This window comes from Phyllobates terribilis, unplaced genomic scaffold, assembly GCF_046119375.1.
Source record: "Phyllobates terribilis strain yellow unplaced genomic scaffold, ASM4611937v1 Scaffold_13__5_contigs__length_258822181, whole genome shotgun sequence".
Classification (NCBI taxonomy): Eukaryota; Metazoa; Chordata; class Amphibia; order Anura; family Dendrobatidae; genus Phyllobates; species Phyllobates terribilis.
In genome coordinates, this window is record NW_027362773.1 from 9,138,599 (window position 1) to 9,282,777 (window position 144,179).

Sequence of the window (144,179 nt, forward strand, 5' to 3'; positions counted from 1 at the left end):
TTCTGCGACCTCCACCGCTCTTCCATGGGGCATTTAAACCGTCTTGTTAAGCTGCTGCGACCTGCACGTCTCTTCCAAGGGGCATTTAAACTGTCTTGTTAAGCTACTGCGACTTGCACGTCTCTTCCAAGTGGCATTTAAACCGTTTTGTTAAGCTACTGTAATCTCCACCACTTTTCCAAGGGGTATTTAAACCGTCTTGTTAAGCTACTGCGAACTGCACGTCTCTTCCAAGGGGCATTGAAACCGTCTTGTTAAGTTACTGCGACCTGCATGTCTCTATCAAGGGGCATTTAAACCGTCTTGTTAAGCTACTGCGACCTGCACGTCTCTTCCAAGGAGCATTTAAACAGTCTTCTTAAGCTGCTGCGACCTGCAAGCCTCTTCCAATGGGCATTTATACCGTCTTGTTAAGCTACTGCGACCTGCACGTGTCTTCCAAGCGGCATTTAAATCGTCTTGGTAATTTACTGCGACCTGCAAGCCTTTTCTAAGGTGCATTTAAACCCTCTTGTTAAGCTACTGCGACCTGCACGTCTCTTGCAAGGGGCATTTAAACCGTCCTCTTAAGCTACTGCGACCTGCACGTCTCTTCCAAGGGGCATTTGAACCGCCTTGTTAAGCTGCTGCGACCTGCATGCCTCTTCCAAGGGGCATTTAAACCGTCCTTTTAAGCTACTGTGACCTCCAACGCTCTTCCAAGGGGCATTTAAACCATGTTGTTAAGCTACTGCGAACTGCACGACTCTTCCAAGGGGCATTTAATCTGTTTTGGTAAGCTACTGCGACCTGCAAGCCTATTCCAAGGGGCATTTAAACCCTCTTGTTAAGCTACTGCGACCTGCACGTCTCTTCCAAGTGGCATTTAAACCGTCTTGTTAAGCTACTGCGACCTGCACGTCTCTTCCAACGGGCATTTAAACCATCTTGGTAAGCTACTGCGACCTGAAAGCCTATTCCAAGGAGCATTTAAACACTCTTGTTAAGCTACTGCGACCTGCACGTCTCTTCCAAGGTGCATTTAAACCGTCTTGTTAAGCTACTGCGACCTGCACGTCTCTTCAAAGGGGCATTTAAACCGTCTTATTAAGCTACTGCGACCTGCACGTCTCTTCCAAGTGGCATTTAAACCATCTTGTTAAGCTACTGCGCCCTGCACGTCTCTTCCAAGGAGCATTTAAACCGTCTTGTTAAGATACTGCGACCTGCACGTCTCTTCCAAGGGACTTTTAAATCGTCTTATTAAGCTACTGTGACCTGCACGTCTCTTCCAAGGGGCATTTAAACTGTCTTTTTAGGCTTCTGCGACCTCCACCGCTCTTCCATTGGGCATTTAAACCGTCTTGTTAAGCTACTGCGACCTGCACGTCTCTTCCAAGGGGCATTTAAACCGTCTTGTTATGATACTGCGACCTGCACGTCTTTTGCAAGGGGCATGTAAACCGTCTTATTAAGCTACTGAGACCTGCACATCTCTTGCAAGGGGCATTTAAACTGTCTTGTTAAGCTACTGCGACCTCCAATGCTCTTCCAAGTGGCATTTAAACCGTCTTGTTAAGCTACTGCGACCTGCACGTCTCTTCCGAGGGACATTTAAATGTCTTAATAAGCTACTGTGACCTGCACGTCTCTTCCAAGGGGCATTTAAACTGTCTTTTTAAGCTTCTGCGACCTCCACCGCTCTTCCATGGGGCATTTAAACCGTCTTGTTAAGCTGCTGCTACCTGCACGTCTCTTCCAAGGGGCATTTAAACTGTCTTGTTAAGCTACTGCGACTTGCACGTCTCTTCCAAGTGGCATTTAAACCGTTTTGTTAAGCTACTGTAATCTCCACCACTTTTCCAAGAGGTATTTAAACCGTCTTGTTAAGCTACTGCGAACTGCACGTCTCTTCCAAGGGGCATTGAAACCGTCTTGTTAAGTTACTGCGACCTGCATGTCTCTATCAAGGGGCATTTAAACCGTCTTGTTAAGCTACTGCGACCTGCACGTCTCTTCCAAGGAGCATTTAAACAGTCTTCTTAAGCTGCTGCGACCTGCAAGCCTCTTCCAATGGGCATTTATACCGTCTTGTTAAGCTACTGCGACCTGCACGTGTCTTCCAAGCGGCATTTAAATCGTCTTGGTAATTTACTGCGACCTGCAAGCCTTTTCTAAGGTGCATTTAAACCCTCTTGTTAAGCTACTGCGACCTGCACGTCTCTTGCAAGGGGCATTTAAACCGTCCTCTTAAGCTACTGTGACCTGCACGTCTCTTCCAAGGGGCATTTAAACCGTCTTGTTAAGCTACTGTGACCTGCACGTCTCTTCCAAGGGGCATTTAAACCGTCTTATTAAGCTACTGCGACCTGCACTTCTCTTCCAATGGGCATTTAAACTGTCTTGTTAAGCTACTGCGACCTCCACTGCTCTTCCAAGGGGCATTTAAACCGCCTTTTTAAGCTACTGCGACCTGCACGTCTCTCCCAAGGAGCATTTAAATCATCTTGTTAAGCTGCTGCGAACTGCATGTCTCTTCCAAGTGTCATTTAAACCGTCTTTTTAAGCTACTGCGACCTCCAACGCTCTTCCAAGGGGGATTTAAACCTTCTTGTTAAGCTACTGCGACCTGCACGTCTCTTCGAAGGGGCATTTAAATGGTCTTGGTAAGCTACTGCGACCTGCATGTCTCTTGCAAGGGGCATTTAAACCATCTTATTAAGCTACTGCGACCTGCACTTCTCTTCCAATGGGCATTTAAACTGTCTTGTTAAGCTACTGCGACCTCCACCGCTCTTCCAAGTGGCATTTAAAGCGTCTTGTTAAGGTACTGCGACCTGCATGTCTCTTCCGAGGGACATTTAAATGTCTTAATAAGCTACTGTGACCTGCACGTCTCTTCCAAGGGGCATTTAAACTGTCTTTTTAAGCTTCTGCGACCTCCACCGCTCTTCCATGGGGCATTTAATCCGTCTTGTTAAGCTGCTGCGACCTGCACGTCTCTTCCAAGGGGCATTTAAACAATCTTGCTAAGCTACTGCGAACTGCACGTTTCCTCCAAGGGGCATTTAAATTGTCTTGTTAAGCTACTGCGACTTGCACGTCTCTTCCAAGGGGCATTTAAACTGTCTTGTTAAGCTACTGCGACTTGCACGTCTCTTCCAAGTGGCATTTAAACCGTCTTGTTAAGATACTGTAATCTCCACCACTTTTCCAAGGGGTATTTAAACCGTCTTGTTAAGCTACTGCGAACTGCACGTCTCTTCCAAGGGGCATTGAAACCGTCTTGTTAAGTTACTGCGACCTGCATGTCTCTATCAAGGGGCATTTAAACCGTCTTGTTAAGCTACTGCGACCTGCACGTCTCTTCCAAGGAGCATTTAAACAGTCTTCTTAAGCTGCTGTGACCTGCAAGCCTCTTCCAAGGGGCATTTAAACCGTCTTGTTAAGCTACTGTGACCTGCACGTCTCTTCCAAGGGGCATTTAAACCGTCTTATTAAGCTACTGCGACCTGCACTTCTCTTCCAATGGGCATTTAAACTGTCTTGTTAAGCTACTGCGACCTCCACTGCTCTTCCAAGGGGCATTTAAACCGCCTTTTTAAGCTACTGCGACCTGCACGTCTCTCCCAAGGGGCATTTAAATCATCTTGTTAAGCTGCTGCGAACTGCATGTCTCTTCCAAGTGTCATTTAAACCGTCTTTTTAAGCTACTGCGACCTCCAACGCTCTTCCAAGGGGGATTTAAACCTTCTTGTTAAGCTACTGCGACCTGCACGTCTCTTCGAAGGGGCATTTAAATGGTCTTGGTAAGCTACTGCGACCTGCATGTCTCTTGCAAGGGGCATTTAAACCATCTTATTAAGCTACTGCGACCTGCACTTCTCTTCCAATGGGCATTTAAACTGTCTTGTTAAGCTACTGCGACCTCCACCGCTCTTCCAAGTGGCATTTAAAGCGTCTTGTTAAGGTACTGCGACCTGCATGTCTCTTCCGAGGGACATTTAAATGTCTTAATAAGCTACTGTGACCTGCACGTCTCTTCCAAGGGGCATTTAAACTGTCTTTTTAAGCTTCTGCGACCTCCACCGCTCTTCCATGGGGCATTTAATCCGTCTTGTTAAGCTGCTGCGACCTGCACGTCTCTTCCAAGGGGCATTTAAACAATCTTGCTAAGCTACTGCGAACTGCACGTTTCCTCCAAGGAGCATTTAAATTTTCTTGTTAAGCTACTGCGACTTGCACGTCTCTTCCAAGGGGCATTTAAACTGTCTTGTTAAGCTACTGCGACTTGCACGTCTCTTCCAAGTGGCATTTAAACCGTCTTGTTAAGATACTGTAATCTCCACCACTTTTCCAAGGGGTATTTAAACCGTCTTGTTAAGCTACTGCGAACTGCACGTCTCTTCCAAGGGGCATTGAAACCGTCTTGTTAAGTTACTGCGACCTGCATGTCTCTATCAAGGGGCATTTAAACCGTCTTGTTAAGCTACTGCGACCTGCAAGTCTCTTCCAAGGAGCATTTAAACAGTCTTCTTAAGCTGCTGCGACCTGCAAGCCTCTTCCAATGGGCATTCATACCGTCTTGTTAAGCTACTGCGACCTGCACGTGTCTTCCAAGCGGCATTTAAATCGTCTTGGTAATTTACTGCGACCTGCAAGCCTTTTCTAAGGTGCATTTAAACCCTCTTGTTAAGCTACTGCGACCTGCACGTCTCTTGCAAGGGGCATTTAAACCGTCCTCTTAAGCTACTGCGACCTGCACGTCTCTTCCAAGGGGCATTTAAACTGTCTTGTTAAGCTACTGTGACCTGCACGTCTCTTCCAAGGGGCATTTAAACTGTCTTATTAAGCTACTGCGACCTGCACTTCTCTTCCAATGGGCATTTAAACTGTCTTGTTAAGCTACTGCGACCTCCACCGCTCTTCCAAGGGGCATTTAAACCGCCTTTTTAAGCTACTGCGACCTGCACGTCTCTCCCAAGGGGCATTTAAATCATCTTGTTAAGCTGCTGCGAACTGCATGTCTCTTCCAAGTGTCATTTAAACCGTCTTTTTAAGCTACTGCGACCTCCAACGCTCTTCCAAGGGGGATTTAAACCTTCTTGTTAAGCTACTGCGACCTGCACGTCTCTTCGAAGGGGCATTTAAATGGTCTTAGTAAGCTACTGCGACCTGCATGTCTCTTGCAAGCGGCATTTAAACCATCTTATTAAGCTACTGCGACCTGCACTTCTCTTCCAATGGGCATTTAAACTGTCTTGTTAAGCTACTGCGACCTCCACCGCTCTTCCAAGTGGCATTTAAAGCGTCTTGTTAAGGTACTGCGACCTGCATGTCTCTTCCAAGGGGCATTTAAAACGTCTTGATAAGCTACTGCGACCTGCACGTCTCTTCCAAGGGACATTTAAACTGTCTTATTAACTACTGCGACCTGCACGTCTCTTCCAAGGGGCATTTAAACAGTCTTGTTAAGCTGCTGTGACCTGCATGTCTCTTCCAAGGGGCATTTACACCGTCTTGTTAAGCCACTGCGACCTGCACGCCTCTTCCAAGGTGCATTTGAACCGTCTTTTTAAGCTGCTGCAACCTGCATGTCTCTTCGAAGGGGCATTTAAACCGTCTTGTTAAGCTATTGCGACCTCCACCGCTCTTCCAAGGGGCATTTAAACCATCTTGTTAAGCTACTGCGACCTGCACGTCTCTTCCACGGGGCATTTAAACTGTCTTGGTAAGCTACTGCGACCTGCAAGCCTATTCCAAGGGGCACTTAATCCCTCTTGTTAAGCTAATGCGACCTGCACGTCTCTTCCAAGGGGGATTTAAACCGTCTTGTTAAGCTACTGCGACCTGCACATCTTTTCCAAGGGGCATTTAAACTGTCTTGTTAAGCTACTGTAACCTCCACCACTTTTCCAAGGGGTATTTAAACCGTCTTGTTAAGCTACTGCGACCTGCACGTCTCTTCCAAGGGGCATTTAAACTGTCTTGTTAAGCTACTGTAACCTCCACCACTTTTCCAAGGGGCATTTAAACCTTCTTGTTAAGCTACTGCGACTTGCACGTCTCTTCCAAGGGGCATTTAAACCATCTTGTTAAGCTACTGTGACTTGCACGTCTCTTCCAAGGGGCATTTAAACCGTCTTGTTAAGCTACTGTAATCTCCAACACTTTTCCAAGGGGCATTTAAACCGTCTTGTTAAGCTACTGCGACCTGCATGCCTCTACCAAGGGGCATTTAAACCGTCTTGTTAAGCTACTGCGACCTGCACGTCTCTTCCAAGGGGCATTTAAACAGTCTTGTTAAGCTGCTGCGACATGCATGTCTCTTCCAAGGGGCATTTAAACCATCTTGTTAAGCTAGTGCGACCTCCACCGCTCTTCCAAGGGGCATTTATACTGTCTTGTTAAGCTACTGCGACCTGCACGTGTCTTCCAAGGGGCACTTAAATCGTCTTGGTAATTTACTGCGACCTGCAAGCCTTTTCTAAGGTGCATTTAAACCCTCTTGTTAAGCTACTGCGACCTGCACGTCTCTTGCAAGGGGCATTTAAACCGTCTTGTTAAGCTACTGCGACCTGCACGTCTCTTCCAAGGGGCATTTAAACTGTTTTGTTAAGCTACTGCGACCTGCACGTTTCTTCCAAGGGGCATTTAAACCATCTTATTAAGCTACTGCGACCTGCACGTCTCTTCCAATGGGCATTTAAACTGTCTTGGTAAGCTACTGCGACCTGCAAGCCTATTCCAAGGGGCATTTAAACCCTCTTGTTAAGCTACTGCGACCTGCACGTCTCTTACAAGTGGCATTTAAACCGTCTTGTTAAGCTACTGCGACCTGTCCGTCTCTTCCAAGCGGCATTTAAACTGTCTTGTTAAGCTCCTGTGACCTGCACCTCTCTTCCAAGGCACATTTAAACCGTTTTTTAAGCTACTGCGACTTGAACGTCTCTTCCAAGGGGCATTTAAACCGTCTTGTTAAGACACTGCGACCTGCATGTCTCTTCCAAGGGGCATTTAAACCGTCTTGTTAAGCCACTGTGAAATGCATGTCTATTTCAAGGGGCATTTAAACCGTCTTTTTAAGCTGCTGCAACCTGCATGTCTCTTCCAAGGGGCATTTAAACCATCTTGTTAAGCTACTGCGACCTCCACCGCTCTTCCAAGGGGCATTTAAACCGTCTTGTTAAGCTACTGCAACCTGCACGTCTCTTCCAAGGGGCATTTAAACCGTCTTGTTAAGCTACTGCGACCTCCACCGCTCTTCCAATGGGCATTTAAACCGTCTTGTTTAGCTACTGCGACCTCCACCGCTCTTCCAAGGGGCATTTAAACCATCTTGTTAAGCTACTGCGACCTGCACATCTCTTCCAAGGGGCATTTAAATCATCTTGTTAAGCTACTGCGACCTGCACGTCTCTTCCAAGGGGCATTTAAGCCATCTTATTAAGCTACTGCGACCTGCATGTCTCTTCCAAGGGGCATTTAAACAGTCTTATTAAGCTACTGCGACCTGCACTTCTCTTCCAAGGGACATTTAAACTGTCTTTCTAAGCTACTGCGACCTCCACCACTCTTCCAAGGGGCATTTAAACCGTCTTGTTAAGCTACTGCGACCTGCACGTCTCTTCCAAGGGGCATTTAAACCGTCTTGTTAAGCCACTGCGACCTGCACGTCTCTTCCAAGGGGCATTTGAACCGTCTTGTTAAGCTGCTGCGACCTGCATGTCTCTTCCAAGGGGCATTTAAACCGTCCTGTTAAGCTACTGTGACCTCCACCGCTCTTCCAAGGGGCATTAAAACCATGTTGTTAAGCTACTGCGACCTGCTCGTCTCTTCCAAGGGGCATTTAAACTGTCTTGGTAAGCTACTGCGACCTGCAAGCCTATTCCAAGGGGCATTTAAACCCTCTTGTTAAGCTACTGCGACCTGCACGTCTCTTCCAAGTGGCATTTAAACCGTCTTGTTAAGCTACTGCGACCTGTCTGTCTCTTCCAAGCGGCATTTAAACTGTCTTGTTAAGCTCCTGTGACCTGCACCTCTCTTCCAAGGCACATTTAAACCGTCTTTTTAAGCTACTGCGACTTGAACGTCTCTTCCAATGGGCATTTAAACTGTCTTGTTAAGACACTGCGACCTGCATGTCTCTTCCAAGGGGCATTTAAACCGTCCTGTTAAGCCACTGTGAAATGCATGTCTCTTTCAAGGGGCATTTAAACCGTCTTTTTAAGCTGCTGCAACCTGCATGTCTCTTCCAAGGGGCATTTAAACCATCTTGTTAAGCTTCTGCGACCTCCAACGCTCTTCCAAGGTTCATTTAAACCGTCTTGTTAAGCTACTGCAACCTGCACGTCTCTTTCAAGGGGCATTTAAACCGTCTTGTTAAGCTACTGCGACCTGCACGTCTCTTCCAAGGGGCATTTAAACCGTCTTGTTAAGCCACTGCGACCTGCACGTCTCTTCCAAGGGGCATTTGAACCGTCTTGTTAAGCTGCTGCGACCTGCATGTCTCTTCCAAGGGGCATTTAAACCGTCCTGTTAAGCTACTGTGACCTCCACCGCTCTTCCAAGGGGCATTAAAACCATGTTGTTAAGCTACTGCGACCTGCTCGTCTCTTCCAAGGGGCATTTAAACTGTCTTGGTAAGCTACTGCGACCTGCAAGCCTATTCCAAGGGGCATTTAAACCCTCTTGTTAAGCTACTGCGACCTGCACGTCTCTTCCAAGTGGCATTTAAACCGTCTTGTTAAGCTACTGCGACCTGTCTGTCTCTTCCAAGCGGCATTTAAACTGTCTTGTTAAGCTCCTGTGACCTGCACCTCTCTTCCAAGGCACATTTAAACCGTCTTTTTAAGCTACTGCGACTTGAACGTCTCTTCCAATGGGCATTTAAACTGTCTTGTTAAGACACTGCGACCTGCATGTCTCTTCCAAGGGGCATTTAAACCGTCTTGTTAAGCCACTGTGAAATGCATGTCTCTTTCAAGGGGCATTTAAACCGTCTTTTTAAGCTGCTGCAACCTGCATGTCTCTTCCAAGGGGCATTTAAACCATCTTGTTAAGCTTCTGCGACCTCCAACGCTCTTCCAAGGTTCATTTAAACCGTCTTGTTAAGCTACTGCAACCTGCACGTCTCTTTCAAGGGGCATTTAAACCGTCTTGTTAAGCTACTGCGACCTCCACCGCTCTTCCAAGGGGCATTTAAACCGTCTTGTTTAGCTACTGCGACCTCCACCGCTCTTCCAAGGGGCATTTAAACCATCTTGTTAAGCTACTGCGACTTGCACGTCTCTTCCAAGGGGCCTTTAAACCATCTTGTTATGCTACTGTAATCTCCACCACTTTTCCAAGGGGCATTTAAACAGTCTTGTTAAGCTACTGCGACCTGCACGTCTCTTCCAAGGGGCATTTAAACCATCTTGTTAAGCTACTGCGACCTGCACGTCTTTTCCAAGGGCATTTAAACTGTCTTGTTAAGCTACTGCGAACTCCACCTCTCTTCCAAGGGGCATTTCAACCGTCTTGTTAAGCTACTGCGACATGCACGTCTCTTCCAAGGGGCTTTTAAACTATCTTGTTAAGCTACTGCGACCTGCATGTCTCTTCCAAGGGGCATTTAAACCGTCTTATTAAGCTACTGCGACCTGCACGTCTCTTCCAAGGGGAATTTAAACTGTCTTGTTAAGCTACTGCGACCTCCACTGCTCTTCCAAGGGGCATTTAAACCATCTTGTTAAGCTACTGCGACCTGCACGTCTCCTCCAAAGGGCATTTAAACCGTCTTGTTAAGCTACTGCGAAGTGCACGTCTCTCCCAAGGGGCATTTAAATCGTCTTGTTAAGGTACTGCAACTTGCACGTCTCTTCCAAGGGGCATTTAAACCATCTTGTTAAGCTACTGTAACCTCCACCACTTTTGCAGGGGGCATTTAAACAGTCTTGTTAAGCTGCTATGACCTGCATGTCTCTTCCAAGGGGAATTTAAACCATCTTGGTAAGCTACTGCGACCTCCAACGCTCTTCCAAGAGGCATTTAAACGATCTTGTTAAGCTACTGCGACCTGCACTTCTCTTCCAAGGGCCATTTAAACAGTCTTGGTAAGCTACTGCGACCTGCAAGCCTCTTCCAAGGGGCATTTAAACCATCTTGTTAAGCTCCTGTAACCTGCACGTATCTTCGAAGAGGCATTTACACCATCTTGTTAAGCTACTGCGACCTGCACGTCTTTTCCTAGGGGTATTTAAACCGTCTTGTTAAGCTACTGCGATCTGCACGTCTCTTCCAAGGGGCATTTAAACCGTCTTATTAAGCTACTGCAACCTGCAATTCTATTCCAAGGGGCATTTAAACTGTCTTGTTAAGGTACTGCGACCTCCACCGCTCTTCCAAGGGGCATTTAAACCGTATTGTTAAGCTACTGCGACCTGCACGTCTCTTCCAAGGGGCATTTAAACTGTCTTGTTAAACTACTGAGATCTCCACCGCTCTTCCAAGGGGCATTTAAACCGTCTTGTTAAGCTACTGCGACCTGCACGTCTCTTCCAAGGGGCATTCAAACTGTCTTGTTAAGCCACTGCGACCTGCACGTCTCTTCCAAGGGACATATAAACCGTCTTATTAAGCTGCTGCGAACTGCATGTCTCTTCCAAGGGGCATTTAAACCATCCTGTTAAGCTACGGTGACCTCCACCGCTCTTCCAAGGTGCATTTAAACCATCTTGTTAAGCTACTGCGACCTGCACGTCTCTTCCAAGGGGCATTTAAACTGTCTTGGTAAGCTACTGCGACCTGCAAGCCTATTCCAAGGGGCATTTAAACCCTCTTGTTAAGCAACTGCGACCTGCACGTCTCTTCCAAGGGGGATTTAAACCGTCTTGTTAAGCTACTGTGACCTGCACGTCTCTTCCAAGTGGCATTTAAACCGTCTTATTAAGCTACTGCGACATGCTCGTCTCTTCAAAGGGGCATGTAAACCGTCTTGTTAAGCTACTGCGACCTGCATGTGTCTTCCAAGGGGCATTTAAACCGTCTTATTAAGCTACTGCGACCTGCACTTCTCTTCCAAGGGGCATTTAAACTGTCTTTTTAAGCTACTGCGACCTCCACTGCTCTTCCAAGGGGCATTTAAACCATCTTGTTAAGCTACTGCGACCTGCACGTCTCTTCCAAGGGGCATTTAAACCGTCTTGTTAAGCCACTGCAACCTGCAGGTCTCTTCCAAGGGGCATTTGAACCGTCTTTTTAAGCTGCTGCGACCTGCATGTCTCTTCCAAGTTGCATTTAAACCATCCTGTTAAGCTACTGTGACCTCCACCGCTCTTCCAAGGTGCATTTAAACCATCTTGTTAAGCTACTGCGACCTGCACGTCTCTTCCAAGGGGCATTTAAACTGTCTTGTTAAGCTACTGCGACCTGCACGTCTCTTCCAAGGGGGATTTAAACCATCTTGTTAAGCTACTGCGACCTGCACGTCTCTTCCACGGGGCATTTAAACTGTCTTGGTAAGCTACTGCGACCTGCAAGCCTATTCCAAGGGGCACTTAATCCCTCTTGTTAAGCTAATGCGACCTGCACGTCTCTTCCAAGGGGGATTTAAACCGTCTTGTTAAGCTACTGCGACCTGCACGTCTTTTCCAAGGGGCATTTAAACTGTCTTGTTAAGCTACTGTAACCTCCACCACTTTTCCAAGGGGTATTTAAACCGTCTTGTTAAGCTACTGCGACCTGCACGTCTCTTCCAAGGGGCATTTAAACTGTCTTGTTAAGCTACTGTAACCTCCACCACTTTTCCAAGGGGCATTTAAACCGTCTTGTTAAGCTACTGCGACTTGCACGTCTCTTCCAAGGGGCATTTAAATCATCTTGTTAAGCTACTGTGACTTGCACGTCTCTTCCAAGGGGCATTTAAACCGTCTTGTTAAGCTACTGTAATCTCCAACACTTTTCCAAGGGGCATTTAAACCGTCTTGTTAAGCTACTGCGACCTGCATGCCTCTACCAAGGGGCATTTAAACCGTCTTGTTAAGCTACTGCGACCTGCACGTCTCTTCCAAGGGGCATTTAAACAGTCTTGTTAAGCTGCTGCGACATGCATGTCTCTTCCAAGGGGCATTTAAACCATCTTGTTAAGCTAGTGCGACCTCCACCGCTCTTCCAAGGGGCATTTATACTGTCTTGTTAAGCTACTGCGACCTGCACGTGTCTTCCAAGGGGCACTTAAATCGTCTTGGTAATTTACTGCGACCTGCAAGCCTTTTCTAAGGTGCATTTAAACCCTCTTGTTAAGCTACTGCGACCTGCACGTCTCTTGCAAGGGGCATTTAAACCGTCTTGTTAAGCTACTGCGACCTGCACGTCTCTTCCAAGGGGCATTTAAACTGTTTTGTTAAGCTACTGCGACCTGCACGTTTCTTCCAAGGGGCATTTAAACCATCTTATTAAGCTACTGCGACCTGCACGTCTCTTCCAATGGGCATTTAAACTGTCTTGGTAAGCTACTGCGACCTGCAAGCCTATTCCAAGGGGCATTTAAACCCTCTTGTTAAGCTACTGCGACCTGCACGTCTCTTACAAGTGGCATTTAAACCGTCTTGTTAAGCTACTGCGACCTGTCCGTCTCTTCCAAGCGGCATTTAAACTGTCTTGTTAAGCTCCTGTGACCTGCACCTCTCTTCCAAGGCACATTTAAACCGTCTTTTTAAGCTACTGCGACTTGAACGTCTCTTCCAAGGGGCATTTAAACCGTCTTGTTAAGACACTGCGACCTGCATGTCTCTTCCAAGGGGCATTTAAACCGTCTTGTTAAGCCACTGTGAAATGCATGTCTATTTCAAGGGGCATTTAAACCGTCTTTTTAAGCTGCTGCAACCTGCATGTCTCTTCCAAGGGGCATTTAAACCATCTTGTTAAGCTACTGCGACCTCCACCGCTCTTCCAAGGGGCATTTAAACCGTCTTGTTAAGCTACTGCAACCTGCACGTCTCTTCCAAGGGGCATTTAAACCGTCTTGTTAAGCTACTGCGACCTCCACCGCTCTTCCAATGGGCATTTAAACCGTCTTGTTTAGCTACTGCGACCTCCACCGCTCTTCCAAGGGGCATTTAAACCATCTTGTTAAGCTACTGCGACCTGCACATCTCTTCCAAGGGGCATTTAAATCATCTTGTTAAGCTACTGCGACCTGCACGTCTCTTCCAAGGGGCATTTAAACCATCTTATTAAGCTACTGCGACCTGCATGTCTCTTCCAAGGGGCATTTAAACAGTCTTATTAAGCTACTGCGACCTGCACTTCTCTTCCAAGGGACATTTAAACTGTCTTTTTAAGCTACTGCGACCTCCACCACTCTTCCAAGGGGCATTTAAACCGTCTTGTTAAGCTACTGCGACCTGCACGTCTCTTCCAAGGGGCATTTAAACCGTCTTGTTAAGCCACTGCGACCTGCACGTCTCTTCCAAGGGGCATTTGAACCGTCTTGTTAAGCTGCTGCGACCTGCATGTCTCTTCCAAGGGGCATTTAAACCGTCCTGTTAAGCTACTGTGACCTCCACCGCTCTTCCAAGGGGCATTAAAACCATGTTGTTAAGCTACTGCGACCTGCTCGTCTCTTCCAAGGGGCATTTAAACTGTCTTGGTAAGCTACTGCGACCTGCAAGCCTATTCCAAGGGGCATTTAAACCCTCTTGTTAAGCTACTGCGACCTGCACGTCTCTTCCAAGTGGCATTTAAACCGTCTTGTTAAGCTACTGCGACCTGTCTGTCTCTTCCAAGCGGCATTTAAACTGTCTTGTTAAGCTCCTGTGACCTGCACCTCTCTTCCAAGGCACATTTAAACCGTCTTTTTAAGCTACTGCGACTTGAACGTCTCTTCCAATGGGCATTTAAACTGTCTTGTTAAGACACTGCGACCTGCATGTCTCTTCCAAGGGGCATTTAAACCGTCTTGTTAAGCCACTGTGAAATGCATGTCTCTTTCAAGGGGCATTTAAACCGTCTTTTTAAGCTGCTGCAACCTGCATGTCTCTTCCAAGGGGCATTTAAACCATCTTGTTAAGCTACTGCGACCTCCAACGCTCTTCCAAGGGGCATTTAAACCGTCTTGTTAAGCTACTGCAACCTGCACGTCTCTTCCAAGGGGCATTTAAACCGTCTTGTTAAGCTACTGCGACCTCCACCGCTCTTCCAAGGGGCATTTAAACCGTCTTGTTTAGCTACTGCGACCTCCACCGCTCTTCCAAGGGGCATTTAAACCATCTTGTTAAGCTACTGCGACTTGCACGTCTCTTCCAAGGGGCCTTTAAACCATCTTGTTATGCTACTGTAATCTCCACCACTTTTCCAAGGGGCATTTAAACAGTCTTGTTAAGCTACTGCGACCTGCACGTCTCTTCCAAGGGGCATTTAAACCATCTTGTTAAGCTACTGCGACCTGCACGTCTTTTCCAAGGGCATTTAAACTGTCTTGTTAAGCTACTGCGAACTCCACCTCTCTTCCAAGGGGCATTTCAACCGTCTTGTTAAGCTACTGCGATATGCACGTCTCTTCCAAGGGGCTTTTAAACTATCTTGTTAAGCTACTGCGACCTGCATGTCTCTTCCAAGGGGCATTTAAACCGTCTTATTAAGCTACTGCGACCTGCACGTCTCTTCCAAGGGGCATTTAAACTGTCTTGTTAAGCTACTGCGACCTCCACTGCTCTTCCAAGGGGCATTTAAACCATCTTGTTAAGCTACTGCGACCTGCACGTCTCCTCCAAAGGGCATTTAAACCGTCTTGTTAAGCTACTGCGAAGTGCACGTCTCTCCCAAGGGGCATTTAAATCGTCTTGTTAAGGTACTGCAAATTGCACGTCTCTTCCAAGGGGCATTTAAACCATCTTGTTAAGCTACTGTAACCTCCACCACTTTTGCAGGAGGCATTTAAACAGTCTTGTTAAGCTGCTATGACCTGCATGTCTCTTCCAAGGGGAATTTAAACCATCTTGTTAAGCTACTGCGACCTCCAACGCTCTTCCAAGAGGCATTTAAACGATCTTGTTAAGCTACTGCGACCTGCACTTCTCTTCCAAGGGCCATTTAAACAGTCTTGGTAAGCTACTGCGACCTGCAAGCCTCTTCCAAGGGGCATTTAAACCATCTTGTTAAGCTCCTGTAACCTGCACGTATCTTCGAAGAGGCATTTACACCATCTTGTTAAGCTACTGCGACCTGCACGTCTTTTCCTAGGGGTATTTAAACCGTCTTGTTAAGCTACTGCGATCTGCACGTCTCTTCCAAGGGGCATTTAAACCGTCTTATTAAGCTACTGCAACCTGCAATTCTATTCCAAGGGGCATTTAAACTGTCTTGTTAAGGTACTGCGACCTCCACCGCTCTTCCAAGGGGCATTTAAACCGTCTTGTTAAGCTACTGCGACCTGCACGTCTCTTCCAAGGGGCATTTAAACTGTCCTGTTAAACTACTGCGATCTCCACCGCTCTTCCAAGGGGCATTTAAACCGTCTTGTTAAGCTACTGCGACCTGCACGTCTCTTCCAAGGAGCATTTAAACTGTCTTGTTAAGCTACTGCGACCTGCACGTCTCTTCCAAGGGACATATAAACCGTCTTATTAAGCTGCTGCGAACTGCATGTCTCTTCCAAGGGGCATTTAAACCATCCTGTTAAGCTACGGTGACCTCCACCGCTCTTCCAAGGTGCATTTAAACCATCTTGTTAAGCTACTGCGACCTGCACGTCTCTTCCAAGGGGCATTTAAACTGTCTTGGTAAGCTACTGCGACCTGCAAGCCTATTCCAAGGGGCATTTAAACCCTCTTGTTAAGCAACTGCGACCTGCACTTCTCTTCCAAGGGGGATTTAAACCGTCTTGTTAAGCTACTGTGACCTGCACGTCTCTTCCAAGTGGCATTTAAACCGTCTTATTAAGCTACTGCGACATGCTCGTCTCTTCAAAGGGGCATTTAAACCGTCTTGTTAAGCTACTGCGACCTGCATGTGTCTTCCAAGGGGCATTTAAACCGTCTTATTAAGCTACTGCGACCTGCACTTCTCTTCCAAGGGGCATTTAAACTGTCTTTTTAAGCTACTGCGACCTCCACTGCTCTTCCAAGGGGCATTTAAACCATCTTGTTAAGCTACTGCGACATGCACGTCTCTTCCAAGGGGCATTTAAACCGTCTTGTTAAGCCACTGCAACCTGCAGGTCTCTTCCAAGGGGCATTTGAACCGTCTTTTTAAGCTGCTGCGACCTGCATGTCTCTTCCAAGTTGCATTTAAACCATCCTGTTAAGCTACTGTGACCTCCACCGCTCTTCCAAGGTGCATTTAAACCATCTTGTTAAGCTACTGCGACCTGCACGTCTCTTCCAAGGGGCATTTAAACTGTCTTGTTAAGCTACTGCGACCTGCACGTCTCTTCCAAGGGGGATTTAAACCATCTTGTTAAGCTACTGTGACCTGCACGTCTCTTCCAAGTGGCATTTAAACCGTCTTGTTAAGCTACTGCGAAATGCTCGTCTCTTCCAAGGGGCATTTAAACTGTCTTGTTAAGCTACTGCGACCTGCATGTCTCTTCCAAGGCACATTTAAACCGTCTTTTTAAGCTACTGCGACTTGCACATCTCTTCCAAGGGGCATTTAATGCGTCTTGCTAAGACACTGCGACCTGCATGTCTCTTCCAAGGGGCATTTAAACCGTCTTGTTAAGCCACTGTGAAATGCATGTCTCTTTCAAGGGGCATTTAAACCGTCATTTTAAGCTGCTGCGACCTGCATGTCTCTTCCAAGGGGCATTTAAACCATCTTGTTAAGCTACTGCGACCTCCACCGCTCTTCCAAGGGGCATTTAAACCGTCTTGTTAAGCTACTGCGACCTGCACGTCTCTTCCAAAGGGCATTTAAAGCGTCTTGGTAAGCTACTGCGACCTGCAAGCCTATTCCAAGGGGCATTTAAACCCTCTTGTTAAGATACTGCGAATTGCACGTCTCTTCCAAGGGCGATTTAAACCGTCTTGTTAAGCTACTGCGACCTGCACATCTCTTCCAAGGGGCATTTAAACCATCTTTTTAAGCTACTGCGACCTGCACATCTCTTCCAAGGGGCATTTAAACCTTCTTGTTAAGCCACTGCGACCTGTACATCTCTTCCAAGGGGCATTTGAACCGCCTTGTTAAGCTGCTGCGACCTGCATGCCTCTTCCAAGGGACATGTAAACCGTCCTTTTAAGCTACTGTGACCTCCACCGCTCTTCCAAGGGGCATTTAAACCATGTTGTTAAGCTACTGCGAACTGCACGACTCTTCCAAGGGGCATTTAAACTGTCTTGGTAAGCTACTGCGACCTGCAAGCCTATTCCAAGGGGCATTTAAACCCTCTTGTTAAGCTACTGCGACCTGCACGTCTCTTCCAAGTGGCATTTAAACCGTCTTGTTAAGCTACTGCGACCTGCTCGTCTCTTCCAAGGGGCATTTAAACTGTCTTGTTAAGCTACTGCGACCTGCACGTCTCTTCCAAGGCGCATTTAAACCGTCTTTTTAAGCTACTGCGACTTGCACGTCTCTTCCAAGGGGCATTTAAACCGTCTTGTTAAGACACTGCAACCTGCATGTCTCTTCCAAGGGGCATTTAAATCGTCTTGTTAAGCCACTGTGAAATGCATGTCTCTTTCAAGGGGCATTTAAACCGTCTTTTTAAGCTGCTGCGACCTGTATGTCTCTTCCAAGGGGCATTTAAACCATCTTGTTAAGCTACTGCGACCTCCACCGCTCTTCCAAGGGGTATTTAAATCGTCTTGTTAAGCTACTGCGACCTGCACGTCTCTTCCAAAGGGCATTTGAAGGGTCTTGGTAAGCTTCTGCGACCTGCAAGCCTATTCAAAGGGGCATTTAAACCCTCTTGTTAAGATACTGCGAATTGCACGTCTCTTCCAAGGGCGATTTAAACCGTCTTGTTAAGCTACTGCGACCTGCACATCTCTTCCAAGGGGCATTTAAACCATCTTGTTAAGCTACTGCGACCGGCACGTCTCTTCCAAGGGGCATTTAAACCGTCTTATTAAGCTACTGCCACCTCCACCGCTCTCCCAAGTGGCATTTAAACCGTCTTGTAAAACTACTGCGTCCTGTTCTTCTCTTCCAAGGGGCATTTAAACCGTCTTGTTAAGCTACTGCGACATGCATGTCTCTTCCAAAGGGTATTTAAACTGTCTTGTTAAGCTACTGCGACCTCCAAAGCTCTTCCAAGGGGCATTTAAACAGTCTTTTTAAGCCACTGCGACCTGCACGTCTCTCCCAAGGGGCATTTAAACCATCTTGTTAAGCTGCTGCGACCTGCATGTCTCTACCATTTGGAATTTAAACCGTCTTGTTAAGCTGCTGCGACCTCCACCGCTCTTCCAAGGGGCATTTAAACAATCTTGTTAAGCTACTGCGACCTGCACATCTCTTCCAAGGGGCATTTAAACCATCTTTTTAAGCTACTGCGACCTGCACATCTCTTCCAAGGGGCATTTAAACCTTCTTGTTAAGCCACTGCGACCTGCACATCTCTTCCAAGGGGCATTTGAACCGCCTTGTTAAGCTGCTGCGACCTGCATGCCTCTTCCAAGGGGCATTTAAACGGTCCTTTTAAGCTACTGTGACCTCCACCGCTCTTCCAAGGGGCATTTAAACCATGTTGTTAAGCTACTGCGAACTGCACGACTCTTCCAAGGGGCATTTAAACTGTCTTGGTAAGCTACTGCGACCTGCAAGCCTATTCCAAGGGGCATTTAAACCCTCTTGTTAAGCTACTGCGACCTGCACGTCTCTTCCAAGTGGCATTTAAACCGTCTTGTTAAGCTACTGCGACCTGCACGTCTCTTCCAACGGGCATTTAAACCATCTTGGTAAGCTACTGTGACCTGAAAGACTATTCCAAGGAGCATTTAAACACTCTTGTTAAGCTACTGCGACCTGCACGTCTCTTCCAAGGTGCATTTAAACCGTCTTGTTAAGCTACTGCGACCTGCACGTCTCTTCAAAGGGGCATTTAAACCGTCTTATTAAGCTACTGCGACCTGCACGTCTCTTCCAAGTGGCATTTAAACCGTCTTGTTAAGCTACTGCGCCCTGCACGTCTCTTTCAAGGAGCATTTAAACCGTCTTGTTAAGATACTGCGACCTGCACGTCTCTTCCAAGGGACTTTTAAATCGTCTTATTAAGCTACTGTGACCTGCAAGTCTCTTCCAAGGGGCATTTAAACTGTCTTTTTAGGCTTCTGCGACCTCCACCGCTCTTCCATTGGGCATTTAAACCGTCTTGTTAAGCTACTGCGACCTGCACGTCTCTTCCAAGGGGCATTTAAACCGTCTTGTTATGATACTGCGACCTGCACGTCTTTTGCAAGGGGCATGTAAACCGTCTTATTAAGCTACTGAGACCTGCACATCTCTTGCAAGGGGCATTTAAACTGTCTTGTTAAGCTACTGCGACCTCCAATGCTCTTCCAAGTGGCATTTAAACCGTCTTGTTAAGCTACTGCGACCTGCACGTCTCTTCCGAGGGACATTTAAATGTCTTAATAAGCTACTGTGACCTGCACGTCTCTTCCAAGGGGCATTTAAACTGTCTTTTTAAGCTTCTGCGACCTCCACCGCTCTTCCATGGGGCATTTAAACCGTCTTGTTAAGCTGCTGCGACCTGCACGTCTCTTCCAATGGGCATTTAAACAATCTTGCTAAGCTACTGCGAACTGCACGTTTCCTCCAAGGGGCATTTAAATTGTCTTGTTAAGCTACTGCGACTTGCACGTCTCTTCCAAGGGGCATTTAAACTGTCTTGTTAAGCTACTGCGACTTGCACGTCTCTTCCAAGTGGCATTTAAACCGTCTTGTTAAGCTACTGTAATCTCCACCACTTTTCCAAGGGGTATTTAAACCGTCTTGTTAAGCTACTGCGAACTGCACGTCTCTTCCAAGGGGCATTGAAACCGTCTTGTTAAGTTACTGCGACCTGCATGTCTCTATCAAGGGGCATTTAAACCGTCTTGTTAAGCTACTGCGACCTGCACGTCTCTTCCAAGGAGCATTTAAACAGTCTTCTTAAGCTGCTGCGACCTGCAAGCCTCTTCCAATGGGCATTTATACCGTCTTGTTAAGCTACTGCGACCTGCACGTGTCTTCCAAGCGGCATTTAAATCGTCTTGGTAATTTACTGCGACCTGCAAGCCTTTTCTAAGGTGCATTTAAACCCTCTTGTTAAGCTACTGCGACCTGCACGTCTCTTCCAAGGGACATTTAAATCGTCTTATTAAGCTACTGTGACCTGCACGTCTCTTCCAAGGGGCATTTCAACTGTCTTTTTAAGCTTCTGCGACCTCCAATGCTCTTCTATGGGGCATTTAAACCGTCTTGTTAAGCTACTGTAATCTCCACCACTTTTCCAAGGGGCATTTAAACCGTCTTGTTAAGCTACTGCGAACTGCACGTCTCTTCCAAGGGGCATTGAAACCGTCTTGTTAAGCTACTGCGACCTGCATGTCTCTATCAAGGGGCATTTAAACCATCTTGTTAAGCTACTGCGACCTACACGTCTCTTCCAAGGGGTATTTAAACAGTCTTGTTAAGCTGCTGCGACCTGCATGTCTCTTCCAAGGGGCATTTAAAGCATCTTGTTAAGCTAGTGAGACCTGCAAGCCTCTTCCAAGGGGCACTTATACCGTCTTGTTAAGCTACTGCGACTTGCACGTGTCTTCCAAGGGGCATTTAAACCGTCTTGGTAAGCTACTGCGACCTGCATGCCTTTTCTAAGGTGCATTTAAACCCTCTTGTTAAGCTACTGCGACCTGCACATCTCTTGCATGGGGCATTTAAACCGTCTTGTTAAGCTAGTGCGACCTCCACCGCTCTTCCAAGGGGCATTTATAGTGTCTTGTTAAGCTACTGCGACCTGCATGTGTCTTCCAAGGGGCATTTAAATCATCTTGGTAATTTACTGCGACCTGCAAGCCTTTTCTAAGGTGCATTTAAACCCTCTTGTTAAGCTACTGCGACCTGCACGTCTCTTGCAAGGGGCGTTTAAACCGTCTTCTTAAGCTACTGCGACCTGCACGTCTCTTCCAAGGGGCATTTAAACCGTCTTTTTAAGCTACTGTGACCTGCACGTCTCTTCCAAGGGGCATTTAAACCGTCTTATTAAGCTACTGCGACCTGCACTTCTCTATCAATGGTCATTTAAACTGTCTTGTTAAGCTACTGCGAACTGCATGTCTCTTCCAAGGGGCATTTAAACCGTCTTGTTAAGCTACTGCGACCTGCATGTCTCTACCAAGGGGCATTTAAACCGTCTTCTTAAGCTACTGCGACCTGCACGTCTCTTCCAAGGTGCATTTAAACAGTCTTGTTAAGCTGCTGCGACCTACATGTCTCTTACAAGGGGCATTTAAATTTAAACCATCTTATTAAGGTAGTGCGACCTGCAAGCCTCTTCCAAGGAGCATTTATACAGTCTTGTTAAGCTACTGCGACCTGCACGTCTCTTCCAAGGGGCATTTAAACCAGCTTGGTAAGCTACTGCGACCTGCAAGCCTTTTCTAAGGTGCATTTAAACCCTATTGTTAAGCTACTGCGACCTGAACGTCGCTTGCAAGGGGCATTTAAACCGTATTGTTAAGCTACTGCTTCCTGCACTTCTCTTCCAAGGGGCATTTCAAGCATTTTGCTAAGCTACTGCCACCTGCACGTCTCTTCCAAGCGGCATTTAAACCGTCTTGTTAAGCTACTGCGACCTGCATGTCTCTTCCAAGGGGCATTTAAACCGTCTTGTTAAGCTACTGCGACCTGCACGTCTCTTCCAAGGGGCATTTAAACTGTCTTGTTAAGCTACTGTAACCTTCACCACTTTTCCAAGGGGCATTTAAACCGTCTTGTTAAGCTACTGCGACTTGCACGTCTCTTCCAAGGGGCATTTAAACCATCTTGTTAAGCTAATGCGACTTGCACGTCTCTTCCAAGGGGCATTTAAACCGTCTTGTTAAGCTACTGTAATCTCCACCACTTTTCCGAGGGGCATTTAAACCGTCTTGTTAAGCTACTGCGACCTGCATGTCTCTTCCAAGGGGCATTTAAACCATCTTGTTAAGCTGCTGCGACCTGCATGTCTCTTCCAAGGGGCACTTAAACCACCTTGTTAAGCTAGTGCGACCTCCACCGCTCTTCCCAGGGGCATTTATACTGTCTTGTTAAGCTACTGTGACCTGCACGTGTCTTTCAAGGGGCATTTAAATAATCTTGGTAAGCTACTGCGAACTGCAAGCCTTTTCTAAGGTGCATTTAAACCCTCTTGTTAAGCTACTGCGACCTGCACGTCTCTTGCAAGGGGCATTTAAACCGTCTTGTTAAGCTACTGCGACCTGCACGTCTCTTCCAAGGGGCATTTAAACCGTCTTGTTAAGCTACTTCGACCTGCACGTCTCTTCCAAGGGGCATTTAAACCGTCTTATTAAGCTACTGCGACCTGCACTTCTCTTCCAAGGGGCATTTAAGCCGTCTTGTTAAGCTACTGTGACCTGCACGTCTCTCCCAAGGGACATTTAAACAATCTTGCTAAGCTACTGCGACCTGCACGTCTCTTCCAAGGGGCATTTAAATCGTCTTGTAAAGCTACTGCGACTTGCACGTCTCTTCTAAGGGGCATTTAAACTGTCTTGTTAAGCTACTGCGACTTGCACGTCTCTTCCAAGGGGCATTTAAACCGTCTTGTTAAGCTACTGTAATCTCCACCACTTTTCCAAGGGGCATTTAAACCGTCTTGTTAAGCTACTGCGACCTGCACGTCTCTTCCAAGGGACATTTAAATCGTCTTATTAAGCTACTTTGACCTGCACGTCTCTTCCAAGGGGCATTTAAACTGTCTTTTTAAGCTTCTGCGACCTCCAACGCTTTTCCATTGGGCATTTAAACCGTCTTGTTAAGCTAATGCGACCTGCACGTCTATTCCAAGGGGCTTTTAAACCGTCTTGTTAAGATACTGCGACCTGCACGTCTCTTCCAAGGGGCATTTAAACCATCTTATTAAGCTACTGCGACCTGCACGTCTCTTCCAAGGGGCATTTAAACTGTCTTGTTAAGCTACTGCGACCTCCACCGCTCTTCCATGGGGCAATTAAACCCTCTTGTTAAGCTACTGCGACCTGCACGTCTCTTCCAAGGGGCATTTAAACAATATTGCTAAGCTACTGCCACCTGCACGTCTCTTCCAAGGGGCATTTACATCGTCTTGTTAATCTACTGCGACCTGAACGTCTCTTCCAAGGGGCATTTAAACCGTCTTGTTAAGCTAGTGCGACCTGCACTTCTCTTCCAAGGGGTATTTCAACCATCTTGTTAAGCTACTGCGACCTGCACGTCTCTTCCAAGGGGCATTTAAACCGTCTTGTTAAGCTACTGCGACCTGCACGTCTCTTCCAACGGGCATTTAAACCATCTTGGTAAGCTACTGCGACCTGAAAGCCTATTCCAAGGGGCATTTAAACCCTCTTCTTAAGCTACTGTGACCTGCACGTCTCTTCCAAGGGGGATTTAAACCGTCTTGTTAAGCTACTGCGACCTGCACGTCTATTCCAAGGTTCATTTAAACCGTCTTGTTAAGCTACTGCGACCTGCACGTTTCTTCAAAGGGGCATTTAAATTGTCTTATTAAGCTACTGCGACCTGCACGTCTCTTCGAAGGGTCATTTAAACTGTCTTATTAAGCTACTGTGACCTGCATGTCTCTTCCAAGAAGTATTTAAACTGTCTTGTTAAGCTACTGCGACCTCCACCGCTCTTCCAAGGGGCATTTAAGCCATCTTGTTAAGCTACTGCGACCTGCACGTCTCTTCCAAGGGGCATTTAAACCTTCTTTTTAAGCCACTGCGACCTGCACGTCTCTCCCAAGGGGCATTTAAACTGTCCTGTTAAGCTGCTGTGAACTGCATGTCTCTTCCAAGTGGCATTTAAACCGTCTTGTTAAGCTACAGCGACTTGCACGTCTCTTCCAAGGGGCATTTAAACTGTCTTGTTAAGCTACTGCGACTTGCACGTCTCTTCCAAGGGGCATTTAAACCGTCTTGTTAAGCTACTGCGACCTGCACGTCTCTTTCAACGGGCATTTAAACCATCTTGGTAAGCTACTGCGACCTGAAAACCTATTCCAAGGGGCATTTAAACCCTCTTGTTAAGCTACTGCGACCTGCACGTCTCTTCCAAGGGGGATTTAAACCGTCTTGTTAAGCTACTGCGAACTGCACGTCTCTTCCAAGGGGCATTTAAACCGTTTTGTTAAGCTACTGCGACCTGCACGTCTCTTCAAAGGGGCATTTAAACCGTCTTATTAAGCTACTGTGACCTGCACGTCTCTTCCAAGGGGCATTTAAACTGTCTTTTTAAGCTTCTGCGACCTCCAACGCTTTTAAATTGGGCATTTAAACCGTTTGTTAAGCTAATGCGACCTGCACGTCTCTTCCAAGGGGCATTTAAACTGTCTTGTTAAGATACTGCGACCTGCACGTCTCTTCCAAGGGGCATTTAAACCATCTTATTAAGCTACTCCGACCTGCACGTCTCTTCCAAGGGGCATTTAAACTGTCTTGTTAAGCTACTGCTACCTCCACCGCTCTTCCATGGGGCATTTAAACCCTCTTGTTAATCTACTGCGACCTGCACGTCTCTTCCAAGGGGCATTTAAACAATATTGCTAAGCTACTGCCACCTGCACGTCTCTTCCAAGGGGCATTTAAATCGTCTTGTTAAGCTACTGGGACTTGCACGTCTCTTCCAAGGAGCATTTAAACTGTATGGTTAAGCTACTGCGACTTGCACGTCTCTTCCAAGGGGCATTTAAACCGTCTTGTTAAGCTACTGTAATCTTCACCACTTTTCCAAGGGGCATTTAAACCGACTTGTTAAGCTACTGCGAACTGCACGTCTCTTCCAAGGGGCATTTAAACCTTCTTTTTAAGCTACTGCGACCTGCATGTCTCTACCAAGGGGCATTTAAACCATCTTGTTAAGCTACTGCGACCTGCACGTCTCTTCCAAGGGGTATTTGAACAGTCTTGTTAAGCTGCTGCGACCTGCATGTCTCTTCCAAGGGGCATTTAAACCATCTTGTTAAGCTAGTGCGACCTGCAAGCCACTTCCAAGGGGCATTTATACAGTCTTGTTAAGCTACTGCGACCTGCACGTGTCTTCCAAGGGGCATTTAAACCGTCTTGGTAAGCTACTGCGACCTGCAAGCCTTTTCTAAGGTGCATTTAAACGCTCTTGTTAAACTACTGCGACCTGCATGTCGCTTGCAAGGGGCATTTAAACCGTCTTGTTAAGCTACTGCGACCTGCACTTCTCTTCCAAGGGGCATTTCAACCATTTTGTTAAGCTACTGCCACCTGCACGTCTCTTCCAAGGGGCATTTAAACCGTCTTGTTAAGCTACTGCGACCTGCATGTCTCTTCCAAGGGGGATTTAAACAGTCTTGTTAAGCTACTGCGACCTGCACGTCTCTTCCAAGGGGCATTTAAACTGTCTTGTTAAGCTACTGTAACCTCCACCACTTTTCCAAGGGGCATTTAAACCGTCTTGTTAAGCTACTGTGACTTGCACGTCTCTTCCAAGGGGCATTTAAACCATCTTGTTAAGCTACTGCGACTTGCACGTCTCTTCCAAGGGGCATTTAAACTGTCTTGTTAAGCTACTGTAATCTCCACCGCTTTTCCAAGAGGCATTTAAACCGTCTTGTTAAGCTACTGCGATCTGCATGTCTCTACCAAGGGGCATTTAAAGCATCTTGTTAAGCTACTGCGACCTGCACGTCTATTCCAAGGAGCATTTAAACCGTCTTGTTAAGCTACTGCAACCTGCACGTCTCTTCCAAGGGACTTTTAAATCGTCTCATTAAGCTACTGTGACTTGCACGTCTCTTCCAAGGGACATTTAAACTGTCTTTTTAAGCTTCTGCGACCTCCACCGCTCTTCCATGGGGCATTTAAACCGTCTTGTTAAGCTACTGCGACCTGCACGTCTCTTCCAAGGGGCATTTAAACAATCTTGCTAAGCTATTGCGACCTGCATGTCTCTTCCAAGTGGCATTTAAATCGTCTTGTTAAGCTACTGCGACTTGCATGTCTCTTCCAAGGGGCATTTAAACTGTCTTGTTAAGCTACTGCGACTTGCACGTCTCTTCCAAGGGGCATTTAAACTGTCTTGTTAAGCTACTGTAATCTCCACCACTTTTCCAAGGGGCATTTAAAACGTCTTGTTAAGCTACTGCGAACTGCACGTCTCTTCCAAGGGGCATTTAAACCGTCTTGTTAAGCTACTGCGACCTGCATGTCTCTACCAAGGGGCATTTAAACCGTCTTGTTAAGCTACTGCGACCTGCACGTCTCTTCCAAGGGGCATTTAAACAGTCTTGTTAAGCTGCTGCGACCTGTATATCTCTTCCAAGGGGCATTTAAACCATCTTGTTAAGCTAGTGCGACCTGCAAGCCTCTTCCAAGGGGCATTTAAACCGTCTTGGTAAGCTACTGCGACCTGCAAGCCTTTTCTAAGGTGCATTTAAACCGTCTTGTTAAGCTACTGCGACCTGCATGTCTCTTCCAAGGGGCATTTAAACCGACTTGTTAAGCTACTGCGACCTGCACTTCTCTTCCAAGGGGCATTTCAACCATCTTGTTAAGCTACTGTGACCTGCTTGTCTCTTCCAATGGGCATTTCAACCATCTTGTTAAGCTACTGCGACCTGCACGTCTCTTCCAACGGGCATTTAAATCTTCTTGGTAAGCTACTGCGACCTGAAAGCCTATTCCAAGTGTCATTTAAACCGTCTTGTTAAGCTACTGCGAACTGCACGTCTCTTCCAACGGGCATTTAAACCGTCTTATTAGGCTACTGCGACCTGCATGTCTCTTCCAAGGGGATATTTAAACTGTCTTGTTAAGCTGCTGCGACCTGCATGTCTCTTCCAAGGGGCATTTAAACCGTCTTGTTAAGCTACTGCGACCTGCTCGTCTCTTCCAAGGGGCAATTAAACCGTCTTGTTAAGCTACTGCTACCTGCACTTCTCTTCCAAGGGGCATTTCAACCATCTTGTTAAGCAACTGCGACCTGCACGTCTCTTCCAAGGGGCATTTAAACCGTCTTGTTAAGCTACTGCGACCTGCACGTCTCTTCCAACGGGCATTTAAATCTTCTTGGTAAGCTACTGCGACCTGAAAGCCTATTCCAAGCGGCATTTAAACCGTCTTGTTAAGCTACTGCGAGCTGCACGTCTCTTCCAATGGGCTTTTAAACCGTCTTGTTAAGCTACTGCGACCTGCACGTCTCTTCCAAGGGACATTTAAACCGTTTTATTAGGCTACTGCGACCTGCATGTCTCTTCCAAGGGGTATTTAAACTGTCTTGTTAAGCTACTGCGACCTCCACCGCTCTTCCAAGGGGCATTTAAACCATCTTGTTAAGCTACTGCGACCTGCACGTCTCTTCCAAGGGGCATTTAAACCGTCTTTTTAAGCCACTGCGACCTGCACGTTTCTCCCAAGGGGCATTCAAACCGTCTTGTTAAGCTGCTGCCAACTGCATGTCTCTTCCAAGTGGGATTTAAAAAGTCTTGTTAAGCTACTGCGACCTCCACCGCTCTTCCAAGGGGCATTTAAACCTTCTTGTTAAGCTACTGCGACCTGCACGTTTCTTCCAACGGGCATTTAAACCATATTGGTAAGCTACTGCGACCTGAAAGCCTGTTCCAAGGGGCATTTAAACCCTCTTGTTAAGCTACTGCGACCTGCACGTCTCTTCCAAGGGGGATTTAAACCTTCTTATTAAGCTACTGCGACCTGCACGTCTCTTCCAAGGGGCATTTAAACTGTCTTATTAAGCTACTGTGACCTGCACGTCTCTTCCAAGGGGCATTTAAACTGTCTTTTTAAGCTTCTGCGACCTCCAACGCTTTTAAATTGGGCATTTAAACCGTTTGTTAAGCTAATGCGACCTGCACGTCTCTTCCAAGGGGCATTTAAACCGTCTTGTTAAGATACTGCGACCTGCACGTCTCTTCCAAGGGGCATTTAAACCATCTTATTAAGCTACTCCGACCTGCACGTCTCTTCCAAGGGGCATTTAAACTGTCTTGTTAAGCTACTGCTACCTCCACCGCTCTTCCATGGGGCATTTAAACCCTCTTGTTAAGCTACTGCGACCTGCACGTCTCTTCCAAGGGGCATTTAAACAATATTGCTAAGCTACTGCCACCTGCACGTATCTTCCAAGGGGCATTTAAATCGTCTTGTTAAGCTACTGGGACTTGCACGTCTCTTCCAAGGAGCATTTAAACTGTATGGTTAAGCTACTGCGACTTGCACGTCTCTTCCAAGGGGCATTTAAACCGTCTTGTTAAGCTACTGTAATCTTCACCACTTTTCCAAGGGGCATTTAAACCGACTTGTTAAGCTACTGCGAACTGCACGTCTCTTCCAAGGGGCATTTAAACCTTCTTTTTAAGCTACTGCGACCTGCATGTCTCTACCAAGGGGCATTTAAACCATCTTGTTAAGCTACTGCGAACTGCACGTCTCTTCCAAGGGGTATTTGAACAGTCTTGTTAAGCTGCTGCGACCTGCATGTCTCTTCCAAGGGGCATTTAAACCATCTTGTTAAGCTAGTGCGACCTGCAAGCCACTTCCAAGGGGCATTTATACAGTCTTGTTAAGCTACTGCGACCTGCACGTGTCTTCCAAGGGGCATTTAAACCGTCTTGGTAAGCTACTGCGACCTGCAAGCCTTTTCTAAGGTGCATTTAAACGCTCTTGTTAAACTACTGCGACCTGCATGTCGCTTGCAAGGGGCATTTAAACCGTCTTGTTAAGCTACTGCGACCTGCACTTCTCTTCCAAGGGGCATTTCAACCATTTTGTTAAGCTACTGCCACCTGCACGTCTCTTCCAAGGGGCATTTAAACCGTCTTGTTAAGCTACTGCGACCTGCATGTCTCTTCCAAGGGGGATTTAAACAGTCTTGTTAAGCTACTGCGACCTGCACGTCTCTTCCAAGGGGCATTTAAACTGTCTTGTTAAGCTACTGTAACCTCCACCACTTTTCCAAGGGGCATTTAAACCGTCTTGTTAAGCTACTGTGACTTGCACGTCTCTTCCAAGGGGCATTTAAACCATCTTGTTAAGCTACTGCGACTTGCACGTCTCTTCCAAGGGGCATTTAAACTGTCTTGTTAAGCTACTGTAATCTCCACCGCTTTTCCAAGAGGCATTTAAACCGTCTTGTTAAGCTACTGCGATCTGCATGTCTCTACCAAGGGGCATTTAAAGCATCTTGTTAAGCTACTGCGACCTGCACGTCTATTCCAAGGAGCATTTAAACCGTCTTGTTAAGCTACTGCAACCTGCACGTCTCTTCCAAGGGACTTTTAAATCGTCTCATTAAGCTACTGTGACTTGCACGTCTCTTCCAAGGGACATTTAAACTGTCTTTTTAAGCTTCTGCGACCTCCACCGCTCTTCCATGGGGCATTTAAACCGTCTTGTTAAGCTACTGCGACCTGCACGTCTCTTCCAAGGGGCATTTAAACAATCTTGCTAAGCTATTGCGACCTGCATGTCTCTTCCAAGTGGCATTTAAATCGTCTTGTTAAGCTACTGCGACTTGCACGTCTCTTCCAAGGGGCATTTAAACTGTCTTGTTAAGCTACTGCGACTTGCACGTCTCTTCCAAGGGGCATTTAAACTGTCTTGTTAAGCTACTGTAATCTCCACCACTTTTCCAAGGGGCATTTAAAACGTCTTGTTAAGCTACTGCGAACTGCACGTCTCTTCCAAGGGGCATTTAAACCGTCTTGTTAAGCTACTGCGACCTGCATGTCTCTACCAAGGGGCATTTAAACCGTCTTGTTAAGCTACTGCGACCTGCACGTCTCTTCCAAGGGGCATTTAAACAGTCTTGTTAAGCTGCTGCGACCTGTATATCTCTTCCAAGGGGCATTTAAACCATCTTGTTAAGCTAGTGCGACCTGCAAGCCTCTTCCAAGGGGCATTTAAACCATCTTGGTAAGCTACTGCGACCTGCAAGCCTTTTCTAAGGTGCATTTAAACCGTCTTGTTAAGCTACTGCGACCTGCATGTCTCTTCCAAGGGGCATTTAAACCGACTTGTTAAGCTACTGCGACCTGCACTTCTCTTCCAAGGGGCATTTCAACCATCTTGTTAAGCTACTGTGACCTGCTTGTCTCTTCCAAGGGGCATTTCAACCATCTTGTTAAGCTACTGCGACCTGCACGTCTCTTCCAACGGGCATTTAAATCTTCTTGGTAAGCTACTGCGACCTGAAAGCCTATTCCAAGTGTCATTTAAACCGTCTTGTTAAGCTACTGCGAACTGCACGTCTCTTCCAACGGGCATTTAAACCGTCTTATTAGGCTACTGCGACCTGCATGTCTCTTCCAAGGGGATATTTAAACTGTCTTGTTAAGCTGCTGCGACCTGCATGTCTCTTCCAAGGGGCATTTAAACCGTCTTGTTAAGCTACTGCGACCTGCTCGTCTCTTCCAAGGGGCAATTAAACCGTCTTGTTAAGCTACTGCGACCTGCACTTCTCTTCCAAGGGGCATTTCAACCATCTTGTTAAGCAACTGCGACCTGCACGTCTCTTCCAAGGGGCATTTAAACCGTCTTGTTAAGCTACTGCGACCTGCACGTCTCTTCCAACGGGCATTTAAATCTTCTTGGTAAGCTACTGCGACCTGAAAGCCTATTCCAAGCGGCATTTAAACCGTCTTGTTAAGCTACTGCGAGCTGCACGTCTCTTCCAACGGGCTTTTAAACCGTCTTGTTAAGCTACTGCGACCTGCACGTCTCTTCCAAGGGACATTTAAACCGTTTTATTAGGCTACTGCGACCTGCATGTCTCTTCCAAGGGGTATTTAAACTGTCTTGTTAAGCTACTGCGACCTCCACCGCTCTTCCAAGGGGCATTTAAACCATCTTGTTAAGCTACTGCGACCTGCACGTCTCTTCCAAGGGGCATTTAAACCGTCTTTTTAAGCCACTGCGACCTGCACGTTTCTCCCAAGGGGCATTCAAACCGTCTTGTTAAGCTGCTGCCAACTGCATGTCTCTTCCAAGTGGGATTTAAAAAGTCTTGTTAAGCTACTGCGACCTCCACCGCTCTTCCAAGGGGCATTTAAACCTTCTTGTTAAGCTACTGCGACCTGCACGTTTCTTCCAACGGGCATTTAAACCATATTGGTAAGCTACTGCGACCTGAAAGCCTGTTCCAAGGGGCATTTAAACCCTCTTGTTAAGCTACTGCGACCTGCACGTCTCTTCCAAGGGGGATTTAAACCGTCTTATTAAGCTACTGCGACCTGCACGTCTCTTCCAAGGGGCATTTAAACTGTCTTGTTACGCTACTGCGACCTCCACCGCTCTTCCAAGTGGCATTTAAACCGTCTTGTTAAGCTACTGCGCCCTGCACGTCTCTTCCAAGGAGCATTTAAACCGTCTTGTTAAGCTACTGCGACCTGCTCGTCTCTTCCAAGGGACATTTAAATCGTCTTATTAAGCTACTGTAACATGCAGGTCTCTTCCAAGGGGCATTTAAACTGTCTTTTTAAGCTTCTACGACCTCCACCGCTCTTCCATTGGGCATTTAAACCGTCTTGTTAAGCTACTGCGACCTGCACGTCTCTTCCAAGGGGCATTTAAACCGTCTTGTTAAGATACTGCGAACTGCACGTCTCTTCCAAGGGGCATTTAAACCATCTTATTAAGCTACTGCGACCTGCACGTCTCTTCCAAGTGGCATTTAAACCGTCTTGTTAAGCTACTGCGACCTGCACGTCTCTTCCAAGGAGCATTTAAACCATCTTGTTAAGCTACTGTGACCTGCACTTCTCTTCCAAGGGGCATTTAAACTGTCATTTTAAGCTTCTGCTACCTCCACCGCTCCTCCATGGGGCATTTAAACCGTCTTGTTAAGCTGCTGCGACCTGCACGTCTCTTCCAAGGGGCATTTAAACCATCTTGCTAAGCTACTGCGACCTGAACGTTTCTTCCAAGGGGCATTTAAATCGTCTAGTTAAGCTACTGCGACTTGCACGTCTCTTCCAAGGGGCATTTAAACTGTCTTGTTAAGCTACGGCGACTTGCACGTCTCTTCCAAGGGGCATTTAAACCGTCTTGTTAAGCTACTGTAATCTCCACCACTTTTCCAAGGGGCATTTAAACCGTCTTGTTAAGCTACTGCGAACTGCACGTCTCTTCCAAGGGGCATTTAAACCGTCTTGTTAAGCTACTGCGACTTGCATGTCTCTACCAAGGGGCATTTAAACCGTCTTGTTAAGCTACTGCGACCTGCACGTCTCTTCCAAGGGGCATTTAAACAGTCTTGTTAAGCTGCTGCGACCTGCATGTCTCTTCCAAGGGGCATTTAAACCGTCTTGTTAAGCTACTGCGACCTGCACGTCTCTTCCAAGGGGCAATTAAACCGTCTTGTTAAGCTACTGCGACCTGCACTTCTCTTCCAAGGGGCATTTCAACCATCTTGGTAAGCTACTGCGACCTGAAAGCCTATTCCAAGCGGTATTTAAACCGTCTTGTTAAGCTACTGCGAGCTGCACGTCTCTTCCAACGGGCTTTTAAACCGTCTTGTTAAGCTACTGCGACCTGCACGTCTCTTCCAAGGGACATTTAAACCGTCTTATTAGGCTACTGCGACCTGCATGTCTCTTCCAAGGGGTATTTAAACTGTCTTGTTAAGCTACTGCGACCTCCACCGCTCTTCCAAGGGGCATTTAAACCATCTTGTTAAGCTACTGCGACCTGCACGTCTCTTCCAAGGGGCATTTAAACCGTCTTTTTAAGCCACTGCGACCTGCACGTTTCTCCCAAGGGGCATTCAAACCGTCTTGTTAAGCTGCTGCCAACAGCATGTCTCTTCCAAGTGGGATTTAAAAAGTCTTGTTAAGCTACTGCGACCTCCACCGCTCTTCCAAGGGGCATTTAAACCTTCTTGTTAAGCTACTGCGACCTGCACGTTTCTTCCAACGGGCATTTAAACCATATTGGTAAGCTACTGCGACCTGAAAGCCTGTTCCAAGGGGCATTTAAACCCTCTTGTTAAGCTACTGCGACCTGCACGTCTCTTCCAAGGGGGATTTAAACCGTCTTATTAAGCTACTGCGACCTGCACGTCTCTTCCAAGGGGCATTTAAACCGTCTTGTTAAGCTACTGCGACCTGCACGTCTCTTCAAAGGGGCATTTAAACCGTCTTATTAAGCTACTGCGACCTGCACGTCTCTTCCAAGGGGCATTTAAACTGTCTTGTTACGCTACTGCGACCTCCACCGCTCTTCCAGGTGGCATTTAAACCATCTTGTTAAGCTACTGCGCCCTGCACGTCTCTTCCATGGAGCATTTAAACCGTCTTGTTAAGCTACTGCGACCTGCACGTCTCTTCCAAGGGACATTTAAATCGTCTTATTAAGCTACTGCGCCCTGCACGTCTCTTCCATGGAGCATTTAAACCGTCTTGTTAAGCTACTGTGACCTGCACGTCTCTTCCAAGGGGCATTTAAACTGTCTTTTTAAGCTTCTGCGACCTCCACCGCTCTTCCATTGGGCATTTAAACCGTCTTGTTAAGCTACTGCAACGTGCACTTCTCTTCCAAGGGGCATTTAAAACTTCTTGTTAAGATACTGTGACCTGCACGTCTCTTCCAAGGGGCATTTAAACCATCTTATTAAGCTCCTGCGACCTGCACGTCTCTTCCAAGGGGCATTTAAACTGTCTAGTTAAGCTACTGCGACATCCACCGCTCTTCCATTTGTCATTTAAACCGTCTTGTTAAGCTACTGCGACCTGCACGTCTCTTCCAAGGAGCATTTAAAACATCTTGTTAAGCTACTGCGACCTGCACGTCTCTTCCAAGTGACATTTAAATCGTCTTATTAAGCTACTGTGACCTGCACGTCTCTTCCAAGGGGCATTTAAACTGTCTAGTTAAGCTACTGCGACATCCACCGCCCTTCCAATTGTCATTTAAACCGTCTTGTTAAGCTACCGCGACCTGCACGTCTCTTCCAAGGAGCATTTAAACCAACTTGTTAAGCTACAGCGACCTGCACGTCTCTTCCAAGGGGCATTTAAACCGTCTTTTTAAGCCACTGCGACCTGCACGTTTCTCCCAAGGGGCATTCAAACCGTCTTGTTAAGCTGCTGCCAACTGCATGTCTCTTCCAAGTGGGATTTAAAAAGTCTTGTTAAGCTACTGCGACCTCCACCGCTCTTCCAAGGGGCATTTAAACCTTCTTGTTAAGCTACTGCGTCCTGCACGTTTCTTCCAACGGGCATTTAAACCATATTGGTAAGCTACTGCGACCTGAAAGCCTGTTCCAAGGGGCATTTAAACCCTCTTGTTCAGCTACTGCGACCTGCACGTCTCTTCCAAGGGGGATTTAAACCGTCTTATTAAGCTACTGCGACCTGCACGTCTCTTCCAAGGGGCATTTAAACCGTCTTGTTAAGCTACTGCGACCTGCACGTCTCTTCAAAGGGGCATTTAAACCGTCTTATTAAGCTACTGCGACCTGCACGTCTCTTCCAAGGGGCATTTAAACTGTCTTGTTACGCTACTGCGACCTCCACCGCTCTTCCAAGTGGCATTTAAACCATCTTGTTAAGCTACTGCGCCCTGCACGTCTCTTCCAAGGAGCATTTAAACCGTCTTGTTAAGCTACTGCGACCTGCACGTCTCTTCCAAGGGACATTTAAATCGTCTTATTAAGCTACTGCGCCCTGCACGTCTCTTCCATGGAGCATTTAAACCGTCTTGTTAAGCTACTGTGACCTGCACGTCTCTTCCAAGGGGCATTTAAACTGTCTTTTTAAGCTTCTGCGACCTCCACCGCTCTTCCATTGGGCATTTAAACCGTCTTGTTAAGCTACTGCGACGTGCACTTCTCTTCCAAGGGGCATTTAAAACTTCTTGTTAAGATACTGCGACCTGCACGTCTCTTCCAAAGGGCATTTAAACCATCTTATTAAGCTCCTGCGACCTGCACGTCTCTTCCAAGGGGCATTTAAACTGTCTAGTTAAGCTACTGCGACATCCACCGCTCTTCCATTTGTCATTTAAACCGTCTTGTTAAGCTACTGCGACCTGCACGTCTCTTCCAAGGAGCATTTAAACCATCTTGTTAAGCTACTGCGACCTGCACGTCTCTTCCAAGGGGCATTTAAACCGTCTTTTTAAGCCACTGCGACCTGCACGTCTCTTCCAAGGGGCATTAAAACCGTCTTGTTAAGATACTGCGACCTGCACGTCTCTTCCAAGGGGCATTTAAACCATCTTATTAAGCTCCTGCGACCTGCACGTCTCTTCCAAGGGGCATTTAAACTGTCTAGTTAAGCTACTGCGATATCCACCGCTCTTCCAAGTGGCATTTAAACCGTCTTGTTAAGCTACTGCGACCTGCACGTCTCTTCCAAGGAGCATTTAAACCATCTTGTTAAGCTACTGCGACCTGCACGTCTCTTCCAAGCGACATTTAAATCATCTTATTAAGCTACTGTGACCTTCAATTCTTTTCCAAGGGGCATTTAAACTGTCTTTTTAAGCTTCTTCCACCTCCACCGCTCTTCCATGAAGCATTTAAACCGTCTTGTTAAGCTGCTGCGACCTGCACGTCTCTTCCAAGGGGCATTTAAACAATCTTGCTAAGCTACTGCGACCTGCACGTCTCCTCCAAGGGGCATTTAAATCGTCTTGTTAAGCTACTGTGAATTGCACGTCTCTTCCAATTGGCATTTAAACTGTCTTGTTAAGCTACTGCGACTTGCACATCTCTTCCAAGGGGCATTTAAACCGTCTTGTTAAGCTACTGTAATCTCCACCACTTTTCCAAGGGGCATTTAAACCATCTTGTTAAGCTACTGCGAACTGCACGTCTCTTCCAAGGGGCATTAAAACCGTCTTGTTAAGCTACTGCGACCTGCATGTCTCTACCAAGGGGCATTTAAACCGTCTTGTTAAGCTACTGTGACCTGCACGTCTCTTCCAAGGGGCATTTAAACAGTCTTGTTAAGCTGCTGCGACCTGCATGTCTCTTCTAAGGGGCATTTAAACCATCTTGTTAAGCTAGTGCGACCAGCAAGCCTCTTCCAAGGGGCATTTATACCGTCTTGTTAAGCTACTGCGACCTGCACGTGTCTTCCAAGGGGCATTCAAACCGTCTTGGTAAGCTACTGCGACCTGCAAGCCTTTTCTAAGGTGCATTTAAACCCTCTTGTTAAGCTAATGCGACCTGCACGTCTCTTGCAAGGGGCATTTAAACCGTCTTGTTAAGCTACTGCGACCTGCACGTCTCTTCCAAGGGGCATTTAAACCGTCTTATTAAGCTACTGCGACCGGCACTTCTCTTCCAAGGGGCATTTAAACTGTTTTTTTAAGCTACTGCGACCTCCACCGCTCTTCCAAGTGGCATTTAAACCGTCTTGTTAAGCTACTGCGACCTGCACGTCTCTTCCAACGGGCAATTAAACCGTCTTGTTAAGCTACTGCGACCTGCTCGTCTCTTCCAAGGGACATTTAAACCGTCTTATTAGGCTACTGCGACCTGCATGTCTCTTCCAAGGGGTATTTAAACTGTCTTGTTAAGCTACTGCGACTTCCACCGCTCTTCCAAGGGGCATTTAAACCGTCTTGTTAAGCTACTGCGACCTGCACTTCTCTTCCAAGGGGCATTTAAACCGTCTTGTTAAGCTACTGCGACCTGCACGTCTCTTCCAACGGGCATTTAAATCTTCTTGGTAAGCTACTGCGACCTGAAAGCCTATTCCAAGTGGCATTTAAACCGTCTTGTTAAGCTACTGCGACCTGAAAGCCTGTTCCAAGGGGCATTTAAACCCTCTTGTTAAGCTACTGCGACCTGCACGTCTCTTCCAAGGGGGATTTAAACCGTCTTGTTAAGCTACTGCGACCTGCATGTCTCTTCCAAGGGGCATTTAAACCGTCTTGTTAAGCTACTGCGACCTGCACGTCTCTTCCAAGGAGCATTTAAACGGTCTTGTTAAGCTACTGCGACCTGCACGTCTCTTCCAAGGGACATTTAAATCGTCTTATTAAGCTACTGTGACCTGCACGTCTCTTCCATTGGGCATTTAAACCGTCTTGTTAAGCTACTGCGACCTGCACGTCTCTTCCAAGGGGCATTAAAACCATCTTGTTAAGATACTGCGACCTGCACGTCTCTTCCAAGGGGTATTTAAACCATCTTATTAAGCTCCTGCGACCTGAACGTCTCTTCCAAGGGGCATTTAAACTGTCTAGTTAAGCTACTCCGATATCCACCGCTCTTCCAAGTGGCATTTAAACCGTCTTGTTAAGCTACTGCGACCTGCACGTCTCTTCCAAGGAGCATTTAAACCATGTTGTTAAGCTACTGCGACCTGCACGTCTCTTCCAAGGGACATTTAAATCATCTTATTAAGCTACTGTGACCTGCAATTCTTTTCCAAGGGGCATTTCAACCATCTTGTTAAGCTACTGCGACATGCACGTCTCTTCCATAGGGGCATTTAAACCGTCTTGTTAGGCTACTGCGACCTGCACTTCTCTTCCAAGGGGCATTTAAACCGTCTTGTTAAGCTACTGCGACCTGCACGTCTCTTCCAACGGGCATTTAAATCTTCTTGTTAAGCTACTGCGACCTGAAAGCCTGTTCCAAGGGGCATTTAAACCCTCTTGTTAAGCTACTGCGACCTGCACGTCTCTTCCAAGGGGGATTTACACCGTCTTGTTAAGCTACTGCGACCTGCATGTCTCTTCCAAGGGGCATTTAAACCGTCTTGTTAAGCTACTGCGACCTGCACGTCTCTTCCAAGCAGCATTTAAACGGTCTTGTTAAGCTACTGCGACCTGCACGTCTCTTCCAAGGGACATTTAAATCGTCTTATTAAGCTACTGTGACCTGCATGTCTCTTCCATTGGGCATTTAAACCGTCTTTTTAAGCTACTGCGACCTGCACGTCTCTTCCAAGGGGCATTAAAACCATCTTGTTAAGATACTGCGACCTGCACGTCTCTTCCAAGGGGTATTTAAACCATCTTATTAAGCTCCTGCGACCTGAACGTCTCTTCCAAGGGGCATTTAAACTGTCTAGTTAAGCTACTCCGATATCCACCGCTCTTCCAAGTGGCATTTAAACCGTCTTGTTAAGCTACTGCGACCTGCACGTCTCTTCCAAGGAGCATTTAAACCATCTTGTTAAGCTACTGCGACCTGCACGTCTCTTCCAAAGGACATTTAAATCATCTTATTAAGCTACTGTGACCTGCAATTCTTTTCCAAGGGGCATTTCAACCATCTTGTTAAGCTACTGCGACATGCACGTCTCTTCCATAAGGGCATTTAAACCGTCTTGTTAAGCTACTGCGACCTGCACGTCTCTTCCAGCGGGCATTTAAACCGTCTGGTTAAGCTACTGCGACCTGCATGTCTCTTCCAAGGGACATTTAAACCGTCTTATTAGGCTTCTGCGACCTGCATGTCTCTTCCAAGGGGTATTTAAACTGTCTTGTTAAGCTACTGCGACCTCCACCTCTCTTCCAAGGGGCATTTAAACCATCTTGTAAGCTACTGCGACATGCACGTCTCTTCCAAGGGGCATTTAAACCGTCTTTTTAAGCCACTGCGACCTGCACGTCTTTCCCAAGGGGCATTTAAACCATCTTGTTAAGCTGCTGCCAACTGCATGTCTCTTCCAAGTGGCATTTAAAAAGTCTTGTTAAGCTACTGCGACCTCCACCGCTCTTCTAAGGGGCATTTAAACCTTCTTGTTAAGCTACTGCGTCCTGCACGTCTCTTCCAACGGGCATTTAAACCATCTTGGTAAGCTACTGCGACCTGAAAGCCTGTTCCAAGGGGCATTTAAACCCTCTTGTTAAGCTACTGTGACCTGAACTTCTCTTCCAAGGGGGATTTAAACCGTCTTGTTAAGCTACTGCGACCTGCACGTCTCTTCAAAGGGGCATTTAAACCGTCTTATTAAGCTACTGCGACCTGCACGTCTCTTCCAAGGGGCATTTAAACTGTCTTGTTACGCTACTGCGACCTCCACCGCTCTTCCAAGTGGCATTTAAACTGTCTTGTTAAGCTACTGCGCCCTGCACGTCTCTTCCAAGGAGCATTTAAACCGTCTTGTTAAGCTACTGCGACCTGCACGTCTCTTCCAAGAGACATTTAAATCATCTTATTAAGCTACTGTGACCTGCACGTCTCTTCCATTGGGCATTTAAACCGTCTTGTTAAGCTACTGCGACCTGCACGTCTCTTCCAAGGGGCATTAAAACAGTCTTGTTAAGATACTGCGACCTGCACGTCTCTTCCAAGGGGCATTTAAACCATCTTATTAAGCTCCTGCGACCTGCACGTCTCTTCCAAGGGGCATTTAAACTGTCTAGTTAAGCTACTGCGACATCCACCGCTCATCCAAGTGGCATTTAAACCGTCTTGTTAAGCTACTGCGACCTGCACGTCTCTTCCAAGGAGCATTTAAACCATCTTGTTAAGCTACTGTGACCTGCACGTCTCTTCCAAGGGACATTTAAATCATCTTATTAAGCTACTGTGACCTGCAATTCTTTTCCAAGGGGCATTTAAACTGTCTTTTTAAGCTTCTTCCACCTCCACCGCTCTTCCATGAAGCATTTAAACCGTCTTGTTAAGCTGCTGCGACCTGCACGTCTCTTCCAAGTGGCATTTAAACAATCTTGCTAAGCTACTGCGACCTGCACGTCTCCTCCAAGGGGCATTTAAATCGTCCTGTTAAGCTACTGCGATTTGCACGTCTCTTCCAAGGGGCATTTAAACTGTCTTGTTAAGCTACTGCGACTTGCACATCTCTTCCAAGGGGCATTTAAACCGTCTTGTTAAGCTACTGTAATCTCCACCACTTTTCCAATGGGCATTTACACCGTCTTGTTAAGCTACAGCGAACTGCACGTCTCTTCCAACGGGCATTGAAACCGTCTTGTTAAGCTACTGCGACCTGCATGTCTCTACCAAGGGGCATTTAAACCGTCTTGTTAAGCTACTGTGACCTGCACGTCTCTTCCAAGGGGCATTTAAACAGTCTTGTTAAGCTGCTGCGACCTGCATGTTTCTTCTAAGGGGCATTTAAACCATCTTGTTAAGCTAGTGCGACCTGCAAGCCTCTTCCAAGGGGCATTTATACCGTCTTGTTAAGCTACTGCGACCTGCACGTGTCTTCCAAGGGGCATTTAAACCGTCTTGGTAAGCTACTGCGACCTTTAAGCCTTTTCTAAGGTGCATTTAAACCCTCTTGTTAAGCTACTGCGACCTGCACGTCTCTTGCAAGGGGCATTTAAGCCGTCTTGTTAAGCTACTGCGACCTGCACGTCTCTTCCAAGGGGCATTTAAACCGTCTTATTAAGCTACTGCGACCGGCACTTCTCTTTCAAGGGGCATTTAAACTGTTTTTTTAAGCTACTGCGACCTCCACCGCTCTTCCAAGTGGCATTTAAACCGTCTTGTTAAGCTACTGCGACCTGCACGTCTCTTCCAACGGGCAATTAAACCGTCTTGTTAAGCTACTGCGACCTGCTCGTCTCTCCCAAGGGACATTTAAACCGTCTTATTAGGCTACTGCGACCTGCATGTCTCTTCCAAGGGGTATTTAAACTGTCTTGTTAAGCTACTGCGACTTTCACCGCTCTTCCAAGGGGCATTTAAACCGTCTTTTTAAGCCACTGCGACCTGCACGTCTCTCCCAAGGGGTCATTTAAACCGTCTTGTTAAGCTGCTGCCAACTGCATGTCTCTTCCAAGTGGCATTTAAAAAGTCTTGTTAAGCTACTGCGACCTCCACCGCTCTTCCAAGGGGCATTTAAACCTTCTTGTTAAGCTACTGCGACCTGCACGTTTCTTCCAACAGGCATTTAAACCATCTTGGTAAGCTACTGCGACCTGAAAGCCTGTTCCAAGGGGCATTTAAACCCTCTTGTTAAGCTACTGCGACCTGCACGTCTCTTCCAAGGGGGATTTAAACCGTCTTGTTAAGCTACTGCGACCTGCACGTCTCTTCCAATGGGCATTTAAACCGTCTTGTTAAGCTACTGCGACCTGCACGTCTCTTCCAACGGGGCATTTAAACCGTCCTGTTAAGCTACTGCGACCTGCACGTCTCTTCCAAGGGACATTTAAACCGTCTTATTAGGCTACTGCGACCTGCATGTCTCTTCCAAGGGGTATTTAAACTGTCTTGTTAAGCTACTGCGACCTCCACCAATCTTCCAAGGGGCATTTAAACCATATTGTAAGCTACTGCGACCTGCACGTCTCTTCCTAGGGGCATTTAAACCGTCTTTTTAAGCCACTGCGACCTGCACGTCTCTCCCAAGGGGCATTTAAACCGTCTTGTTAAGCTGCTGCCAACTGCATGTCTCTTCCAAGTGGCATTTAAAAAGTCTTGTTAAGCTACTGCGACCTCCACCGCTCTTCCAAGGGGCATTTAAACCTTCTTGTTAAGCTACTGCGACCTGCACGTCTCTTCCAAAGTGCATTTAAACCATCTTGGTAAGCTACTGCGACCTGAAAGCCTGTTCCAAGCGGAATTTAAACCCTCTTGTTAAGCTACTGCGACCTGCACGTCTATTCCAAGGGGGATTTAAACCGTCTTGTTAAGCTACTGCGACCTGCACGTCTCTTCCAAGGGGCATTTAAACCGTCTTGTTAAGCTACTGCGACCTGCACGTCTCTTCAAAGGGGCATTTAAACCGTCTTATTAAGCTACTGCGACCTGCACGTCTCTTCCAAGGGGCATTTAAACTGTCTTGTTACGCTACTGCGACCTCCACCGCTCTTCCAAGTGGCATTTAAACTGTCTTGTTAAGCTACTGCGCCCTGCACGTCTCTTCCAAGGAGAATTTAAACCATCTTGTTAAGCTACTGCGACCTGCACGTCTCTTCCAAGGGACATTTAAATCGTCTTATTAAGCTACTGTGACCTGCACGTCTCTTCCATTGGGCATTTAAACCGTCTTGTTAAGCTACTGCGACCTGCACGTCTCTTCCAAGGGGCATTAAAACCGTCTTGTTAAGATACTGCGACCTGCACGTCTCTTCCAAGGGGCATTTAAACCATCTTATTAAGCTCCTGCGACCTGCACGTCTCTTCCAAGGGGCATTTAAACTGTCTAGTTAAGCTACTGCGATATCCACCGCTCTTCCAAGTGGCATTTAAACCGTCTTGTTAAGCTACTGCGACCTGCACGTCTCTTCCAAGGAGCATTTAAACCATCTTGTTAAGCTACTGCGACCTGCACGTCTCTTCCAAGCGACATTTAAATCATCTTATTAAGCTACTGTGACCTTCAATTCTTTTCCAAGGGGCATTTAAACTGTCTTTTTAAGCTTCTTCCACCTCCACCGCTCTTCCATGAAGCATTTAAACCGTCTTGTTAAGCTGCTGCGACCTGCACGTCTCTTCCAAGGGGCATTTAAACAATCTTGCTAAGCTACTGCGACCTGCACGTCTCCTCCAAGGGGCATTTAAATCGTCTTGTTAAGCTACTGTGAATTGCACGTCTCTTCCAATTGGCATTTAAACTGTCTTGTTAAGCTACTGCGACTTGCACATCTCTTCCAAGGGGCATTTAAACCGTCTTGTTAAGCTACTGTAATCTCCACCACTTTTCCAAGGGGCATTTAAACCATCTTGTTAAGCTACTGCGAACTGCACGTCTCTTCCAAGGGGCATTAAAACCGTCTTGTTAAGCTACTGCGACCTGCATGTCTCTACCAAGGGGCATTTAAACCGTCTTGTTAAGCTACTGTGACCTGCACGTCTCTTCCAAGGGGCATTTAAACAGTCTTGTTAAGCTGCTGCGACCTGCATGTCTCTTCTAAGGGGCATTTAAACCATCTTGTTAAGCTAGTGCGACCAGCAAGCCTCTTCCAAGGGGCATTTATACCGTCTTGTTAAGCTACTGCGACCTGCACGTGTCTTCCCAGGGGCATTCAAACCGTCTTGGTAAGCTACTGCGACCTGCAAGCCTTTTCTAAGGTGCATTTAAACCCTCTTGTTAAGCTAATGCGACCTGCACGTCTCTTGCAAGGGGCATTTAAACCGTCTTGTTAAGCTACTGCGACCTGCACGTCTCTTCCAAGGGGCATTTAAACCGTCTTATTAAGCTACTGCGACCGGCACTTCTCTTCCAAGGGGCATTTAAACTGTTTTTTTAAGCTACTGCGACCTCCACCGCTCTTCCAAGTGGCATTTAAACCGTCTTGTTAAGCTACTGCGACCTGCACGTCTCTTCCAACGGGCAATTAAACCGTCTTGTTAAGCTACTGCGACCTGCTCGTCTCTTCCAAGGGACATTTAAACCGTCTTATTAGGCTACTGCGACCTGCATGTCTCTTCCAAGGGGTATTTAAACTGTCTTGTTAAGCTACTGCGACTTCCACCGCTCTTCCAAGGGGCATTTAAACCGTCTTGTTAAGCTACTGCGACCTGCACTTCTCTTCCAAGGGGCATTTAAACCGTCTTGTTAAGCTACTGCGACCTGCACGTCTCTTCCAACGGGCATTTAAATCTTCTTGGTAAGCTACTGCGACCTGAAAGCCTATTCCAAGTGGCATTTAAACCGTCTTGTTAAGCTACTGCGACCTGAAAGCCTGTTCCAAGGGGCATTTAAACCCTCTTGTTAAGCTACTGCGACCTGCACGTCTCTTCCAAGGGGGATTTAAACCGTCTTGTTAAGCTACTGCGACCTGCATGTCTCTTCCAAGGGGCATTTAAACCGTCTTGTTAAGCTACTGCGACCTGCACGTCTCTTCCAAGGAGCATTTAAACGGTCTTGTTAAGCTACTGCGACCTGCACGTCTCTTCCAAGGGACATTTAAATCGTCTTATTAAGCTACTGTGACCTGCACGTCTCTTCCATTGGGCATTTAAACCGTCTTGTTAAGCTACTGCGACCTGCACGTCTCTTCCAAGGGGCATTAAAACCATCTTGTTAAGATACTGCGACCTGCACGTCTCTTCCAAGGGGTATTTAAACCATCTTATTAAGCTCCTGCGACCTGAACGTCTCTTCCAAGGGGCATTTAAACTGTCTAGTTAAGCTACTCCGATATCCACCGCTCTTCCAAGTGGCATTTAAACCGTCTTGTTAAGCTACTGCGACCTGCACGTCTCTTCCAAGGAGCATTTAAACCATGTTGTTAAGCTACTGCGACCTGCACGTCTCTTCCAAGGGACATTTAAATCATCTTATTAAGCTACTGTGACCTGCAATTCTTTTCCAAGGGGCATTTAAACCATCTTGTTAAGCTACTGCGACATGCACGTCTCTTCCATAGGGGCATTTAAACCGTCTTGTTAGGCTACTGCGACCTGCACTTCTCTTCCAAGGGGCATTTAAACCGTCTTGTTAAGCTACTGCGACCTGCACGTCTCTTCCAACGGGCATTTAAATCTTCTTGTTAAGCTACTGCGACCTGAAAGCCTGTTCCAAGGGGCATTTAAACCCTCTTGTTAAGCTACTGCGACCTGCACGTCTCTTCCAAGGGGGATTTACACCGTCTTGTTAAGCTACTGCGACCTGCATGTCTCTTCCAAGGGGCATTTAAACCGTCTTGTTAAGCTACTGCGACCTGCACGTCTCTTCCAAGCAGCATTTAAACGGTCTTGTTAAGCTACTGCGACCTGCACGTCTCTTCCAAGGGACATTTAAATCGTCTTATTAAGCTACTGTGACCTGCATGTCTCTTCCATTGGGCATTTAAACCGTCTTTTTAAGCTACTGCGACCTGCACGTCTCTTCCAAGGGGCATTAAAACCATCTTGTTAAGATACTGCGACCTGCACGTCTCTTCCAAGGGGTATTTAAACCATCTTATTAAGCTCCTGCGACCTGAACGTCTCTTCCAAGGGGCATTTAAACTGTCTAGTTAAGCTACTCCGATATCCACCGCTCTTCCAAGTGGCATTTAAACCGTCTTGTTAAGCTACTGCGACCTGCACGTCTCTTCCAAGGAGCATTTAAACCATCTTGTTAAGCTACTGCGACCTGCACGTCTCTTCCAAAGGACATTTAAATCATCTTATTAAGCTACTGTGACCTGCAATTCTTTTCCAAGGGGCATTTCAACCATCTTGTTAAGCTACTGCGACATGCACGTCTCTTCCATAAGGGCATTTAAACCGTCTTGTTAAGCTACTGCGACCTGCACGTCTCTTCCAGCGGGCATTTAAACCGTCTGGTTAAGCTACTGCGACCTGCATGTCTCTTCCAAGGGACATTTAAACCGTCTTATTAGGCTTCTGCGACCTGCATGTCTCTTCCAAGGGGTATTTAAACTGTCTTGTTAAGCTACTACGACCTCCACCTCTCTTCCAAGGGGCATTTAAACCATCTTGTAAGCTACTGCGACATGCACGTCTCTTCCAAGGGGCATTTAAACCGTCTTTTTAAGCCACTGCGACCTGCACGTCTTTCCCAAGGGGCATTTAAACCGTCTTGTTAAGCTGCTGCCAACTGCATGTCTCTTCCAAGTGGCATTTAAAAAGTCTTGTTAAGCTACTGCGACCTCCACCGCTCTTCCAAGGGGCATTTAAACCTTCTTGTTAAGCTACTGCGTCCTGCACGTCTCTTCCAACGGGCATTTAAACCATCTTGGTAAGCTACTGCGACCTGAAAGCCTGTTCCAAGGGGCATTTAAACCCTCTTGTTAAGCTACTGTGACCTGAACTTCTCTTCCAAGGGGGATTTAAACCGTCTTGTTAAGCTACTGCGACCTGCACGTCTCTTCAAAGGGGCATTTAAACCGTCTTATTAAGCTACTGCGACCTGCACGTCTCTTCCAAGGGGCATTTAAACTGTCTTGTTACGCTACTGCGACCTCCACCGCTCTTCCAAGTGGCATTTAAACTGTCTTGTTAAGCTACTGCGCCCTGCACGTCTCTTCCAAGGAGCATTTAAACCGTCTTGTTAAGCTACTGCGACCTGCACGTCTCTTCCAAGAGACATTTAAATCATCTTATTAAGCTACTGTGACCTGCACGTCTCTTCCATTGGGCATTTAAACCGTCTTGTTAAGCTACTGCGACCTGCACGTCTCTTCCAAGGGGCATTAAAACAGTCTTGTTAAGATACTGCGACCTGCACGTCTCTTCCAAGGGGCATTTAAACCATCTTATTAAGCTCCTGCGACCTGCACGTCTCTTCCAAGGGGCATTTAAACTGTCTAGTTAAGCTACTGCGACATCCACCGCTCATCCAAGTGGCATTTAAACCGTCTTGTTAAGCTACTGCGACCTGCACGTCTCTTCCAAGGAGCATTTAAACCATCTTGTTAAGCTACTGTGACCTGCACGTCTCTTCCAAGGGACATTTAAATCATCTTATTAAGCTACTGTGACCTGCAATTCTTTTCCAAGGGGCATTTAAACTGTCTTTTTAAGCTTCTTCCACCTCCACCGCTCTTCCATGAAGCATTTAAACCGTCTTGTTAAGCTGCTGCGACCTGCACGTCTCTTCCAAGTGGCATTTAAACAATCTTGCTAAGCTACTGCGACCTGCACGTCTCCTCCAAGGGGCATTTAAATCGTCCTGTTAAGCTACTGCGATTTGCACGTCTCTTCCAAGGGGCATTTAAACTGTCTTGTTAAGCTACTGCGACTTGCACATCTCTTCCAAGGGGCATTTAAACCGTCTTGTTAAGCTACTGTAATCTCCACCACTTTTCCAATGGGCATTTACACCGTCTTGTTAAGCTACTGCGAACTGCACGTCTCTTCCAACGGGCATTGAAACCGTCTTGTTAAGCTACTGCGACCTGCATGTCTCTACCAAGGGGCATTTAAACCGTCTTGTTAAGCTACTGTGACCTGCACGTCTCTTCCAAGGGGCATTTAAACAGTCTTGTTAAGCTGCTGCGACCTGCATGTTTCTTCTAAGGGGCATTTAAACCATCTTGTTAAGCTAGTGCGACCTGCAAGCCTCTTCCAAGGGGCATTTATACCGTCTTGTTAAGCTACTGCGACCTGCACGTGTCTTCCAAGGGGCATTTAAACCGTCTTGGTAAGCTACTGCGACCTTTAAGCCTTTTCTAAGGTGCATTTAAACCCTCTTGTTAAGCTACTGCGACCTGCACGTCTCTTGCAAGGGGCATTTAAGCCGTCTTGTTAAGCTACTGCGACCTGCACGTCTCTTCCAAGGGGCATTTAAACCGTCTTATTAAGCTACTGCGACCGGCACTTCTCTTTCAAGGGGCATTTAAACTGGTTTTTTAAGCTACTGCGACCTCCACCGCTCTTCCAAGTGGCATTTAAACCGTCTTGTTAAGCTACTGCGACCTGCACGTCTCTTCCAACGGGCAATTAAACCGTCTTGTTAAGCTACTGCGACCTGCTCGTCTCTCCCAAGGGACATTTAAACCGTCTTATTAGGCTACTGCGACCTGCATGTCTCTTCCAAGGGGTATTTAAACTGTCTTGTTAAGCTACTGCGACTTTCACCGCTCTTCCAAGGGGCATTTAAACCGTCTTTTTAAGCCACTGCGACCTGCACGTCTCTCCCAAGGGGTCATTTAAACCGTCTTGTTAAGCTGCTGCCAACTGCATGTCTCTTCCAAGTGGCATTTAAAAAGTCTTGTTAAGCTACTGCGACCTCCACCGCTCTTCCAAGGGGCATTTAAACCTTCTTGTTAAGCTACTGCGACCTGCACGTTTCTTCCAACAGGCATTTAAACCATCTTGGTAAGCTACTGCGACCTGAAAGCCTTTTCTAAGGTGCATTTAAACCCTCTTGTTAAGCTACTGCGACCTGCACGTCTCTTGCAAGGGGCATTTAAGCCGTCTTGTTAAGCTACTGCGACCTGCACGTCTCTTCCAAGGGGCATTTAAACCGTCTTATTAAGCTACTGCGACCGGCACTTCTCTTTCAAGGGGCATTTAAACTAGTTTTTTAAGCTACTGCGACCTCCACCGCTCTTCCAAGTGGCATTTAAACCGTCTTGTTAAGCTACTGCGACCTGCACGTCTCTTCCAACGGGCAATTAAACCGTCTTGTTAAGCTACTGCGACCTGCTCGTCTCTCCCAAGGGACATTTAAACCGTCTTATTAGGCTACTGCGACCTGCATGTCTCTTCCAAGGGGTATTTAAACTGTCTTGTTAAGCTACTGCGACTTTCACCGCTCTTCCAAGGGGCATTTAAACCGTCTTTTTAAGCCACTGCGACCTGCACGTCTCTCCCAAGGGGTCATTTAAACCGTCTTGTTAAGCTGCTGCCAACTGCATGTCTCTTCCAAGTGGCATTTAAAAAGTCTTGTTAAGCTACTGCGACCTCCACCGCTCTTCCAAGGGGCATTTAAACCTTCTTGTTAAGCTACTGCGACCTGCACGTTTCTTCCAACAGGCATTTAAACCATCTTGGTAAGCTACTGCGACCTCAAAGCCTGTTCCAAGGGGCATTTAAACCCTCTTGTTAAGCTACTGCGACCTGCACGTCTCTTCCAAGGGGGATTTAAACCGTCTTGTTAAGCTACTGCGACCTGCACGTCTCTTCCAATGGGCATTTAAACCGTCTTGTTAAGCTGCTGCGACCTGCATGTCTCTTCAAAGGGGCATTTAAACCATCTTATTAAGCTACTGCGACCTGCATGTCTCTTCCAAGGGGCATTTAAACTGTCTTGTTGCGCTACTGCGACCTCCACCGCTCTTCCAAGTGGCATTTAAACCGTCTTGTTAAGCTACTGCGCCCTGCACTTCTCTTCCAAGGAGCATTTATACCGTCTTGTTAAGCTACTGCGACCTGCACGTCGCTTCCAAGGGACATTTAAATCATCTTATTAAGCTACTGTGACCTGCAGGTCTCTTCCAAGGGGCATTTAAACAGTCTTTTTAAGCTTCTGCTACCTCCACCGCTCTTCCATGGGGCATTTAAACCGTCTTGTTAAGCTGCTGCGACCTGCACGTCTCTTCCAAGGGGCATTTAAACAATCTTGCTAAGCTACTGCGACCTGCACGTTTCTTCCAAGGGGCATTTAAATCGTCTAGTTAAGCTACTGCGACTTGCACGTCTCTTCCAAGGGGCATTTAAACTGTCTTGTTAAGCTATGGCGACTTGCACGTCTCTTCCAAGGGGCATTTAAACCGTCTTATTAAGCTACTGTAATCTCCACCACTTTTCCAAGGGGCATTTAAAAGGTCTTGTTAAGCTACTGCGAACTGCACGTCTCTTCCAAGGGGCATTTAAACTGTCTTGTTACGCTACTGCGACCTCCACCGCTCTTCCAAGTGGCATTTAAACCGTCTTGTTAAGCTACTGCGCCCTGCACGTCTCTTCCAAGGAGCATTTATACCGTCTTGTTAAGCTACTGCGACCTGCACGTCGCTTCCAAGGGACATTTAAATCATCTTATTAAGCTACTGTGACCTGCAGGTCTCTTCCAAGGGGCATTTAAACTGTCTTTTTAAGCTTCTACGACCTCCACCGCTCTTCCATTGGGCATTTAAACCGTCTTGTTTAGCTACTGCGACCTGCACGTCTCTTCCAACGGGCAATTAAACCGTCTTGTTAAGCTACTGCGACCTGCTCGTCTCTCCCAAGGGACATTTAAACCGTCTTATTAGGCTACTGCGACCTGCATGTCTCTTCCAAGGGGTATTTAAACTGTCTTGTTAAGCTACTGCGACTTTCACCGCTCTTCCAAGGGGCATTTAAACCGTCTTTTTAAGCCACTGCGACCTGCACGTCTCTCCCAAGGGGTCATTTAAACCGTCTTGTTAAGCTGCTGCCAACTGCATGTCTCTTCCAAGTGGCATTTAAAAAGTCTTGTTAAGCTACTGCGACCTCCACCGCTCTTCCAAGGGGCATTTAAACTTTCTTGTTAAGCTACTGCGACCTGCACGTTTCTTCCAACAGGCATTTAAACCATCTTGGTAAGCTACTGCGACCTGAAAGCCTGTTCCAAGGGGCATTTAAACCCTCTTGTTAAGCTACTGCGACCTGCACGTCTCTTCCAAGGGGGATTTAAACCGTCTTGTTAAGCTACTGCGACCTGCACGTCTCTTCCAATGGGCATTTAAACCGTCTTGTTATGCTGCTGCGACCTGCATGTCTCTTCAAAGGGGCATTTAAACCGTCTTATTAAGCTACTGCGACCTGCATGTCTCTTCCAAGGGGCATTTAAACTGTCTTGTTGCGCTACTGCGACCTCCACCGCTCTTCCAAGTGGCATTTAAACCGTCTTGTTAAGCTACTGCGCCCTGCACGTCTCTTCCAAGGAGCATTTATACCGTCTTGTTAAGCTACTGCGACCTGCACGTCGCTTCCAAGGGACATTTAAATCATCTTATTAAGCTACTGTGACCTGCAGGTCTCTTCCAAGGGGCATTTAAACAGTCTTTTTAAGCTTCTGCTACCTCCACCGCTCTTCCATGGGGCATTTAAACCGTCTTGTTAAGCTGCTGCGACCTGCACGTCTCTTCCAAGGGGCATTTAAACAATCTTGCTAAGCTACTGCGACCTGCACGTTTCTTCAAAGGGGCATTTAAATCGTCTAGTTAAGCTACTGCGACTTGCACGTCTCTTCCAAGGGGCATTTAAACTGTCTTGTTAAGCTATGGCGACTTGCACGTCTCTTCCAAGGGGCATTTAAACCGTCTTATTAAGCTACTGTAATCTCCACCACTTTTCCAAGGGGCATTTAAAAGGTCTTGTTAAGCTACTGCGAACTGCACGTCTCTTCCAAGGGGCATTTAAACTGTCTTGTTACGCTACTGCGACCTCCACCGCTCTTCCAAGTGGCATTTAAACCGTCTTGTTAAGCTACTGCGCCCTGCACGTCTCTTCCAAGGAGCATTTATACCGTCTTGTTAAGCTACTGCGACCTGCACGTCGCTTCCAAGGGACATTTAAATCATCTTATTAAGCTACTGTGACCTGCAGGTCTCTTCCAAGGGGCATTTAAACTGTCTTTTTAAGCTTCTACGACCTCCACCGCTCTTCCATTGGGCATTTAAACCGTCTTGTTAAGCTACTGCGACCTGCACGTCTCTTCCAAGGGGCATTTAAACCGTCCTGTTAAGATACTGCGACCTGCACGTCTCTTCCAAGGGGCATTTAAACCATCTTATTAAGCTACTGCGACCTGCACGTCTCTTCCAAGGGACATTTAAATCGTCTTATTAAGCTACTGTGACCTGCATTTCTCTTCCAAGGGGCATTTAAACCATCTTATTAAGCTACTGCGACCTGCACGTCTCTTCCAAGGAGCATTTAAAGCATCTTATTAAGCTACTGCGACCTGCACGTCTCTTCCAAGGGACATTTAAATCGTCTTATTAAGCTACTGTGACCTGCATTTCTCTTCCAAGCGGCATTTAAACAGTCTTTTTAAGCTTCTGCTACCTCCACCGCTCTTCCATGGGGCATTTAAACCGTCTTGTTAAGCTGCTGCGACCTGCACGTCTCTTCCAAGGGGCATTTAAACAATCTTGCTAAGCTACTGCGACCTGCACGTTTCTTCCAAGGGGCATTTAAATCGTCTAGTTAAGCTACTGCGACTTGCACGTCTCTTCCAAGGGGCATTTAAACTGTCTTGTTAAGCTACGGCGACTTGCACGTCTCTTCCAAGGGGCATTTAAACCGTCTTGTTAAGCTAATGTAATCTCCACCACTTTTCCAAGGGGCATTTAAACCGTCTTGCTAAGCTACTGCGAACTGCACGTCTCTTCCAAGGGGCATTTAATCCGTCTTGTTAAGCTACTGCGACTTGCATGTCTCTACCAAGGGGCATTTAAACCGTCTTGTTAAGCTACTGCGACCTGCACGTCTCTACCAAGGGGCATTTAAACAGTCTTGTTAAGCTGCTGCGACCTGCATGTCTCTTCCAAGGGGCATTTAAACTATCTTGTTAAGCTAGTGCGACCTGCAAGCCTCTTCCAAGGGGCATTTATACCGTCTTGTTAAGCTACGGCGACCTGCACATGTCTTCCAAGGGGCATTTAAACCGTCTTGCTAAGCTACTGCGACCTGCAAGCCTTTTCTAAGGTGCATTTAAACCCTCTTGTTAAGCTACTGCGACCTGCACGTCTCTTGCAAGGGGCATTTCAACCATCTTGTTAAGCTACTGCGACCTGCACGTCTCTTCCAAGGGGCATTTAAACCGTCTTGTTAAGCTACTGCGACCTGCACGTCACTTCCAACGGGCATTTAAACCATCTTGGTAAGCTACTGCGACCTGAAAGCCTTTTCCAAGGGGCATTTAAACCCTCTTGTTAAGCTACTGCGACCTGCATGTCTCTTCCAAGGTGGATTTAAACCATCTTATTAAGCTACTGCGACCTTCACGTCTCTTCCAAGGGGCATTTAAACTGTCTTGTTAAGCTACTGCGACCTCCACCGCTCTTCCAAGTGGCATTTAAACCGTCTTGTTAAGCTACTGCGCCCTGCACGTCTCTTCCAAGAAGCATTTAAACCGTCTTGTTAAGCTACTGCGACCTGTACGTCTCTTCCAAGGGACATTTAAATCGTCTTATTAAGCTACTGTGACTTGCATGTCTCTTCCAAGGTGCATTTAAACTGTTCTTTTAAGCTTCTGCGACCTCCACCGCTCTTCCATTGGGCATTTAAACTGTCTTGGTAAGATACTGCGACCTGCCATCTCTTCCAATGGGCATTTAAACTATCTTATTAAGCTACTGCGACCTGCACGTCTCTTCCAAGGGGCATTTAAACTGTCTTGTTAAGCTACTGCGAACTCCACCGCTCTTCCAAGTGTCATTTAAACCGTCTTGTTAACCTACTGCGACCTGCACGTCTCTTCCAAGGGACTTTTAAATCGTCTTATTAAGCTACTGTGACCTGCACGTCTCTTCCAAGGGGCATTTAAACTGTCTTTTTAAGCTTTTGCGACCTCCACTGCTCTTCCATGGGGCATTTAAACTGTCTTGTTAAGCTACTGCGACCTGCACGTCTCTTCCAAGGGGCATTTAAACAATATTTCTAAGCTACTGCGACCTGCACGTCTCTTCCAAGGGGCACTTAAATCGTCTTGTTAAGCTACTGCGACTTGCACGTCTCTTCCAAGGGGCATTTAAACTGTCTTGTTAAGCTACTGCGACTTGTACATCTCTTCTAAGTGGCATTTAAACTGTCTTGTTAAGCTACTGCGCCCTGCACGTCTCTTCCAAGGAGCATTTAAACCGTCTTGTTAAGCTACTGCGACCTGCACGTCTCTTCCAAGGGACATTTAAATCATCTTATTAAGCTACTGTGACCTGCACGTCTCTTCCATTGGGCATTTAAACCGTCTTGTTAAGCTACTGCGACCTGCACGTCTCTTCCAAGGGGCATTAAAACCGTCTTGTTAAGATACTGCGACCTGCACGTCTCTTCCAAGGGGCATTTAAACCATCTTATTAAGCTCCTGCGACCTGCACGTCTCTTCCAAGGGGCATTTAAACTGTCTACTTAAGCTACTGCGACATCCACCGCTCATCCAAGTGGCATTTAAACCGTCTTGTTAAGCTACTGCGACCTGCACGTCTCTTCCAAGGAGCATTTAAACCATCTTGTTAAGCTACTGCGACCTGCACGTCTCTTCCAAGGGACATTTAAATCATCTTATTAAGCTACTGTGACCTGCAATTCTTTTCCAAGGGGCATTTAAACTGTCTTTTTAAGCTTCTTCCACCTCCACCGCTCTTCCATGAAGCATTTAAACCGTCTTGTTAAGCTGCTGCGACCTGCACGTCTCTTCCAAGGGGCATTTAAACAATCTTGCTAAGCTACTGCGACCTGCACGTCTCCTCCAAGGGGCATTTAAATCGTCCTGTTAAGCTACTGCAACTTGCACGTCTCTTCCAAGGGGCATTTAAACTGTCTTGTTAAGCTACTGCGACTTGCACATCTCTTCCAAGGGGCATTTAAACCGTCTTGTTAAGCTACTGCGAACTGCACGTCTCTTCCAAGGGGCATTGAAACCGTCTTGTTAAGCTACTGCTACCTGCATGTCTCTACCAAGGGGCATTTAAACCGTCTTGTTAAGCTACTGTGACCTGCACGTCTCTTCCAAGGGGCATTTAAACCGTCTTGTTAAGCTGCTGCGACCTGCACGTCTCTTCCAAGGGGCATTTAAACAATCTTGCTAAGCTACTGCGACCTGCACGTTTCTTCCAAGGGGCATTTAAATCGTCTAGTTAAGCTACTGCGACTTGCACGTCTCTTCCAAGGGGCATTTAAACTGTCTTGTTAAGCTACGGCGACTTGCACGTCTCTTCCAAGGGGCATTTAAACCGTCTTGTTAAGCTAATGTAATCTCCACCACTTTTCCAAGGGGCATTTAAACCGTCTTGCTAAGCTACTGCGAACTGCACGTCTCTTCCAAGGGGCATTTAATCCGTCTTGTTAAGCTACTGCGACTTGCATGTCTCTACCAAGGGGCATTTAAACCGTCTTGTTAAGCTACTGCGACCTGCACGTCTCTACCAAGGGGCATTTAAACAGTCTTGTTAAGCTGCTGCGACCTGCATGTCTCTTCCAAGGGGCATTTAAACTATCTTGTTAAGCTAGTGCGACCTGCAAGCCTCTTCCAAGGGGCATTTATACCGTCTTGTTAAGCTACGGCGACCTGCACGTGTCTTCCAAGGGGCATTTAAACCGTCTTGCTAAGCTACTGCGACCTGCAAGCCTTTTCTAAGGTGCATTTAAACCCTCTTGTTAAGCTACTGCGACCTGCACGTCTCTTGCAAGGGGCATTTCAACCATCTTGTTAAGCTACTGCGACCTGCACGTCTCTTCCAAGGGGCATTTAAACCGTCTTGTTAAGCTACTGCGACCTGCACGTCACTTCCAACGGGCATTTAAACCATCTTGGTAAGCTACTGCGACCTGAAAGCCTTTTCCAAGGGGCATTTAAACCCTCTTGTTAAGCTACTGCGACCTGCATGTCTCTTCCAAGGTGGATTTAAACCATCTTATTAAGCTACTGCGACCTTCACGTCTCTTCCAAGGGGCATTTAAACTGTCTTGTTAAGCTACTGCGACCTCCACCGCTCTTCCAAGTGGCATTTAAACCGTCTTGTTAAGCTACTGCGCCCTGCACGTCTCTTCCAAGAAGCATTTAAACCGTCTTGTTAAGCTACTGCGACCTGTACGTCTCTTCCAAGGGACATTTAAATTGTCTTATTAAGCTACTGTGACTTGCATGTCTCTTCCAAGGTGCATTTAAACTGTTCTTTTAAGCTTCTGCGACCTCCACCGCTCTTCCATTGGGCATTTAAACTGTCTTGGTAAGATACTGCGACCTGCCATCTCTTCCAATGGGCATTTAAACTATCTTATTAAGCTACTGCGACCTGCACGTCTCTTCCAAGGGGCATTTAAACTGTCTTGTTAAGCTACTGCGAACTCCACCGCTCTTCCAAGTGTCATTTAAACCGTCTTGTTAACCTACTGCGACCTGCACGTCTCTTCCAAGGGACTTTTAAATCGTCTTATTAAGCTACTGTGACCTGCACGTCTCTTCCAAGGGGCATTTAAACTGTCTTTTTAAGCTTTTGCGACCTCCACCGCTCTTCCATGGGGCATTTAAACTGTCTTGTTAAGCTACTGCGACCTGCACGTCTCTTCCAAGGGGCATTTAAACAATATTGCTAAGCTACTGCGACCTGCACGTCTCTTCCAAGGGGCACTTAAATCGTCTTGTTAAGCTACTGCGACTTGCACGTCTCTTCCAAGGGGCATTTAAACTGTCTTGTTAAGCTACTGCGACTTGTACATCTCTTCTAAGTGGCATTTAAACTGTCTTGTTAAGCTACTGCGCCCTGCACGTCTCTTCCAAGGAGCATTTAAACCATCTTGTTAAGCTACTGCGACCTGCACGTCTCTTCCAAGGGACATTTAAATCATCTTATTAAGCTACTGTGACCTGCACGTCTCTTCCATTGGGCATTTAAACCGTCTTGTTAAGCTACTGCGACCTGCACGTCTCTTCCAAGGGGCATTAAAACCGTCTTGTTAAGATACTGCGACCTGCACGTCTCTTCCAAGGGGCATTTAAACCATCTTATTAAGCTCCTGCGACCTGCACGTCTCTTCCAAGGGGCATTTAAACTGTCTACTTAAGCTACTGCGACATCCACCGCTCATCCAAGTGGCATTTAAACCGTCTTGTTAAGCTACTGCGACCTGCACGTCTCTTCCAAGGAGCATTTAAACCATCTTGTTAAGCTACTGCGACCTGCACGTCTCTTCCAAGGGACATTTAAATCATCTTATTAAGCTACTGTGACCTGCAATTCTTTTCCAAGGGGCATTTAAACTGTCTTTTTAAGCTTCTTCCACCTCCACCGCTCTTCCATGAAGCATTTAAACCGTCTTGTTAAGCTGCTGCGACCTGCACGTCTCTTCCAAGGGGCATTTAAACAATCTTGCTAAGCTACTGCGACCTGCACGTCTCCTCCAAGGGGCATTTAAATCGTCCTGTTAAGCTACTGCAACTTGCACGTCTCTTCCAAGGGGCATTTAAACTGTCTTGTTAAGCTACTGCGACTTGCACATCTCTTCCAAGGGGCATTTAAACCGTCTTGTTAAGCTACTGCGAACTGCACGTCTCTTCCAAGGGGCATTGAAACCATCTTGTTAAGCTACTGCTACCTGCATGTCTCTACCAAGGGGCATTTAAACCGTCTTGTTAAGCTACTGTGACCTGCACGTCTCTTCCAAGGGGCATTTAAACAGTCTTGTTAAGCTGCTGCGACCTGCATGTCTCTTCTAAGGGGCATTTAAACCATCTTGTTAAGCTAGTGCGAACTGCAAGCCTCTTCCAAGGGGCATTTATACCGTCTTGTTAAGCTACTGCGACCTGCACGTGTCTTCCAAGGGGCATTTAAACCGTCTTGGTAAGCTACTGCGACCTGCAAGCCTTTTCTAAGGTGCATTTAAACCCTCTTGTTAAGCTACTGCGACCTGCACGTCTCTTGCAAGGGGCATTTAAACCGTCTTGTTAAGCTACTGCGACCTGCACGTCTCTTCCAAGGGGCATTTAAACCGTCTTATTAAGCTACTGCGACCGGCACTTCTCTTCCAAGGGGCGTTTAAACTGTTTTTTTAAGCTACTGCGACCTCCACCGCTCTTCCAAGTGGCATTTAAACCGTCTTGTTAAGCTACTGCGACCTGCACGTCTTTTCCAACGGGCATTTAAACCGTCTTGTTAAGCTACTGCGACCTGCTCGTCTCTTCCAAGGGACATTTAAACCGTCTTATTAGGCTACTGCGACCTGCATGTCTCTTCCAAGGGTTATTTAAACTGTCTTGTTAAGCTACTGCGACTTCCACCGCTCTTCCAAGGGGCATTTAAACCATCTTGTTAAGCTACGGCGACCTGCACGTCTCTTGCAAGGGGCATTTAAACCGTCTTGTTAAGCTACTGCGACCTGCACGTCTCTTCCAAGGGGCATTTAAACCATCTTATTAAGCTACTGCGACCGGCACTTCTCTTCCAAGGGGCATTTAAACTGTTTTTTTAAGCTACTGCGACCTCCACCGCTCTTCCAAGTGGCATTTAAACCGTCTTGTTAAGCTACTGCGACCTGCACGTCTTTTCCAACGGGCATTTAAACCGTCTTGTTAAGCTACTGCGACCTGCTCGTCTCTTCCAAGGGACATTTAAACCGTCTTATTAGGCTACTGCGACCTGCATGTCTCTTCCAAGGGTTATTTAAACTGTCTTGTTAAGCTACTGCGACTTCCACCGCTCTTCCAAGGGGCATTTAAACCATCTTGTTAAGCTACTGCGACCTGCACGTCTCTTCCAAGGGGCATTTAAACCGTCTTTTTAAGCCACTGCGACCTGCACGTCTCTCCCAAGGGGTCATTTAAACCGTCTTGTTAAGCTGCTGCCAACTGCATGTCTCTTCCAAGTGGCATTTAAAAAGTCTTGTTAAGCTACTGCGACCTCCACCGTTCTTCCAAGGGGCATTTAAACCTTCTTGTTAAGCTACTGCGACCTGCACGTCTCTTCCAACGGGAATTTAAACCATCTTGGTAAGCTACTGCGAACTGAAAGCCTGTTCCAAGGGGCATTTAAACCCTGTTGTTAAGCTACTGCGACCTGCACGTCTCTTCCAAGGGGGATTTAAACCGTCTTGTTAAGCTACTGCGACCTGCACGTCTCTTCCAATGGGCATTTAAACCGTCTTGTTAAGCTACTGCGACCTGCACGTCTCTTCAAAGGGGCATTTCAACCGTCTTATTAAGCTACTGCGACCTGCACGTCGCTTCCAATGGACATTTAAATCATCTTATTAAGCTACTGTGACCTGCAGGTCTCTTCCAAGGGGCATTTAAACTGTCTTTTTAAGCTTCTACGACCTCCACCGCTCTTCCATTGGGCATTTAAACCGTCTTGTTAAGCTACTGCGACCTGCACGTCTCTTCCAAGGGGCATTTAAACCGTCTTGTTTAGATACTGCGACCTGCACGTCTCTTCCAAGGGGCATTTAAACCATCTTATTAAGCTACTGCGACCTGCACGTCTCTTCCAAGTGGCATTAAACCGTTTGGTTCAGCTACTGCGACCTGCACGTCTCTTCCAAGGAGCATTTAAACCATCTTGTTAAGCTGCTGCGACCTGCACGTCTCTTCCAAGGGACATGTAAACCGTCTTGTTAAGCTGCTGCGACCTGCACGTCTCTTCCAAGGGGCATTTAAACAATCTTGCTAAGCTACTGCGACCTGCACGTTTCTTCCAAGGGGCATTTAAATCGTCTAGTTAAGCTACTGCGACTTGCACGTCTCTTCCAAGGGGCATTTAAACTGTCTTGATAAGCTACGGCGACTTGCACGTCTCTTCCAAGGGGCATTTAAACCGTCTTGTTAAGCTACTGTAATCTCCACCACTTTTCCAAGGGGCATTTAAACCGTCTTGTTAAGCTACTCCGAACTGCACGTCTCTTCCAAGGGGCATTTAATCCGTCTTGTTAAGCGACTGCGACTTGCATGTCTCTACCAAGGGGCATTTAAACCGTCTTGTTAAGCTACTGCGACCTGCACGTCTCTTCCAAGGGGCATTTAAACAGTCTTGTTAAGCTGCTGCGACCTGTATGTCTCTTCCAAGGGGCATTTAAACTATCTTGTTAAGCTAGTGCGACCTGCAAGCCTCTTCCAAGGGGCATTTATACCGTCTTGTTAAGCTACGGCGACCTGCACGTGTCTTCCAAGGGGCATTTAAACCATCTTGGTAAGCTACTGCGACCTGCAAGCCTTTTCTAAGGTGCATTTAAACCCTCTTGTTAAGCTACTGCGACCTGCATGTCTCTTGCAAGGGGCATTTCAACCATCTTGGTAAGCTACTGCGACCTGAAAGCCTTTTCCAAGGGGCATTTAAACCCTCTTGTTAAGCTACTGCGACCTGCACGTCTCTTCAAAGGAGCATTTAAACCGTCTTATTAAGCTACTGCGACCTTCACGTCTCTTCCAAGGGGCATTTAAACTGTCTTGTTAACCTACTGCGACCTCCACCGCTCTTCCAAGTGGCATTTAAACCGTCTTGTTAAGCTACTACGCCCTGCACGTCTCTTCCAAGAAGCATTTAAACCGTCTTGTTAAGCTACTGCGACCTGTACGTCTCTTCCAAGGGACATTTAAATCGTTTTATTAAGCTACTGTGACTTGCATGTCTCTTCCAAGGTGCATTTAAACTGTTCTTTTAAGCTTCTGCGACCTCCACCGCTCTCCCATTGGGCATTTAAACCGTATTGTTAAGCTTCTGCGACCTGCACGTCTCTTCCAAGGGGCATTTAAACCGTCTTGGTAAGATACTGCGACCTGCACGTCTCTTCCAAGGGGCATTTAAACTATCTTATTAAGCTACTGCGACCTGCACGTCTCTTCCAAGGGGCATTTAAACTGTCTTGTTAAGCTACTGCGACCTCCACCGCTCTTCCAAGTGTCATTTAAACCGTCTTGTTAACCTACTGTGACCTGCACGTCTCTTCCAAGGGACTTTTAAATCGTCTTATTAAGCTACTGTGACCTGCACGTCTCTTCCAAGGGGTATTTAAACTGTCTTTTAAAGCTTTTGCGACCTCCACCGCTCTTCCATGGGGCATTTAAACCGTCTTGTTAAGCTACTGCGACCTGCACGTCTCTTCCAAGGGGCATTTAAACAATATTGCTAAGCTACTGCGACCTGCACGTCTCTTCCAAGGGGCATTTAAATCGTCTTGTTAAGCTATTGCGACTTGCACGTCTCTTCCAAGGGGCATTTAAACTGTCGTGTTAAGCTACTGCGACTTGTACGTCTCTTCCAAGGGGCATTTAAACCGTCTTGTTAAGCTACTGTAATCTCCACCACTTTTCCAAGGGGCATTTAAACCGTCTTGTTAAACTACTGCGAACTGCACGTCTCTTCCAAGGGGCATTTAAACCATATTGTAAAGCTACTGCGACCTGAATGTCTCTAACAAGGGGCATTTAAACCACCTTGTTAAGCTACTGCGACCTGCACGTCTCTTCCAAGGGGCATTTAAACAGTCTTGTTAAGCTGCTGCGACCTGCATGTCTCGTCCAAGGGGCATTTAAACCATCTTGTTAAGCTAGTGCGACCTGCAAGCCTCTTCCAAGGGGCATGTAAACAATATTGCTAAGCTACTGCGACCTGCACGTCTCTTCCAAGGGGCATTTAAATCGTCTTGTTAAGCTACTGCGACTTGCACGTCTCTTCCAAGGGGCATTTAAACTGTCTTGTTAAGCTACTGCGACTTGTACGTCTCTTCCAAGGGGCATTTAAACCGTCTTGTTAAGCTACTGTAATCTCCACCACTTTTCCAAGGGGCATTTAAACCGTCTTGTTAAGCTACTGCGAACTGCAAGTCTCTTCCAAGGGGCATTTAAACCACATTGTTAAGCTACTGCGACCTGCATGTCTCTAACAAGGGGCATTTAAACCATCTTGTTAAGCTACTGCGACCTGCACGTGTCTTCCAAGGGGCATTTAAACCGTCTTGTTAAGCTACTGCGACCTGCAAGCCTTTTCTAAGGTGCATTTAAACCCTCTTGTTAAGCTACTGCGACCTGCACTTCTCTTGCAAGGGGCATTTAAACCGTCTTGTTAAGCTACTGCGACCTGCACGTCTCTTCCAAGGGGCATTTAAACCGTCTTATTAAGCTACTGCGACCGGCACTTCTCTTCCAAGGGGCGTTGAAACTGTTTTTTTAAGCTACTGCGACCTCCACCGCTCTTCCAAGTGGCATTTAAACCGTCTTGTTAAGCTACTGCGACCTGCACGTCTTTTCCAACGGGCATTTAAACCGTCTTGTTAAGCTACTGCGACCTGCTCGTCTCTTCCAAGGGACATTTAAACCGTCTTATTAGGCTACTGCGACCTGCATGTCTCTTCCAAGGGTTATTTAAACTGTCTTGTTAAGCTACTGCGACTTCCACCGCTCTTCCAAGGGGCATTTAAACCATCTTGTTAAGCTACTGCGACCTGCACGTCTCTTGCAAGGGGCATTTAAACCGTCTTGTTAAGCTACTGCGACCTGCACGTCTCTTCCAAGGGGCATTTAAACCATCTTATTAAGCTACTGCGACCGGCACTTCTCTTCCAAGGGGCATTTAAACTGTTTTTTTAAGCTACTGCGACCTCCACCGCTCTTCCAAGTGGCATTTAAACCGTCTTGTTAAGCTACTGCGACCTGCACGTCTTTTCCAACGGGCATTTAAACCGTCTTGTTAAGCTACTGCGACCTGCTCGTCTCTTCCAAGGGACATTTAAACCGTCTTATTAGGCTACTGCGACCTGCATGTCTCTTCCAAGGGTTATTTAAACTGTCTTGTTAAGCTACTGCGACTTCCACCGCTCTTCCAAGGGGCATTTAAACCATCTTGTTAAGCTACTGCGACCTGCACGTCTCTTCCAAGGGGCATTTAAACCGTCTTTTTAAGCCACTGCGACCTGCACGTCTCTCCCAAGGGGTCATTTAAACCGTCTTGTTAAGCTGCTGCCAACTGCATGTCTCTTCCAAGTGGCATTTAAAAAGTCTTGTTAAGCTACTGCGACCTCCACCGTTCTTCCAAGGGGCATTTAAACCTTCTTGTTAAGCTACTGCGACCTGCACGTCTCTTCCAACGGGAATTTAAACCATCTTGGTAAGCTACTGCGAACTGAAAGCCTGTTCCAAGGGGCATTTAAACCCTGTTGTTAAGCTACTGCGACCTGCACGTCTCTTCCAAGGGGGATTTAAACCGTCTTGTTAAGCTACTGCGACCTGCACGTCTCTTCCAATGGGCATTTAAACCGTCTTGTTAAGCTACTGCGACCTGCACGTCTCTTCAAAGGGGCATTTCAACCGTCTTATTAAGCTACTGCGACCTGCACGTCGCTTCCAATGGACATTTAAATCATCTTATTAAGCTACTGTGACCTGCAGGTCTCTTCCAAGGGGCATTTAAACTGTCTTTTTAAGCTTCTACGACCTCCACCGCTCTTCCATTGGGCATTTAAACCGTCTTGTTAAGCTACTGCGACCTGCACGTCTCTTCCAAGGGGCATTTAAACCGTCTTGTTTAGATACTGCGACCTGCACGTCTCTTCCAAGGGGCATTTAAACCATCTTATTAAGCTACTGCGACCTGCACGTCTCTTCCAAGGGGCATTTAAACCATCTTATTAAGCTACTGCGACCTGCACGTCTCTTCCAAGGAGCATTTAAACCATCTTGTTAAGCTGCTGCGACCTGCACGTCTCTTCCAAGGGACATGTAAACCGTCTTGTTAAGCTGCTGCGACCTGCACGTCTCTTCCAAGGGGCATTTAAACAATCTTGCTAAGCTACTGCGACCTGCACGTTTCTTCCAAGGGGCATTTAAATCGTCTAGTTAAGCTACTGCGACTTGCACGTCTCTTCCAAGGGGCATTTAAACTGTCTTGATAAGCTACGGCGACTTGCACGTCTCTTCCAAGGGGCATTTAAACCGTCTTGTTAAGCTACTGTAATCTCCACCACTTTTCCAAGGGGCATTTAAACCGTCTTGTTAAGCTACTCCGAACTGCACGTCTCTTCCAAGGGGCATTTAATCCGTCTTGTTAAGCGACTGCGACTTGCATGTCTCTACCAAGGGGCATTTAAACCGTCTTGTTAAGCTACTGCGACCTGCACGTCTCTTCCAAGGGGCATTTAAACAGTCTTGTTAAGCTGCTGCGACCTGTATGTCTCTTCCAAGGGGCATTTAAACTATCTTGTTAAGCTAGTGCGACCTGCAAGCCTCTTCCAAGGGGCATTTATACCGTCTTGTTAAGCTACGGCGACCTGCACGTGTCTTCCAAGGGGCATTTAAACCATCTTGGTAAGCTACTGCGACCTGCAAGCCTTTTCTAAGGTGCATTTAAACCCTCTTGTTAAGCTACTGCGACCTGCATGTCTCTTGCAAGGGGCATTTCAACCATCTTGGTAAGCTACTGCGACCTGAAAGCCTTTTCCAAGGGGCATTTAAATCCTCTTGTTAAGCTACTGCGACCTGCACGTCTCTTCAAAGGAGCATTTAAACCGTCTTATTAAGCTACTGCGACCTTCACGTCTCTTCCAAGGGGCATTTAAACTGTCTTGTTAACCTACTGCGACCTCCACCGCTCTTCCAAGTGGCATTTAAACCGTCTTGTTAAGCTACTACGCCCTGCACGTCTCTTCCAAGAAGCATTTAAACCGTCTTGTTAAGCTACTGCGACCTGTACGTCTCTTCCAAGGGACATTTAAATCGTTTTATTAAGCTACTGTGACTTGCATGTCTCTTCCAAGGTGCATTTAAACTGTTCTTTTAAGCTTCTGCGACCTCCACCGCTCTCCCATTGGGCATTTAAACCGTATTGTTAAGCTTCTGCGACCTGCACGTCTCTTCCAAGGGGCATTTAAACCGTCTTGGTAAGATACTGCGACCTGCACGTCTCTTCCAAGGGGCATTTAAACTATCTTATTAAGCTACTGCGACCTGCACGTCTCTTCCAAGGGGCATTTAAACTGTCTTGTTAAGCTACTGCGACCTCCACCGCTCTTCCAAGTGTCATTTAAACCGTCTTGTTAACCTACTGTGACCTGCACGTCTCTTCCAAGGGACTTTTAAATCGTCTTATTAAGCTACTGTGACCTGCACGTCTCTTCCAAGGGGTATTTAAACTGTCTTTTAAAGCTTTTGCGACCTCCACCGCTCTTCCATGGGGCATTTAAACCGTCTTGTTAAGCTACTGCGACCTGCACGTCTCTTCCAAGGGGCATTTAAACAATATTGCTAAGCTACTGCGACCTGCACGTCTCTTCCAAGGGGCATTTAAATCGTCTTGTTAAGCTATTGCGACTTGCACGTCTCTTCCAAGGGGCATTTAAACTGTCGTGTTAAGCTACTGCGACTTGTACGTCTCTTCCAAGGGGCATTTAAACCGTCTTGTTAAGCTACTGTAATCTCCACCACTTTTCCAAGGGGCATTTAAACCGTCTTGTTAAACTACTGCGAACTGCACGTCTCTTCCAAGGGGCATTTAAACCATATTGTAAAGCTACTGCGACCTGAATGTCTCTAACAAGGGGCATTTAAACCACCTTGTTAAGCTACTGCGACCTGCACGTCTCTTCCAAGGGGCATTTAAACAGTCTTGTTAAGCTGCTGCGACCTGCATGTCTCGTCCAAGGGGCATTTAAACCATCTTGTTAAGCTAGTGCGACCTGCAAGCCTCTTCCAAGGGGCATGTAAACAATATTGCTAAGCTACTGCGACCTGCACGTCTCTTCCAAGGGGCATTTAAATCGTCTTGTTAAGCTACTGCGACTTGCACGTCTCTTCCAAGGGGCATTTAAACTGTCTTGTTAAGCTACTGCGACTTGTACGTCTCTTCCAAGGGGCATTTAAACCGTCTTGTTAAGCTACTGTAATCTCCACCACTTTTCCAAGGGGCATTTAAACCGTCTTGTTAAGCTACTGCGAACTGCAAGTCTCTTCCAAGGGGCATTTAAACCACATTGTTAAGCTACTGCGACCTGCATGTCTCTAACAAGGGGCATTTAAACCATCTTGTTAAGCTACTGCGACCTGCACGTCTCTTCCAAGGGGCATTTAAACAGTCTTGTTAAGCTGCTGCGACCTGCATGTCTCTTCCAAGGGGCATTTAAACCATCTTGTTAAGCTAGTGCGACCTGCAAGCCTCTTCCAAGGGGCATTCATACCGTCTTGTTAAGCTACTGCGACCTGCACGTGTCTTCCAAGGGGCATTTAAACCGTCTTGGTAAGCTACTGCGACCTGCAAGCCTTTTCTAAGGTGCATTTAAACCCTCTTGTTAAGCTACTGCGACCTGCACGTCTCTTGCAACGGGAATTTAAACCGTCTTGTTAAGCTACTGCGACCTGCACGTCTCTTCCAAGCTGCATTTAAACCGTCTTTTTAAGCTACTGCGACCTGCACGTCTCTTCCAAGGGGCATTTAAACCGTCTTATTAAGCTAATGCGACCTGCACGTTTCTTCCAAGGGGGATTTAAACCGTCTTATTAAGCTAATGTGACCTGCACTTCTCTTCCAAGGGGCATTTCAACCCTCTTGTTAAGCTACTGCGACCTCCACCACTCTTCCAAGGGGGATTTAAACCGTCTAGTTAAGCTACTGCGACCTGCACGTCTCTTCCAAGGGGCATTTAAACAGTCTTGTTAAGATACTGTGACCTGCACGTCTGTTCCAAGGAGCATTTAAACCGTCTTATTAAGCTACTGCGACCTGTACGTCTCTTCCAAGGGGCATTTTAGCTGTCTTGTTAAGCTACTGCGACCTCCACCGCTCTTCCAAGTGGCATTTAAACCGTCTTGTTAAGCTACAGCGACCAGCACGTCTCTTCCAAGGAGCATTTAAACCGTCTTGTTAAGCTACTGCGACCTGCACGTCTCTTCCAAGGGACATTTAAATCATCTAATTAAGCTACTGTGACCTGCACGTCTCTTCCAAGGGGCATTTAAACTGTCTTTTTAAGCTTCTGCGACCTCCACCGCTCTTCCATGGGGCATTTAAACCGTCTTGTTAAGCTACTGTGACCTGCACGTCTCTTCCAAGGGGCATTTAAACAATTTTGCTAAGCTACTGCGACCTGCACGTCTCTTCCAAGGGGCATTTAAATCGTCTTGTTAAGCTACTGCGACTTGCACGTCTCTTCCAAGGGCCATTTAAACTGTCTTGTTAAGCTACTGCGACTTGCATGTCTCCTCCAAGGGGCATTTAAACTGTCTTGTTAAGCTACTGTAATCTCCACCACTTTTACAAGCGACATTTAAACCATCTTTTTAAGCTGCTGCGAACTGCACGTCTCTTCCAAGTGGCATTTAAACCATCTTGTTAAGCCACTGCGACCTGCATGTCTCTACCAAGGGGCATTTAAACCGTCTTGTTAAGCTACTGCGACCTGCACGTCTCTTCCAAGGGGCATTTAAACTGTCTTTTTAAGCTTCTGCTACCTCCACCGCTCATTCATTGGGCATTTAAATCGTCTTGTTAAGCTAGTGCGACCTGCACGTCTCTTCCAAGGGACATTTTAATCGTCTTATTAAGCTACTGTGACCTGCACGTCTCTTCCAAGGGGCATTTAAACTGTCTTTTTAAGCTTCTGCTACCTCCACCGCTCATTCATTGGGCATTTAAATCGTCTTGTTAAGCTACTGCGACCTGCACGTCTCTTCCAAGGGCATTTAAACCGTCTTGTTAAGATACTGCGACCTGCACGTCTCTTCCAAGGGGCATTTAAACCGTCTTATTAAGCTACTGCGACCTGCGCGTCTCTTCCAAGGGGCATTAAAACTGTCTTGTTAAGCTACTGCGACCTCCTCCGCTCTTCCAAGTGGCATTTAAACCGTCTTGTTAAGCTACTGCGACCTGCACGTCTCTTCCAAGGAGCATTTAAACTGTCTTGTTAAGCTACTGCCACCTGCACGTCTCTTCCAAGGGACATTTAAATCGTCTTATTAAGCTACTGTGACCTGCACGTCTCTTCCAAGGGGCATTTAAACTGTCTTTTTAAGCTTCTGCGACCTCCACCGCTCTTCCATGGGGCATTTTAATCGTCTTGTTAAGCTACTGCGACCTGCACGTCTCTTCCAAGGGGCATTTAAACAATCTTGCTAAGCTACTGCGACGTGCACGTCTCTTCCAAGGTGCATTTAAATCATCTTGTTAAGCTACTGTGACTTGCATGTCTCTTCCAAGGGGCAATTAAACTGTCTTGTTAAGCTACTGCGACTTGCACGTCTCTTCCAAGGGGCATTTAAACCGTCTTGTTAAGCTGCTGTAATCTCCACCACTTTTCCAAGGGGCATTTAAACTGTCTTGTTAAGCTACTGCGAACTGCACGTTTCTTCCAAGGGGCATTTAAACCGTCTTGTTAAGCTTCTGCGACCTGCATGTTGCTACCAAGGGGCATTTAAACTGTCTTGTTAAGCTACTGCGACATGCACATCTCTTCCAAGGGGCATTTAAACAGTCTTGTTAAGCTGTTGCGACCTGCATGTCTCTTCCAAGGGGCATTTAAACCATCTTGATAAGCTAGTGCGACCTGCAAGCCTCTTCCAAGGTGCATTTATACCATCTTGTTAAGCTACTGCGACCTGCAAGTGTCTTCCAAGGGGCATTTAAACCGTCTTGGTAAGCTACTGCGACCTGCAAGCCTTTTCTAAGGTGCATTTAAACCCTCTTGTTAAGCTACTGCGACCTGCACGTCGCTTGCAAGGGGCATTTAAACCGTCTTGTTAAGCTACTGCGGCCTGCACTTCTCTTCCAAGGGGCATTTCAACCATCATGTTAAGCTACTGCCACCTGCACGTCTCTTCCAAGGGGCATTTAAACCGTATTGTTAAGCTACTGCGACCTGCATGTCTCTGCCAAGGGGCATTTAAACCGTCTTGTTTAGATACTGCAACCTGCACGTCTCTTCCAAGGGGCATTTAAACCATCTTATTATGCTACTGCGACCTGCACGTCTCTTCCAAGTGGCATTAAACCGTCTTGTTCAGCTGCTGCGACCTGCACGTCTCTTCCAAGGAGCATTTAAACCATCTTGTTAAGCTGCTGCGACCTGCACGTCTCTTCCAAGGGACATTTAAACCGTCTTGTTAAGCTGCTGCGACCTGCACGTCTCTTCCAAGGGGCATTTAAACAATCTTGCTAAGCTACTGCGACCTGCACGTTTCTTCCAAGGGGCATTTAAATCTTCTAGTTAAGCTACTGCGACTTGCACGTCTCTTCCAAGGGGCATTTAAACTGTCTTGTTAAGCTACGGCGACTTGCACGTCTCTTCCAAGGGGCATTTAAACCGTCTTGTTAAGCTACTGTAATCTCCACCACTTTTCCAAGGGGCATTTAAACCGTCTTGTTAAGCTACTCCGAACTGCACGTCTCTTCCAAGGGGCATTTAATCCGTCTTGTTAAGCTACTGCGACTTGCATGTCTCTACCAAGGGGCATTTAAACCGTCTTGTTAATCTAGTGCGACCTGCACGTCTCTTCCAAGGGGCATTTAAACAGTCTTGTTAAGCTGCTGCGACCTGTATGTCTCTTCCAAGTGGCATTTAAACTATCTTGTTAAGCTAGTGCGACCTGCAAGCCTCTTCCAAGGGGCATTTATACCGTCTTGTTAAGCTACGGCGACCTGCACGTGTCTTCCAAGGGGCATTTAAACCATCTTGGTAAGCTACTGCCACCTGCAAGCCTTTTCTAAGGTGCATTTAAACCCTCTTGTTAAGCTACTGCGACCTGCACGTCTCTTGCAAGGGGCATTTCAACCATGTTGTTAAGCTACTGCGACCTGCACGTCTCTTCCAAGGGGCATTTAAACCGTCTTGTTAAGCTACTGCGACCTGCACGTCACTTCCAACGGGCATTTAAACCATCTTGGTAAGCTACTGCGACCTGAAAGCCTTTTCCAAGGGGCATTTAAACCCTCTTGTTAAGCTACTGCGACCTGCACGTATCTTCCAAGGTGGATATAAACCGTCTTGTTAAGCTACTGCGACCTGCACGTCTCTTCCAAGGGGCATTTAAACCGTCTTGTTAAGCTACTGCGACCTACACGTCTCTTCAAAGGAGCATTTAAACCGTCTTATTAAGCTACTGCGACCTTCACGTCTCTTCCAAGGGGCATTTAAACTGTCTTGTTAAGCTACTGCGACCTCCACCGCTCTTCCAAGTGGCATTTAAACCGTCTTGTTAAGCTACTACGCCCTGCACGTCTCTTCCAAGAAGCATTTAAACCGTCTTGTTAAGCTACTGCGACCTGTACGTCTCTTCCAAGGGACATTTAAATCGTCTTATTAAGCTACTGTGACTTGCATGTCTCTTCCAAGGTGCATTTAAACTGTTCTTTTAAGCTTCTGCGACCTCCACCGCTCTCCCATTGGGCATTTAAACCGTCTTGTTAAGCTTCTGCGACCTGCACGTCTCTTCCAAGGGGCATTTAAACCGTCTTGGTAAGATACTGCGACCTGCACGTCTCTTCCAAGGGGCATTTAAACTATCTTATTAAGCTACTGCGACCTGCACGTCTCTTCCAAGGGGCATTTAAACTGTCTTGTTAAGCTACTGCGACCTCCTCCGCTCTTCCAAGTGTCTTTTAAACCGTCTTGTTAACCTACTGCGACCTGCACGTCTCTTCCAAGGGACTTTTAAATCGTCTTATTAAGCTACTGTGACCTGCACGTCTCTTCCAAGGGGCATTTAAACTGTCTTTTAAAGCTTTTGCGACCTCCACCGCTCTTCCATGGGGCATTTAAACCGTCTTGTTAAGCTACTGCGACCTGCACGTCTCTTCCAAGGGGCATTTAAACAATATTGCTAAGCTACTGCGACCTGCACGTCTCTTCCAAGGGGCATTTAAATCGTCTTGTTAAGCTACTGCAACTTGCACGTCTCTTCCAAGGGGCATTTAAACTGTCTTGTTAAGCTACTGCGACTTGTACGTCTCTTCCAAGGGCATTTAAACCGTCTTGTTAAGCTACTGTAATCTCCACCACTTTTGCAATGGGCATTTAAACCGTCTTGTTAAGCTACTGTGAACTGCACGTCTCTTCCAAGGGGCATTTAAACCACATTGTAAAGCTACTGCGACCTGCATGTCTCTAACAAGGGGCATTTAAGCCACCTTGTTAAGCTACTGAGACCTGCACGTCTCTTCCAAGGGCCATTTAAACAGTCTTGTTAAGCTGCTGCGACCTGCATGTCTCGTCCAAGGGGCATTTAAACCATCTTGTTAAGCTAGTGCGACCTGCAAGACTCTTCCAAGGGGCATTTAAACAATATTGCTAAGCTACTGCGACCTGCACGTCTCTTCCAAGGGGCATTTAAATCGTCTTGTTAAGCTACTGCGACTTGCACGTCTCTTCCAAGGGGCATTTAAACTGTCTTGTTAAGCTACTGCGACTTGTACGTCTCTTCCAAGGGGCATTTAAACCATCTTGTTAAGCTACTGTAATCTCCACCACTTTTCCAAGGGGCATTTAAACCGTCTTGTTAAGCTACTGCGAACTGCACGTCTCTTCCAAGGGGCATTTAAACCATCTTGTTAAGCTAGTGCGACCTGCAAGCCTCTTCCAAGGGGCATTTATACCGTCTTGTTAAGCTACTGCGACCTGCACGTGTCTTCCAAGGGGCATTTAAACCGTCTTGTTAAGCTACTGCGACCTGCAAGCCTTTTCTAAGGTGCATTTAAACCCTCTTGTTAAGCTACTGCGACCTGCACGTCTCTTCCAAGGGGCATTTAAACCGTCTTGATAAGCTACTGCGACCTGCACTTCTCTTCCAAGGGGCATTTAAACCGTCTTGTTAAGCTACTGCGACCTGCACGTGTCTTCCAAGGTGCATTTAAACCGTCTTGTTAAGCTACTGCGACCTGCAAGCCTTTTCTAAGGTGCATTTAAACCCTCTTGTTAAGCTACTGCGACCTGCACGTATCTTCCAAGGGGCATTTCAACCATCTTGTTAAGCTACTGCGACCTGCACGTCTCTTGCAAGGGGCATTTAAACCGCCTTGTTAAGCTACTGCGACCTGCATGTCTCTTCCAACAGGCATTTAAACCATCTTGGTAAGCTACTGCGACCTGAGAGACTATTCCAAGGGGCATTTAAACACTCTTGTTAAGCTACTGCGACCTGCACGTCTCTTCCAAGGGTGATTTAAACCTTCTTGTTAAGCTACTGCGACCTGCACGTCTCTTCCAAGGGGCATTTAAACCGTCTTGTTAAGCTACTGCGACCTGCACGTCTCTTCAAAGGGGCATTTAAACTGTCTTATTAAGCTACTGCGACCTGCACGTCTCTTCGAAGGGGCATTTAAACTGTCTTTTTAAGCTACTGCGACCTCCACCGCTCTTCCAAGTGGCATTTAAGCCGTCTTGTTAAGCTACTGCGACCTGCACGTCTCTTCCAAGGAGCATTTAAACCGTCTTTTTAAGCTACTGCGACCTGCACGTCTCTTCCAAGGGACATTTAAATCGTCTTGTTAAGCTACAGTGACCTGCACGTCTCTTCCAAGGGGCATTTAAACTGTCTTTTTAAGCTTCTGCGACCTCCACCGCTCTACCATGGGGCATTTAAACCGTCTTGTTAAGCCACTGTGACCTGCACGTCTCTTCCAAGTGGCATTTAAACAATCTTGCTAAGCTACTGCGACCTGCACGTCTCCTCCAAGGGGCATTTAAATCGTCTTGTTAAGCTACTGCGACTTGCACGTCTCTTCCAAGGGGCATTTAAACTGTCTTGTTAAGCTACTGCGACTTGCACGTCTCTTCCAAGGGGCATTTAAACCGTCTTGTTAAGCTGCTGTAATCTCCACCACTTTTCCAAGGGGCATTTAAACCGTCTTGTTAAGCTACTGCGAACTGCACGTCTCTTCCAAGGGGCATTGAAACCGTTTTGTTAAGCTGCTGCGACCTGCATGTCTCTACCAAGGGGCATTTTAACCGTCTCGTTAAGCTACTGCGACCTGCACGTCTCTTCCAAGGGGCATTTAAACAGTCTTGTTAAGCTGCTGCGACCTGCAAGTCTTTTCCAAGGGGCATTTAAACCATCTTGTTAAGCTAGTGCGACCTGCAAGCCTCTTCCAAGGGGCATTTATACCGTCTTGTTAAGCTACTGCGACCTGCACGTCTCTTCCAAGCTGCATTTAAACCGTCTTTTTAAGCTACTGCGACCTGCACGTCTCTTCCAAGGGGCATTTACACCATCTTATTAAGCTAATGCGACCTGCACGTCTCTTCCAAGGGGGATTTAAACCGTCTTATTAAGCTAATGCGACCTGCACTTCTCTTCCAAGGGGCATTTCAACCCTCTTGTTAAGCTACTGCGACCTCCACCGCTCCTCCAAGGGGGATTTAAACCGTCTAGTTAAGCTACTGCGACCTGCAGGTCTCTTCCAAGGGGCATTTAAACAGTCTTGTTAAGATACTGTGACCTGCACGTCTGTTCCAAGGAGCATTTAAACCGTCTTATTAAGCTACTGCGACCTGTACGTCTCTTCCAAGGGGCATTTAAACTGTCTTGTTAAGCTACTGCGACCTCCACCGCTCTTCCAAGTGGCATTTAAACCATCTTGTTAAGCTACAGCGACCAGCACGTCTCTTCCAAGGAGCATTTAAACCGTCTTGTTAAGCTACTGCGACCTGCACGTCTCTTCCAAGGGACATTTAAATCATCTAATTAAGCTACTGTGACCTGCACGTCTCTTCCAAGGGGCATTTAAACTGTCTTTTTAAGCTTCTGCGACCTCCACCGCTCTTCCATGGGGCATTTAAACCGTCTTATTAAGCTACTGTGACCTGCACGTCTCTTCCAAGGGGCATTTAAACAATTTTGCTAAGCTACTGCGACCTGCACGTCTCTTCCAAGGGGCATTTAAATCGTCTTGTTAAGCTACTGCGACTTGCACGTCTCTTCCAAGGGGCATTTAAACTGTCTTGTTAAGCTACTGCGACTTACATGTCTCCTCCAAGGGGCATTTAAACCGTCTTGTTAAGCTACTGTAATCTCCACCACTTTTACAAGCGGCATTCAAACCATCTTGTTAAGCTACTGCGAACTGCACGTCTCTTCCAAGTGGCATTTAAACCATCTTGTTAAGCCACTGCGACCTGCATGTCTCTACCAAGGGGCATTTAAACCGTCTTGTTAAGCTACTGTGTAGTGCCGGCGTCCCTGCCCTCTGCTAGGCAGGGACGCTGCTCCCCTCACCGCTCTGCTCCGTGCCCGGCATCCTCCCCCCGCTCTGCTGTCAGCGCGCGCTCCGTCCCGGCGTCCTCCTCCTGCTCTGCTCTCAGCGCGCGCTCCTTCCCGGCCCCTGTGCTTAGGGCGCGCGCGCGCGCGCTCCCCTCCTCTTAAAGGGGCCGCGCGCGCCGCCCTAAAGAGTCCCCGGCCAATGGCCGGAGGACTTCATCATATATAAGGCACCTCCTCCAAAATGGAGGTGCCCGAGCAATGTTGTTTGCACCTGTGTCTCACCTGTGCTTCAGCCCTCAGGTCCCGTTGCCAGTTACCTGCCAGTTACCTGCCTGATTCCTGCCTGTATACTCGTTACCTGTCTGCCAGTCTGAGGTCCGACGGTCTGCCTTACTACTCCTGTCAGTCTGTCTAAAGGACCAGCCTGCCCGCTCACCTGGGAGCGCATATCAGCTACCTGCCTGCTTGCCTGAGGTCCGACGGTCTGTCTTACTACTCCGGTCAGTCTGTCTATGGACCAGCTTGCCCGCTCACCTGGGAGCGCTTCTCCGTTACCTGCCTGCTTGCCAGCCCGGAGGCTCCGTTGTCACGTGCTGTGACCACCAGCTATCTCAGAGACTCTTGCCCGCTCACCTGGGAGCGCATCTCCGTTACCTGCCTGCTTGCCAGCCCGGAGGTCCCGTTGTCACGTGCGGTGACCACCAGCTATTCCAGAGACTCTTGCCCGCTCACCTGGGAGCGCTTCTCCGTTACCTGCCTGCCAGCCCGGAGGCTCCGCCGTCACGTGCCGTGACCACCTGCTATTCCAGAGACTCTCGCTTGCTCACCTGGGAGCACACATCTACCATCTGCCTGCTAGCCTACCCGGAGGCTCTGCCATCACAGGTCGTACCTACCCCTTACCCAGAGACTGCCCTGATCACTTGCCGTAACTCCCTGTCCGTTCACCCAGAGACTGCCACCCGCTCCCTTACAAGGGCTGCCCCCTTGTATAGTAGCTCAGAGGTTCCGCCTCCCGGACGCGTTACAGTTTGCTCGGGCCATGGAACCCGGTGGCACCCAAGCTCCCTCGCTCACGGACCTGTGTCATGAACTGTCCCGTCAAAGGTCCCAACAGGAGTCCATCCTGGGTCACCTGCGGAATGTCAATACTCGCCTGGACACTCTGACTGCACCACCTGCAACCACTGCCAGTACCATGACTCGCAACCCGGCAGCTCCGCTACCCACTAATACCATGGTAACCTATCGCGGCCCCCGGCTGTCTGCACCTCCTCGCTTCGGAGGCGACTCCGCCCAGGCTCGGGGCTTCATAAATCAGTGCACCCTGCACTTTGAACTTTTGTCCCATCAGTTTAATTCCGACCGGGCCAAAATTGCCTTTATCATGTCCCATCTCACCGGGGAGGCCCTGGCCTGGCTAAATCCTCTATGGGAGAGAGGAGACCCCCTGGTGTCCAACTTGCCTGCTTTTCTCTCGGCTTTCCGGAAAGTCTTCGACGAACCCGGACGGAAGACCTCATCCGCATCCTCTCTGCTACGCCTCCGTCAGGAGGGTCTCACCGTGGGCCAATATGCCATACGGTTCCGCACCCTTGCCTCGGAGCTGGCCTGGGATAACGACGCTCTGGTATCCGTCTTCTGGGAGGGTCTGTCCGGTCGTATTAAAGATGAACTTGCTGGTCGGGACATTCCTACCTCTCTCGATGATCTAATAACCCTTGCCACCCGGATTGACCTACAGTTCCAGGAGCGTGCCAAAGAGGTCACCCGTGAGAGAAGGATTCCACGTTTAGCTCCTACTTTCCAGAAACCCGTCATTCCCTCCGTCTCTCCCCAGGTACACTCTCCTGAGCCTATGCAGGTCGACCAGACCAAGATGGTCAAAACCCGTCAGGACTCACGCCGTGCCGAGGGGAGCTGCTTCTACTGTGGCAGTAAGGAGCACCGGATCCGTGCCTGCCCGGAGAGGTCGGGAAACGCCTGTGTCTAGGTTCGCTCAGAGAGGTCCACCTAGACAAGAATAAATCCTCTCCATCCCTGCTGTTGTCAGTTTCGATCATCTACGGGGAGAACCGTTATTTCGAACTAGCCCAACTTGACTCTGGAGCAGCCGGGAACCTTATTTCACAGTCCCTGGTTGAGAAATACCGCATCCCCACCAAACCTCTGGCTGTACCCTTGTCTGTCGCTGCCGTGGATGGGGGCCTCTTACCTCGCCCCATTCAACTCATCACCGAATACATTACCCTGCAGGTGGGAATGCTGCATTCTGAAAGTATCTCCTTTCATGTTCTGCCTGGACTCTCTCACGCCCTCTTGCTAGGTCTGCCCTGGCTCCAGAGACATGCACCCGTGCTAGACTGGCAAACCGGAGAGGTCCTTCGCTGGGGACAAGACTGTCATAAAACCTGCCTGGTTCCCGTCCATCCCGTCCGTCCCTCTCCTACCCCAGCTAATCTACCTGGACTTCCGATTCCTTATTGGTCTTATGCAGATGTCTTTAATAAAAAGGAGGCAGAGACATTACCACCACATAGACCATACGACTGTCCCATCGATCTGCTACCCGGTACTACTCCTCCCCGTGGGCGTATCTATCCTTTATCCGCTGCTGAGACCCGGTCAATGTCCGAATATATTGAGGAGAATCTGGCCAGAGGATTCATCCGGAAATCTACCTCCCCGGCGGGAGCAGGCTTCTTTTTCGTCAAAAAGAAGGACGGCTCTCTCCGTCCCTGTATAGACTATAGAGGCCTAAACCTGATCACGGTGAAGAATAAGTACCCCCTTCCGCTCATTCCAGAATTATTTGATCGTCTGAGGGGGGCTAGGATCTTCACCAAACTGGACCTTCGTGGGGCGTACAACCTGGTTCGTATTCGTCAGGGGGATGAATGGAAGACGGCATTCAACACCCGGGACGGCCACTATGAATACCTGGTAATGCCCTTTGGTCTCTGTAACGCTCCTGCCGTCTTTCAAGAGTTGGTCAATGACATCTTCCGGGACCTTCTCTACTCCTGCGTAGTGGTGTACCTGGATGACATCTTGGTCTTCTCTCCGGATCTCCAGACTCACCGGAGGGACGTTCGTCAGGTCCTGCTCAGGCTAAGGCAGAACCATCTCTACGCTAAATTTGAGAAGTGCCTCTTTGAGCAGACCTCGCTTCCGTTTCTGGGCTACATTATCTCTCAGACCGGCCTACAAATGGATCCTGAGAAACTGTCTGCCATCGAAAAATGGCCCCGACCGGAGGGGTTGAAGGCCATTCAGCGATTTCTGGGCTTCGCCAACTACTACCGCCTCTTCATACCACACTTCTCTTCCCGGACGGCCCCAATTTCTGCGCTCACCCGTAAAGGTACTAATCCCAAAGAGTGGCCACCCGAAGCAGAGGAGGCCTTTCTTTCCCTTAAACAGGCCTTCTCTTCCGCCCCGGTGCTGCATCGCCCAGATGGCAACAAGCAGTTCTTCCTGGAAGTTGACGCCTCCTCCTCTGGAGCCGGAGCGGTACTTACTCAAAAATCATCTTCCGGGAGGATGGTAACTTGTGGCTTCTTCTCAAAACTCTTCTCCTCCTCTGAGCGCAACTATTCCATAGGAGACCGAGAGTTATTGGCCATCAAACTGGCATTGGAGGAGTGGCGTTACCTGCTCGAGGGGGCTCTTCACCCGGTAATAATTTACACTGACCACAAGAACTTGGCTTACCTCCAGCATGCCCAGAGACTTAATCCGCGCCAAGCCCGGTGGTCCTTGTTTTTTGCTCGTTTTGATTTTGTCCTTCATTTTCGCCCGGCTGACAAAAACGTCAAGGCGGACGCCTTGTCTCGATCCTTTCTGGTGTCTGATCTCGAGGAGGATCCGAAACACATCATCGATCCCGCCAGAGTAATGCAGGTGGCTCCCGTGAGTCTAAATCGTCTTCCTCCTGGTAAGACGTTCGTACCAGTACCTGATCGGGAGAAGATCCTACACTGGGGTCATTCGTCTAAACTAGCTGGCCACGCCGGTCAGAAAAAGACCCTCCAGCTTATTACCCGGCACTACTGGTGGCCTAACCTGCACAAGGATGTAATTCACTTTGTTTCTGCCTGTGTGTCCTGCGCCCGCAACAAAGTTCCGAGACACCTGCCGGCCGGCCGCCTCCTACCTCTGCCAGTACCTGCTGCCCCCTGGCAGCATATAGCGATGGACTTCATAACTGATCTGCCCGTCTCTGCCGGTTGTACGGTCATTTGGGTGGTCGTTGACCGCTTTTCCAAGATGGCTCACTTCATTCCACTGCCAGGTCTTCCGTCTGCACCCGAGCTGGCTAAAGACTTTATCCGCCACATCTTCCGTCTTCATGGCCTGCCCCGTCACATCGTGTCGGATCGAGGAGTACAGTTCACTTCCCGTTTCTGGAGAGCCACTTGTAAATTGCTGGACGTCACCCTGGACTTCTCCTCCGCTTACCACCCACAGTCTAATGGTCAAGTGGAGCGGATCAATCAGAACCTGACCAGTTACCTCCGGCACTTCGTTAATGCCCACCATTCTGACTGGGTGGATCTCCTGCCATGGGCCGAATTCTCGTACAACAATCACGAGAGCGAGTCTTCCTCCAAATCCCCGTTTTTTGTAGTCTACGGTCAGCATCCTCGGATCCCGTTTCCCGTCTCCACCTCGGTGGACAATCCGGCTGCGGAATCTCTTGTTAACAAATTTTCCTCCATATGGGAGAGTACCCGGTCCGCACTCCTTCTGTCATCCGAGCGTATGAAAAGACACGCTGACAAAAAACGTCTGGACCCTCCTCAATTCCGCCCTGGGGATAAAGTCTGGCTCTCGTCCAAATATGTCCGGCTCAAGATCCCTTCCTATAAGTTAGGGCCTCGATTCATCGGCCCACTGGAGGTCATCAGTCAGATCAACCCGGTGGCCTATAAATTGAAACTCCCGGCCAACTTACGGATCCCTAACTCCTTCCATGTGTCTCTCCTCAAACCTGTGGTGCTTAACTCTTTTTCCAAGTCTACATGTACGCCTCCTGCTCCGGTTTCTGCTGAGGACGAGTTTGAGGTAGAGAACATTCTTGCCACCAAAAGGGTAAGAGGAAAGACCTTTTTCCTGGTAGATTGGAAGGGGTTTGGTCCTGAGGAGAGAACGTGGGAGCCCCGGGAGAACATCCATGCCCCTCTCATCCTAGCTAAATTTCTGTCTGGCCTAAAAAAGGGGGGGCCTAAAGGGGGGGGGTACTGTAGTGCCGGCGTCCCTGCCCTCTGCTAGGCAGGGACGCTGCTCCCCTCACCGCTCTGCTCCGTGCCCGGCATCCTCCCCCCGCTCTGCTGTCAGCGCGCGCTCCGTCCCGGCATCCTCCTCCTGCTCTGCTCTCAGCGCGCGCTCCTTCCCGGCCCCTGTGCTTAGGGCGCGCGCGCGCGCGCTCCCCTCCTCTTAAAGGGGCCGCGCGCGCCGCCCTAAAGAGTCCCCGGCCAATGGCCGGAGGACTTCATCATATATAAGGCACCTCCTCCAAAATGGAGGTGCCCGAGCAATGTTGTTTGCACCTGTGTCTCACCTGTGCTTCAGCCCTCAGGTCCCGTTGCCAGTTACCTGCCAGTTACCTGCCTGATTCCTGCCTGTATACTCGTTACCTGTCTGCCAGTCTGAGGTCCGATGGTCTGCCTTACTACTCCTGTCAGTCTGTCTAAAGGACCAGCCTGCCCGCTCACCTGGGAGCGCATATCAGCTACCTGCCTGCTTGCCTGAGGTCCGACGGTCTGCCTTACTACTCCGGTCAGTCTGTCTATGGACCAGCTTGCCCGCTCACCTGGGAGCGCTTCTCCGTTACCTGCCTGCTTGCCAGCCCGGAGGCTCCGTTGTCACGTGCTGTGACCACCAGCTATCTCAGAGACTCTTGCCCGCTCACCTGGGAGCGCATCTCCGTTACCTGCCTGCTTGCCAGCCCGGAGGTCCCGTTGTCACGTGCGGTGACCACCAGCTATTCCAGAGACTCTTGCCCGCTCACCTGGGAGCGCTTCTCTGTTACCTGCCTGCCTGCCAGCCCGGAGGCTCCGCCGTCACGTGCCGTGACCACCTGCTATTCCAGAGACTCTCGCTTGCTCACCTGGGAGCACACATCTACCATCTGCCTGCTAGCCTACCCGGAGGCTCTGCCATCACAGGTCGTACCTACCCCTTACCCAGAGACTGCCCTGATCACTTGCCGTAACTCCCTGTCCGTTCACCCAGAGACTGCCACCCGCTCCCTTACAAGGGCCGCCCCCTTGTATAGTAGCTCAGAGGTTCCGCCTCCCGGACCCGTTACATACTGCGACCTGCACTTCTCTTCCAAGGGGCATTTAAACAGTCTTGTTAAGCTGCTGCGACCTGCATGTCTCTTCCAAGGGGCATTTAAACCATCTTGTTAAGCTAGTGCGACCTGCACGTCTCTTCCAAGGGACATTTTAATCGTCTTATTAAGCTACTGTGACCTGCACGTCTCTTCCAAGGGGGTTTTAAACTGTCTTTTTAAGCTTCTGCTACCTCCACCGCTCATCCATTGGGCATTTAAATCGTCTTGTTACGCTACTGCGACCTGCACGTCTCTTCCAAGGGCATTTAAACCGTCTTGTTAAGACACTGCGACCTGCACGTCTCTTCCAAGGGGCATTTAAACCGTCTTATTAAGCTACTGCGACCTGCACGTCTCTTCCAAGGGGCATTTAAACTGTCTTGTTAAGCTGCTGCGACCTCCACCGCTCTTCCAAGTGGCATTTAAACCGTCTTGTTAAGCTACTGCGACCTGTACGTCTCTTCCAAGGAGCATTTAAACTGTCTTGTTAAGCTACTGCCACCTGCACGTCTCTTCCAAGGGGCATTTAAACTGTCTTTTTAAGCTTCTGCGACCTCCACCGCTCTTCCATGGGGCATTTTAATCGTCTTGTTAAGCTACTGCGACCTGCACGTCTCTTCCAAGGGGCATTTAAACAATCTTGCTAAGCTACTGCGACGTGCACGTCTCTTCCAAGGGGCATTTAAATCGTCTTGTTAAGCTACTGTGACTTGCATGTCTCTTCCAAGGGGCAATTAAACTGTCTTGTTAAGCTACTGCGACTTGCACGTCTCTTCCAAGGGGCATTTAAACCGTCTTGTTAAGCTGCTGTAATCTCCACCACTTTTCCAAGGGGCATTTAAACTGTCTTGTTAAGCTACTGCGAACTGCACGTCTCTTTCAAGGGGCATTTAAACTGTCTTGTTAAGCTTCTGCGACCTGCATGTTGCTACCAAGGGGCATTTAAACCGTCTTGTTAAGCTACTGCGACATGCACATCTCTTCCAAGGGGCATTTAAACAGTCTTGTTAAGCTGTTGCGACCTGCATGTCTCTTCCAAGGTGCATTTATACCATCTTGTTAAGCTACTGCGACCTGCAAGTGTCTTCCAAGGGGCATTTAAACCGTCTTGGTAAGCTACTGCGACCTGCAAGCCTTTTCTAAGGTGCATTTAAACCCTCTTGTTAAGCTACTGCGACCTGCACGTCGCTTGCAAGGGGCATTTAAACCGTCTTGTTAAGCTACTGCGACCTGCACTTCTCTTCCAAGGGGCATTTCAACCATCTTGTTAAGCTACTGCCACCTGCACGTCTCTTCCAAGGGGCATTTAAACCGTCTTGTTAAGCTACTGCGACCTGCATGTCTCTGCCAAGGGGCATTTAAACCGTCTTATTAAGCTACTGCGACCGGCACTTCTCTTCCAAGGGGCATTTAAACTGTCTTTTTAAGCTACTGCGACCTCCACCGCTCTTCCAAGTGGCATTTAAACCATCTTTTTAAGCTACTGCGACCTGCACGTCTCTTCCAAGGGACATTTTAATCGTCTTATTAAGCTACTGTGACCTGCACGTCTCTTCCAAGGGGCATTTAAACTGTCTTTTTAAGCTTCTGCTACCTCCACCGCTCATCCATTGGGCATTTAAATCGTCTTGTTAAGCTACTGCGACCTGCACGTCTCTTCCAAGGGCATTTAAACCGTCTTGTTAAGATACTGCGACCTGCACGTCTCTTCCAAGGGGCATTTAAACCGTCTTATTAAGCTACTGCGACCTGCACGTCTCTTCCAAAAGGCATTTAAACTGTCTTGTTAAGCTACTGCGACCTCCACCGCTCTTCCAAGTGGCATTTAAACCGTCTTGTTAAGCTACTGCGACCTGCACGTCTCTTCCAAGGAGCATTTAAACTGTCTTGTTAAGCTACTGCGACCTGCACGTCTCTTCCAAGGGACATTTAAATTGTCTTATTAAGCTACTGTGATCTGCACGTCTCTTCCAAGGGGCATTTAAACTGTCTTTTTAAGCTTCTGCGACCTCCACCGCTCTTCCATGGGGCATTTTAATCGTCTTGTTAAGCTACTGCGACCTGCACGTCTCTTCCAAGGGGCATTTAAACAATCTTGCTAAGCTACTGCGACGTGCACGTCTCTTCCAAGGGGCATTTAAATCGTCTTGTTAAGCTACTGTGACTTGCATGTCTCTTCCAAGGGGCAATTAAACTGTCTTGTTAAGCTACTGCGACTTGCACGTCTCTTCCAAGGGGCATTTAAACCGTCGTGTTAAGCTGCTGTAATCTCCACCACTTTTCCAAAGGGCATTTAAACTGTCTTGTTAAGCTACTGCGAACTGCACGTCTCTTCCAAGGGGCATTTAAACCGTCTTGTTAAGCTTCTGCGACCTGCATGTTGCTACCAAGGGGCATTTAAACCGTCTTGTTAAGCTACTGCGACATGCACATCTCTTCCAAGGGGCATTTAAACAGTCTTGTTAAGCTGTTGCGACCTGCATGTCTCTTCCAAGGGGCATTTAAACCATCTTGTTAAGCTAGTGCGACCTGCAAGCCTCTTCCAAGGTGCATTTATACCATCTTGTTAAGCTACTGCGACCTGCAAGTGTCTTCCAAGGGGCATTTAAACCGTCTTGGTAAGCTACTGCGACCTGCAAGCCTTTTCTAAGGTGCATTTAAACCCTCTTGTTAAGCTACTGCGACCTGCACGTCGCTTGCAAGGGGCATTTAAACCATCTTGTTAAGCTACTGCGACCTGCACGTCTCTTCCAAGGGGCATTTAAACCGTCTTGTTAAGCTACTGCGACCTGCATGTCTCTTCCAAGGGGCATTTAAACCGTCTTATTAAGCTACTGCGACCTGCACGTCTCTTCCAAAGGGCATTTAAACTGTCTTTGCAAGTTACTGCGACCTTCATCGCTGTTCCAAGGGGCATTTAAACCATCTTGTTAAGCTACTGCGACCTGCACGACTCTTCCAAGGGGCATTTAAACCATCTTGCTAAGCCACTGCGACCTGCACGTCTCTTCCAAGGTGCATTTGAACCGTCCTTTTAAGCTGCTGCAACCTGCATGTCTCTTCTAAGGGGCATTTAAACCGTCTTGTTAAGCTACTGCGACCTCCACCGCTCTTCCAAGAGGCATTTAAACCATCTTATTAAGCTACTGCGACCTGCAAGTCTCTCCAAGGGGCATTTAAACTGTCTTGGTAAGCTACTGCGACCTGCAAGCCTATTCCAAGGGGCATTTAAACCCTCTTGTTAAGCTAATGCGTCCTGCACGTCTCTTCCAAGGGGCATTTAAACCATCTTGTTAAGCTACTGCGACTTGCACGTCTCTTCCAAGGGGCATTTAAACCGTCTTGTTAAGCTACTGTAATCTCCACTATTTTTCCAAGGGGCATTTAAACGGTCTTGTTAAGCTACTGCGACCTGCATGTCTCTACCAAGGGGCATTTAAACCGTCTTGTTAAGCTACTGCGACCTGCACGTCTCTTCCAAGGGTCATTTAAACAGTCTTGTTATGCTACTGCGACCTGCACGTGTCTTCCAAGGGGCATTTAAATCGTCTTGGTAAGCTACTGCGACCTGCAAGCCTTTTCTAAGGTGCATTTAAACCCTCTTGTTAAGCTACTGCGACCTGCACGTCTCTTGCAAGGGGCATTTAAACCGTCTTGTTAAGCTACTGCGACCTGCACGTCTCTTCCAAGGGGCATTTAAACCATCTTGTTAAGCTACTGCGACCTGCACGTCTCTGCCAAGGGGCATTTAAACCGTCTTATTAAGCTACTGCGACCTGCACTTCTCTTCCAATGGGCATTTAAACTGTCTTGTTAAGCTACTGCGACCTCCACCGCTCTTCCAAGTGGCATTTAAAGCGTCTATTTATAATACTGCAACCTGCACGTCTCTTCCAAGGGGCATTTAAACCGTCTTGATAAGCTACTGCGACCTGCACGTCTCTTCCAAGGGACATTTAAACCGTCTTATTAAGCTACTGCGACCTGCATGTCTCTTCCAAGGGGTATTTAAACTGTCTTGTTAAGCTACTGCGACCTCCACCGCTCTTCCAAAGGGCATTTAAACCTTCTTGTTAAGCTACTGCGACCTGCACGTCTCTTCCAAGGGCATTTAAACCGTCTTGTTAAGACACTGCGACCTGCACGTCTCTTCCAAGGGGCATTTAAACCGTCTTATTAAGCTACTGCGACCTGCACGTCTCTTCCAAGGGGCATTTAAACTGTCTTGTTAAGCTGCTGCGACCTCCACCGCTCTTCCAAGTGGCATTTAAACCGTCTTGTTAAGCTACTGCGACCTGCACGTCTCTTCCAAGGAGCATTTAAACTGTCTTGTTAAGCTACTGCCACCTGCACGTCTCTTCCAAGGGGCATTTAAACTGTCTTTTTAAGCTACTGCGACCTGCACGTGTCTTCCAAGGGGCATTTAAATCGTCTTGGTAAGCTACTGCGACCTGCAAGCCTTTTCTAAGGTGCATTTAAACCCTCTTGTTAAGCTACTGCGACCTGCACGTCTCTTGCAAGGGGCATTTAAACCGTCTTGTTAAGCTACTGCGACCTGCACGTCTCTTCCAAGGGGCATTTAAACCATCTTGTTAAGCTACTGCGATCTGCACGTCTCTGCCAAGGGGCATTTAAACCGTCTTATTAAGCTACTGCGACCTGCACTTCTCTTCCAATGGGCATTTAAACTGTCTTGTTAAGCTACTGCGACCTCCACCGCTCTTCCAAGTGGCATTTAAAGCGTCTATTTATAATACTGCAACCTGCACGTCTCTTCCAAGGGGCATTTAAACCGTCTTGATAAGCTACTGCGACCTGCACGTCTCTTCCAAGGGACATTTAAACCGTCTTATTAAGCTACTGCGACCTGCATGTCTCTTCCAAGGGGTATTTAAACTGTCTTGTTAAGCTACTGCGACCTCCACCGCTCTTCCAAAGGGCATTTAAACCTTCTTGTTAAGCTACTGCGACCTGCACGTCTCTTCCAAGGGCATTTAAACCGTCTTGTTAAGACACTGCGACCTGCACGTCTCTTCCAAGGGGCATTTAAACCGTCTTATTAAGCTACTGCGACCTGCACGTCTCTTCCAAGGGGCATTTAAACTGTCTTGTTAAGCTGCTGCGACCTCCACCGCTCTTCCAAGTGGCATTTAAACCGTCTTGTTAAGCTACTGCGACCTGCACGTCTCTTCCAAGGAGCATTTAAACTGTCTTGTTAAGCTACTGCCACCTGCACGTCTCTTCCAAGGGGCATTTAAACTGTCTTTTTAAGCTTCTGCGACCTCCACCGCTCTTCCATGGGGCATTTTAATCGTCTTGTTAAGCTACTGCGACCTGCACGTCTCTTCCAAGGGGCATTTAAACAATCTTGCTAAGCTACTGCGACGTGCACGTCTCTTCCAAGGGGCATTTATATCGTCTTGTTAAGCTACTGTGACTTGCATGTCTCTTCCAAGGGGCAATTAAACTGTCTTGTTAAGCTACTGCGACTTGCACGTCTCTTCCAAGGGGCATTTAAACCGTCTTGTTAAGCTGCTGTAATCTCCACCACTTTTCCAAGGGGCATTTAAACTGTCTTGTTAAGCTACTGCGAACTGCACGTCTCTTCCAAGGGGCATTTAAACTGTCTTGTTAAGCTTCTGCGACCTGCATGTTGCTACCAAGGGGCATTTAAACCGTCTTGTTAAGCTACTGCGACATGCACATCTCTTCCAAGGGGCATTTAAACAGTCTTGTTAAGCTGTTGCGACCTGCATTTCTCTTCCAAGGTGCATTTATACCATCTTGTTAAGCTACTGCGACCTGCAAGTGTCTTCCAAGGGGCATTTAAACCGTCTTGGTAAGCTACTGCGACCTGCAAGCCTTTTCTAAGGTGCATTTAAACCCTCTTGTTAAGCTACTGCGACCTGCACGTCGCTTGCAAGGGGCATTTAAACCGTCTTGTTAAGCTACTGCGACCTGCACTTCTCTTCCAAGGGGCATTTCAACCATCTTGTTAAGCTACTGCCACCTGCAAGTCTCTTCCAAGGGGCATTTAAACCGTCTTGTTAAGCTACTGCGACCTGCATGTCTCTGCCAAGGGGCATTTAAACCGTCTTATTAAGCTACTGCGACCGGCACTTCTCTTCCAAGGGGCATTTAAACTGTCTTTTTAAGCTACTGCGACCTCCACCGCTCTTCCAAGTGGCATTTAAACCATCTTTTTAAGCTACTGCGACCTGCACGTCTCTTCCAAGGGACATTTTAATCGTCTTATTAAGCTACTGTGACCTGCACGTCTCTTCCAAGGGGCATTTAAACTGTCTTTTTAAGCTTCTGCTACCTCCACCGCTCATCCATTGGGCATTTAAATCGTCTTGTTAAGCTACTGCGACCTGCAAGTCTCTTCCAAGGGCATTTAAACCGTCTTGTTAAGATACTGCGATCTGCACGTCTCTTCCAAGGGGCATTTAAACCGTCTTATTAAGCTACTGCGACCTGCACGTCTCTTCCAAAAGGCATTTAAACTGTCTTGTTAAGCTACTGCGACCTCCACCGCTCTTCCAAGTGGCATTTAAACCGTCTTGTTAAGCTACTGCGACCTGCACGTCTCTTCCAAGGAGCATTTAAACTGTCTTGCTAAGCTACTGCGACCTGCACGTCTCTTCCAAGGGACATTTAAATCGTCTTATTAAGCTACTGTGATCTGCACGTCTCTTCCAAGGGGCATTTAAACTGTCTTTTTAAGCTTCTGCGACCTCCACCGCTCTTCCATGGGGCATTTTAATCGTCTTGTTAAGCTACTGCGACCTGCACGTCTCTTCCAAAGGGCATTTAAACAATCTTGCTAAGCTACTGCGACGTGCACGTCTCTTCCAAGGGGCATTTAAATCGTCTTGTTAAGCTACTGTGACTTGCATGTCTCTTCCAAGGGGCAATTAAACTGTCTTGTTAAGCTACTGCGACTTGCACGTCTCTTCCAAGGGGCATTTAAACCGTCGTGTTAAGCTGCTGTAATCTCCACCACTTTTCCAAAGGGCATTTAAACTGTCTTGTTAAGCTACTGCGAACTGCACGTCTCTTCCAAGGGGCATTTAAACCGTCTTGTTAAGCTTCTGCGACCTGCATGTTGCTACCAAGGGGCATTTAAACCGTCTTGTTAAGCTACTGCGACATGCACATCTCTTCCAAGGGGCATTTAAACAGTCTTGTTAAGCTGTTGCGACCTGCATGTCTCTTCCAAGGGGCATTTAAACCATCTTGTTAAGCTAGTGCGACCTGCAAGCCTCTTCCAAGGTGCATTTATACCATCTTGTTAAGCTACTGCGACCTGCAAGTGTCTTCCAAGGGGCATTTAAACCGTCTTGGTAAGCTACTGCGCCCTGCAAGCCTTTTCTAAGGTGCATTTAAACCCTCTTGTTAAGCTACTGCGACCTGCACGTCGCTTGCAAGGGGCATTTAAACCATCTTGTTAAGCTACTGCGACCTGCACGTCTCTTCCAAGGGGCATTTAAACCGTCTTGTTAAGCTACTGCGACCTGCACTTCTCTTCCAAGGTGCATTTCAAACATCTTGTTAAGCTACTGCGACCTCCACGTCTCTTCCAAGGGGCATTTAAACCGTCTTGTTAAGCTACTGCGACCTGCATGTCTCTTCCAAGGGGCATTTAAACCGTCTTATTAAGCTACTGCGACCTGCGCGTCTCTTCCAAAGGTCATTTAAACTGTCTTTGCAAGTTACTGCGACCTCCATCGCTGTTCCAAGGGGCATTTAAACCATCTTGTTAAGCTACTGCGACCTGCACGACTCTTCCAAGGGGCATTTAAACCATCTTGCTAAGCCACTGCGACCTGCACGTCTCTTCCAAGGTGCATTTGAACCGTCCTTTTAAGCTGCTGCAACCTGCATGTCTCTTCTAAGGGGCATTTAAACTGTCTTGTTAAGCTACTGCGACCTCCACCGCTCTTCCAAGAGGCATTTAAACCATCTTATTAAACTACTGCGACCTGCAAGTCTCTCCAAGGGGCATTTAAACTGTCTTGGTAAGCTACTGCGACCTGCAAGCCTATTCCAAGGGGCATTTAAACCCTCTTGTTAAGCTAATGCGTCCTGCACGTCTCTTCCAAGGGGCATTTAAACCATCTTGTTAAGCTACTGCGACTTGCACGTCTCTTCCAAGGGGCATTTAAACCGTCTTGTTAAGCTACTGTAATCTCCACTATTTTTCCAAGGGGCATTTAAACGGTCTTGTTAAGCTACTGCGTCCTGCATGTCTCTACCAAGGGGCATTTAAACCGTCTTGTTAAGCTACTGCGACCTGCACGTCTCTTCCAAGGGTCATTTAAACAGTCTTGTTATGCTACTGCGACCTGCACGTGTCTTCCAAGGGGCATTTAAATCGTCTTGGTAAGCTACTGCGACCTGCAAGCCTTTTCTAAGGTGCATTTAAACCCTCTTGTTAAGCTACTGCGACCTGCACGTCTCTTGCAAGGGGCATTTAAACCGTCTTGTTAAGCTACTGCGACCTGCACGTCTCTTCCAAGGGGCATTTAAACCATCTTGTTAAGCTACTGCGACCTGCACGTCTCTGCCAAGGGGCATTTAAACCGTCTTATTAAGCTACTGCGACCTGCACTTCTCTTCCAATGGGCATTTAAACTGTCTTGTTAAGCTACTGCGACCTCCACCGCTCTTCCAAGTGGCATTTAAAGCGTCTATTTATAATACTGCAACCTGCACGTCTCTTCCAAGGGGCATTTAAACCGTCTTGATAAGCTACTGCGACCTGCACGTCTCTTCCAAGGGACATTTAAACCGTCTTATTAAGCTACTGCGACCTGCATGTCTCTTCCAAGGGGTATTTAAACTGTCTTGTTAAGCTACTGCGACCTCCACCGCTCTTCCAAGGGGCATTTAAACCTTCTTGTTAAGCTACTGCGACCTGCACGTCTCTTCCAAGGGGCATTTAAACCGTCTTGGTAAGCTACTGCAACCTGCATGTCTCTTGCAAGGGGCATTTAAACCGTCTTATTAAGCTACTGCGACCTGCACGTCTCTTCCAAGGGGCATTTAAACTGTCTTTGTAAGCTACTGCGACCTCCACCGCTCTTCCAAGGGGCATTTAAACCGTCTGGTTAAGCTACTGCGACCTGCACGTCTCTTCCTAGTGGCATTTAAACCGTCTTGTTAAGCCACTGCGACCTGCACGTCTCTTCCAAGGGTCATTTAAACCGTCTTGTTAAGGTACTGCGACCTGCACGAGTGTCCCAATAGGCATTTAAACCGTCTTGTTAAGCTGCTGCGAACTGCATGTCTCTTCCAATTGTCATTTAAACCATCTTGATAAGCTACTGCGACCTCCACCGCTCTTCCAAGGGGCATTTAAACCTTCTTGTTAAGCTAATGCGACCTGCACGTCTCTTCCAAGGGGCATTTAACCTGTCTTGGTAAGCTGCTGCGACCTGCAAGCCTATTCCAAAGGGCATTTAAACCATCTTGTTAAGCTAATGCAACCTGCACGTCTCTTCCAAGGGGGATTTAAACTGTCTTGTTAAGCTACTGCGACCTGCACTTCACTTCAAAGGGGCATTTAAACCATCTTGTTAAGCTACTGCGACCTGCTCGTCTCTTCCAAGGAGCATTTAAACCGTCTTGTTAAGCTACTGCAACCTGCACGTCTTTTCCAAGGGGCATTTAATCTGTATTGTTAAGCTACTGCCACCTGCATGTCTCTTCCAATGGGCATTTAAACCGTTTTGTTAAGCCACTGCGACCTGCATGTCTCTTCCTAGTGGCATTTAAACCGTCTTGTTAAGCTACTGCGACATGCGCGTCTCTTCCAAGGGGCATGTAAAGCGTCTTGGTAAGCTACTGCGACCAGCAAGCCTATTTCAAGGGGCATTTAAACCCTTTTGTTAAGCTACTGCGACCTGCACCTCTCTTCCAAGGGGGATTTAAACCGTCTTGTTAAGCTGCTGCGACCTGCATGTCTCTTCCAAGGGGCATTTAAACCGTGTTTTTAAGCCACTGCGACCTGCACGTCTCTCCCAAGGGGCATTTAAACCGTCTTGTTAAGCTGCTGCTAACTGCATGTCTCTTCCAAGTGGCATTTAAACCGTCTTGTTAAGCTACTGCGACCTCCACCGCTCTTCCAAGGGGCATTTAAACCTTCTTGTTAAGCTACTGCGACCTGCACGTCTCTTCCAACGGGCATTTAAACCATCTTGGTAAGCTACTGCGAACTGAAATCCTATTTAAAGGGGCATTTAAACCCTCTTGTTAAGCCACTGCGAAATGCACGTCTCTTTCAAGGGGCATTTAAACTGTCTTTTTAAGCTGCTGCGACCTGCATGTCTCTTCCAAGGTGCATTTAAACCATCTTGTTAAGCTACTGCGACCTTCACAGCTCTTCCAAGGGGCATTTAAACCGTCTTGTTAAGCTACTGCGACATGCACGTCTCTTCCAAGGGGCATTTAAAGAGTCTTGGTAAGCTACTGCGACCTGCAAGCCCATTTCAAGGGGCATTTAAACCCTCAAGTTAAGCTACTGTGACCTGCACGTCTCTTCCAAGGGGGATTTAAACCGTCTTGTTAAGCTACTGCGACCTGCACGTCTCTTCCAAGGGTCATTTAAACCGTCTTGTTAAGCTACTGCGACCTGCACGAGTGTCCCAAGAGGCATTTTAACCATCTTGTTAAGCTGCTGCGAACTGCATGTCTCTTCCAAGTGTCATTTAAACCATCTTGTTAAGCTACTGCGACCTCCACCGCTCTTCCAAGGGGCATTTAAACCTTCTTGTTAAGCTAATGCGACCTGCACGTCTCTTCCAAGGGGCATTTAAACCGTCTTGGTAAGCTACTGCAACCTTCATGTCTCTTGCAAGGGGCATTTAAAAAGTCTTATTAAGCTACTGCGACCTGCACGTCTATTCCAAGGGGCATTTAAACTGTCTTTGTAAGCTACTGCGACCTCCTCCGCTCTTCCAAGGGGCATTTAAACCGTCTTGTTAAGCTACTGCGACCTGCTCGTCTCTTGCAAGGGGCATTTAAACCATCTTGTTAAGCCACTGCGACCTGCACGTCTCTTCCAAGGTGCATTTGAACCGTCTTTTTAAGCTGCTGCGACCTGCATGTCTCTTCCAAGGGGCATTTAAACTGTCTTGTTAAGCTACTGCGACCTCCACCGCTCTTCCAAGGGGCATTTAAACCATCTTGTTAAGCTACTGCGACCTGCACGTCTCTTGCAAGGGGCATTTAAACCATCTTGTTAAGCCACTGCGACCTGCACGTCTCTTCCAAGGGGCACTTAACCTGTCTTGGTAAGCTGCTGCGACCTGCAAGCCTATTCCAAAGGGCATTTAAACCATCTTGTTAAGCTAATGCAACCTGCACGTCTCTTCCAAGGGGGATTTAAACTGTCTTGTTAAGCTACTGCGACCTGCACTTCACTTCAAAGGGGCATTTAAACCATCTTGTTAAGCTATTGCGACCAGCTCGTCTCTTCCAAGGGGCATTTAAACCGTCTTGTTAAGCTACTGCAACCTGCACATCTTTTCCAAGGCGCATTTAAACTGTCTTGTTAAGCTACTGCGACCTGCATGTCTCTTCCAATTGGCATTTAAACCATTTTGTTAAGCCACTGCGAACTGCATGTCTCTTCCTAGTGGCATTTAAACCGTCTTGTTAAGCCACTGCGAAATGCACGTTTCTTCCAAGGGGCATTTAAACCATCTTGTTAAGCTACTGCGACGTCCACAGCTCTTCCAAGGGGCATTTAAACCGTCTTGTTAAGCTACTGCGACATGCACGTCTCTTCCAAGGGGCATTTAAAGCGTCTTGGTAAGCTACTGCGACCAGCAAGCCTATTTCAAGGGGCATTTAAACCCTTTTGTTAAGCTACTGCGACCTGCACGTCTCTTCCAAGGGTCATTTAAACCGTCTTGTTAAGCTACTGCGACCTGCACGTCTCTTCCAAGGGGCATTTAAACCGTCTTATTAAGCTACTGCGACCGGCACTTCTCTTCCAAGGGGCATTTAAACTGTCTTTTTAAGCTACTGCGACCTTCACCGCTCTTCCAAGGGGCATTTAAACCATCTTGTTAAGCTACTGCGACCTGCATGTCTCTTCCAAGGGGCATTTAAACCGTCTTGTTAAGCTACTGCGACCTGCACTTCTCTTCCAAGGTGCATTTCAAACATCTTGTTAAGCTACTGCGACCTCCACGTCTCTTCCAAGGGGCATTTAAACCGTCTTGTTAAGCTACTGCGACCTGCATGTCTCTTCCAAGGGGCATTTAAACCGTCTTATTAAGCTACTGCGACCTGCGCGTCTCTTCCAAAGGGGATTTAAACTGTCTTTGCAAGTTACTGCGACCTCCATCGCTGTTCCAAGGGGCATTTAAACCATCTTGTTAAGCTACTGCGACCTGCACGACTCTTCCAAGGGGCATTTAAACCATCTTGCTAAGCCACTGCGACCTGCACGTCTCTTCCAAGGTGCATTTGAACCGTCCTTTTAAGCTGCTGCAACCTGCATGTCTCTTCTAAGGGGCATTTAAACTGTCTTGTTAAGCTACTGCGACCTCCACCGCTCTTCCAAGAGGCATTTAAACCATCTTATTAAGCTACTGCGACCTGCAAGTCTCTCCAAGGGGCATTTAAACTGTCTTGGTAAGCTACTGCGACCTGCAAGCCTATTCCAAGGGGCATTTAAACCCTCTTGTTAAGCTAATGCGTCCTGCACGTCTCTTCCAAGGGGCATTTAAACCATCTTGTTAAGCTACTGCGACTTGCACGTCTCTTCCAAGGGGCATTTAAACCGTCTTGTTAAGCTACTGTAATCTCCACTATTTTTCCAAGGGGCATTTAAACGGTCTTGCTAAGCTACTGCGTCCTGCATGTCTCTACCAAGGGGCATTTAAACCGTCTTGTTAAGCTACTGCGACCTGCACGTCTCTTCCAAGGGTCATTTAAACAGTCTTGTTATGCTACTGCGACCTGCACGTGTCTTCCAAGGGGCATTTAAATCGTCTTGGTAAGCTACTGCGACCTGCAAGCCTTTTCTAAGGTGCATTTAAACCCTCTTGTTAAGCTACTGCGACCTGCACGTCTCTTGCAAGGGGCATTTAAACCGTCTTGTTAAGCTACTGCGACCTGCACGTCTCTTCCAAGGGGCATTTAAACCATCTTGTTAAGCTACTGCGACCTGCACGTCTCTGCCAAGGGGCATTTAAACCGTCTTATTAAGCTACTGCGACCTGCACTTCTCTTCCAATGGGCATTTAAACTGTCTTGTTAAGCTACTGCGACCTCCACCGCTCTTCCAAGTGGCATTTAAAGCGTCTATTTATAATACTGCAACCTGCACGTCTCTTCCAAGGGGCATTTAAACCGTCTTGATAAGCTACTGCGACCTGCACGTCTCTTCCAAGGGACATTTAAACCGTCTTATTAAGCTACTGCGACCTGCATGTCTCTTCCAAGGGGTATTTAAACTGTCTTGTTAAGCTACTGCGACCTCCACCGCTCTTCCAAGGGGCATTTAAACCTTCTTGTTAAGCTACTGCGACCTGCACGTCTCTTCCAAGGGGCATTTAAACCGTCTTGGTAAGCTACTGCAACCTGCATGTCTCTTGCAAGGGGCATTTAAACCGTCTTATTAAGCTACTGCGACCTGCACGTCTCTTCCAAGGGGCATTTAAACTGTCTTTGTAAGCTACTGCGACCTCCACCGCTCTTCCAAGGGGCATTTAAACCGTCTGGTTAAGCTACTGCGACCTGCACGTCTCTTCCTAGTGGCATTTAAACCGTCTTGTTAAGCCACTGCGACCTGCACGTCTCTTCCAAGGGTCATTTAAACCGTCTTGTTAAGGTACTGCGACCTGCACGAGTGTCCCAATAGGCATTTAAACCGTCTTGTTAAGCTGCTGCGAACTGCATGTCTCTTCCAATTGTCATTTAAACCATCTTGATAAGCTACTGCGACCTCCACCGCTCTTCCAAGGGGCATTTAAACCTTCTTGTTAAGCTAATGCGACCTGCACGTCTCTTCCAAGGGGCATTTAACCTGTCTTGGTAAGCTGCTGCGACCTGCAAGCCTATTCCAAAGGGCATTTAAACCATCTTGTTAAGCTAATGCAACCTGCACGTCTCTTCCAAGGGGGATTTAAACTGTCTTGTTAAGCTACTGCGACCTGCACTTCACTTCAAAGGGGCATTTAAACCATCTTGTTAAGCTACTGCGACCTGCTCGTCTCTTCCAAGGAGCATTTAAACCGTCTTGTTAAGCTACTGCAACCTGCACGTCTTTTCCAAGGGGCATTTAATCTGTATTGTTAAGCTACTGCCACCTGCATGTCTCTTCCAATGGGCATTTAAACCGTTTTGTTAAGCCACTGCGACCTGCATGTCTCTTCCTAGTGGCATTTAAACCGTCTTGTTAAGCTACTGCGACATGCGCGTCTCTTCCAAGGGGCATGTAAAGCGTCTTGGTAAGCTACTGCGACCAGCAAGCCTATTTCAAGGGGCATTTAAACCCTTTTGTTAAGCTACTGCGACCTGCACCTCTCTTCCAAGGGGGATTTAAACCGTCTTGTTAAGCTGCTGCGACCTGCATGTCTCTTCCAAGGGGCATTTAAACCGTGTTTTTAAGCCACTGCGACCTGCACGTCTCTCCCAAGGGGCATTTAAACCGTCTTGTTAAGCTGCTGCTAACTGCATGTCTCTTCCAAGTGGCATTTAAACCGTCTTGTTAAGCTACTGCGACCTCCACCGCTCTTCCAAGGGGCATTTAAACCTTCTTGTTAAGCTACTGCGACCTGCACGTCTCTTCCAACGGGCATTTAAACCATCTTGGTAAGCTACTGCGAACTGAAAACCTATTTAAAGGGGCATTTAAACCCTCTTGTTAAGCCACTGCGAAATGCACGTCTCTTTCAAGGGGCATTTAAACTGTCTTTTTAAGCTGCTGCGACCTGCATGTCTCTTCCAAGGTGCATTTAAACCATCTTGTTAAGCTACTGCGACCTTCACAGCTCTTCCAAGGGGCATTTAAACCGTCTTGTTAAGCTACTGCGACATGCACGTCTCTTCCAAGGGGCATTTAAAGAGTCTTGGTAAGCTACTGCGACCTGCAAGCCCATTTCAAGGGGCATTTAAACCCTCAAGTTAAGCTACTGTGACCTGCACGTCTCTTCCAAGGGGGATTTAAACCGTCTTGTTAAGCTACTGCGACCTGCACGTCTCTTCCAAGGGTCATTTAAACCGTCTTGTTAAGCTACTGCGACCTGCACGAGTGTCCCAAGAGGCATTTTAACCATCTTGTTAAGCTGCTGCGAACTGCATGTCTCTTCCAAGTGTCATTTAAACCATCTTGTTAAGCTACTGCGACCTCCACCGCTCTTCCAAGGGGCATTTAAACCTTCTTGTTAAGCTAATGCGACCTGCACGTCTCTTCCAAGGGGCATTTAAACCGTCTTGGTAAGCTACTGCAACCTGCATGTCTCTTGCAAGGGGCATTTAAAAAGTCTTATTAAGCTACTGCGACCTGCACGTCTATTCCAAGGGGCATTTAAACTGTCTTTGTAAGCTACTGCGACCTCCTCCGCTCTTCCAAGGGGCATTTAAACCGTCTTGTTAAGCTACTGCGACCTGCTCGTCTCTTGCAAGGGGCATTTAAACCATCTTGTTAAGCCACTGCGACCTGCACGTCTCTTCCAAGGTGCATTTGAACCGTCTTTTTAAGCTGCTGCGACCTGCATGTCTCTTCCAAGGGGCATTTAAACTGTCTTGTTAAGCTACTGCGACCTCCACCGCTCTTCCAAGGGGCATTTAAACCATCTTGTTAAGCTACTGCGACCTGCACGTCTCTTGCAAGGGGCATTTAAACCATCTTGTTAAGCCACTGCGACCTGCACGTCTCTTCCAAGGGGCACTTAACCTGTCTTGGTAAGCTGCTGCGACCTGCAAGCCTATTCCAAAGGGCATTTAAACCATCTTGTTAAGCTAATGCAACCTGCACGTCTCTTCCAAGGGGGATTTAAACTGTCTTGTTAAGCTACTGCGACCTGCACTTCACTTCAAAGGGGCATTTAAACCATCTTGTTAAGCTATTGCGACCAGCTCGTCTCTTCCAAGGGGCATTTAAACCGTCTTGTTAAGCTACTGCAACCTGCACATCTTTTCCAAGGCGCATTTAAACTGTCTTGTTAAGCTACTGCGACCTGCATGTCTCTTCCAATTGGCATTTAAACCATTTTGTTAAGCCACTGCGAACTGCATGTCTCTTCCTAGTGGCATTTAAACCGTCTTGTTAAGCCACTGCGAAATGCACGTTTCTTCCAAGGGGCATTTAAACCATCTTGTTAAGCTACTGCGACGTCCACAGCTCTTCCAAGGGGCATTTAAACCGTCTTGTTAAGCTACTGCGACATGCACGTCTCTTCCAAGGGGCATTTAAAGCGTCTTGGTAAGCTACTGCGACCAGCAAGCCTATTTCAAGGGGCATTTAAACCCTTTTGTTAAGCTACTGCGACCTGCACGTCTCTTCCAAGGGTCATTTAAACCGTCTTGTTAAGCTACTGCGACCTGCACGTCTCTTCCAAGGGGCATTTAAACCGTCTTATTAAGCTACTGCGACCGGCACTTCTCTTCCAAGGGGCATTTAAACTGTCTTTTTAAGCTACTGCGACCTTCACCGCTCTTCCAAGGGGCATTTAAACCATCTTGTTAAGCTACTGCGACCTGCATGTCTCTTCCAAGGGGCATTTAAACCGTCTTTTTAAGCCACTGCGACCTGCACGTCTCTCCCAAGGGGCATTTAAACCGTCTTGTCCAGCTGCTGCTAACTGCATGTCTCTTACAAGTGGCATTTAAACCGTCTTGTTAAGCTACTGCGACCTCCACCGCTCTTCCAAGGGGCATTTAAACCATCTTGTTAAGCTACTGCGACCTGCACGTCTCTTCCAAGGGGCATTTATCCTGTCTTGGTAAGCTGCTGCGACCTCCAAGCCTATTCCAAAGGGCATTTAAACCATCTTGTTAAGCTAATGCAACCTGCACGTCTCTTCCAAGGGGGATTTAAACTGTCTTGCTAAGCTACTGCGACCTGCACTTCACTTCAAAGGGGCATTTAAACCATCTTGTTAAGCTACTGCGACCTGCTCGTCTCTTCCAAGGGGCATTTAAACCGTCTTGTTAAGCTACTGCAACCTGCACGTCTTTTCCAAGGGGCATTTAAACTGTCTTGTTAAGTTACTGCGACCTGCATGTCTCTTCCAATGGGCATTTAAACCATTTTGTTAAGCCCCTGCGACCTGCATGTCTCTTCCTAGTGGCATTTAAACCGTCTTGTTAAGCCACTGCGAAATGCACGTCTCTTTCAAGGGGCATTTAAACCGTCTTTTTAAGCTGCTGCTACCTGCATGTCTCTTCCAAGGGGCATTTAAACCATCTTGTTAAGCTACTGCGACCTGCACGTCTCTTCCAAGGGGCATTTAAAGCGTCTTGGTAAGCTACTGCGACCAGCAAGCCTATTTCAAGGGGCATTTAAACCCTTTTGTTAAGCTACTGCGACCTGCACGTCTCTTCCAAGGGGGATTTAAACTGTCTTGTTAAGCTACTGCGACCTGCACGTCTCTTCCAAGGGTCATTTAAACCGTCTTGTTAAGCTACTGCGACCTGCACGTCTCTTCCAAGGGGCATTTAAACTGTCTTTTTAAGCTACGGCGACCTCCACCGCTCTTCCAAGGGGCATTTAAACCATCTTGTTAAGCTACTGCGACCTGCATGTCTCTTCCAAGGGGCATTTAAACCGTCTTTTTAAGCCACTGCGACCTGCACGTCTCTTCCAAGGGTCATTTAAACCGTCTTATTAAGCTACTGCGACCTCCGCAGCTCTTCCAAGGGGCATTTAAACCGTCTTGTTAAGATACTGCGACATGCACGTCTCTTCCAAGGGGCATTTAAAGCGTCTTGGTAAGCTACTGCGACCAGCAAGCCTATTTCAAGGGGCATTTAAACCCTTTTGTTAAGCTACTGCGACCTGCACATCTCTTCCAAGGGGGATTTAAACCGTCTTGTTAAGCTACTGCGACCTGCACATCTCTTCCAAGGGTCATTTAAACCGTCTTGTTAAGCTACTGCGACCTGCATGTCTCTTTCAAGGGGCATTTAAACTGTCTTTTTAAGCTGCGGCGACCTCCACCGCTCTTCCAAGTGGAATTTAAACCATCTTGTTAAGCTACTGCGACCTGCATGTCTCTTCCAAGGGGCATTTAAACCGTCTTTTTAAGCCACTGCGACCTGCACGTCTCTTCCAAGGGTCATTTAAACCGTCTTATTAAGCTACTGCGACCGGCACTTCTCTTCCAAGGGGCATTTAAACTGTCTTTTTAAGCTACGGCGACCTCCACCGCTCTTCCAAGGGGCATTTAAACCATCTTGTTAAGCTACTGCGACCTGCATGTCTCTTCCAAGGGGCATTTAAACCGTCTTTTTAAGCCACTGCGACCTGCACGTCTCTCCCAAGGGGCATTTAACTGTCTTATTAAGCTACTGCGACCGGCACTTCTCTTCCAAGGGGCATTTAAACTGTCTTTTTAAGCTACGGCGACCTCCACCGCTCTTCCAAGGGGCATTTAAACCATCTTGTTAAGCTGCTGCTTACTGCATGTCTCTTCCAAGTGGCATTTAAACCGTTTTGTTAAGCTACTGCGACCTCCACCGCTCTTCCAAGGGTAATTTAAACCTTCTTGTTAAGCTACTGCGACCTGCACATCTCTTCCAACGGGCATTTAAACCATTTTGGTAAGCTACTGCGACCTGAAAGCATAATCCAAGGGGCATTTAAACCGTCTTGTTAAGCTACTGCGACCTGCACGTCTCTTCCAAGGGGCATTTAAACCTTCTTGTTAAGCTACTGCAACCTGCACGTCTCTTCCAAGGGGCATTTAACTGTCTTGTTAAGCTACTGCGACCTGCATGTCTCTTCCAATTGGCATTTAAAACGCCTTGTTAAGCCACTGCGACCTGCATGTCTCTTCCTAGTGGCATTTAAACCGTCTTGTTAAGCCACTGCGAAATGCACGTCTCTTTCAAGGGGCATTTAAACAGTCTTTTTAAGCTGCTGCGACCTGCATGTCTCTTACAAGGGGCATTTAAACCATCTTGTTAAGCTACTGCGACCTCCACAGCTCTTCCAAGGGGCATTTAAATCGTCTTGTTAAGCTACTGCGACATGCACGTCTCTTCCAAGTGGCATTTAAAGAGTCTTGGTAAGCTACTGCGACCTGCAAGCCTATTTCAAGGGGCATTTAAACCCTCTTGTTAAGCTACTGCGACCTGCACGTCTCTTCCAAGGGGGATTTAAACCGTCTTGTTAAGCTACTGCGACCTGCACGTCTCTTCCAAGGGGCATTTAAACCGTCTTGTTAAGCTACTGCGACCTGCACGTCTCTCCCAAGGGGCATTTAAACCGTCTTGTTAAGCTGCTGCGAACTGCACGTCTCTTCCAAGTGTCATTTAAACCGTCTTGTTAAGCTACTGCGACCTCCACCGCTCTTCCAAGGGGCATTTAAACCTTCTTGTTAAGCTACTGCGACCTGCACGTCTCTTCCAAGGGGCATTTAAACCGTCTTGGTAAGCTACTGAAACCTGCCTGTCTCTTGCAAGGGGCATTTAAACCATCTTATTAAGCTACTGCGACCTGCACGTCTCTTCCAAGGGGCATTTAAACTGTCTTTGTAAGCTACTGCGACCTCCACCGCTCTTCCAAGGGGCATTTAAACCGTCTTGTTAAGCTACTGCGACCTGCACGTCTCTTCCAAGGGGCATTTAAACCATCTTGTTAAGCCACTGCGACCTGCACGTCTCTTCCAAGGTGCATTTGAACGATCTTTTTAAGCTGCTGCGATCTGCATGTCTCTTCCAAGGGGCATTTATACCGTCTTGTTAAGCTACTGCGACCTCCACCGCTCTTCCAAGGGGCATTTAAACCATCTTGTTAAGCTACTGCGACATGCACGTCTCTTCCAAGGGTCATTTAACCTGTCTTGGTAAGCTGCTGCTACCTGCAAGCCTATTCCAAAGGGCATTTAAACCATCTTGTTAAGCTAATGCAACCTGCACGTCTCTTCCAAGGGGGATTTAAACTGTCTTGTTAAGCTACTGCGACCTGCACTTCACTTCAAAGGGGCATTTAAACCATCTTGTTAAGCTACTGCGACCTGCTCGTCTCTTCCAAGGGGCATTTAAACCGTCTTGTTAAGCTACTGCAACCTGCACGTCTTTTCCAAGGGGCATTTAAACTGTCTTGTTAAGCTCATGCGACCTGCATGTCTCTTCCAATGGGCATTTAAACCGTATTGTTAAGTCACTGCGACCTGCATGTCTATTCCTAGTGTCATTTAAACCGTCTTGTTAAGCTACTGCGACCTCCACCGCTCTTCCAAGGGGCATTTAAACCTTCTTGTTAAGCTACTGCGACCTGCACGTCTCTTCCAAGGGGCATTTAAACCGTCTTGGTAAGCTACTGCAACCTGCATGTCTTTTGCAAGGGGCATTTAAAAAGTCTTATTAAGCTACTGCGACCTGCACGTCTATTCCAAGGGGCATTTAAACTGTCTTTGTAAGCTACTGTGACCTCCACCGCTCTTCCAAGGGGCATTTAAACCGTCTTGTTAAGCTACTGCGACCTGCAGGTCTCTTTCATGGGGCATTTAAACCATCTTATTAAGCCACTGCGACCTGCACGTCTCTTCCAAGGTGCATTTGAACCGTCTTTTTAAGCTGCTGCGACCTGCATGTCTCTTCCAAGGGGCATTTAAACCGTCTTGTTAAGCTACTGCGACCTCCACCGCTCTTCCAAGGGGCATTTAAACCATCTTGTTAAGCTACTGCGACCTGCATGTCTCTTACAAGGGGCATTTAAACCGTCTTTTTAAGCCACTGCGACCTGCACGTCTCTTCCAAGGGTCATTTAAACCGTCTTATTAAGCTACTGCGACCTCCACAGCTCTTCCAAGGGGCATTTAAACCGTCTTGTTAAGCTACTGCGACATGCACGTCTCTTCCAAGGGGCATTTAAAGCGTCTTGGTAAGCTACTGCGACCAGCAAGCCTATTTCAAGGGGCATTTAAACCCTTTTGTTAAGCTACTGCGACCTGCACGTCTCTTCCAAGGGGCATTTAAACCATCTTGTTAAGCTACTGCGACCTGCATGTCTCTTCCAAGGGGCATTTAAACCGTCTTTTTAAGCCACTGCGACCTGCACGTCTCTCCCAAGGGGCATTTAAACCGTCTTGTTAAGCTGCTGCTAACTGCATGTCTCTTCCAAGTGGCATTTAAACCGTCTTGTTAAGCTACTGCGACCTCCACCGCTCTTCCAAGGGTCATTTAAACCTTCTTGTTAAGCTACTGCGACCTGCACGTCTCTTCCAACGGGCATTTAAACCATCTTGGTAAGCTACTGCGACCTGAAAGCATAATCCAAGGGGCATTTAAACCCTCTTGTTAAGCTACTGCGACCTGCACGTCTCTTCCAAGGGGGATTTAAACCGTCTTGTTAAGCTACTGCGTCCTGCACGTCTCTTCCAAGGGGCATTTAAACCTTCTTGTTAAGCTACTGCAACCTGCACGTCTCTTCCAAGGGGCTTTTAAACTGTCTTGTTAAGCCACTGCGACCTGCATGTCTCTTCCTAGTGGCATTTAAACCGTCTTGTTAAGCCACTGCGAAATGCACGTCTCTTTCAAGGGGCATTTAAACAGTCTTTTTAAGCTGCTGCGACCTGCATGTCTCTTCCAAGGGGCATTTAAACCATCTTGTTAAGCTACTGCGACCTCCACAGCTCTTCCAAGGGGCATTTAAATCGTCTTGTTAAGCTACTGCGACATGCACGTCTCTTCCAAGTGGCATTTAAAGAGTCTTGGTAAGCTACTGCGACCTGCAAGCCTATTTCAAGGGGCATTTAAACCCTCTTGTTAAGCTACTGCGACCTGCACGTCTCTTCCAAGGGGGATTTAAACCGTCTTGTTAAGCTACTGCGACCTGCACGTCTCTTCCAAGGGGCATTTAAACCGTCTTGTTAAGCTACTGCGACCTGCACGTCTCTCCCAAGGGGCATTTAAACCGTCTTGTTAAGCTGCTGCGAACTGCAGGTCTCTTCCAAGTGTCATTTAAACCGTCTTGTTAAGCTACTGCGACCTCCACCGCTGTTCCAAGGGGCATTTAAACCTTCTTGTTAAGCTACTGCGACCTGCACGTCTCTTCCAAGGGGCATTTAAACCGTCTTGGTAAGCTACTGCAACCTGAATGTCTCTTGCAAGGGGCATTTAAACCATCTTGTTAAGCCTCTGCGACATGCACGTCTCTTCCAAGGGGCATTTAACCTGTCTTGGTAAGCTGCTGCTACCTGCAAGCCTATTCCAAAGGGCATTTAAACCATCTTGTTAAGCTAATGCAACCTGCACGTCTCTTCCAAGGGGGATTTAAACTGTCTTGTTAAGCTACTGCGACCTGCACTTCACTTCAAAGGGGCATTTAAACCATCTTGTTAAGCTACTGCGACCTGCTCGTCTCTTCCAAGGGGCATTTAAACCGTCTTGTTAAGCTACTGCAACCTGCACGTCTTTTCCAAGGGGCATTTAAACTGTCTTGTTAAGCTCATGCGACCTGCATGTCTCTTCCAATGGGCATTTAAACCGTATTGTTAAGCCACTGCGACCTGCATGTCTCTTCCTAGTGTCATTTAAACCGTCTTGTTAAGCTACTGCGACCTCCACCGCTCTTCCAAGGGGCATTTAAACCTTCTTGTTAAGCTACTGCGACCTGCACGTCTCTTCCAAGGGGCATTTAAACCGTCTTGGTAAGCTACTGCAACCTGCATGTCTTTTGCAAGGGGCATTTAAAAAGTCTTATTAAGCTACTGCGACCTGCACGTCTCTTCCAAGGGGCATTTAAACTGTCTTTGTAAGCTACTGTGACCTCCACCGCTCTTCCAAGGGGCATTTAAACCGTCTTGTTAAGCTACTGCGACCTGCAGGTCTCTTTCAAGGGGCATTTAAACCATCTTATTAAGCCACTGCGACCTGCACGTCTCTTCCAAGGTGCATTTGAACCGTCTTTTTAAGCTGCTGCGACCTGCATGTCTCTTCCAAGGGGCATTTAAACCGTCTTGTTAAGCTACTGCGACCTCCACCGCTCTTCCAAGGGGCATTTAAACCATCTTGTTAAGCTACTGCGACCTGCACGTCTCTTCCAAGGGGCATTTAAACTGTCTTTTTAAGCTACGGCGACCTCCACCGCTCTTCCAAGGGGCATTTAAACCATCTTGTTAAGCTACTGCGACCTGCATGTCTCTTCCAAGGGGCATTTAAACCGTCTTTTTAAGCCACTGCGACCTGCACGTCTCTTCCAAGGGTCATTTAAACCGTCTTATTAAGCTACTGCAACCTCCACAGCTCTTCCAAGGGGCATTTAAACCGTCTTGTTAAGCTACTGCGACATGCACGTCTCTTCCAAGCGGCATTTAAAGCGTCTTGGTAAGCTACTGCGACCAGCAAGCCTATTTCAAGGGGCATTTAAACCCTTTTGTTAAGCTACTGCGACCTGCACGTCTCTTCCAAGGGGGATTTAAACCGTCTTGTTAAGCTACTGCGACCTGCATGTCTCTTCCAAAGGGCATTTAAACCGTCTTTTTAAGCCACTGCGACCTGCACGTCTCTTCCAAGGGTCATTTAAACAGTCTTATAAAGCTACTGCGACCGGCACTTCTCTTCCAAGGGGCATTTAAACTGTCTTTTTAAGCTACGGCGACCTCCACCGCTCTTCCAAGGGGCATTTAAACCATCTTGTTAAGCTACTGCGACCTGCATGTCTCTTCCAAGGGGCATTTAAACCGTCTTTTTAAGCCACTGCGACCTGCACGTTTCTTCCAAGGGTCATTTAAACTGTCTTATTAAGCTACTGCAACCTCCACAGCTCTTCCAAGGGGCATTTAAACCGTCTTGTTAAGCTACTGCGACATGCACGTCTCTTCCAAGCGGCATTTAAAGCGTCTTGGTAAGCTACTGCGACCAGCAAGCCTATTTCAAGGGGCATTTAAACCCTTTTGTTAAGCTACTGCGACCTGCACGTCTCTTCCAAGGGGGATTTAAACCGTCTTGTTAAGCTACTGCGACCTGCATGTCTCTTCCAAAGGACATTTAAACCGTCTTTTTAAGCCACTGCGACCTGCACGTCTCTTCCAAGGGTCATTTAAACAGTCTTATAAAGCTACTGCGACCGGCACTTCTCTTCCAAGGGGCATTTAAACTGTCTTTTTAAGCTACGGCGACCTCCACCGCTCTTCCAAGGGGCATTTAAACCATCTTGTTAAGCTACTGCGACCTGCATGTCTCTTCCAAGGGGCATTTAAACCGTCTTTTTAAGCCACTGCGACCTGCACGTCTCTCCCAAGGGGCATTTAAACCGTCTTGTTAAGCTGCTGCTAACTGCATGTCTCTTCCAAGTGGCATTTAAACCGTCTTGTTAAGCTACTGCGACCTCCACCGCTCTTCCAAGGGTCATTTAAACCTTCTTGTTAAGCTACTGCGACCTGCACGTCTCTTCCAACGGGCATTTAAACCATCTTGGTAAGCTACTGCGACCTGAAAGCATAATCCAAGGGGCATTTAAACCCTCTTGTTAAGCTACTGCGACCTGCACGTCTCTTCCAAGGGGGATTTAAACCGTCTTGTTAAGCTACTGCGACCTGCACGTCTCTTCCAAGGGACATTTAAACCTTCTTGTTAAGCTACTGCAACCTGCACGTCTCTTCCAAGGGGCTTTTAAACTGTCTTGTTAAGCTACTGCGACCTGCATGTCTCTTCCAATTGGCGTTTAAACCGCCTTGTTAAGCCACTGCGACCTGCATGTCTCTTCCTAGTGGCATTTAAACCGTCTTGTTAAGCCACTGCGAAATGCACGTCTCTTTCAAGGGGCATTTAAACAGTTTTTTTAAGCTGCTGCGACCTGCATGTCTCTTCCAAGGGGCATTTAAACCATCTTGTTAAGCTACTGCGACCTCCACAGCTCTTCCAAGGGGCATTTAAATCGTCTTGTTAAGCTACTGCGACATGCACGTCTCTTCCAAGTGGCATTTAAAGAGTCTTGGTAAGCTACTGCGACCTGCAAGCCTATTTCAAGGGGCATTTAAATCCTCTTGTTAAGCTACTGCGACCTGCACGTCTTTTCCAAGGGGGATTTAAACCGTCTTTTTAAGCTACTGCGACCTGCACGTCTCTTCCAAGGGGCATTTAAACCGTCTTGTTAAGCTACTGCGACCTGCACGTCTCTCCCAATGGGCATTTAAACCGTCTTGTTAAGCTGCTGCGAACTGCAGGTCTCTTCCAAGTGTCATTTAAACCGTCTTGTTAAGCTACTGCGACCTCCACCGCTGTTCCAAGGGGCATTTAAACCTTCTTGTTAAGCTACTGCGACCTGCACGTCTCTTCCAAGGGGCATTTAAACCGTTTTGGTAAGCTACTGCAACCTGCATGTCTCTTGCAAGGGGCATTTAAACCGTCTTATTAAGCTTATGCGACCTGCACGTCTCTTCCAAGGTGCATTTAAACTGTCTTTGTAAGCTACTGCGACCTCCACCGCTCTTCCAAGGGGCATTTAAACCGTCTTGTTAAGCTACTGCGACCTGCACGTCTCATCCAAAGGGCATTTAAACCATCTTGTTAAGCCAATGTGACCTGCACGTCTCTTCCAAGGTGCATTTAAACCATCTTGTTAAGCTACTGCGACCTCCACCGCTTCTCCAAGGGGCATTTAAACCATCTTGTTAAGCTACTGCGACCTGCACGTCTCTTCCAAGGGGCATTTAACCTGTCTTGGTAAGCTGCTGCTACCTGCAAGCCTATTCCAAAGGGCATTTAAACCATCTTGTTAAGCTAATGCAACCTGCACGTCTCTTCCAAGGGGGATTTAAACTGTCTTGTTAAGCTACTGCGACCTGCACTTCACTTCAAAGGGGAATTTAAACCATCTTGTTAAGCTACTGCGACCTGCTCGTCTCTTCCAAGGGGCATTTAAACCGTCTTGTTAAGCTACTGCAACCTGCACATCTTTTCCAAGGGGCATTTAAACTGTCTTGTTAAGCTCATGCGACCTGCATGTCTCTTCCAATGGGCATTTAAACCTTTTTTTTAAGCCACTGCGACCTGCATGTCTCTTCTTAGTGGCATTTAAACCGTCTTGTTAAGCCACTGCGAAATGCACGTCTCTTTCAAGGGGCATTTAAACCGTCTTTTTAAGCTGCTGCGACCTGCATGTCTCTTCCAAGGGGCATTTAAACTATCTTGTTAAGCTGCTGCGACCTCCACAGCTCTTCCAAGGGGCATTTAAACCGTCTTGTTAAGCTACTGCGACATGCACGTCTCTTCCAAGGGGCATTTAAAGCGTCTTGGTAAGCTACTGCGACCATAAAGCCTATTTCAACGGGCATTTAAACCCTTTTGTTAAGCTACTGCGACCTGCACGTCTCTTCCAAGGGGGATTTAAACCGTCTTGTTAAGCTACTGCGACCTGCACGTCTCTTCCAAGGGTCATTTAAACCGTCTTGTTAAGCTACTGCGACCTGCACGTCTCTTCCAAGGGGCATTTAAACCGTCTTATTAAGCTACTGCGACCGTCAATTCTCTTCCAAGGGGCATTTAAACCGTCTTTTTAAGCTACTGCGACCTCCACCGCTCTTCCAAGGGGCATTTAAACCATCTTGTTAAGCTACTGCGACCTGCATGTCACTTGCAAGGGGCATTTAAACAGTCTTTTTAAGCCACTGCGACCTGCACGTCTCTCCCAAGGGGCATTTAAACCGTCTTGTTAAGCTGCTGCTAACTGCATGTCTCTTCCAAGTGGCATTTAAAACGTCTTGTTAAGCTACTGCGACCTCCAACGCTCTTCCAAGGGGCATTTAAACCATCTTGTTAAGCTACTGCGACCTGCACGTCTCTTCCAAGGGGCATTTAACCTGTCTTGGTAAGCTGCTGCGACCTGCAAGCCTATTCCAAAGGGCATTTAAACCATCGTGTTAAGCTAATGCAACCTGCACGTCTCTTCCAAGGGGGATTTAAACTGTCTTGTTAAGCTACTGCGACCTGCACTTCACTTCAAAGGGTCATTTAAACCATCTTGTTAAGCTACTGCGACCTGCTCGTCTCTTCCAAGGGGCATTTAAACCGTGTTGTTAAGCTACTGCAACCTGCACGTCTTTTCCAAGGGTCATTTAAACTGTCTTGTTAAGCTACTGCGACCTGCATGTCTCTTCCAATGGGCATTTAAACCGTTTTGTTAAGCCACTGCGACCTTCATGTCTATTCCTAGTGGCATTTAAACCGTCTTGTTAAGCCACTGCGAAATGCACGTCTCTTTCAAGGGGCATTTAAACCGTCTTTTTAAGCTGCTGCGACCTGCTTGTCTCTTCCAAGGGGTATTTAAACCATCTTGTTAAGCTACTGCGACCTCCACAGCTAGTCCAAGGGGCATTTAAACCGTCTTGTTAAGCTACTGCGACATGCACGTCTCTTCCAAGGGGCATTTAAAGCGTCTTGGTAAGCTTCTGCGACCAGTAAGCCTATTTCAAGGGGCATTTAAACCCTTTTGTTAAGCTACTGCGACCTGCACGTCTCTTCCAAGGGGGATTTAAACCGTCTTGTTAAGCTACTGCGACCTGCACGTCTCTTCCAAGGGTCATTTAAACCGTTTTATTAAGCTACTGCGACCGGCACTTCTCTTCCAAGGGGCATTTAAACTGTCTTTTTAAGCTACGGCGACCTCCACCGCTCTTCCAAGGGGCAATTAAACCATCTTGTTAAGCTACTGCGACCTGCATGTCTCTTCTAAAGGGCATTTAAACCATCTTTTTAAGCCACTGCGACCTGCACGTCTCTCCCAAGGGGCATTTAAACCGTCTTGTTAAGCTGCTGCTAACTGCATGTCTCTTCCAAGTGGCATTTAAACCGTCTTGTTAAGCTACTGCGACCTCCACCGCTCTTCCAAAGGGCATTTAAACCTTCTTGTTAAGCTACTGCGACTTGCACGTCTCTTCCATCGGGCATTTAAACCATCTTGGTAAGCTACTGCGACCTGAAAGCATATTCCAAGGGGCATTTAAACTGTCTTGTTAAGGTACTGCGACCTGCATGTCTCTTCCAATGGGCATTTAAACCGCCTTGTTAAGCCACTGCGACCTGCATGTCTCTTCCTAGTGGCATTTAAACCGTCTTGTTAAGCCACTGCAAAATGCACTTCTCTTTCAAGGGGCATTTAAACAGTCTTTTTAAGCTGCTGCGACCTGCATGTCTCTTCCAAGGGGCATTTAAACCATCTTGTTAAGCTACTGCGACCTCCACAGCTCTTCCAAGGGGCATTTAAACCGTCTTGTTAAGCTACTGCGACATGCACGTCTCTTCCAAGGGGCATTTAAAGAGTCTTGGTAAGCTACTGCGACCTGAAAGCCTATTTCAAGGGGCAATTAAACCCTCTTGTTAAGCTACTGCGACCTGCACGTCTCTTCCAAGAGGGATTTAAACCATCTTGTTAAGCTACTGCGACCTGCACGTCTCTTCCAAGGGTCATTTAAACTGTCTTGTTAAGCTACTGCGACCTGCACGTCTCTCCCAAGGGGCATTTAAACCATCTTGTTAAGCTGCTGCGAACTGCATGTCTCTTCCAAGTGTCATTTAAACCGTCTTGTTAAGCTACTGCGACCTGCACGTCTCTTCCAAGGGGCATTTAAACCGTCTTGGTAAGCTACTGCAACCTGCATGTCTCTTGCAAGGGGCATTTAAACCGTCTTATTAAGCTACTGCGACCTGCACATCTCTTCCAAGGGGCATTTAAACTGTCTTTGTAAGCTACTGCGACCTCCACCGCTCTTCCAAGGGGCATTTAAACCGTCTTGTTAAGCTACTGCGACCTGCACGTCTCTTCCAAGGGGCATTTAAACCATCTTGTTAAGCCACTGCGACCTGCACGTCTCTTCCAAGGTGCATTTGAACCATCTTTTTAAGCTGCTGCGAACTGCATGTCTCTTCCAAGGGGCATTTAAACCGTCTTGTTAAGCTACTGCGACCTGCACGTCTCTTTCAAAGGGCATTTAATATGTCTTGGTAAGCTGCTGCTACCTGCAAGACAATTCCAAAGGGCATTTAAACCATCTTGTTAAGCTAATGCAACCTGCACGTCTTTTCCAAGGGGGATTTAAACTGTCTTGTTAAGCTACTGCGACCTGCACTTCACTTCAAAGGGGCATTTAAACCATCTTGTTAAGCTACTGCGACCTGCTCGTCTCTTCCAAGGGGCATTTAAACCGTTTTGTTAAGCTACTGCAACCTGCACGTCTTTTCCAAGGGGCATTTAAACTGTCTTGTTAAGCTCAAGCGACCTGCATGTCTCTTGCAATGGACATTTAAACCGTTTTGTTAAGCCACTGCGACCTGCATGTCTCTTCCTAGTGGCATTTAAACCGTCTTGTTAAGCCACTGCGAAATGCACGTCTCTTTCAAGGGGCATTTAAACCGTCTTTTTAAGCTGCTGAGACCTGCATGTCTCTTCCAAGGGGCATTTAAACCATCTTGTTAAGCTACTGCGACCTCCACAGCTCTTCCTAGGGGCATTTAAACCGTCTTGTTAAGCTACTGCGACATGCACGTCTCTTCCAAGGGGCATTTAAAGCGTCTTGGTAAGCTACTGCGACCAGCAAGCCTATTTCAAGGGGTATTTAAACCCTTTTGTTAAGCTACTGCGACCTGCACGTCTCTTCCAAGGGGGATTTAAACCGTCTTGTTAAGCTACTGCGACCTGCACGTCCCTTCCAAGGGTCATTTAAACCGTCTTGTTAAGCTACTGCGACCTGCACGTCTCTTCCAAGGGGCATTTAAACCGTCTTATTAAGCTACTGCGACCGGCACTTCTCTTCCAAGGGGCATTTAAACTGTCTTTTTAAGCTACTGCGACCTCCAACGCTCTTCCAAGGGGCATTTAAACCATCTTGTTAAGCTACTGCGACCTGCATGTCTCCTCCAAGGGGCATTTAAACCGTCTTTTTAAGCCACTGCGACCTGCACGTCTTTCCCAAGGGGCATTTAAACCGTCTTGTTAAGCTGCTGCTAACTGCATTTCTCTTCCAAGTGGCATTTAAACCGTCTTGTTAAGCTACTGCGACCTCCACCTCTCTTCCAAGGGGCATTTAAACCTTCTTGTTAAGCTACTGCGACCTGCACGTCTCTTCCAACGGGCATTTAAACCATCTTGTTAAGCTACTGCGACCTGCACGTCTCTTCCAAGGGGGATTTAAATCGTCTTGTTAAGCTACTGCGACCTGCACGTCTCTTCCAAGGGGGATTTAAACCGTCTTGTTAAGCTACTGCGACCTGCACGTCTCTTCCAAGGGGCATTTAAACCGTCTTGTTAAGCTACTGCAACCTGCACGTCTCTTCCAAGGGGCATTTAAACTGTCTTGTTAAGCTACTGCGACCTGCATGTCTCTTCCAATGGGCATTTAAACCGCCTTGTTAAGCCACTGCGACCTGCATGTCTCTTCCTAGTGGCATTTAAACCGTCTTGTTAAGCCACTGCGAAATGCACGTCTCTTTCAAGGGGCATTTAAACCGTCTTTTTAAGCTGCTGCGACCTGCATGTCTCTTCCAACGGGCATTTAAACCATCTTGTTAAGCTGCTGCGACCTCCACAGCTCTTCCAAGGGGCATTTAAACCGTCTTGTTAAGCTACTGCGACATGCACGTCTCTTCCAAGGGGCATTTAAAGCGTCTTGGTAAGCTACTGCGACCATCAAGCCTATTTCAAGGGGCATTTAAACCCTTTTGTTAAGCTACTGCGACCTGCACGTCTCTTCCAAGGGAATTTAAGCCGTCTTGTTAAGCTACTGCGACCTGCACGTCTCTTCCAAGGGTCATTAAAACCATCTTGTTAAGCTACTGCGACCTGCAAGTCTCTTCCAAGGGGCATTTAAACCGTCTTATTAAGCTACTGCGACCGGCACTTCTCTTCCAAGGGGCATTTAAACTGTCTTTTTAAGTTACTGCGACCTCCACCGCTCTTCCAAGGGGCATTTAAACCATCTTGTTAAGCTACTGCGACCTGCATGTCTCTTCCAAGGGGCATTTAAACCGTCTTTTTAAGCCACTGCCACCTGCACGTCTCTCCCAAGGGGCATTTAAACCGTCTTGTTAAGCTGCTGCTAACTGCATGTCTCTTCCAAGTGGCATTTAAACCGTCTTATTAAGCTACTGCGACCTCAACCGCTCTTCCAAGGGGCATTTAAACCATCTTGTTAAGCTACTGCGACCTGCACGTCTCTTCTAAGGGGCATTTAACCTGTCTTGGTAAGCTGATGCGACCTGCAAGCCTATTCCAAAGGGCATTTAAACCATCTTGTTAAGCTAATGCAACCTGCACGTCTTTTCCAAGGGGGATTTAAACTGTCTTGTTAAGTTACTGCGACCTGCACTTCACTTCAAAGGGGCATTTAAACCATCTTGTTAAGCTACTGCGACCTGCTCGTCTCTTCCATGGGGCATTTAAACCGTCTTGTTAAGCTACTGCAACCTGCACGTCTTTTCCAAGGGGCATTTAAACTGTCTTGTTAAGCTACTGCGACCTGCATGTCTCTTCCAATGGGCATTTAAACCGTTTTGTTAAGCCACTGCGACCTGCATGTCTCTTCCTAGTGGCATTTAAACCGTCTTGTTAAGCCACTGTGAAATGCACGTCTCTTTCAAGGGGCATTTAAACCGTCTTTTTAAGCTGCTGCGACCTGCATGTCTCTTCCAAGGGGCATTTAAACCATCTTGTTAAGCTACTGCGACCTCCACAGCTCTTTCAAGGGGCATTTAAACCGTCTTTTTAAGCTGCTGCGACCTGCATGTCTCTTCCAAGGGGCATTTAAACCATCTTGTTAAGCTACTGCGACCTCCACAGCTCTTCCAAGGGGGATTTAAACCGTCTTGTTAAGCTACTGCGACCTGCACGTCTCTTCCAAGGGGCATTTAAACCGTCTTATTAAGCTACTGCGACCGGCACTTCTCTTCCAAGGGGCATTTAAACTGTCTTTTTAAGCTACGGCGACCTCCACCGCTCTTCCAAGGGGCATTTAAACCATCTTGGTAAGCTACTGCGACCTGAAAGCATATTCCAAGGGGCATTTAAACTGTCTTGTTAAGGTACTGCGACCTGCATGTCTCTTCCAATGGGCATTTAAACCGCCTTGTTAAGCCACTGCGACCTGAATGTCTCTTCCTAGTGGCATTTAAACCGTCTTGTTAAGCCACTGCAAATTGCACTTCTCTTTCAAGGGGCATTTAAACAGTCTTTTTAAGCTGCTGCGACCTGCATGTCTCTTCCAAGGGGCATTTAAACCATCTTGTTAAGCTACTGCGACCTCCACAGCTCTTCCAAGGGGCATTTAAACCGTCTTGTTAAGCTACTGCGACATGCACGTCTCTTCCAAGGGGCATTTAAAGAGTCTTGGTAAGCTACTGCGACCTGCAAGCCTATTTCAAGGGGCATTTAAACCCTCTTGTTAAGCTACTGCGACCTGCACGTCTCTTCCAAGAGGGATTTAAACCGTCTTGTTAAGCTACTGCGACCTGCACGTCTCTTCCAAGGGTCATTTAAACTGTCCTGTTAAGCTACTGCGACCTGCACGTCTCTCCCAAGGGGCATTTAAACCATCTTGTTAAGCTGCTGCGAACTGCATGTCTCTTCCAAGTGTCATTTAAACCGTCTTGTTAAGCTACTGCGACCTGCACGTCTCTTCCAAGGGGCATTTAAACCGTCTTGGTAAGCTACTGCAACCTGCATGTCACTTGCAAGGGGCATTTAAACCGTCTTATTAAGCTACTGCGACCTGCACATCTCTTCCAAGGGGCATTTAAACTGTCTTTGTAAGCTACTGCGACCTCCACCGCTCTTCCAAGGGGCATTTAAACCGTCTTGTTAAGCTACTGCGACCTGCACGTCTCTTCCAAGGGGCATTTAAACCATCTTGTTAAGCCACTGCGACCTGCACGTCTCTTCCAAGGTGCATTTGAACCATCTTTTTAAGCTGCTGCGAACTGCATGTCTCTTCCAAGGGGCATTTAAACCGTCTTGTTAAGCTACTGCGACCTGCACGTCTCTTTCAAGGGGCATTTAATATGTCTTGGTAAGCTGCTGCTACCTGCAAGCCAATTCCAAAGGGCATTTAAACCATCTTGTTAAGCTAATGCAACCTGCACGTCTTTTCCAAGGGGGATTTAAACTGTCTTGTTAAGCTACTGCGACCTGCACTTCACTTCAAAGGGGCATTTAAACCATCTTGTTAAGCTACTGCGACCTGCTCGTCTCTTCCAAGGGGCATTTAAACCGTTTTGTTAAGCTACTGCAACCTGCACGTCTTTTCCAAGGGGCATTTAAACTGTCTTGTTAAGCTCAAGCGACCTGCATGTCTCTTGCAATGGACATTTAAACCGTTTTGTTAAGCCACTGCGACCTGCATGTCTCTTCCTAGTGGCATTTAAACCGTCTTGTTAAGCCACTGCGAAATGCACGTCTCTTTCAAGGGGCATTTAAACCGTCTTTTTAAGCTGCTGAGACCTGCATGTCTCTTCCAAGGGGCATTTAAACCATCTTGTTAAGCTACTGCGACCTCCACAGCTCTTCCTAGGGGCATTTAAACCGTCTTGTTAAGCTACTGCGACATGCACGTCTCTTCCAAGGGGCATTTAAAGCGTCTTGGTAAGCTACTGCGACTAGCAAGCCTATTTCAAGGGGTATTTAAACCCTTTTGTTAAGCTACTGCGACCTGCACGTCTCTTCCAAGGGGGATTTAAACCGTCTTGTTAAGCTACTGCGACCTGCACGTCCCTTCCAAGGGTCATTTAAACCGTCTTGTTAAGCTACTGCGACCTGCACGTCTCTTCCAAGGGGCATTTAAACCGTCTTATTAAGCTACTGCGACCGGCACTTCTCTTCCAAGGGGCATTTAAACTGTCTTTTTAAGCTACTGCGACCTCCAACGCTCTTCCAAGGGGCATTTAAACCATCTTGTTTAGCTACTGCGACCTGCATGTCTCCTCCAAGGGGCATTTAAACCGTCTTTTTTAGCCACTGCGACCTGCACGTCTTTCCCAAGGGGCATTTAAACCGTCTTGTTAAGCTGCTGCTAACTGCATTTCTCTTCCAAGTGGCATTTAAACCGTCTTGTTAAGCTACTGCGACCTCCACCTCTCTTCCAAGGGGCATTTAAACCTTCTTGTTAAGCTACTGCCACCTGCACGTCTCTTCCAACGGGCATTTAAACCTTCTTGTTAAGCTACTGCGACCTGCACGTCTCTTCCAAGGGGGATTTAAATCGTCTTGTTAAGCTACTGCGACCTGCACGTCTCTTCCAAGGGGGATTTAAACCGTCTTGTTAAGCTACTGCGACCTGCACGTCTCTTCCAAGGGGCATTTAAACCGTCTTGTTAAGCTACTGCAACCTGCACGTCTCTTCCAAGGCTCATTTAAACTGTCTTGTTAAGCTGCTGCTAACTGCATGTCTCTTCCAAGTGGCATTTAAACCGTCTTATTAAGCTACTGCGACCTCAACCGCTCTTCCAAGGGGCATTTAAACCATCTTGTTAAGCTACTGCGACCTGCACGTCTCTTCTAAGGGGCATTTAACCTGTCTTGGTAAGCTGATGCGACCTGCAAGCCTATTCCAAAGGGCATTTAAACCATCTTGTTAAGCTAATGCAACCTGCACGTCTTTTCCAAGGGGGATTTAAACTGTCTTGTTAAGTTACTGCGACCTGCACTTCACTTCAAAGGGGCATTTAAACCATCTTGTTAAGCTACTGCGACCTGCTCGTCTCTTCCATGGGGCATTTAAACCGTCTTGTTAAGCTACTGCAACCTGCACGTTTTTTCCAAGGGGCATTTAAACTGTCTTGTTAAGCTACTGCGACCTGCATGTCTCTTCCAATGGGCATTTAAACCGTTTTGTTAAGCCACTGCGACCTGCATGTCTCTTCCTAGTGGCATTTAAACCGTCTTGTTAAGCCACTGTGAAATGCACGTCTCTTTCAAGGGGCATTTAAACCGTCTTTTTAAGCTGCTGCGACCTGCATGTCTCTTCCAAGGGGCATTTAAACCATCTTGTTAAGCTACTGCGACCTCCACAGCTCTTTCAAGGGGCATTTAAACCGTCTTTTTAAGCTGCTGCGACCTGCATGTCTCTTCCAAGGGGCATTTAAACCATCTTGTTAAGCTACTGCGACCTCCACAGCTCTTCCAAGGGGGATTTAAACCGTCTTGTTAAGCTACTGCGACCTGCACGTCTCTTCCAAGGGGCATTTAAACCGTCTTATTAAGCTACTGCGACCGGCACTTCTCTTCCAAGGGGCATTTAAACTGTCTTTTTAAGCTACGGCGACCTCCACCGCTCTTCCAAGGGGCATTTAAACCATCTTGGTAAGCTACTGCGACCTGAAAGCATATTCCAAGGGGCATTTAAACTGTCTTGTTAAGGTACTGCGACCTGCATGTCTCTTCCAATGGGCATTTAAACCGCCTTGTTAAGCCACTGCGACCTGAATGTCTCTTCCTAGTGGCATTTAAACCGTCTTGTTAAGCCACTGCAAATTGCACTTCTCTTTCAAGGGGCATTTAAACAGTCTTTTTAAGCTGCTGCGACCTGCATGTCTCTTCCAAGGGGCATTTAAACCATCTTGTTAAGCTACTGCGACCTCCACAGCTCTTCCAAGGGGCATTTAAACCGTCTTGTTAAGCTACTGCGACATGCACGTCTCTTCCAAGGGGCATTTAAAGAGTCTTGGTAAGCTACTGCGACCTGCAAGCCTATTTCAAGGGGCATTTAAACCCTCTTGTTAAGCTACTGCGACCTGCACGTCTCTTCCAAGAGGGATTTAAACCGTCTTGTTAAGCTACTGCGACCTGCACGTCTCTTCCAAGGGTCATTTAAACTGTCCTGTTAAGCTACTGCGACCTGCACGTCTCTCCCAAGGGGCATTTAAACCATCTTGTTAAGCTGCTGCGAACTGCATGTCTCTTCCAAGTGTCATTTAAACCGTCTTGTTAAGCTACTGCGACCTGCACGTCTCTTCCAAGGGGCATTTAAACCGTCTTGGTAAGCTACTGCAACCTGCATGTCACTTGCAAGGGGCATTTAAACCGTCTTATTAAGCTACTGCGACCTGCACATCTCTTCCAAGGGGCATTTAAACTGTCTTTGTAAGCTACTGCGACCTCCACCGCTCTTCCAAGGGGCATTTAAACCGTCTTGTTAAGCTACTGCGACCTGCACGTCTCTTCCAAGGGGCATTTAAACCATCTTGTTAAGCCACTGCGACCTGCACGTCTCTTCCAAGGTGCATTTGAACCATCTTTTTAAGCTGCTGCGAACTGCATGTCTCTTCCAAGGGGCATTTAAACCGTCTTGTTAAGCTACTGCGACCTGCACGTCTCTTTCAAGGGGCATTTAATATGTCTTGGTAAGCTGCTGCTACCTGCAAGCCAATTCCAAAGGGCATTTAAACCATCTTGTTAAACTAATGCAACCTGCACGTCTTTTCCAAGGGGGATTTAAACTGTCTTGTTAAGCTACTGCGACCTGCACTTCACTTCAAAGGGGCATTTAAACCATCTTGTTAAGCTACTGCGACCTGCTCGTCTCTTCCAAGGGGCATTTAAACCGTTTTGTTAAGCTACTGCAACCTGCACGTCTTTTCCAAGGGGCATTTAAACTGTCTTGTTAAGCTCAAGCGACCTGCATGTCTCTTGCAATGGACATTTAAACCGTTTTGTTAAGCCACTGCGACCTGCATGTCTCTTCCTAGTGGCATTTAAACCGTCTTGTTAAGCCACTGCGAAATGCACGTCTCTTTCAAGGGGCATTTAAACCGTCTTTTTAAGCTGCTGAGACCTGCATGTCTCTTCCAAGGGGCATTTAAACCATCTTGTTAAGCTACTGCGACCTCCACAGCTCTTCCTAGGGGCATTTAAACCGTCTTGTTAAGCTACTGCGACATGCACGTCTCTTCCAAGGGGCATTTAAAGCGTCTTGGTAAGCTACTGCGACTAGCAAGCCTATTTCAAGGGGTATTTAAACCCTTTTGTTAAGCTACTGCGACCTGCACGTCTCTTCCAAGGGGGATTTAAACCGTCTTGTTAAGCTACTGCGACCTGCACGTCCCTTCCAAGGGTCATTTAAACCGTCTTGTTAAGCTACTGCGACCTGCACGTCTCTTCCAAGGGGCATTTAAACCGTCTTATTAAGCTACTGCGACCGGCACTTCTCTTCCAAGGGGCATTTAAACTGTCTTTTTAAGCTACTGCGACCTCCAACGCTCTTCCAAGGGGCATTTAAACCATCTTGTTTAGCTACTGCGACCTGCATGTCTCCTCCAAGGGGCATTTAAACCGTCTTTTTTAGCCACTGCGACCTGCACGTCTTTCCCAAGGGGCATTTAAACCGTCTTGTTAAGCTGCTGCTAACTGCATTTCTCTTCCAAGTGGCATTTAAACCGTCTTGTTAAGCTACTGCGACCTCCACCTCTCTTCCAAGGGGCATTTAAACCTTCTTGTTAAGCTACTGCGACCTGCACGTCTCTTCCAACGGGCATTTAAACCATCTTGTTAAGCTACTGCGACCTGCACGTCTCTTCCAAGGGGGATTTAAATCGTCTTGTTAAGCTACTGCGACCTGCACGTCTCTTCCAAGGGGGATTTAAACCGTCTTGTTAAGCTACTGCGACCTGCACGTCTCTTCCAAGGGGCATTTAAACCGTCTTGTTAAGCTACTGCAACCTGCACGTCTCTTCCAAGGCTCATTTAAACTGTCTTGTTAAGCTACTGCGACCTGCATGTCTCTTCCAATGGGCATTTAAACCGCCTTGTTAAGCCACTGCGACCTGCACGTCTCTTCCAAGGGGCATTTAAACCATCTTGTTAAGCCACTGCGACCTGCACGTCTCTTCCAAGGTGCATTTGAACCATCTTTTTAAGCTGCTGCGAACTGCATGTCTCTTCCAAGGGGCATTTAAACCGTCTTGTTAAGCTACTGCGACCTGCACGTCTCTTTCAAGGGGCATTTAATATGTCTTGGTAAGCTGCTGCTACCTGCAAGCCAATTCCAAAGGGCATTTAAACCATCTTGTTAAGCTAATGCAACCTGCACGTCTTTTCCAAGGGGGATTTAAACTATCTTGTTAAGCTACTGCGACCTGCACTTCACTTCAAAGGGGCATTTAAACCATCTTGTTAAGCTACTGCGACCTGCTCGTCTCTTCCAAGGGGCATTTAAACCGTTTTGTTAAGCTACTGCAACCTGCACGTCTTTTCCAAGGGGCATTTAAACTGTCTTGTTAAGCTCAAGCGACCTGCATGTCTCTTGCAATGGACATTTAAACCGTTTTGTTAAGCCACTGCGACCTGCATGTCTCTTCCTAGTGGCATTTAAACCGTCTTGTTAAGCCACTGCGAAATGCACGTCTCTTTCAAGGGGCATTTAAACCGTCTTTTTAAGCTGCTGAGACCTGCATGTCTCTTCCAAGGGGCATTTAAACCATCTTGTTAAGCTACTGCGACCTCCACAGCTCTTCCTAGGGGCATTTAAACCGTCTTGTTAAGCTACTGCGACATGCACGTCTCTTCCAAGGGGCATTTAAAGCGTCTTGGTAAGCTACTGCGACTAGCAAGCCTATTTCAAGGGGTATTTAAACCCTTTTGTTAAGCTACTGCGACCTGCACGTCTCTTCCAAGGGGGATTTAAACCGTCTTGTTAAGCTACTGCGACCTGCACGTCCCTTCCAAGGGTCATTTAAACCGTCTTGTTAAGCTACTGCGACCTGCACGTCTCTTCCAAGGGGCATTTAAACCGTCTTATTAAGCTACTGCGACCGGCACTTCTCTTCCAAGGGGCATTTAAACTGTCTTTTTAAGCTACTGCGACCTCCAACGCTCTTCCAAGGGGCATTTAAACCATCTTGTTTAGCTACTGCGACCTGCATGTCTCCTCCAAGGGGCATTTAAACCGTCTTTTTTAGCCACTGCGACCTGCACGTCTTTCCCAAGGGGCATTTAAACCGTCTTGTTAAGCTGCTGCTAACTGCATTTCTCTTCCAAGTGGCATTTAAACCGTCTTGTTAAGCTACTGCGACCTCCACCTCTCTTCCAAGGGGCATTTAAACCTTCTTGTTAAGCTACTGCCACCTGCACGTCTCTTCCAACGGGCATTTAAACCTTCTTGTTAAGCTACTGCGACCTGCACGTCTCTTCCAAGGGGGATTTAAATCGTCTTGTTAAGCTACTGCGACCTGCACGTCTCTTCCAAGGGGGATTTAAACCGTCTTGTTAAGCTACTGCGACCTGCACGTCTCTTCCAAGGGGCATTTAAACCGTCTTGTTAAGCTACTGCAACCTGCACGTCTCTTCCAAGGCTCATTTAAACTGTCTTGTTAAGCTGCTGCTAACTGCATGTCTCTTCCAAGTGGCATTTAAACCGTCTTATTAAGCTACTGCGACCTCAACCGCTCTTCCAAGGGGCATTTAAACCATCTTGTTAAGCTACTGCGACCTGCACGTCTCTTCTAAGGGGCATTTAACCTGTCTTGGTAAGCTGATGCGACCTGCAAGCCTATTCCAAAGGGCATTTAAACCATCTTGTTAAGCTAATGCAACCTGCACGTCTTTTCCAAGGGGGATTTAAACTGTCTTGTTAAGTTACTGCGACCTGCACTTCACTTCAAAGGGGCATTTAAACCATCTTGTTAAGCTACTGCGACCTGCTCGTCTCTTCCATGGGGCATTTAAACCGTCTTGTTAAGCTACTGCAACCTGCACGTTTTTTCCAAGGGGCATTTAAACTGTCTTGTTAAGCTACTGCGACCTGCATGTCTCTTCCAATGGGCATTTAAACCGTTTTGTTAAGCCACTGCGACCTGCATGTCTCTTCCTAGTGGCATTTAAACCGTCTTGTTAAGCCACTGTGAAATGCACGTCTCTTTCAAGGGGCATTTAAACCGTCTTTTTAAGCTGCTGCGACCTGCATGTCTCTTCCAAGGGGCATTTAAACCATCTTGTTAAGCTACTGCGACCTCCACAGCTCTTTCAAGGGGCATTTAAACCGTCTTTTTAAGCTGCTGCGACCTGCATGTCTCTTCCAAGGGGCATTTAAACCATCTTGTTAAGCTACTGCGACCTCCACAGCTCTTCCAAGGGGGATTTAAACCGTCTTGTTAAGCTACTGCGACCTGCACGTCTCTTCCAAGGGGCATTTAAACCGTCTTATTAAGCTACTGCGACCGGCACTTCTCTTCCAAGGGGCATTTAAACTGTCTTTTTAAGCTACGGCGACCTCCACCGCTCTTCCAAGGGGCATTTAAACCATCTTGGTAAGCTACTGCGACCTGAAAGCATATTCCAAGGGGCATTTAAACTGTCTTGTTAAGGTACTGCGACCTGCATGTCTCTTCCAATGGGCATTTAAACCGCCTTGTTAAGCCACTGCGACCTGAATGTCTCTTCCTAGTGGCATTTAAACCGTCTTGTTAAGCCACTGCAAATTGCACTTCTCTTTCAAGGGGCATTTAAACAGTCTTTTTAAGCTGCTGCGACCTGCATGTCTCTTCCAAGGGGCATTTAAACCATCTTGTTAAGCTACTGCGACCTCCACAGCTCTTCCAAGGGGCATTTAAACCGTCTTGTTAAGCTACTGCGACATGCACGTCTCTTCCAAGGGGCATTTAAAGAGTCTTGGTAAGCTACTGCGACCTGCAAGCCTATTTCAAGGGGCATTTAAACCCTCTTGTTAAGCTACTGCGACCTGCACGTCTCTTCCAAGAGGGATTTAAACCGTCTTGTTAAGCTACTGCGACCTGCACGTCTCTTCCAAGGGTCATTTAAACTGTCCTGTTAAGCTACTGCGACCTGCACGTCTCTCCCAAGGGGCATTTAAACCATCTTGTTAAGCTGCTGCGAACTGCATGTCTCTTCCAAGTGTCATTTAAACCGTCTTGTTAAGCTACTGCGACCTGCACGTCTCTTCCAAGGGGCATTTAAACCGTCTTGGTAAGCTACTGCAACCTGCATGTCACTTGCAAGGGGCATTTAAACCGTCTTATTAAGCTACTGCGACCTGCACATCTCTTCCAAGGGGCATTTAAACTGTCTTTGTAAGCTACTGCGACCTCCACCGCTCTTCCAAGGGGCATTTAAACCGTCTTGTTAAGCTACTGCGACCTGCACGTCTCTTCCAAGGGGCATTTAAACCATCTTGTTAAGCCACTGCGACCTGCACGTCTCTTCCAAGGTGCATTTGAACCATCTTTTTAAGCTGCTGCGAACTGCATGTCTCTTCCAAGGGGCATTTAAACCGTCTTGTTAAGCTACTGCGACCTGCACGTCTCTTTCAAGGGGCATTTAATATGTCTTGGTAAGCTGCTGCTACCTGCAAGCCAATTCCAAAGGGCATTTAAACCATCTTGTTAAACTAATGCAACCTGCACGTCTTTTCCAAGGGGGATTTAAACTGTCTTGTTAAGCTACTGCGACCTGCACTTCACTTCAAAGGGGCATTTAAACCATCTTGTTAAGCTACTGCGACCTGCTCGTCTCTTCCAAGGGGCATTTAAACCGTTTTGTTAAGCTACTGCAACCTGCACGTCTTTTCCAAGGGGCATTTAAACTGTCTTGTTAAGCTCAAGCGACCTGCATGTCTCTTGCAATGGACATTTAAACCGTTTTGTTAAGCCACTGCGACCTGCATGTCTCTTCCTAGTGGCATTTAAACCGTCTTGTTAAGCCACTGCGAAATGCACGTCTCTTTCAAGGGGCATTTAAACCGTCTTTTTAAGCTGCTGAGACCTGCATGTCTCTTCCAAGGGGCATTTAAACCATCTTGTTAAGCTACTGCGACCTCCACAGCTCTTCCTAGGGGCATTTAAACCGTCTTGTTAAGCTACTGCGACATGCACGTCTCTTCCAAGGGGCATTTAAAGCGTCTTGGTAAGCTACTGCGACTAGCAAGCCTATTTCAAGGGGTATTTAAACCCTTTTGTTAAGCTACTGCGACCTGCACGTCTCTTCCAAGGGGGATTTAAACCGTCTTGTTAAGCTACTGCGACCTGCACGTCCCTTCCAAGGGTCATTTAAACCGTCTTGTTAAGCTACTGCGACCTGCACGTCTCTTCCAAGGGGCATTTAAACCGTCTTATTAAGCTACTGCGACCGGCACTTCTCTTCCAAGGGGCATTTAAACTGTCTTTTTAAGCTACTGCGACCTCCAACGCTCTTCCAAGGGGCATTTAAACCATCTTGTTTAGCTACTGCGACCTGCATGTCTCCTCCAAGGGGCATTTAAACCGTCTTTTTTAGCCACTGCGACCTGCACGTCTTTCCCAAGGGGCATTTAAACCGTCTTGTTAAGCTGCTGCTAACTGCATTTCTCTTCCAAGTGGCATTTAAACCGTCTTGTTAAGCTACTGCGACCTCCACCTCTCTTCCAAGGGGCATTTAAACCTTCTTGTTAAGCTACTGCGACCTGCACGTCTCTTCCAACGGGCATTTAAACCATCTTGTTAAGCTACTGCGACCTGCACGTCTCTTCCAAGGGGGATTTAAATCGTCTTGTTAAGCTACTGCGACCTGCACGTCTCTTCCAAGGGGGATTTAAACCGTCTTGTTAAGCTACTGCGACCTGCACGTCTCTTCCAAGGGGCATTTAAACCGTCTTGTTAAGCTACTGCAACCTGCACGTCTCTTCCAAGGCTCATTTAAACTGTCTTGTTAAGCTACTGCGACCTGCATGTCTCTTCCAATGGGCATTTAAACCGCCTTGTTAAGCCACTGCGACCTGCATGTCTCTTCCTAGTGGCATTTAAACCGTCTTGTTAAGCCACTGCGAAATGCACGTCTCTTTCAAGGGGCATTTAAACCGTCTTTTTAAGCTGCTGCGACCTGCATGTCTCTTCCAACGGGCATTTAAACCATCTTGTTAAGCTGCTGCGACCTCCACAGCTCTTCCAAGGGGCATTTAAACCGTCTTGTTAAGCTACTGCGACATGCACGTCTCTTCCAAGGGGCATTTAAAGCAACTTGGTAAGCTACTGCGACCATCAAGCCTATTTCAAGGGGCATTTAAACCCTTTTGTTAAGCTACTGCGACCTGCACGTCTCTTCCAAGGGAATTTAAGCCGTCTTGTTAAGCTACTGTGACCTGCACGTCTCTTCCAAGGGTCATTTAAACCATCTTGTTAAGCTACTGCGACCTGCAAGTCTCTTCCAAGGGGCATTTAAACCGTCTTATTAAGCTACTGCGACCGGCACTTCTCTTCCAAGGGGCATTTAAACTGTCTTTTTAAGCTACTGCGACCTCCACCGCTCTTCCAAGGGGCATTTAAACCATCTTGTTAAGCTACTGCGACCTGCATGTCTCTTCCAAGGGGCATTTAAACCGTCTTTTTAAGCCACTGCCACCTGCACGTCTCTCCCAAGGGGCATTTAAACCGTCTTGTTAAGCTGCTGCTAACTGCATGTCTCTTCCAAGTGGCATTTAAACCGTCTTATTAAGCTACTGCGACCTCAACCGCTCTTCCAAGGGGCATTTAAACCATCTTGTTAAGCTACTGCGACCTGCACGTCTCTTCTAAGGGGCATTTAACCTGTCTTGGTAAGCTGATGCGACCTGCAAGCCTATTCCAAAGGGCATTTAAACCATCTTGTTAAGCTAATGCAACCTGCACGTCTTTTCCAAGGGGGATTTAAACTGTCTTGTTAAGTTACTGCGACCTGCACTTCACTTCAAAGGGGCATTTAAACCATCTTGTTAAGCTACTGCGACCTGCTCGTCTCTTCTATGGGGCATTTAAACCGTCTTGTTAAGCTACTGCAACCTGCACGTCTTTTCCAAGGGGCATTTAAACTGTCTTGTTAAGCTACTGCGACCTGCATGTCTCTTCCAATGGGCATTTAAACCGTTTTGTTAAGCCATTGCGACCTGCATGTCTCTTCCTAGTGGCATTTAAACCGTCTTGTTAAGCCACTGTGAAATGCACGTCTCTTTCAAGGGGCATTTAAACCGTCTTTTTAAGCTGCTGCGACCTGCATGTCTCTTCCAAGGGGCATTTAAACCATCTTGTTAAGCTACTGCGACCTCCACAGCTCTTTCAAGGGGCATTTAAACCGTCTTTTTTAGCTGCTGCGACCTGCATGTCTCTTCCAAGGGGCATTTAAACCATCTTGTTAAGCTACTGCGACCTCCACAGCTCTTCCAAGGGGGATTTAAACCGTCTTGTTAAGCTACTGCGACCTGCACGTCTCTTCCAAGGGGCATTTAAACCGTCTTATTAAGCTACTGCGACCGGCACTTCTCTTCCAAGGGGCATTTAAACTGTCTTTTTAAGCTACGGCGACCTCCACCGCTCTTCCAAGGGGCATTTAAACCATCTTGTTAAGCTACTGCGACCTGCATGTCTCTTCCAAGGGGCATTTAAACCGTCTTTTTAAGCCACTGCGACCTGCACGTCTCTCCCAAGGGGCATTTAAACCGTCTTGTTAAGCTGCTGCTAACTGCATGTCTCTTCCAAGTGGCATTTAAACCGTCTTGTTAAGCTACTGCGACCTCCACCGCTCTTCCAAGGGGCATTTAAACCTTCTTGTTAAGCTACTGCGACCTGCACGTCTCTTCCAACGGCCATTTAAACCATCTTGGTAATCTACTGCGACCTGAAAGCCTATTCCAAGGGGCATTTAAACCCTCTTGTTAAGCTACTGCGACCTGCACGTCTCTTCCAAGGGGGATTTAAACCATCTTGTTAAGCTACTGCGACCTGCACGTCTCTTCCAAGGGGCATTTAAACTGTCTTGTTAAGCTACTGCGACATGCATGTCTCTTCCAATGGGCATTTAAACCGCCTTGTTAAGCCACTGCGACCTGCATGTCTCTTCCTAGTGGCATTTAAACCGTCTTGTTAAGCCACTGCGAAATGCACGTCTCTTTCAAGGGGCATTTAAACCGTCTTTTTAAGCTGCTGCGACCTGCATGTCTCTTCCAAGGGGCATTAAAACCATCTTGTTAAGCTACTGCGACCTCCACAGCTCTTCCAAGGGGCATTTAAACCGTCTTGTTAAGCTACTGCGACATGCACGTCTCTTCCAAGGGGCATTTAAAGAGTCTTGGTAAGCTACTGCGACCTGCAAGCCTATTTCAAGGGGCATTTAAACCCTCTTGTTAAGCTACTGCGACTAGAGATGAGCGTTGTTCTACTCGAACAGTTCGCCAATCTCAAATTCGAGCTGTTTTGGGCGGTGTTCGAGCCGTTCGGCGAACACGAACAATTTGAGAAAAATTCGGCTGTTCGAGGTTATGTTCGATAACTGTTCGTGCACCAAAATCATAACTGGATTTTTTCTCAGTAATGATGAAAATTAATGTTAATACGCAGTTTGAGTGTACAGCGGGGTGGGGGGAGGGGCAGGGGATGGATCTCTGCAGGAACAATGAAGATCTCCATTTTTTTTTCTCTTTCCCGCATTTACAGTCGGGAGGTGCAATCTGTCAGCCTATCAGCAGCGCACACACGGAGCGAAGTGCTTTTTTTCACACAAGCAAGGGCATGTGTCATTGGCAGTGTATGTCACATGTCCTTGCCCTATAAGACCAAGCCATTTTCCCCGTCGCCACCATTTTCTCACTGCTGCAGCTGCGTGTTAGACGGCACCGCTGTTGCTGTGTGCGCTATACCTTGTTAATTTCAAGCCAATTTTCGCACAAATATACAGATAGCTTGGGAGTAGGGAATAGTTGTGATTGCAGTCCTTTTAAGGACTAGGTTACAGCATTTCCTACGACTTTTATCAGGGAGGTCTGTGCTCTTAAATAGATAGGTTGTGGGAGTAAAGACTAATTGTAATTGGAGTCCTTTTCAGGACTAGGTTACATCAGTTCCTATCAGTTTTTGCCAGGCAGGTCTGTGCCAGTGCTGTGCAAGTTTTTTTCACAGCATTTGGCTGAATCTAGCAAAGCTAATCCTTTTTGGCCTATTGCAGAGTGTGTTAGTCGGTGGAGTAGCCTATCTGTGTTGCAAGATATACCACCTGTGTATAGAATACCAATTTTTTTACTGCACCTAGTGAAGTAAAATCTTTTGGGCATAGCATCATTCTATTAGTCCATCTATACTGACCTCCATCAGGTTGCAAATTAAAAATAATTTTTATCTGCATCTACAGTACCTCTGAAAAAATATTTGGGCTTCTAGCTGTGTGTGGGACTTGTTGTATTAGTCCATCTATACTGACCTCCATCAGGTTGCAAACTGAATATATTTTTTTCTGCATCTACCTCTGAAAAAATATTGGGCTTCTAGCTGTGTGTGGGACTTGTTGTATTAGTCCATCTATACTGACCTCCATCAGGTTGCAAACTGAATATATTTTTTTCTGCATCTACCTCTGAAAAAATATTGGGCTTCTAGCTGTGTGTGGGTCTTGTTCTATTAATCCATCTATACTGACCTCCATCAGGTTGCAAACTGAATATATTTTTTTCTGCATCTAGCTCTGAAAAAATATTTGGCCTTCTAGTAGTGTGTCGGACTTTCTCTATTAGTCCATCTATACTGACCTCCATCAGGTTGCAAATTAAAAATAATTTTTATCTGCATCTACAGTACCTCTGAAAAAAATATTTGGGCTTCTAGCTGTGTGTGGGACTTGCTGTATTAGTCCATCTATACTGACCTCCATCAGGTTGCAAACTGAATATATTTTTTTCTGCATCTACCTCTGAAAAAATATTTGGGCTTCTAGCTGTGTGTGGGACTTGTTGTATTAGTCCATCTATACTGACCTCCATCAGGTTGCAAACTGAATATATTTTTTTCTGCATCTACCTCTGAAAAAATATTGGGCTTCTAGCTGTGTGTGGGACTTGTTGTATTAGTCCATCTATACTGACCTCCATCAGGTTGCAAACTGAATATATTTTTTTCTGCATCTACCTCTGAAAAAATATTGGGCTTCTAGCTGTGTGTGGGTCTTGTTCTATTAATCCATCTATACTGACCTCCATCAGGTTGCAAACTGAATATAATTTTTTTCTGCATCTAGCTCTGAAAAAATATTTGGCCTTCTAGCAGTGTGTCGGACTTTCTCTATTAGTCCATCTATACTGACCTCCATCAGGTTGCAATTTAAAAATAATTTTTATCTGCATCTACAGTACCTCTGAAAAAATATTTGGGCTTCTAGCTGTGTGTGGGACTTGTTGTATTAGTCCATCTATACTGACCTCCATCAGGTTGCAAACTGAATATATTTTTTTCTGCATCTACCTCTGAAAAAATATTGGGCTTCTAGCTGTGTGTGGGACTTGTTGTATTAGTCCATCTATACTGACCTCCATCAGGTTGCAAACTGAATATATTTTTTTCTGCATCTACCTCTGAAAAAATATTGGGCTTCTAGCTGTGTGTGGGTCTTGTTCTATTAATCCATCTATACTGACCTCCATCAGGTTGCAAACTGAATATAATTTTTTTCTGCATCTAGCTCTGAAAAAATATTTGGCCTTCTAGTAGTGTGTCGGACTTTCTCTATTAGTCCATCTATACTGACCTCCATCAGGTTGCAAATTAAAAATAATTTTTATCTGCATCTACAGTACCTCTGAAAAAATATTTGGGCTTCTAGCTGTGTGTGGGACTTGTTGTATTAGTCCATCTATACTGACCTCCATCAGGTTGCAAATTGAATATAATTTTTTTCTGCATCTAACCCAGCCAATAGTTTTGGCCTAATACCACAGTTTGGCCACTCAGCTGTGCTCGGTTACCATCCATTGTTTTTTTGTGCAAACAACTCCAGAGTTGTGAATTAGTTAACCACCAAAATGAGTGGAAAAAGGCCTGCTGCTGGTGGAAAGGGGAAGAGGCGTGTTGGGAAGGGGAAAAAAGGTTGTGTCCGTGGGGTAGGTGTTAAAGCAACAGTAACATCTGCAGAAGAAAGACCATCTTCCAGCCAAACTAAAATGTCTACTACTTTTAGCGGACAATGTGATAAGATCCCTTTCTTACGGCCACGCCAATCGCTACAAATTCCAGATGAGGCACAAAAACAGCAGGTGCTTCAACGGATATCAAGTGCTCCTTTAAGTGGGCTCTCCTCCACATCAACTTCAACATCACAAATACTCCAGTCCTCAAAGGTGTCACCCAAATCGCACTTGCTTCCTCACAGCTCCCAAATCTCCAGCTGCCCGTCTGAGTATGAGGTAGAACAGATGGTTGAGTCTGCAGAGCTGTTTACTCATACTATAGCCTGGGAATCAGAGGTCGACTCCAGCGCTTCTGTGAATCCAGACGAGGAAATGATCTGCACTGATGCCCAGAATCTTTATGAGTCGGATCCAGGACCAGACGCAGAAGGTTCTGACCATAATGTAGACCCTCATTCCCAAACTGTAACTCCTGTTGGTGGAGACAATGAGGAAGACGATGATAAGACTCAAATACCTGATTGGAGCGACAACTTTAGTTTTTTGTCAGGGCAGGAACAGGTTGGCTCTGAGGACGACGGGTGTGATAACACACAGGGTGATGATGATGAGGTTGGAGATCCCACTTACTGTCAACCCACAGTCAGCCAAGAGATGAGGTCAGCAGAGGAGGTGGAGGAAGATGCTAGTGACGATGAGGTCAGGTTGCGCCTTCCTGGACAGAGACGTAGTACTGGAAGCACGTCAACAACTGCATCCTCAAACACAACTCTGCCTCTCACCACAAGTCGTGGTGGCTCTCCAGGTCGCATGGGTGCTAAGCCTTGCATAGCCTGGGCATTTTTTCAGATCGATAAAGATGACCCAACTCGTGTTATCTGTAACATTTGTCAGCAAAAGCTAAGTAGAGGCCAAAAAATATACAGTTTGAGTACTTCATGCATGAACCGGCACATGGACATGAAGCATAAGTTGCAGTGGGAAGCTCAGTGTGCTACAATGCGGCCTAGCCGGCCGGGCCAACCACCGTCTGCCATATCTTGTGCATCCGCGGCCTCTTCATCCTCTGTGACTGGGGGGACAGCAGTCACACCTGTTTTGGGGCGCAGACCTGCCACCTCTTTACCCGCAACAGCCAGCGTGATTGGCAGGTCATCATTTTCTTTGGAGGTGGTAACACCAGCTGGTGTTGAGCGCTGTCCGACATCGATAGCACCACCTTTGGATCAAGGCAACCTAACATGTCCGCCTGCATCTTCCTCACAGACCGGCAGTTTGCCGGGGACACCCTTATCAACCCTGTCTAAGCACAATAGCCAGCCCTCGGTCCCTCAGATGTGGACAAGTAAAAGACCATTTCCTCCTAGCCATGAGAAAGCTAAGAGGTTGAATTTCACCATCTGCAAGCTCTTGGCTACAGAAATGCTGCCTTTCCGCCTGGTGGACACAGAGGATTTTCGAGACCTTATGTCCGTCGCAGTGCCCCAGTACCAGATGCCCAGTCGGCACTACTTCTCAAAGAAAGGTGTGCCTGCGCTCCACCAGCATGTCGCACACAACATCACCGCTTCTTTGAGAAACTCTGTGTGTGACAGGGTGCATTTCACCACAGACACTTGGACGAGTAGGCATGGACAGGGGCGTTACATGTCGCTGACTGGGCACTGGGTAACTATGGTGACAGCAGGACAAGGGGCTGCTGTCCAAGTCTTGCCGTCCCCACGAGTTGTGCGTCAATCCTCTTTATGTCAAAGTTCCTCCACTGCTTCTGCCTCCTCAACCTCCTCTCGGTCTTCCACCTGCACCCAAAGCCTGTCTGGTCATGCCACAAGCTTTCTAACTGCGCAGAAGGGATCCTGCACACCTCCTTACTATGCTGGCAGTAGGGCTCAACGTCATCAGGCGGTTTTTACATTGAAATGTCTGGGAAATGTGAGTCACACAGCTGAGTAGTTGTGGTCAGCTCTGGAGAACCAATTTCATGAATGGTTGTCTCCACTGGACCTGAAACCAGGGAAGGCCGTGTGCGACAATGCTGCAAACCTGGGTGCGGCCCTTCGCCGGGGCAATGTCACACACGTGCCTTGTATGGCTCACGTGTTGAACCTGGTTGTCCAGCAATTTTTAGCCCACTATCTCAGACTAGATGGCCTTCTGCAGAGGGCACGGTCGCTGTGTGCTCACTTCCGCCGTTCGCATCCCGCAGCTCAGCGACTTACATCTCTACAGAAGTCGTTGGGCCTGCCACTTCACCGGCTAAAATGCGATGTGCCTACCCGGTGGAATTCAACTCTGCACATGTTGCAGCGACTGTGGCAGCACCGACAAGCCCTGGTGCAATACGTTCTGACGTATAGCCTGGGCCAACGAGATTCAGAGGTGGGGCAAATCACGCTGGAGGAATGGTCTCAGATCTGGGACCTATGCACCCTTCTGCACAGTTTTGAAATGGCGACGAAGATGTTTAGTGCTGACGATGCCATTATCAGCATGACTATTCCGGTGATTTACATGCTGGAGCACATGTTAAACAGAATTCGGAGTCAGGTGGTGGCACAAGAGGAGGTGGAGGAAGTAGAGGAGGAGGAGTTGTATGCGGAAGGGCTAACATCTGCAAGGTCCAGAAGGTCGGCAGCACCAAGGCGGCAGGCATGTGAGGGTGGGGGAGATGGTTTTACCAGGGCGCATGGTAGCAGCCAAACTAGTGAGGAAGGTGCAGGAGCCCAGGAAGAAGTGGAGGATGAACTGATGGAAGACTCATCAGATGAGGGAGACCTTGATCACATTTCTGTTGTGCGAGGTTGGGGGGAGAGGACAGAGGAAGGAAGCATGATTGTTACCTCGCCACCAACACAACAGGGACTTGGTGCTCCTGGATGCGCAACACACATGAGTGCCTTCTTGCTGCACTACCTGCAACATGACCCTCGAATTGTGAGAATTAGAAATAATCCTGACTACTGGGTTGCCACACTGTTAGATCCCCGGTACAAAAGTAAATTTTCAGAAATTATTCCTGCCATAGAAAGGGATGCACACATGCAGGAGTATCAGCAGAGACTTTTGCAGAATCTTACATGTGCTTTTCCACAAAACACCAGTGGTGCACGTAGTGAATCTCACAGTTCCAACTTGCCAACCGTGGGACCGTCAAGTGTTCAGCACTCAAACCGTAACAGAACCACAGTATCTGGTGGTAACATCAATTTTGCGGAATCATTTCACCACTTTTTTAGCCCATCCTTTGCAAGGCCACAGGAGACAAGAAGTCTGACACATAGTCAACGCCTAGAGACGATGGTACAGGAGTATCTCCAAGTAAACATTGAAGCCACGACTGTGTCACTGGACCCTTGCTCTTTTTGGGCTTCCAATCTGGATAAATGGCCGGAGCTAGCCACTTACGCCTTGGAGATCTTGTCATGCCCCGCAGCCAGCGTTCTGTCTGAACGTGTGTTCAGCGCTGCTGGTGGTGTGCTGACAGATAAGCGCACGCGGCTCTCCACTGATAATGTAGACAGACTCACGTTCATAAAGATGAACAAATCATGGATCCGAAACGACTTTTCTACCCCTGTGTCATCCTGGGGAGAGTAAAAGCTTGATGATTGGTTAAAATCACCCTACCAAACGTTTTAAGCTTTCAAATTACTAATCATGTTTATCTGTATCTTGACTGGAAAATAATTTGGGCTTTGTAGCAGTGTGCAGCACTGATCCTATTAGGCCATCTATAATAAGCTCCACCAGATTTAAAATTAAAAATAATTTTTAGCTGCATCTAGCCCGGAAAATAATTTTGGGGCTCCGAGATGCGCAAGACACATAAGTGCCTTCTTGCTGCACTACCTGCAGCATGACCCTCATATTGTCAGAATTCGAAGTAATCATGACTACTGGGTTGCCACACTCTTAGATCCCCCAAACTTTTCGATCAACCTTTTCATTTTAATAAAGACCAAAAAAATGGTCATTTTTGAAATTATAAGCATTAGCAGGTTGTTAAAAACTGAAATCAAACAGTTTTCAACTCAAAACTTTATTCTAGGTGATGTTACATTTTCACATAGGACCCCTTGTTCGAAAGGAGCTTCTGAACTCTCTCGTCCATTGAATTTGTCAGGTTTTGGATGGTTTCTGCTTCAATTGTTTTGCATGAGGACAGAATACCCTCCCAGAGCTGTTGCTTAGATGTGAACTGCCTCCCGCCATCATAGACACTCCTTTTAATGATGCTCCAAAGGTTCTGAATGGGGTAGAGGTCAGGGGAGCATGGGGGTCACACCATAAGTTTGTCCCCTTTTATGCCCATATCAGCCAGAGATGCAGATGTTTTATGTGCAGCATGAGATGGTGCATTATCATGCAGAAAAATGATCTTGCTGTGAAATACACGGTTCTTCTTCTTGAACTATGGCAGGAAGTGCTGTTTGAGAAAATCCACATACATTATGGAGTTCATCTTTAGCGCCTTCAGGGATCCTAAAGGGGCCGACAATCTCTCTCCCCATGATTCCAGCCCAAAACATTACTCCACCTCCTCCTTGTTGGCGCTGTAGCCGTGTTTGCGTGGGGTGTCCATCAACCAGCCATCCTCCACTCCATCCATCTGGACCATCGAGCGCTGCACGGCACTCATCCGTGAACAAAACAGCTTTGAAATCAGTCTTCATGTAATGTTTGGCCCACTGGAGCCGTTTCTGCTTGTGTGAAGTGGATAGAGGAGGTCGACAGGATGGCGTATGCACAGCTGCAAACCTCTGAAGGACCCTGCATCTTGTTGTTCGGGGGACGTTGGAGGCACAAACAGCTTCAAAAACTTGTCTGCTGCTATGACAAGGCTTTTTTGCCGCTGCTCTTTCAACCTGACGTAATTGCCTGTAGGAAAGAGTCCTCAATTTGCCCTTATCAACACGCACACGTGTGTACTGTGAATCAGCTACATACTTCTTGATTGCCAAGACACTTCATCCTGATCATCGCACAATGTTGATTGTAGTCATGCCTTGACCTAAACACTCCACAATTTGTTGCTTCTCCGCAGCCGACACATCCTTTTTCTTTCCCATTTTGGCAGAAAATGTAGGCTGCTTAATAATGTGAGAGAGCCTTCTTAAGTAGTCTTGCCTTTCATTGGACACACCTGCCAAACTAATTAGCACAGGTGTCTGCAATTGCTTACAGTGATATAAAGAGCCCTGACACACATCACCATCAATGAGTTTAACTGACAAACAAACAAATTCTTTCCTTATCACTCCTAAACACTTTTTGCATAATAATTTGGAACGCGGTGTACATGTGCTTTTCCACAAAACAACAGCGGTTCACGTAGTGAATCTTACAGTTCTAACTTGCCAACCGTGGTCTGTATGGAATTGTTCAATAAAGGGCCCAAAATTAAGATAACATAGATGGGAGAGGTCTCTATGAATAGGAATTCCTAAGTATTTGATACCCTGTGAGGGCCAGGCAAAGGCAAAGTTGGACTGGATGGAATCCTATATGGATTTGGGGAGGGAGACATCGAGGGCCTCAGACTTCGCTGCATTGATTTTAAAATTTTACCATGTAACAAAGTGATCTATTTCAGCCATAACAGCAGGGATGGATATATGTGATTGAGTGATATATACTAGGACATCATCAGCAAATAGAGAGCACTTGTACTCGGTGCCTCCCACCTCAATCCACCTAATATTGGGGTTATGGCGAATTGATGAGAGCAGGTGCTCCGTCACTAGGATGTATAAGAGAGGGGACAGAGGACATCCCTGCCTTGTCCCATTGGTGATTGTGAAAGGTGATGAAAATGTTCTGACGCACCCCCTGGGCCTTGGGACACCCGGAGCCGGACCCTTTTTGGTGGATGCTGGTGGTTGTAGTCTTCGTGGCGGAGACCCGGTTCCGTGGCTCAGGGCGGTCAAACCAGTGGCGGAACTATTTATGTGGTTTTGATGTTTAAATGTCCGACTACGCCACCCGTGGATTGCGGTCAGAGTGAACCACCGCTACAGGGCAGACCGCTGAGGCTGGTGTTGTGGGTGCAGCAGAGCGTAGCATAACTCCCCACGGGAGGAGTATAGCCTCAGGGCAGTGTATGTGGAGGATGGGGGTGATGGTGCAGGGCAGCAGCAGTAACGACACGGAGTCAGTGATGCAGTCCAGGGCCTTTACTCACAGTTCTTATTATCCAGACCACGTCTGCAGGTAACGGCTGCCCACGTCGTACTGTGCTCACCAGGTGAGGGGCTCAGACAACTCCCAGATAACTTTGGAGCACTTCACAGGACCCCCTTTGTGTGTCCTTTGTCTGGCCTTTCTTACCAACACTTCTGTCCGGCTGCCTCGGGCCTCCTCTTGGTAAACTTGGCGCCAGTTTCCCTGACCCTATGTGGTGCCTTCCTAGCGGGTGTAGCGAGGGGCTGCGCCACATAAAATGTCAGAGCCTCCGGTTTCTAGCTGAGGGTCGTTTCCTGCCTCCACTAGTTCGGGGACCGGTCTCCCCCTTTGGCCTGACCCCTCCACGCAGGTGGATTCGGGCGTGCGGTGACGACTCGCCCGTCCGCACCCCTGGGATCCCTTCATTCCTCGTTCCTGGAGCCTTCTCCGCTCCTCTTCCTTCCTTCTCCCTCTTCCAGGCCTGGGCCTCTGTTACTAGGCCCGCCTCCGGAGCAGAGCTCATGCAGAGCCCCTGCTCCCTGCCACTTCTGCTCAGACTTCTCTGCACTGAACTAAGATGGTGCCCACCTTTTATACTCCCTTCTCAATGCACCCAGGAACTGCTTCCTCCCTGCTCCTGCACTACAGGGTTCCCCTTCCTCAGTGTTCCCTCCCCCCACTCCAGCCAGGGACAGGGACTGTCGTGCCCATCTCAGGGGCATATTGGTCGCCCTGCCCCACGGCAATGTGGTGTAATGCATGCAGGTGTCGGGTCCTGATCCACACTCCATCCTTACCTGAGAGTGAGATATCACACCTCTGGGTGAGGTGCAATACGTCTGTAGCAACCGAGCCCTCAGGGTGCTACAGTTCCATTTATCTTCAGCCTAGGTGACGTATTGCGATACAGGGGCGTGATTTTGGCTATAAAAGGGTCCCCTAGACCCCTACCCCAAGCTTTTTAAGAGAATCATATATGGCGTGCCAGGAGACTCTATGGAATGCTTTCTCAGCATCCAACGAGAGTATCTAATTACAAATTTTTAACTGCATCTAACCCAGGAAATACTTTGTGCCTAGTAGCAGTGTCTGCTAGTCAGCGGATTATCCCGGCTGTTAAGCAAGCTACACCACCTGTAGTTTAGACACTTAATTTTTTCAAAGGAAATGCTTCGGGACCATGGGATACTCAGTGAAGAGCATCAGGAGGCACCCCAAGGCATAGGGGCTGGGACTGGCAGTAGGATGCCTTGCGGTGGACAGCCGAGCTCGATCCTTATAAAAGCTTTTTAACTGCAGCAGCTTTAGTGGACGCTACTGGAGCTGGAATTACGCGGCTGCTGGCATGAGACATGCCCTCCAATAGATCCTTGTAAATGGATTTGAAGTGTATTCATTCAAATTAGAGAGACAATTTAAATTAAAAAGCTTAGAGCTGCCTCCACCACAGGGGGGCTCGCTCGACCCACCAGGGGACAGGCACCAGTATTGGGAGAGGGGGGCTGGCCATCAGGGTTCACCGCGGCTCTGGCACAAACCCGGCGACACGGAGGTGGCACGGGCAGGAGCGGACTGGCCGTGTCGGCTTCTCACTTTTTGGATTTTAGAAGGGCATGACATGCCTATATCTGTGTCTCCCCCTCCTTTTACTCCTCCACCTCTTTTATTTTCACATGACTATATGTACTTGTCACTTTTCCATGTGTTAGTTGTGTCTTCTGAGCAGTTTGTCAGCTTTTGGACACCTTTGAAGGTGTTTTCTATGTGTTTCTATGTGTTTTTGTTTGCCTGCCATTGGTTTTAACGGAGTTCGAAGGTGTTCGACGAACAGTTCGACGAACAGTTCGGCGAACACACGGGTGTTCGACGAACCGAACCGAACTCGAACACTACGGGGGTGGCTCAACACTAACTGCGACCTGCACGTCTCTTGCAAGGGGGATTTAAACCGTCTTGTTAAGCGACTGCGACCTGCACGTCTCTTCCAAGGGTCATTTAAATCGTCTTGTTAAGCTACTGCGACCTGCACGTCTCTCCCAAAGGGCATTTAAACTGTCTTGTTAAGCTGCTGCGAACTGCATGTCTCTTCCAAGTGTCATTTAAACCATCTTGTTAAGCTACTGCGACCTCCACCGCTCTCTCAAGGGGCATTTAAACCTTCTTGTTAATCTACTGCGACCTGCACGTCTCTTCCAAGGGGCATTTAAACCATCTTGGTAAGCTACTGCAACCTGCATGTCTCTTGCAAGGGGCATTTAAACCGTCTTGTTAAGCTACTGCGACCTGCACGTCTCTTCAAAAGGACATTTAAACCATCTTGTTAAGCCACTGCGACCTGCACGTCTCTTCCAAGGTGCATTTGAACCGTCTTTTTAAGCTGCTGCGACCTGCATGTCTCTTCCAAGGGGCATTTAAACCGTCTTGTTAAGCTACTGCGACCTCCACCACTCTTCCAAGGGGCATTTAAACCATCTTGTTAAGCTACTGCGACCTGCACGTCTCTTCCAAGGGGCATTTAACCTGTCTTGGTAAGCTGCTGCTACCTGCAAGCCTATTCCAAAGGGCATTTAAACCATCTTGTTAAGCAAATGCAACCTGCACGACTCTTCCAAGGGGGATTTAAACTGTCTTGTTAAGCTACTGCGACCTGCACTTCACTTCAAAGGGGCATTTAAACCATCTTGTTAAGCTACTGCGACCTGCTCATCTCTTCCAAGGGGCATTTAAACCGTCTTGTTAAGCTTCTGCAACCTGCACTTCTTTTCCAAGGGGCATTTAAACTGTCTTGTTAAGCTACTGCGACCTGCATGTCTCTTCCAATGGGCATTTAAACCGTTTTGTTAAGCCACTGCGACCTGCATGTCTCTTCCTAGTGACATTTAAACCGTCTTGTTAAGCCACTGCGAAATGCACGTCTCTTTCAAGTGGCATTTAAACTGTCTTTTTAAGCTGCTGCGACCTGCATGTCTCTTCCAAGGGGAATTTAAACCATCTTATTAAGCTACTGCGACCTCCACAGCTCTTCCAAGGGGCATATAAACCGTCTTGTTAAGCTACTGCGACATGCACGTCTCTTCCAAGGGCATTTAAAGCGTCTTGGTAAGCTACTGCGACCAGCAAGCCTATTTCAAGGGGCATTTAAACCCTTTTGTTAAGCTACTGCGACGTGCACGTCTCTTTCAAGGGGCATTTAAACCGTCTTATTAAGCTACTGCGACCGGCACTTCTCTTCCAAGGGGCATTTAAACTGTCTTTTTAAGCTACTGCGACCTCCACCGCTCTTCCAAGGGGCATTTAAACCATCTTGTTAAGCCACTGCGACCTGCACGTCTCTCCCAAGCGGCATTTAAACCGTCTTGTTAAGCTGCTGCTAACTGCATGTCTCTTCCAAGTGGCATTCAAACCGTCTTGTTAAGCTACTGCGACCTCCACCGCTCTTCCAAGGGGCATTTAAACCTTCTTGTTAAGATACTGCGACCTGCACGTCTCTTCCAACGGCCATTTAAACCATCTTGGTAAGCTACTGCGACCTGAAAGCCTATTCCAAGGGTCATTTAAACCCTCTTGTTAAGCTACTGCGACCTGCACGTCTCTTCCAAGGGGCATTTAAACCGTCTTGTTTAGCTACTGCAACCTGCACGTCTCTTCCAAGGGGCATTTAAACTGTCTTGTTAAGCTACTGCAACCTGCATGTCTCTTCCAATGGGCATTTAAACCGTCTTGTTAAGCCACTGCGAAATGCACGTCTCTTTCAAGGGGCATTTAAACAGTCTTTTTAAGCTGCTGCGACCTGCATGTCTCTTCCAAGGGGCATTTAAATCATCTTGTTAAGCTACTGCGACCTCCACAGCTCTTCCAAGGGGCATTTAAACCGTCTTGTTAAGCTACTGCGACATGCACGTCTCTTCCAAGGGGCATTTAAAAAGTCTTGGTAAGCTACTGCGACCTGCAAGCCTATTTCAAGGGGCATTTAAACCCTCTTGTTAAGCTACTGCGACCTGCACGTCTCTTGCAAGGGGGATTTTAACCGTCTTGTTAAGCTACTGCGACCTGCACGTCTCTTCCAAGGGTCATTAAAACCGTCTTGTTAAGCTACTGCGACCTGCACGTCTCTCCCAAGGGGCATTTAAACTGTCTTGTTAAGCTGCTGCGAACTGCATGTCTCTTCCAAGTGTCATTTAAACCGTCTTGTTAAGCTACTGTGACCTCCACCGCTCTCTCAAGGGGCATTTAAACCTTCTTGTTAATCTACTGCGACCTGCACGTCTCTTCCAAGGGGCATTTAAACCGTCTTGGTAAGCTACTGCAACCTGCATGTCTCTTGCAAGGGGCATTTAAACCGTCTTATTAAGCTTCTGCGACCTGCATGTCTCTTCCAAGGGGCATTTAAACTGTCTTTGTAAGCTACTGCGACTTCCACCGCTCTTCCAAGGGGCATTTAAACCGTCTTGTTAAGCTACTGCGACCTGCACGTCTCTTCCAAGGTGCATTTAAACCGTCTTGTTCAGCTACTGCAACCTGCACGTCTCTTCCAAGGGGCATTTAAACTGTCTTGTTAAGCTACTGCGACCTGCATGTCTCTTCCAATGGGCATTTAAACCGCCTTGTTAAGCCACTGCGACCTGCATGTCTCTTCCTAGTGGCATTTAAACCGTCTTGTTAAGCCACTGCGAAATGCACGTCTCTTTCAAGGGGCATTTAAACAGTCTTTTTAAGCTGCTGCGACCTGCATGTCTCTTCCAAGGGGCATTTAAACCATCTTGTTAAGCTACTGCGACCTCCACAGCTCTTCCAAGGGGCATTTAAACCATCTTGTTAAGCAAATGCGACATGCACGTCTCTTCCAAGGGGCATTTAAAGAGTCTTGGTAAGCTACTGCGACCTGCAAGCCTATTTCAAGGGGCATTTAAATCCTCTTGTTAAGCTACTGCGACCTGCACGTCTCTTGCAAGGGGGATTTTAACCGTCTTGTTAAGCTACTGTGACCTGCACGTCTCTTCCAAGGGTCATTTAAACCGTCTTGTTAAGCTACTGCGACCTGCACGTCTCTCCCAAGGGGCATTTAAACCGTCTTGTTAAGCTGCTGCGAACTGCATGTCTCTTCCAAGTGTCATTTAAACCGTCTTGTTAAGCTACTGCGACCTCCACCGCTCTCTCAAGGGGCATTTAAACCTTCTTGTTAATCTACTGCGACCTGCACGTCTCTTCCAAGGGGCATTTAAACCGTCTTGGTAAGCTACTGCAACTTGCATGTCTCTTGCAAGGGGCATTTAAACCATCTTATTAAGCTTCTGCGACCTGCACGTCTCTTCCAAGGGGCATTTAAACTGTCTTTGTAAGCTACTGCGACCTCCACCGCTCTTCCAAGGGGCATTTAAACCGTCTTGTTAAGCTACTGCGACCTGCACGTCTCATCAAAAGGACATTTAAACCATCTTGTTAAGCCCCTGCGACCTGCACGGCTCTTCCAAGGTGCATTTGAACGGTCTTTTTAAGCTGCTGCGACCTGCATGTCTCTTCCAAGGGGCATTTAAACCGTCTTGTTAAGCTACTGCGACCTCCACCACTCTTCCAAGGGGCATTTAAACCATCTTGTTAAGCTACTGCGACCTGCACGTCTCTTCCAAGGGGCATTTAACCTGTCTTGGTAAGCTGCTGCTACCTGCAAGCCTATTCCAAAGGGCATTTAAACCATCTTGTTAAGCTAATGCAACCTGCACGTCTCTTCCAAGGGGGATTTAAACTGTCTTGTTAAGCTACTGCGACCAGCACTTCACTTCAAAGGGGCATTTAAACCATCTTGTTAAGCTACTGCGACCTGCTCGTCTCTTCCAAGGGGCATTTAAACCGTCTTGTTAAGCTACTGCAACCTGCACTTCTTTTCCAAGGGGCATTTAAACTGTCTTGTTAAGCTACTGCGACCTGCACGTCTCTTCCAAGGGGCATTTAAACCTTCTTGTTAAGCTACTGCGACCAGCACGTCTCTTCCAACGGGCATTTATCCATCTTGGTAAGCTACTGCGACCTGAAAGCCTATTCCAAGGGGCATTTAAACCCTCTTGTTATGCTACTGCGACCTGCACGTCTCTTCCAAGGGGGATTTAAACCATCTTGTTAAGCTACTGCGACCTGCACGTCTCTTCCATGGGGCATTTAAACCGTCTTGTTAAGCTACTGCAACCTGCACGTCTCTTCCAAGGAGCATTTAAACTGTCTTGTTAAGCCACTGCGACCTGCATGTCTCTTCCTAGTGGCATTTAAACCGTCTTGTTAAGCCACTGCGAAATGCACGTCTCTTTCAAGTGGCATTTAAACCGTCTTTTTAAGCTGCTGCGACTTGCATGTCTCTTCCAAGGGGCATTTAAACCATCTTGTTAAGCTACTGCGGCCTCCACAGCTCTTCCAAGGGGCATTTAAACCGTCTTGTTAAGCTACTGCGACATGCACGTCTCTTCCAAGGGGCATTTAAAGCATCTTGGTAAGCTACTCCGACCAGCAAGCCTATTTCAAGGGGCATTTAAACCCTTTTGTTAAGCTACTGCGACGTGCACGTCTCTTCCAAGTGGGATTTAAACCGTCTTTTTAAGCTACTGCGACCTGCACGTCTCTTCCAAGGGTCATTTAAACCGTCTTGTTAAGCTACTGCGACCTGCACCTCTCTTCCAAGGGGCATTTAAACCGTCTTATTAAGCTACTGCGACCGGCACTTCTCTTCCAAGGGGCATTTAAACTGTCTTTTTAAGCTACTGCTGTTATGTTCTGCTACCAAAGCTAAGGAAAGAGAGGAGATCTGTCCCTACTATAGGACTCAGCTGAATCCCTACGATGTAACAGGGAACCTGATCCTGCGATCAGACCTGCTAAAGTCCTAATCTAGTCTGTACGGAGACCTATAGATATGGGGAGGGAATCCCTACAAGAACTAAGGACTGGGAGGATTATGGGACACCTCCTAACAGAAATAGTAGCAGACAGACGAACAAACAAAATAGATAGAACAAAGAGGTCCGTAGACCAAGCAAACTAACAGAGTTAGATACAGAGCACAGGCTAGCTAGAAAGTAGATATACAATGAAGTCCAGCAAAGCCAGAAGGGCGGAGCAGGATTAAATAGGCCAACAAGGTCATGTGACCAGCAAAGGAAAAAAAACCTAACAGCAAGGTTCTAACAACTGCGACCTCCACCGCTCTTCCAAGGGGCATTTAAACCATCTTGTTAAGCTACTGCGACCTGCATGTCTCTTCCAAGGGGCATCTAAACCGTCTTTTTAAGCCAATGCGACCTGCACGTCTCTCCCAAGGGGCATTTAAACCGTCTTGTTAAGCTGCTGCTAACTGCATGTCTCTTCCAAGTGGCATTTAAACCGTCTTGTTAAGCTACTGCGACCTCCACCGCTCTTCCAAGGGGCATTTAAACCTTCTTGTTAAGATACTGCGACCTGCACGTCTCTTCCAACGGGCATTTAAACCATCTTGGTAAGCTACTGCGACCTGAAAGCCTGTTCCAAGGGGCATTTAAACCCTCTTGTTAAGCTACTGTGACCTGCACGTCTCTTCCAAGGGGGATTTAAACTGTCTTGTTAAGCTACTGCGACCTGCACGTCTCTTCCAAGGGGCATTTAAACCATCTTGTTAAGCTACTGCAACCTGCACGTCTCTTCCAAGGGGCATTTAAACTGTCTTGTTAAGCTACTGCGACCTGCATGTCTCTTCCAATGGGCATTTAAACCGCCTTGTTAAGCCACTGCGACCTGCATGTCTCTTCCTAGTGGCATTTAAACCGTCTTGTTAAGCCACTGCGAAATGCACGTCTCTTTCAAGGGGCATTTAAACAGTCTTTTTAAGCTGCTGCAACCTGCATGTCTGTTCCAAGGGGCATTTAAACCATCTTGTTAAGCTACTGCGACCTCCACAGCTCTTCCAAGGGGCATTTAAACCGTCTTGTTAAGCTACTGCGACATGCACATCTCTTCCAAGGGGCATTTAAAGAGTCTTGGTAAGCTACTGCGACCTGCAAGCCTATTTCAAGGGGCATTTAAACCTTCTTGTTAAGCTACTGCGACCTGCACGTCTCTTCCAAGGGGGATTTAAACCGTCTTGTTAAGCTACTGCGACCTGCACGTCTCTTCCAAGGGGGATTTAAACCGTCTTGTTAAGCTACTGCGACCTGCACGTCTCTTCCAAGGGGCATTTAAACCGTCTTGTTTAGCTACTGCAACCTGCACGTCTCTTCCAAGGGGCATTTAAACTGTCTTGTTAAGCTACTGCGACCTGCATGTCTCTTCCAATGGGCATTTAAACCGCCTTGTTAAGTCACTGCGACCTGCATGTCTCTTCCTAGTGGCATTTAAACCGTCTTGTTAAGCCACTGCGAAATGCACGTCTCTTTCAAGGGGCATTTAAACCGTCTTTTTAAGCTGCTGCGACCTGCATGTCTCTTTAAAGGGGCATTTAAACCATCTTGTTAAGCTACTGCGACCTCCACAGCTCTTCCAAGGGGGATTTAAACCGTCTTGTTAAGCTACTGCGACATGCACGTCTCTTCCAAGGGGCATTTAAAGCGTCTTTGTAAGCTACTGCGACCAGCAAGCCTATTTCAAGGGGCATTTAAACCCTTTTGTTAAGCTACTGCGACCTGCACGTCTCTTCCAAGGGGGATTTAAACCGTCTTGTTAAGCTACTGCGACCTGCACGTCTCTTCCAAGGGTCATTTAAACCGTCTTGTTAAGCTACTGCGACCTGCACGTCTCTTCCAAGGGGCATTTAAACCGTCTTATTAAGCTACTGCGACCGGCACTTCTCTTCCAAGGGGCATTTAAACTATCTTTTTAAGCTACTGTGACCTCCACCGCTCTTCCAAGGGGCATTTAAACCATCGTGTTAAGCTACTGCGACCTGCATGTCTCTTCCAAGGGGCATTTAAACCGTCTTTTTAAGCCACTGCGACCTGCACGTCTCTCCCAAGGGGCATTTAAACCGTGTTGTTAAGCTGCTGCTAGCTGCATGTCTCTTCCAAGTGGCATTTAAACCGTCTTGTTAAGCTACTGCGACCTCCACCGCTCTTCCAACGGGCATTTAAACCATCTTGGCAAGCTACTGCGACCTGAAAGCCTGTTCCAAGGGGCATTCAAACCGTCCTGTTAAGCTACTGTGACCTGCACGTCTCTTCCAAGGGGGATTTAAACATTCTTGTTAAGCTACTGCGACCTGCACGTCTCTTCCAAGGGGCATTTAAACCATCTTGTTAAGCTACTGCAACCTGCTCGTCTCTTCCAAGGGGCATTTAAACTGTCTTGTTAAGCTTCTGCGACCTGCATGTCTCTTCCAATGGGCATTTAAACCGCCTTGTTAAGCCACTGCGACCTGCATGTCTCTTCCTAGTGTCATTTAAACTGTCTTGTTAAGCCACTGCGAAATGCACGTCTCTTTCAAGGGGCATTTAAACAGTCTTTTTAAGCTGCTGCAACCTGCATGTCTCATCCAAGGGGCATTTAAACCATCTTGTTAAGCTACTGCGACCTCCTCAGCTCTTCCAAGGTGCATTTAAACCGTCTTGTTAAGCTACTGCGACATGCAAGGCTATTTCAAGGGGCATTTAAACCCTCTTGTTAAGCTACTGCGACCTGCACGTCTCTTCCAAGGGGGATTTAAACCGTCTTGTTAAGCTACTGCGACCTGCACGTCTCTTCCAAGGTGGATTTAAACCGTCTTGTTAAGCTACTGCGACCTGCACGTCTCTTCCAAGGGGCATTTAAACCGTCTTGTTAAGCTACTGCAACCTGCACGTCTCTTCCAAGGGGCATTTAAACTGTCTTGTTAAGCTACTGCGACCTGCATGTCTCTTCCAATGGGCATTTAAACCGCCTTGTTAAGCCACTGCGACCTGCATGTCTCTTCCTAGTGGCATTTAAACCGTCTTGTTAAGCCACTGCGAAATGCACGTCTCTTTCAAGTGGCATTTAAACCGTCTTGTTAAGCTACTGCGACCTCCACTGCTCTTCCAAGGGGCATTTAAACCTTCTTGTTAAGCAACTGCGACCTGCACGTCTCTTCCAACGGGCATTTAAACCATCTTGGTAAGCTACTGCGACCTGAAAGCCTATTCGAAGGGGCATTTAAACCCTCTTGTTACGCTATTGCGACCTGCACGTCTCTTCCAAGGGGGATTTAAACCGTCTTGTTAAGCTAATGTGACCTGCACGTCTCTTCCAAGGGGCATTTAAACCGTCTTGTTAAGCTACTGCAACCTGCACATCTCTTCCTAGTGGCATTTAAACCGTCTTGTTAAGCCACTGCGAAATGCACGTCTCTTTCAAGGGGCATTTAAACAGTCTTTTTAAGCTGCTGCTACCTGCATGTCTCTTCCAAGGGGCATTTAAACCATCTTGTTAAGCTACTGCGACC